This window comes from Solea solea, chromosome 15 (assembly GCF_958295425.1).
Source record: "Solea solea chromosome 15, fSolSol10.1, whole genome shotgun sequence".
Lineage (NCBI taxonomy): Eukaryota > Metazoa > Chordata > Actinopteri > Pleuronectiformes > Soleidae > Solea > Solea solea.
Window position 1 is genome coordinate 14,941,930 of NC_081148.1, and position 144,179 is coordinate 15,086,108.

At 39.7% G+C, this 144,179-nt stretch overlaps 5 protein-coding genes across 8 annotated transcripts in view; 3 read left to right on the forward strand and 2 right to left on the reverse strand.

The window, feature by feature from the left end:
- The first annotated feature begins 12,468 nt into the window (after nucleotides 1-12,468).
- On the forward strand, nucleotides 12,469-30,531 carry sptlc3 (serine palmitoyltransferase, long chain base subunit 3). The gene is made up of 12 exons (XM_058652423.1): nucleotides 12,469-12,726; nucleotides 15,089-15,280; nucleotides 16,094-16,248; nucleotides 16,797-16,945; nucleotides 19,790-19,914; nucleotides 21,142-21,235; nucleotides 23,003-23,108; nucleotides 24,374-24,593; nucleotides 26,662-26,788; nucleotides 28,437-28,572; nucleotides 29,882-30,011; nucleotides 30,102-30,531. The coding sequence occupies exons 1-12, from the start codon at nucleotides 12,631-12,633 to the stop codon at nucleotides 30,162-30,164; spliced, it is 1,593 nt and encodes a 530-aa protein (XP_058508406.1). The 5' UTR covers nucleotides 12,469-12,630; the 3' UTR covers nucleotides 30,165-30,531.
- A 5,041-nt stretch (nucleotides 30,532-35,572) lies between these two features.
- Nucleotides 35,573-47,384, forward strand: ism1 (isthmin 1). 2 transcript variants are annotated; one of them, XM_058652426.1, is made up of 6 exons: nucleotides 35,573-36,034; nucleotides 42,680-42,883; nucleotides 43,738-43,966; nucleotides 45,306-45,452; nucleotides 45,555-45,644; nucleotides 45,977-47,384. In XM_058652426.1, exons 1-6 carry the CDS (start codon nucleotides 35,897-35,899, stop codon nucleotides 46,492-46,494), a joined length of 1,326 nt encoding a protein of 441 aa, XP_058508409.1. In that variant the 5' UTR covers nucleotides 35,573-35,896; the 3' UTR covers nucleotides 46,495-47,384. The 2 variants fall into 2 exon arrangements, with proteins under 2 accessions (XP_058508409.1, XP_058508408.1); XM_058652425.1 differs by having other exon boundaries at nucleotides 35,759-36,034; nucleotides 42,683-42,883.
- A 4,126-nt stretch (nucleotides 47,385-51,510) lies between these two features.
- Nucleotides 51,511-72,846, reverse strand: tasp1 (taspase, threonine aspartase, 1). Its single transcript, XM_058652246.1, has 14 exons — nucleotides 72,667-72,846; nucleotides 71,801-72,005; nucleotides 71,510-71,577; nucleotides 70,890-70,958; nucleotides 70,619-70,739; nucleotides 70,140-70,224; nucleotides 69,981-70,060; nucleotides 69,753-69,853; nucleotides 67,665-67,784; nucleotides 67,052-67,130; nucleotides 63,753-63,863; nucleotides 61,723-61,830; nucleotides 60,590-60,663; nucleotides 51,511-53,164 (listed from the first exon to the last, which is right to left on the reverse strand). Exons 2-14 carry the CDS (start codon nucleotides 71,961-71,963, stop codon nucleotides 53,072-53,074), a joined length of 1,272 nt encoding a protein of 423 aa, XP_058508229.1. The 5' UTR covers nucleotides 71,964-72,005; nucleotides 72,667-72,846; the 3' UTR covers nucleotides 51,511-53,071.
- Nucleotides 72,847-78,990: 6,144 nt separating this feature from the next.
- Nucleotides 78,991-144,179, forward strand: part of macrod2 (mono-ADP ribosylhydrolase 2) — a 357,104-nt gene continuing 291,915 nt past the window's right edge. For both annotated transcript variants that reach the window (XM_058651020.1, XM_058651021.1), the window contains exons 1-3: nucleotides 78,991-79,189; nucleotides 83,192-83,293; nucleotides 84,410-84,523. In XM_058651020.1, the coding sequence (XP_058507003.1) occupies nucleotides 79,153-79,189; nucleotides 83,192-83,293; nucleotides 84,410-84,523 (253 nt within the window). In that variant the 5' untranslated portion in view covers nucleotides 78,991-79,152. The remainder of the gene's footprint in view (nucleotides 79,190-83,191; nucleotides 83,294-84,409; nucleotides 84,524-144,179) is intronic.
- flrt3 (fibronectin leucine rich transmembrane 3) overlaps nucleotides 138,540-144,179 on the reverse strand; it is a 15,075-nt gene continuing 9,435 nt past the window's right edge. For both annotated transcript variants that reach the window (XM_058651019.1, XM_058651018.1), the window contains exons 2-3: nucleotides 142,605-143,304; nucleotides 138,540-141,728 (exon numbers count right to left, since the gene is read on the reverse strand). In XM_058651019.1, the coding sequence (XP_058507002.1) occupies nucleotides 139,737-141,686 (1,950 nt within the window). In that variant the 5' untranslated portion in view covers nucleotides 141,687-141,728; nucleotides 142,605-143,304 and the 3' untranslated portion in view covers nucleotides 138,540-139,736. The remainder of the gene's footprint in view (nucleotides 141,729-142,604; nucleotides 143,305-144,179) is intronic.

Sequence of the window (144,179 nt, forward strand, 5' to 3'; positions counted from 1 at the left end):
ATGTTACAATGTCATACAGTGTCAATTGTGTCTTTGTCCTCACCCACTCTTTTTCACTCTGCCTCTACTTGTTATTTGTCATCCTGTCTTTCTAGCTACCCGTCTAGTGTTCTTGAGTGATATTTGATGACATTAACTATGGGTCACTAGGCCTGTATAAAAGGCCAGTGATACAATGTAAAGAGATCAAAATATTAGCGTGCAAGGGAGGCGAAATGAGCGTAGAACGTTGCGAGTGTCTGTGTGCATCTGTCTGCATAATTGCATGTCGCCCTCATCAGATTCTTGCCTGCTTTCTGTGGGTCCAAGGGGTGTTAACTTGTCAGAGGTTGTGTCTAATGTCCTCTGTGTGTAGCACCCACTGTTTTTAACCTCCACTCTGCCTTTGAGTTAGTATGTTCCTGTCAGGCAGCAAGCCCAGCTTGGCAGGCTCATAGCAGCCTGATTTTCCATTAAACTTTCATGAACTGCGGTGGCACCAATGCAGAAAGGTCACTGAAGAATAATCAGTTTAGTCCGTTATACCTCAGCACATGAACACGCCCACCAATGATGGATAAAAACATTCTCTGGTAGACGGTTCTTTTCATTGCTGCATGTTGTTGCTACGGATTATAGTGTTAAGGCAAATGACCCCCCCCCAGCACGTGAATGTTTGTTAATATAGACGTATATACATACATATATACACAAAACACAGCTGCAATAAAATCAGCCCGTCTTAAAAAACATGCACATGCAGAAATCTGGCAGTGATCACCACGTTAGCTAAATCCACGAGACCCTGACTCCAAATAGTTCCAAATTCTTCTCTTTCTGCTACCAAACTTCATTGAATCAGCAGCCAAAAAAAAGCAAAAATATGTTCATTTCAAAACAGAGATGAGTCTTAATTTTGAGGTTTTGTCACTGATAACCCTTCTTCTTGGAGCTTTCTAGGCAATTAGCGAACAATAATTTGCTTGCGGTAAAATGGGCCATTTAATTTTTATGTGCTTTTCTTAACTCTTATGACATCTGACATCTATGGAATGCAATGCAGTTGATGGACATTTTAAAAAAGTGATCTATTACTTGACTCGGAAATTATTTTCTGAAGTACCACAAGCTGAGTACATGAAATATATATTGAAAATGTCCTCCTCGTGATCCCAAAAAGCTGACCTGATCTGTATGATTTCTCCACATGTTACAGTTAAAAAGAGATCTGTAAGTTTACATCTAATTCTTCAGAATGTGGAGTAAAATATGCCGTTATATTCAACAACTGACAATTACTGATAGCTACAGGCATACAATTAACTTACTGGAACAATGTGTAGGATTTAGTGGCGGGTGAACTTGTAAAAAAAATAATATGGAGGCCATTCTGGGCTATTATTTTAACAACATGGCAGACTGTGTGAAGGAGGAGTCACTCTTGTGTAACATAAAGAGCTCACTCACCACAGGCGTAAATGTATGAAAACATTATTTTAAATATTGCATTTCATTTCTATTGACAGATGCCCCTGAATTTTACACATTGGACCATATGCATTTCTTCCAGCTACAGCCGTTTGGCACTTGTTCCTTTGCTCGCACATTTTCACCTGATATACTCAAAGCAAAAAAAAAGTATGGACATGCACCAGAAGTTAATAGTATTGCACCAGCATCAGCCCTCTGGCTTTGCATCTGCTTGAAAATAGCACCTTGTATTTACGGACAGCTCTCTTAAGTACACTGCAGCAGTGCTGTAGACAGATGGTTTAAATTGTTATTCACTTTGCATAATGACATGGCAGCATTAACCTTATCATTTTATCTTCAGCAGTTGTGAGTTATTTAAGGCACACACACACACACGTAACTGGGGCCATTAGAGAGTAATCACAGGGGAACCTGGTTCAATGGACTGGGAAGGGCTGGTGGTAGGACCAGCAAAACAAATCACATTACACCTCAGTTAACACCGGGGGGGCCTCTAGAATCTGCTTTCTTTCTCAGCAATAAAATGTTCTCTTTCTCACTAACACAAAGCAAATAATTAACATGTTGATTTCAGGGCCCGAGCAAACAGACTAGAGACACACATCTGCTACATGTATGACTCTGGTTTGTGTAGAGCTCGTTACAGTACAGGACTGCAGTGTCTCTCTCTCTCTCTGAAGCTGCTCATCTCACTTGGTTAATTATGAAATGCTGCACGGCACTGAGGGCAGCGAGCCCTGTGGAGCGGCCAGTGTCCCCATGATGAGACAAGGACAGTCCCACAGAGTTCCCGCTGTACAGCTCAGGGCCAATTACCCACCTGCTTCATGACAGTAGCTGTGGGATGTCACTTCATGCTAATACCCATCCTATAATTGATGTTGTTTTCCCAGTTAGAGGGTTATGGAAATTAGATCTAAGCAGGTTTTAAAAGCCATTAACATTAGACTACATAACTGACTGGTTTTGTTAAGTTCAATTACTGCCGGTTAACATAATATTAAACAGTTATTAAAAAGAGACTTTTGTAGTTGACGATTAATCTAATTATAGGGTTAAATTATGCTCAATTACACCAGTTGAAACTTTGCCAGCTTTGTAATGGCAATGCTATAAATTGCATACAATAATTATTAATAAGTATGTCAAATTAGATAATGTTGTCATCAACTGCGGCTAGTGTTTTCTGTCCCAGTCTAGGAAGTGGTAAATACATACAACAGTGGCGGAAGCACGATCTATTTCATTACCTACCTTGTTATCAGTGTCACTATCTGTTTTTCACACTGGTTAAGCAGAGGACTGGAATAATGTGTCTCCCATTAATATCACAATCAATCCCAGAAGCTGCATGGCACTGTGCTCTGCTCTTCACCGTCTTTTCCCTCAGGACATCACATGAAGAGTTCTGCAGAAAAGGGGACAACTCAAGGTCAGTGGGAAACACTATGGATGCTAGAAGGCCAAGGCCTGCATTTTATTATGACTATCACGACAGGATGATACACAGAAAAACGCCTTGCAAATTATGTGTACAGATTGTCAGCGATTAAAACAGACAGCTTTGTGAAGCAGCACAGTGTGATATCCATCTCCTCACGATAAGAGCTACAGTACAGTCAAGAAATACTTTTGGGGGTGGAGATGCATCCTTCCCTCAACTCTGATCATTTAATTCTGTGCTCCGGCTGCCATTTGCCTCCAAACATATTATTGAAGATGATGATGAGTGACATGAACTTATACATCTCGCCCTAATTAGCGAGCCCCCCCACCCCCACTGCTATAGGATGAGATATGACACATGCCCATCAGTCAGTCAGTCATCTCTACTTTTTTTTTGCCTTCTTCCCTTGGCACAGAACCCTCCCCCTCCCTCTGCCTCCAGACTCAGACACACAAGCCTGTTGCCACTAGTGTCACAGCCAGCCTTCATCATTCTCTTGTCTCTTACTCTGCAGACACTGAGGAAAAATGAAAGAAAAACCAAATTAAAGTGTGAAAAGCACCACATGCAAGAGTGCATAGAACACTCTACAATGCTGGAAAAGCCATACGATGCAGGTCATTAATGCACGTATTTGCTCGTTTAATTAAGTCAAGCAAAAGTCAGCCTGGCCAATTATCAGAGCTGCATTACATTTTCTAATCTGTCCGTGTGATTACCAGGAAAGTTGCTGAGAAGGTTTTGAGAACACTGACACTTGTGCACATATGGCTGCTTCAACAGAACTAGTGCATAATTAGCCACTATAATAAAGAAAATTGTTAAATTATCTCTACAGCCCCCCCCCCCGCAAAACATCACCACCTGGAAATAAAACAAGAGCTTCACTGCAGTGCCTCAGCATGTAAAAGACCACTCACTACTATGAACAAACACAAATTCTACTGTACGCGAGCAGCCACTTCTCAGGTCTGAAGCTTTTGGTTTTCGCACTTAAGCTTTTAGCACCAAAATACATCAACTAATGGTGCGACATCGTCTGTGACATGAAGTACGTTTTCCGGTGCAGTTGACATTTAAAACTGCAGAGAAAACATTAACTAATTAAAATGGGTAAACTTACTTTATACAGTGCATTTATGCCATCAAGCCCAGCCCCTTCTACTTTTGTGCTTCTTTTTTTTTTAAGAACATGCCAGACATTTGAGAAATACTGTGTTTAATGCATCCATTTGTTTTATTGATCGCTCTTTCAGAGTCTGAAAGAGAACCATTAACTTATTTCCTTGCACTGGGAGTTTCCTGTATCGATTTATTCTTCTCTGGGACTCTTCCAAAAAAGAGATTACTGGGAGCGAAGCAAACAGTACACAGTACAAAGAAGCAAAGAGCAAAAACCTCAAAGAACAAAGAGAGTTTCATGTCAACCAGAACAAAAAATCTAAATACAGGTCAAACAGGCTATCTGTTACTTTGAGGGACATTAGAGGAGCTGGCCTTAACTGAAGGCCAGAACTATTCCTGCTGACTCCTCTGACAGGCAGCAAAACCACTCTGCTCCTGCGTCCGTGCCACATTTCACATTTCAATAATTCCAACAATTACTTGGTTTCAAGCCTGTGCCCCCCCCCACACACATTGCATTTACACTCAGCTTAGGGATAATAAGAGGCATGAGAGTCAAGCTTGCACCATGCACTGGCTCACATGAGCCAGGATAAAACCTGCAGTGCAGTGACAAGGAGTCACAGCTCTGCATTGCTTACAGGGTTTTATTAACATTCCTCTCCAGTGGAACCTAAAAGAATAACAAATACTGAACAGGACTTTTAAATATAGTAACTTTTAACTGGAACCATATTTATAAATGAGTGGAACAGCAGCGTGTCATATGTGGATTGATAATCTCATAACAACTGTGCTCAACCAAGCATGCTTTCAAAGAAAATAAAGTGCCTTCAGCTATCTGTCCTTCTTGTTCTTTTTTATTTCTCTTTCACTGTAAGCAGTAATGCCAATTCGATAGCATAACAGGCTAGCTCAAAGCACAGCTGGTCCCATTTTTCTTGGAAACTGACACAGATATGAATGGTGGTGACTAACTGCAGATAATGAATGTTACTGTTTCCTATTGTTGCATATTAGGTTTGGTGTCACTTTATTCTAATAAAACCACAATAGTGGTGTTTAACCGCCTGCAGACCTGTTCCACTGATAAAGTCATTATTTTCTATTAGCTCAGAGGATGTTTTTAATTTGTCTCTCTAAAACAAAAGGGGAGGGGGGGACAATATTTCACACTAAAAGCCTCTCAGAGAATCTTTCATCATCAGTGCTTCTCACGCCAATGTGTTTTAACCTCAGTCTAATTCATGTCTTGTAAAAAGACCTAATCACAAAGTTCCAAACTGTGCCCATTGTACTGAACTGAAATGTTTGGGACTAAAATTCAACAAGTGCTAGGTTAAAAACTTGTCAAATGTCTAGATACAAATAAATATCTACATACCCACGCAGCAAGTTTTTTTTAACTTGTACATGAAATGAAATCACACTGTGGATCAGACATTCAGCATTCAGAGAACAAGACTTTGCTCCATCTGTAGCACACGTCCAGATAAATGAACAACATGGGAGTCAGAGATGTGATTTTATGACCCAGTATCGTGTTGTCACTGCCGGAGTGATGACACAGGCATGCAGGCCTTATGGATATGCCTTTTGAGATGGTATTATAAGGACATTCAATTCTGCAGACCCTGCTCTGGATGACAGCCTTGCAGTCAGCAAGCAGAGAGTACACACTCTCCTGTGGCTGAATACATCTGTATCATTGTGAGCAACCCAAGTCACACCTACTGTATGTGTAATCAGCTTTAAGATAGATCAGTCCCGTCGATTGCCTGGATTATCAGAGGCTCTTACTTGGATTTAAACATGTGTGTGAACAAAAACTGTGGGAAATAAACCCTTTGTGTGCTTAGAAAAGTTATAGGGTCTTTGAAAGTCTTATATCCAGAACAAAATGGGAATATAAACATGTCGCATACATATTTTGTCTCATTGCTAGATCGATCAATTCTTCCAAGCAGAGAAATCGTGTGTCAAACTAATTATAATATACAGCTACACAGTACAACATAAAACACTCTGTTGAATGTCTGAGAAACAAGTAACACCTCCCTCCACATATTTTCATTTACTTCTTCTCCTGACAGCCCAGCGCCTATAAACGCCTCCCTTTACAGCAGGAAAATGGCTGTCTGCGCCACTGTGTGCCTCATCAGTTGTGTGTCAAAAAGGCAACATTTTCTCTAGCCTATCTTGAGCACAGCAAACTCCCATCCATTCTCCCAGACAGATTTGCCCTGTGTGACAATGACGTTAGAAGGGCCTTATGTGGATGGAGAGACCATCCATTAAAATCAGCCCACTTCAGTCCATACATCAAACACAGCGGAGAGGCGCTCGCTTCCACGAGGCCCTGCCTTTTTCCTGGCTGTCCAGCTACCTTTCTGGATGGCTAACCGACAACATCAAGGAGATTTAGTGCCGTGTCGCTGTGGGCCTGATAGGGACAATCCTGGTAGGTAGAAGATAATAATTACAGCTGTGGGGGCTCTCTTGGACTCTGTAGCCTTGCAGAGATTTGATGTCATAAGGCCAAATATTCCGAGTTGCCAGAAACAAATTATTGGTCCGGCTGTCAAAACAGAAACAAGAGCAGCAGATTTGGGTATATTTGATTCAGGGGAGGTGATTTACTTGATTAGCTGTCAGATTACTGACAATAATTCTACCCAGATGAGAAGATATTTAACATTAATAATGATTCAGGGAAATTATGCTAATAAACTCAGCCCCCTATATTATTTCTAAAGCACATAAATATTTCAGATTCTCTCATGGTATTATAATCTGCTGTTAGACTCGGGAATGTAAAGTAATGAGTATAAAGCAGGAAGGAGATGATGCAGCTGGGAAGCAAGGGACGTATAAATGCAGGACAAACCCGAAGAAGATATTTTCTCTGGCCCTTCAGTGACTCATCCACAATATCTGCAGGACAATTAGGGTCAGCACAGACAATAAAGAGCCAACGTGGCCTACAGAGACACGGAAATGTATAGTAGGGTCCACACAGCCTCTGGTGGTGTCTGCAGCATCATGCATTTCTAAATCTTCTTCTGAAGCTTCATCTTTATTCCCCACCAGCTCCCTGTCTCACATGACAACTCTGTCATTCTCCTTCTCTGTCATTCTGCCACTCCCTCTTACTTTAACCTTTGAAGCCACAATCTCACTTTCTCCCACTCTCTCTATAAATATCTGTCTGAGTCTGGATTCATTCCTTCTCCTGCTCACTTGTGAAGAGAACAGGGGAATCTTCCATCCCCTGTGGATGTGAACACCCACTCAAGGTTAGGAGAACTCAGACCCACTTATCTGTTAAAAGAACCTAAAGCTAAATTGAATTTTTGTGGTCTGTACGGCTCTAATACAAAGCTATGTCACAGTGTGTTCCGTCTTTTTGCAAAATAATACAGTGAACATAATTTTAAGCAATTTATCTGAGTGGAAGACAGGTTAAAAAAAATTGCACTATTATCAAAATCTATCATCAAGATTTTAGAAGTTTCTCATTTCTTTTAGTGATCCAAATGGAATAAGTGCTTTGCAGAACTATACACAATTAAAGATCTGTATCTAAACATTCTACTATTAAGTCTCACAAGATAATAATGTCTGGAAAGGGACATAAATATAAAATATAAAATGCAAATTTAAGATAGTGGCAGCACACATTTCAATATTCCTGTTTAATGTTTCTAACTGCTGCCTGACATACTAATTAAAATTAGGTCAGCCAGGCCTGGCAAATAAATAACATGATTTAATGGCACCCCAGGAAAAATTAAATATAGCCCTGCATTACAACTGGACTGCAACAGCACAGCATGACACCGAGTTCATCCACGAACACTCAAATCCTGAATGGTCCTGCTCTAAGCACAAGTACTCCAGTGATCGAATAATACAGGTCAGTAAGGACCTGTCCTTGTCCTGAAAGAGACTTACTGTATTTGCTCATAATCAAATTCTTTAGCATAGGGAAAACATAGACAGTGTATAGGTGGTGTGGATGGGGCTGTACTGTGTGTTTGTGACTGCAGACTGAGATGCTGTCTGTCCCTAGCACTGCCACTAGGTGGAGGTGGAGGGACAACCCATACTTCGTATAGGCTAGTCACCCTTTATGAGTTTGGGGCAGAAATTAATTCATGACACGTGCATTAGGAAAAATACATCCTCATCCATGCAAGCAACATTGTGAATATAAGAATATATATATATATATATATATATATATATATATATATATATATATATATCATAGATATATATCACATATAGATTAGTATTCACCATCTATTTGAGGACGTGCTAGATTGCATTCACATGAAAGCAATGTAGATGGAGATCTCCCACTGGGAGCTGTAGGCAACTTATTCCCCATATTCACAGTTCACTACTCATCTGTATTGAAGGTAGGAAAACTCTTTCATGGATACATCAAAAATAATTTCCGCAATCACATCTTAAAAGGGGAAACTACATCTAATAACATTAAATGCAGAGCAGAGAGGCTAAGGTGAGAAACGCAGGGATCGATTCCGTTTGGAAATTAAAACATCAATCAATATCAAACGGGATAGATTCCACGCTAATAAATGAAATCCAATCTTCAGTCACACTGAAAAACATTAAAGTTGTTTGCTGAAGTGGAAAAGGGAGAATTTCTCTGTAGACATGAGGCTAATTCTGCAATCCTCCTTTACCACTGATCAGGTTTAGTTCAACTCACACAGACAATCAATCCTAACACAAAGGAAACATCAACACATTATAAAATAATAATGGCCAAAACATGGCACTTGAATATAAGATTTAACAAAAGCTATTCATGAAGCTAGATTGAACAGTGCTACCCATACTGACGCAGCTAATGAAGGCTGGCACATGTAGGTTACATCTTGTCCCATTGGCAGAAAGCAATCCTTTAGTGAAGGCAGGGAGACACCAGCCGCTGTGACAGCTCCGTTCAAGACCTTCACTTGAGCTAAGAGGAGGTGAGAGCTGTGAATATCTTTAATTAACTAAGACTGCACCGTGCTGCCTTCCATTCAATCATTCCCTCTGTAAGAGTTGGATGCAGGTTGACTAATCTGGATCCAAGATATATGTGGTTTTGTCTCTGCCTCACTCAAAGCGCAATACACATGATGCGTGAGTGGCTCCTCTTCTGTCAGCCGTCCTAGTTTACCCGCATGCAAATGTCAGCCTGAATCCCCCTCCCTCCTTGACGGGAGTTTTGAGTTATTAGACAACACCAACCCTCATCAGTTTAGTGTGAAGTGAAGGCAGCTCTGAAGTGATGGCAGATGACATGTATCATCCCACAGGGCCAGAGTGTTTTCAGCCAAAACATCACACAATGCATTAAAAGAAGGCCTGTTTCTACTAGCTATGCAATTACAATGATGGCTTAAGACCTTTAGACACGTGTCAAGGAGACAGCACAATTTATGATTCTGGTGGGTTGGTAAGGAGGATGAATAGATGTGAAGGTACCTATAGAAATAAATGATTTCTATTAAAATGACACAGAGAAACTGTCTATATAATGTCCCATACTGACAAATATGCACCCTGCCCAAACACAAACCAACTATAAAGCACAGGAAACATATTTTTAGAAAGGCAATTTAATGTTTTTTTTCTCTTTCTAAATTAGCAGTGTGTCATCAGTAATAAACATCAGCAATAAACAGCAGATGTAGGGTGTAATTCTTTCTAAAAAAAAATAAATCTTAAGTTCAAGCAAGTGTGCTTTGAGTGAGCTGTGCTTGCATAGACTAAAAAGGCCATTCTGAGCATTGTTTCAGCTGGAAAAATGCAGCCAAACTAGTTATCCTGAGGTGCAAGGATAGCTAAACTAACAACATGTGCATGAGTTTGGGTGTCTGAGAAACAGCTTGAGGAAGACTGCTGTAAAACAGAGTCAAAGTTGTGTCAGCAAGTTTTGAGACACGCAAGCTCACGGCTAAGAAACCAAAACATTCCGATTTTGTAAAGGAACCTTGTTATCACTGTGGAGATGCCAGAACCACAAAAAGGTGAATGGTTCATTGTCAGCTCGTTTTGTAGAAGAGTCACGGGACTGAGAACACAGAAATACTGCCTTTTCCAGTTCTTCCTCTATGACCTAGTGTGTGAGACACCATAACAAATAAGTACATGGACTCACTTTCACGTTTGATACGAGGGAAAAATCGCTGCCTTTGAAAACCATGTTCTCTTTGGCAAGTTAATCTAAAAAGGAGTAACACTGAGTATACTAAAATTGTGCAAGACCAAAAAGCCTCTGAAAATGCTGGTGACTCATTATTTTGTGAAAAGGTTTTCTGTACATAAAAAGTAAACAAAAAATTAACATTTTTGTTATCATCTATTTCATGTGACACCACATGCCACAAGAAACCACAAGACAATGTGATATATACATTCAATAATTCATTGTGGCCTTGATAAGAATGTTGTGATGTTACACACTCGTGATATCAAATGACATCATCGGAAACATCTTCTAATGTCTCAAGTTAATGATTAGACTTGCACTTGCATTCCACGCTACAACTTCCCTTTAATGATATCAACCACAGACGCACAGAAGCTCTCCAAAAAGCTAAAGGTTGAAGTGAATATTCAAAGGAATATCCGCCTTACACTGTAACACCTCACAAAGTGAGCCAGAAGAACCACTGGGTAGGCTTTGACCTTTTACTAACAAACATTTATCGTCTCTGTCCAGAAAGGAACATTTTAACAATGCAGTAGACACCAAACTGTCAAAGGACTGCATACAGAATGGAGTTTACAAGTCTATCTTGATTTGACCTATGCCATTACCGGTGTGTGTGATTTATGGCATTTTGGCAAATCATTAACTATGAAGACTTACTACAACAACAGTTTCACCAATGTGCACTCTTACAACAAAAGCAGAGTGTCTCTGTGCTGTGTACAAACAATGTCAGAGTAGCTGTGCTGTGTGTCGAGCCCTGGATTGTTATACAATACTCACACTTAAAGGTGTAACATGAAACATTAACTCCTGAAGTGTATACAATGTCTTACACTTACTGTGCATTTGGGACAGCAGTTTAGCACAATGAACACGACTTAAAACGCTGAGAAAGTGCCACCACATTTATTATTTGTCACAATATCATCTGATTTCATGATATGTAATCTGAATGCCACTGGATTACACAATCTGTAGAATACTGTCACCCTTACTTTGGTGTGTACTACTACTACTACTACTACTACTACTGTATCACAGCTGGACTAACCATTCACAAACATAAAGGCATAAAGTACACCAGCAAACAATTTTGTGAATCTGTAACTGTATCCTCAGAAGTGTAGATATACACAAGAAGACTTGTTTGAGTTGTCAAGCAAGTGCAGTAACCCATAGTTAGCTACACTCCTGGAGAAATTACTGCACCAACTTATTGATGTATTGCGACATCACTTTCAAATAATCACATAGTATTAACGACATGCATCTATCACAGGTAGATCATTGTGCAGAAATTAATTGGCCTGTGTGATTTCTTGCAACAGTCTGTACTGTTGCAAAAATATGCTGCTCTCCCCACACCCAACCGCTTAGCCTTTACTTGCACTGCTACCACTCACAAAGCCCAAACAGTACAACATCACACAAACCCAGTCAGCTCCTGAACTCATGCTTTCACCCTGCTTCCATGTGGCCACACAGATAAAGAACTATTACGTGCAAAAACAAAAGCAAAATACAGAATCCCTCAGTCATCACTGCCCTCAACAAACTCTGACAACTATGTACTCCTTAAAACTGTGTTGCCCGTTTTGTACGTCACCTTTGTGAATATAAGAAAATCTTAGAACATGTTTGTGATTAAGTTGATCATGATGATAGGCCACGGTGTGACCACAGGGGAGCACTTCACAAGTCTCTCAAGAAAGCGTGTTGTAACATACACCAAGATGTCAATGGTTATCATACAGAGAAGCAATATTATGTCAACAAATCGAAAACAGACACAACCAGTTCACTTCATTAGTGCTGCACTGCCTATAACTCTGTGTTAATGTTCAAATAGTCAGATACCTATCTATCTATCTATCTATCTTTTGATAGTGATGCAATAATAGGAAAGAAACACAGCTGGCTGGGGTGTTGCTGCATGTGATTTGTATGTCAAAAATCAAAATCTACATGCAACAGGTGACTACTACCATCAAAACAAAATGCAATATTATAACATGTTAATCATGTGTGCATATCATTATACAATGCAATCTCTTCACAGTCTAACTCGCTACACTGTGAAGTGAGCGTTTCAAGACCGTGCTTTGAAGTTTCGCACTGGGATAAAAGGAGAAGAGGAAGGCTGATACAATTTTTGAAACCAATATCGAAACCCAACTGATTCTCTATTCTCCTTTTCAGCGCGCGACAGTTCACATGAGGCAGAGGGGAAGCAAGAGAAGGAGGAAGTCAGGTCACCTCAGTGACTTCAGCAGACACCGGGCTACACCTGACAGCACAAACACAGGAGGCAGTCGCTCACTCACTGCTGGGGCTTTCAGGAAACATGGCAACAGCCACGGCCAACGGCGGCTCCATAACAATTATAAACTGCAAGGGACTGAAAGATATCAAGAAGAACGGCTACTACAACCACAGAGAAGTAAGTGTGTGAGTGTGTCATGTGTTGACAAAGACAGGCGTGTGTGTGTGAGTGAGCACCATAGTACGCCTACGTAGCTTCCTAGCACGCTTTCTTCCACTTTTTTAAGAGACAATTATTCAGTAAGGTTAATTTATGTCAACATTCGTCAGTATTTACATGTCAGGGGAGACTGTGGGTTCGGGCTCCCAGTTGTGTTGTGCTGTGTTGGTGATATAACGATAACACATTTAAAAATAACTTGAAAGTTTCCTACACGAATGAAACTACTATACCGTGATTTCACGCTTAAAAAATGTGGCTTTTGGTTCATTTTTCGAAAAGAACAAAACGTGAAACAGGTATAGGTGAACCAATGACCCCGCCCCGAGATTCCTCCTTTTTAAAGTAGGGTTTAGTGCCCTCAGGGTAGTTATAAAGGTGCGGTCTGTTTGCCTTTGTTTCAGACAAAATTGCAAATTGTAGGTTTATACTTACTATTCATAATATTGACCGGTGAATTACCTGATGTATTAGTTGTTACATGTGGCTGGTAACCTGGTTGGTTTGTTTTAGTCTGTCTTCTTTTTTTCTTCTTCTTCTGTTAAATACGTTTTGGAAGGCTGAAGAGGTGCAATGCTGCCCCCCACAGGTCAAAGTTCCCAATCATTGTTTCGAAGTCATAATTTGTTTGAGTTTTTGTTGAACACAGATTGAAGTTGCAATTCATTGTCATCCTTACTGTCTGACAATTTTTTTTTTAAGGATGAGACAATACAGACAAAACAATTGGAAAATCATTGGATAGGATAAAAAAAACCCGTAAAATTATACAACCCAAAAAATAAATGTTTTACTAAGCCGAGAATAAAAAATGTGCATCACAAGCAGTAACAGCATGTTAAATGAGTCACTTGTTGGCTGTTTATTTCTTCTTTATGGGAGCAGAATATGTGTGACACATTATGTTTGTAAAATGTCTGGATATGACTATAGTCATTTATCTGCACAAATGTTTTGTCAATAGTTCTGTAGTTTGAACGATTTAACACAAATGTGTCGCACTGATATTGGTATCGGTTGATAGTATACCCATGGTTGTGACATCAGAATTGGCCATGAAAAAGTAGTATCAAGCCAAACATAGATATGCAACCCTACTGCTACCGGAGGGTTATTAAAATGCAACCCAGTAACTTCCTTCACACATAATGGATTTACTAAAAGCAAAGCTTCCTAAGACACTCTTGTCACTGATCAGACATTCTAGACCAGTGGTAGCTGTTGAAACATAGAGCTAATTAACATGTGACACTGCAGTTTCAAGTGTTGGCCATTTTGTCCCTAGTGGTTTTAAAGCTATTGCAGGCTAAACTGTCGCTTTTGGTGCCATCTCTAAATAACAGATATGTTTCCATTTTTTAGAGGTTGGAGATATTCTTGTTCAAGGTAGACAAAGACCTTATGCATTCTGGAAGTACCTCCATAAAACCACTAACTGTATCATCGATTTACAAGGTTGTGATATCAGAATCAACCCATCACTTTTCATTTTCTAGTAATAATAATGTGCCACAGTTAATTGCTGCTATAGTGCAGCAACTTCCTTTACCTATGGGTTTACTGAGCAAACCCTCCTGAGACTGAGACCCAAACATCCTAGTCCAGATCAGTGATTACTGTTGCAATATGAAGCCAATTAATACTCGACACTGCAGGTTGTTTTAAGTGTTACAACTGCAGTGCACTCTCCTGCCCTCAGGTAACAGGTATTACAGGCTGAACTGTCTTTTCTGATTTGTACATTCCGGAAATACCTCCATAAAACCACAAAGCAACTCTCTGTCTGGAAAACAGATGTTAAGTGACTCTTCTACAAATGCCTTACATAAAAACGAGGTTCAAAATAGGGAGTATATATTATAGTAGTCCTTTTCTTCTTATTCAGACTTTGGTAAACGTGTGTCAGCCAGAGCGAGCTTGACCAAATACATCTACAATCTTAGCTGTAACCATTTTTTGATTGAAACATATTACATATTCTGATTAATATGGGATGTCTGCTTCTTAAAGATGAATGAGACTATAAACTCCTTGTAAACTCTGTATTACTCATGGAAAGAAACTGTTTTTCAAGTGCAATTGGAGTCTTGGTATATCAGCATGTCAGCAAAAATGGTTTATCTGGTGTCATGTTGCTTTGGATCATCCTCCTTTTCTTGTTGTAGTGTTGAATATGTGTCACTGACTTATGGAAGTGCACCAGTATTTATTAGGTTAATTGATGTATTAACTACAACCCATTGCTTGTATTCAAACAGTATTGTTTTCTTTTGTATCATCTGCACTGTAAGACAGCTCATATAGGCCTCTTGTCATCTAGAAAAATGGCCCTCGGACTGGCGTTCCCTCCACGGAGCACAGGAGGGAGGCCTTTGAGCAGCCTCCCATGTATGTGGCTGTCATGACATACGTGGGCTTTGCCCTTGTCACCCTCTTTGGCTACTTCAGAGATTTCCTCAGAGCTGTGCGCTTAGAGAAGCGTCACCTCGCCCAGGAAAGAGAGGAACAGAAGGTAGGTAAAAAGCATATGAAGAGGCATATTGACATATTGTTGTGCATTTACACACACTGTAAACACACGTACAGTATGCAGCCAGACAGCTGGTAGAAAGGAGTCGGCATGCACATTTTATTTTCCACGTAATTATTTCCATTTTTGCCGAAGCCCTCCCTCTGCCATCTTTCCTTTCATGTTCTTCTGCACCGCAATGTTGCCATGCAAGGGACAGGACACCACAGAGAATATCTGTTGCAGGACCTAATTAAATCTCAGAGGATTCAAGTTCTTTCTTTGTTACTGTGCTTTAGATTCTCGATTACGTCTGACATTACTGCATAAACGTGCCGCCATTAAAGTACAGTAAATATGTAGTTGTTAACAATTTGTTTTGTGCAGCTCTTACGAAAAAAAACTATAACCCAGAAAAGAAATGGAGTCCACGTACAGTATGTAGATGGATACAACAAAGCAACCTCTATCTATTTTGCTCCCTGTGTTAAATATTACTCACATTATTACATCATAGTGTTTCAGTACCGAGGTATCAGCTGAATTTGATGAGAAATCACCTGTTCTGATGAAATGAAGAGACAGACACAATATAATGAACACATGAATGGACTAAGGGGGTTGGACGTTTGCAGCAAATAATTACTTTTCAAGTTAATCTTGATCAAGACATGGATTTTTATTGTTAATTGTATAAGCCACTTATATTAAAATAAGACCATCATTTCAACACTATGGTTGTTTTACTCATTTTTCCCACCACCCTGTGGCATTCTATTTACTAAAATTGCTTCTTCTTTTTTTCTATTTCTTCAGAATTTTGTACCACTTTATCAAGATTTTGAGAACTTCTACACTCGTAACCTGTACATGAGGGTACGAGACAACTGGAACCGTCCCTTGTGCAGCCTACCAGGACCTGTCTTTGACCTGATGGAGAGAGTGTCTGACGACTACAACTGGACTTTCAGGTATTTTGTCCTGCGTCAAACAGCACAAAGATCTTCTGGAGATAAAGACCAGTCAACTGAGATTTAACTGGATACATTTAGCTCCTCCCAGATGAACTTACAGGGGAAGATGGAAGAATGTGAAACAGATTTGTTATCTGTTAATTTGAAGGACTTGCCATTCCTGAGTGTTTGAGTTTCTGAACCACAAAGGAGATTTCTCTGTGCTGCACAGCAGGGTCAGGAAATAATATATTATACATACAAATATGAACAAAATCATCAAGGAAAGGAAATTACATTATGAATTGGGAAAGTGGGGTAAGCATGGATTACAGGTTCAAAGAGGTTTAATGTGACTGGAAAAATTAGAAATGGGCCACTCATTGATGCTGCTTCTGCACACAGTCACTGCTGTTCAGAAAACATTGTTGTGATTGCACTTTAAACGAACAGAACTCCAATGATGAAGTGACCAGTTTATGATTATTAGGTATATTTTACTGAATGTTGATCAATAAAGTACTATAAAGCATCTTATCAAGCCTATAATGTCAAATGCTTTGCAGGTTAACTGGACGAACAATACACAACGTCATCAACACGGGCTCTTACAACTACCTCGGCTTTGCTGAGAACAATGCTGATTCTCTGAAAACGGTGGCAGACAATGTGCAGCAGTATGGCGTTGGAATTTGCAGCACCAGGCAAGAAGTAGGTGAGGTCAATGTAACTTGTGCACACGTCACATTAAGCCCGTCTGATTAAGTAAAATGTCCACTTCAAGAGTGAAATTAGTCATGTTGCTGGTGTCTCTTCTGCCTCGTTCACCATGTGCATCTATTCTGAAGGTCTCTACAGACCCATGTGATAGTAAAAAGGTTGAGTATCCAACTGGAAATCAAACTCCATTTCCCTCATATCCTGTGCCATCATTTATTTTCTTTCTTGTGAATTATACTGCCCATTTAATTATCTCTCGGTGGCTGCAAATGTAAGATGAATTATTAAACCTTTTTTAAATTATGTACCATTTGAGCATAGGCTGAGACCATTACATGCTGCTCCTCGCTGAGTAGTATGGGAAGTCGTACCGTAGTGGGATGTAACATCATGAAACACCGTGGACACTAAGGAGAATGCTAAAAGAACATATGTGATGGAATTGGACGGCAAATCAACGATCAGAAAGTGGCATCTCTGGCTTTAGATGAATTTTGAATGGAGTTTTAGCCTCTGAACTTTAACCCTCCCTCTGATGGTGTTTAAGTGGTCATATGTGCCAGGATTATAGCAGTATTGCAGTGGTGCATCCATGAAATTTGTGTGCTTTGTGTTTTTTGATCCTTTGTTAAACATTCCACATGTTACAAGGACTGTTTTAGAAAAGTGGTTGCTTCTCTTGTTGTCAAGTGTTGTGCAGCTTAATTTTCTGTTTATTCCTGAAACCAATATCTGCAGAGCAGCAGCAGAAGGGGAGCTGACATACAGGCTCAGTGTGAGTTGAGTCAGTGCGTAGTGTTGCATGATAACAGAAGTTTCACAAGAAGAGTGAAAAACGGATCATTTAAAGGGCATGTGATCGTTGGTTGTACGTTTGTTTGTCAGAGCCTCTCCCGCTCACACACACACACACACAAAGACACTCACACTCACACACAATCCATTATTCATTTGATTCATTTATTTATATGTTTATTTCTCTTTCAAAATTGGACTGTTTTTCCCTTCGTTTGCAATCTGGATCTCACTGACGGGGTTAAGGCATAACAAGCACTTCTCCCAAAAGACCTTATTAAACATTAATTATTAAAGATACCAATGTCTCTGTGGTAAAAGTGACATGATCGTCACCGATGCGTTAGTACACATGCAGCAATTTGTATCAGTGGAAAGACCTCAGAATCTAAATTTGACTGAAATATGTGAAAATATATATTTTATATATATATATAATATATATTTTCACACCTCACTCTTTTCTGTTCAGTTTGTCAAGTTAAAGTTACCAGAAGCTTGTGACTCACAAAGTGCAATTTAAAGTAGGAAGATACAAAGTGCACTGAAAACACACCTTGTGAATAAACACATATGTCAAACATTGACAGATTTGCTTACTGTTACCACATTTCCGCCATTAACATATATACGCATAAACGCATTCCAGCAAAAGACAAATCAGTTAGTGTTTGTGCTGTATTTGTCTAATGGTTAACTCTTAACTCCATTCTCTCCTTTTTGCTATATTTTAAAGGCTTGAAACGAAGGCCTCGATTTACAATGAAAATGAGAAAATTTAGCTCTGAGGTTTTTAGAGGGTTTTTAGAGCACAATCTTTATTGTCTCTTTTCAACCATGACAGGAGTTATTAGTTAGCTGTCCCAGCAGCAAAGTTTGATGATTTTGGAGGAAGGGAGGTGACCTTGGTAATACAGAGGGTAGGCAGTTGTATGTAATGATGTATATGACACTTCAGTAAGCAAAGAAAGCTCTCAGGGCATGATTATGAAAATTAACCAACCATCAGTTTTTTTCGTCTTGAAACATTCAGTTTGTTTGAATGTTGTAATGTCTGCTGTCATTCGTTAGCGACTGATGGAGTCATTATGACCACAATGTTAAGTAAGCATGCAGTCAATACATTGTGATCATGGGAGTGCCTGAATGACGCGTCAACAATTTAATACCAGGCCTCGTTTTCATTACTGCTGGTGTCTTAATTAATGTTTTTAACTTTTAAAAGGTTAGACGAATAAGCATAAAAATATATCCTTCCTGACATTTTACAATATTATTTGCATGATAGTAGTTGTCACCTTAAAGTAGCGCTCTCTAAAATACTGAGAATGAATGTTGTAATACACTGTAATAATACTAATACACGCATTAGTAATACACTAAGTCCACGTTATAGTGACTAGCAATTAGTAATTAGTATAGTATAGTATAATACATACAACTTATATCCATCCATCCATCAGAACATCTCACAGCCTCATTTTCTATTGCACACAATTATAACAGTATTGTTTTTATCAGCTCACCACAAGGTCAGTCACTGAAAGAGAGAGGGAGTCTCTAGAGTAACTTGAAAATCTTATTTTCATTGCACACAATAGGAGAAAAAACCCACAGTGTCAAGCGGCGGATTACATTCTGATCAATTTTCCTAATGAATTCAGGTCCCGAGCAGTCCCAGCCTGTCACACTAGGTTACAACCAAATGCCTCGGCCCCAAAACGTGGAGCAAAATTGTTTTAGTCCTGGCAGGACTTGGCCTTGATATTACCTGAGATTCGAAAATGTAGCTGAACCAAATTACAAAACTATCACACCTCGAGTCTATATACTGTACATCTCGTGAAATATCAGAGTGATGAGAAACACTAGCACTGTGTGTGCAGGTAGTGGGTCTTCTTGCCTTTTATCAGGAGGCATTCATCTCTGTCAGAAGATAACAAAGACGAGCAAATCCCTGGCATTGGAGGGCTACCTGATAAATGAACAGGTACAGTGATCTTGTCACACGGACAGTTATCCTTTTATGATCTCTGTCTTGTAGGTAACCTGAGCCTCCATGAAGATCTGGAGAAACTTGTGGCCAGTTTCCTTCAAGTGGAAGCCTCTATGGTCTTTGGGATGGGTTTTGCCACCAATTCAATGAATATTCCAGCGCTTGTTGGCAAGGTATGTATTATTTTTTTTTAATCACACTTAATATCACTGCAGGAAATCTACTACATATTAGTATTACGCTCACACAGAGCAACAGACATTTATCTAATTACTAGCTTTTGTTCCTTTCTTACACGTGGCCTAAATTAATGAATACATTTAATTGCAAACTCCTACTCTCATAATTAAGATCATAATGAAATATAACAGTAGCCTGGAGTACAAGGCTCTAGGCATACAAATCTGCTTTCAGATACGGCGATAAGGAAGGGCAAGGTTTTTTAAAAGCAGCACTCGAGGGGATGATTACCCAAACTCTGGCCTGATGGCCACAAGTTACCAGGGGCAACACACAGCATGAATTTCTTTGATTGGACTAGACAGGAGGAAGGGGAGGTTGATGGTTTAAGTGATAAGAATGGGGTCATTTATGTAGCTCAAGAGGTGTAGCAGCCCCCCCTTAGGCCCACACCTCCGCAATAATCACATGGTTGACCCACACTGCCCACACTGCCCACCCTGTCCTGCAGGGACAAGCCTTTCCAGCACAGGCCTCGCTAAGCAAGCAGAGTGGCAGCTGCTGGTAGACCAGAGAGCAGGACTGCTGCACCCCAGGCCAAACTGAGGGTTTCGCTCTCTGAGACGGTGTCAACATAACCTGCTACAAGAGCTCATTCAAACTAATGCACCCAAATGCTTGGAGCAGTCACTGTTAAATATGTTAATGGAGTGGAGAATAGCTGAATTCATTTGAATGCTGATTTTTATGGCATGTAAATCACTATGTTCTTCATAATGAAAATTGCGATGCATCTCATTGTCCAAACTTCATTAGACATGAAAGTGATGAAAATGACAAACAGTGCATCTCATACAACGAGTTTCCTGCTCAGAATTATCATTTAAGGAAGTAAGAGAAATTGTCCCACACAGATTCTTTTTTCAGAACAAGGATGCTAAATAAAAGCACAAAGAAAACAAACAGTCCTATGTTTGAGTGGCACAGACTGCTCTGATTTCCATTCATATATTTCACAGCAAACACTTTGTCATGTTATAGTAGGAACAATAACAATTGTTCTCTTCCGTCCATAATCAAACATGATTACCAAATACGTTAGTGCAATCTATATTCAGCTGTGTTGTGGACTTTCTGTAATTCATTTTGAATTCAAGGATGCAGAAATAAGCTGAATGTGGTACATTTTAATAAGGTCTGTTGTCTTTGCTGGTTTTTAGGGTTGTTTGATACTGAGCGATGAGCTCAATCACACATCTCTAATCTTAGGGGCCAGACTGTCAGTAGCCACCATCCGGGTATTCAAACACAACGGTAAGTCCGCTATCTGTTTCATGTGAACATAAGTCGCGATGACTCTGGATAACAGAAACACGACACACAGTCTTTGTTTAAATCCCAAACACTAATGCAGTCATATTGTTTCAGTTTGCCAGCATTTGCTCCTGGCCCGGTATTTGTCGGATCATCAGACAATATGTCTCTTATGTGCTGAGATTATCTGTAAATGCAGTGCGATTTTCTGTCTCAATCCACTGCTGCTCACAGTATTCAATTTTACTTGTATTCACTCCAAACTGTTGCTACTGTGAGAAGTCACATTCTGTGTTTAGAGCAGCTTACATTGACAATCATGGCTGTGTTTTATCCACGAGCATCAGGACAGCAAAGGTAGCATCTTTCTTAAAGATACCCTCTTTTTTTTTTTCTACCGTAACGTCAAATGTCCTTAATTGAATGGATTATAAGGGACAGTTATTGGCCTTGAATGAAACAACAGTCATTGTGCTTGCACTGGCAACATTCCCTGCTCTTTCAGGAGACAGGACAAATGAGCCAGTCCTCTGGCAGCAAATGTATCCTGACAGGTACAAGCAGAGTCAGTTATGGGTCTTCCAAGCAGATCCCACAGGCCTGTCTAAAGGCAAAGAGCCCTCAGGCTCCTGAGCAGTGGACCCCTCCCTGCCTCTGGACCCCAAGGAACCAGAGACTCTTTTATTAGTACAAAACCCAATATTTACTGTCATAGTTACTCAAGTCAGCTAAGCCACAACAAATTCTAAATTAATTTACATGAGGGTAGAGGCTAGAGCGATCCCAGCTGACATAGCAGCGCCAAAACACACACAGATGAACGGTTATTCCCATTCACACTCGCACCTACTATCATTTTACAGTGTCCAATTAAGCCTATGCATGTTTTTGGACTATTGGAGGAAACTCATGAACCCAGAGAAAACCCACACTCACACGGGGAGAACATGCAAACTCCACACAGTTAAAAAAAAAAAAACAATTGTTATTGTCTGTGCACCAAAGCGAGCCACTGTGGATTCCTTTCATTATCAAGTTTCCTCAGTGCTGATACAACGTAAGATTTCTAAAGCGCTGTTGAGTGGCAGGAAGTGGTTTTATCAGAGGAGCGTCTTCTGCCTCGAAAGCAAACCTGTTTTTGCGTGGAGGCAGAGCTATCAATCATCTCTGACAGATTATTAGCTAAAACAGATTTATTCCCTGCTCGCCTGGAAATGGTTTGATTGCAGTCTTACTTTGAATAAAGCTCCTTTATTGGCTACAGCTATCCAATACTGCCATCTGCTGGTGAACAGCTGAGGATCATTTATACTGTAGTTTCACCTGAACCTGGTACAAACTCAAACAACTTCAACTTCAATAAATGCCACAGGGAAATTATTATCATAATCTTAAGAAAACATGAACAGACTTCTTGGCCAAAACCAAAAGTGTACTTAGCTCAGTTAGTAATTCACTCTGACACAGTTTGTTCAGGTTCACACTAACATCAGAGGTTTTTCCTGTGTGTGGTTTTGCGGAGGGTGTTTCTGTCAGGTTAAAATGAGCCGTGTGCATTGTGTACACTGTGAACTCCCTGTGGAATTTCTTTGCCTTTAGTTGTGCGTTGCTTAGCTTAGTTTGATTTTATTATATCACTGCTCTGTATAATGTATATGTGCTACGTGATTTCCTACGCATGAACTAAAATGTTAATGTGTCAGTGTGCATTAAGGTCTTTTTTTTCTTAATGTCTCGTTCTTAATGTCTTGTGTCTGTGTTTGTCAGATATGCACAGTCTGGAGAAGATGCTAAGAGAGGCAATTTGCTCAGGGCAGCCTCGGACTCACAGGCCGTGGAAGAAGATCCTGATCATGGTGGAAGGCATCTATAGGTTAGCTCTCAAGCCACACACATAATTTACTCTTTCTCGCTCTCTTTCCTTCCCCCATTTATTTCTGTGTCTCACTGAGTCAAACCTGTATTTGGGGTCAGCTGAGTTTTCACTCAACTGAGTATGGCTATTCAGGAGTTTTTGAGCACAGTCCTGCAGAGCCGAACTCTGGTAGAAATCTTAATTTGTAACCTGAGGAGAGCTTTCAGTCTGTGTTTAGCAGTCCCTGTAATGGTTTCCTTTGCAACCTCTTCCCTCTCCAACCTTGGAAATCAGCAGGCGTGCGTGGTTGGTTACTGTCTAATTACTGGAAAGAGGAGAAAGGTGCCTTGTGTCTCTCCTGGCAGTAAGCTGTCCTGAGTCTGAGTGACCCTCTCCATCTGCTCATTAGCTCCAACTCAAGGCCAAATGAAGCCACAGAGATCGACCACAGCACCAGCTCCAACTGTTTATTACGGCCGTTTTCTTTGCTCCCTTTTACCATTTTATTGCCCTAAATTCCCAATATTGTTTTTGCTTTTTGTCAGTGTGATTTCTTTACAACACGTTCAGTCTGCACTGAAGTTACATTATGACAATCCGCATTAAAGGTAAAGGAAAAACTTCAACGTGACCGTCACTTACTATGAGCACTGTGATTAGTTCCACAGCAGTCCTGGTTATTTGAGAGACAGCTTGATTGCACATCACCAGACTGCTTTTTTTCAGGTAGTAGTGTGTAACCTCAACTCAGACATTGGAGAGAAATACCGCCTTTTGGTACGGCACTGATCGAATGCCCCATCTATCATCTTCCAGTAACATCAAAAAAAAGCTTGGATGGAGGAGTAAGCATACCTTAGCTACTGTATATCCTGAAACTGCCTTTGATGTCCACATCAGTCCTGGTGAAACCCTGTCTTATGTCATTTGAGCTGCTCATGCTTTAAACTGTAGCAAGGAGAGCAGGTCTGGGATTGCTTCATTCCCTAGCCATATACTCACTGAGGATGTCTATTTGTATCCTTAAAAGGCTTGCATCAGGGTGAGGAAGAGATTGCAAAGAAGTGGGAGTAAGGTAAATGAGGCCAACAGAAGATTTCTTGGAAGATTGGAGCATGTCACTTTATGTAATATGAATTAACAGAAGCCCAAATGCACTGCAGTAAATAAAGTGAGATGGGGGTGGGTGGAACAAATTCTTTTCGTTTTACATGTAAGAGTTTGGTTTGTAATTAATGAAACGCCTTTGCTGTTCTCTTTGTATGTGTGTTGTCTTTCATTAGCATGGAGGGCTCAGTGGTGCGATTACCAGAGATCATCGCTCTAAAGAAGAAGTATAAAGCATATCTGTACCTGGATGAAGCCCACAGTATCGGAGCAGTGGGGCCATCAGGTCGGGGCGTGACTGAGCTGTTCAGTGTGAACCCAGCTGATGTGGACATCATGATGGGGACCTTCACCAAGAGCTTTGGAGGTGCTGGAGGCTATATCGCAGGAAAAAAGGTACATTTTTTGTAGTCAGTAGTGCAGTAAAAACAAAATGTGCATGTTTCGTGTTCCAGTATATCTTACATTTTTATACTGTCCAATGCATTTATAACCAAGATCTTTAAAATTTTCGTCCACAAATTTATTATAATCAGGATACTCAGACCACTGTGTCACCTCAGGTCTTTTGGTTTTGACACACTGATAAGAAACAGCTGTCTGTACTATACCAACTATATCACAGTTTTCATTTCACCCTGTTAACACTGGCGTAAGATGGGGTTTAAAGGAACATTTAAAATGAAAGATTAGGCAACTTAATTGCACTGAAACCATTCTTAAAACCAAATAACTGAGCTGACTCCCTTGTACACTCCTGGCAGTTTTACAACAAAGTGGCAAACACACTCTCTGGGTAACAGCATTGACCTATTTGGCTGCTAAGCAGGTTAAAATACATTGCACGACATTTCACCCAGGACTCAATCATACCTCCCACACCTCCCGTCGCTCTCTCATGTCCAACAAATGTTCCCCAAGCTGTGACTCCGGGCCTTTTTAACTCTTTTTTTACTCCATTAAATAGTAGTACACTGTAGTACATAACCACATCAGTTTTGTGGCAGTTGATTAGACAGCATCAGAGGAAACAGCCACGTTGTTTGAATTAGGTATTTACTGAGGGACCCTTCCTGCTGCTGCCTTATGTTGGCTCAGCTCTGCTTTGCCTAAATAAGAAGGTAAAGCTGGCAGAGGGCCAGCCCCTTCTTGTGGCAGGCGTCGGAACTGCGCTCCAGATTTAACAGGATGACTCTTAACAAGCATGATAATGTTTGAAGTATGAACACTCTGCCTGGTTTGACAGCTGGCTGTAGTAAACTCCTGAAAGAAAAAGGGAGAGCGAGAGAGAGAAAGCCTTTAGATTTGACGTAGTTGTTGTTGTGGTGAATCCCCCAAATCTTACATTAAGTAGATTGGAGCTGACCAATAAAACAACACTTTGCAGATGTGTTCTGGAAAACAGTCATGATATAGCTATTTTATGAGAGAACCAAAAATAAATAGCCCGGTAAATACACTCAAAGCTCTAATTCACTTCAATCTTGCAAAAAGGAGACGTAATTAATTCACCCTTTACTTAAAGCCCAGATTCCACCTAAAAGGTTATTAAATACATCCATTGCGGAACTGGGTATGGGAACGTGTGTGTGTGTGTGTGCTGCTCTGGCACTGCTCCAGCTCTGTGGCATTATGGACTTCTATCACCACATCAGTTTTGTGGCCACAGTGTGGCTGAGGAAACACCGAACTGTCAATCCACACTCTGCATTTCGGACATGTTCTCTTAACTGGTTTATCTTGGTCGCACCCGAATCCTGCAGGGCCCTAAAGCGGTGAAAATCCCCAGCAGTTAAACGAAAACAGATGTCAAGTTGTTTCAGGGTTCTTGTCCTACGTTTGAGCATTTCCCCTAAAATCCCTTCCCCTTATGTGTGTGAGGAAGCCACAGCCGCCGCCCAGTGAGGACAGATGGCAGTGAGTGGAAATGGTGGCCAGACGGCATCTCCGGCTATGTGTCATCACCCCGCACCCACTGGCCACCACACAAGCCACTGAGCAGCAGCCCGTCACAGCTCCAGGCCAGCTCCCAACCTCAGACCACTGACACACACACACATATGCTTGGGACCCATGACCGAATCAGTTTCTTGAAATCCTGCTCTTCTCTTGACAACCACGAGCAAAATTAATCTCCTGCTGACATTTAGGTATAATGAGCATGACAGTCCTAATTCTGCTCATTTCAGCACTGGTTCCTTCTCAAATTAGTGTGCTGGCTCCTTCAGATTGGAGAGCAGGAAAGGATTCAGTTATTATTTTAGTCCATGCCAAGGAAGTCATAGAGTGACAGAAGTGACGTCAAGTATCTTAATTGATTTCCGGGTGTTTTTCCTCACTTGTGCTCCAAAAATACAGGTTTTTACAGATATAATACACATGAACAGTATTTCTATTTATTTAAAAACTCTGTAAATGCACAGAACTTGCAGAATACAGTATAATGTGTGTGTTGTTATTGCAGGAACTGGTCGACTACCTCCAAAGTCATTCCCACAGTGCAATATATGCCACGGCCATGTCCCCACCTGTCACTGAGCAGGTCATACGTGCCATGAAGTGCATTATGGGAAAAGACGGGAGCACACAGGGTGAGTATCTGAGCATGCTGGCTTTCCATCCAGTCAATGTCACAAGCAATGTGAGTCTTAATGTCCACATACTTGGCGTTCTTCACACCGACAACTATCATGTCTGGCTTGTAAAACATTTTTACACCTTTGTTTATCTTTTATGGAAACAATAGCAAACTAAATAGTGTGGACCATATCACACAAACAGCTGCTTGGTCAGAAAATTTGGTAACAATTATAGTGGTCTGCAGCAGTGGAGGGGGAGGGGGGGGGGGCGGGCAGTCCCTGAGCACACGTGACCCCTACGGAGAGGAAATCATTTTCATATGTTTGTTTTGAGGAACGTTTTACCTCTGAAAAGTTTCTGCTTCAGACACTAAGGCAGGGAAGTAGTCATTAGTCCTGATACCGCTGCAGCAATTCTTCTTCACTTATTGTAGCTGTAGTAGAAGGAGTATTATTGGGAGCAATGTTGCCCAAATCTATGGACCTCAAGTGTGCGCACAGTAAGCCAAGAGAAACCGTCTCTGGGTAAATTGTGTGGCATACAAACATACAGAACATGTTTGAAGTATGGGGTCATTCAGGTTAATCTCTTTGAAGGCGTTAAGCCCGCTCAGCTTGTGTCTCAGGGTCGAGGTTTATTGTAGATTCATGCCGAGATTAGTAACTTTCTCATCTGGTCCTGAAGCAGACATGCTTTGGATGTGACGTAGTTCTGTGAAATAGGTGTTGTGGAAAAATCAGCCTCGACCTGTCTGATGGAGTGGAGGGAGCGAAGCAAACACTGCAGTCTTCCTCTGAGTCTTCCTCTGTTCTCTCCACCTTCCTCTTTCATGTTGAATTTTGCACTCTGAAGAAAAGTGATGTCAACAGCTCGGAAATGAGGGAAAAACTCCACATATTCTCACCTGCCCATATGATTTGTGTCTGACAGCAGGGTATTGACCCCCATGGCCTCCATCTTAGCCGAGGAATCATTTACAAAATGGGGCCTGTGCTTTTTGGCAGATGCCAGAATGTTATATCTTCCACCACTCTCTCAGTTGAGATAAGGAGATTTAAAGTGCTCTCTCACAACCCTTTGAAGGAACTGCCAATCTGTTCCCAGGTAATCAAAGGGAAACCGAGCTGTGTTCCAAAGTCGGAGCATGCCAAACTCTGCTGCAGCCGTGGTGTAACTAGGTTCCCCGGAGATTTTTGTTGTTAGGGAACACAGGGGTTAGCGGAACAGTCAGCATCTGCTGACTTTGATTTTTATCCCAGATATTTACTTTTTGTTTAATATCTGGCATATGTGAGCTGCTTAAGTGTTATTTGTTTCCCATTTCGGTCATGGCTATGCTCCAGAGGCAGTCCACGGTCACTCATTTAGTGTTAAATCCATCGTAACCAATTTGCAAACCCTTATTTTGGCGACGTGCGTGTGCATATACCATGCTGTCAGGCAGACAAAACTGAACCATCTGCTGGTGCAGCTGAGGCGCAGTCTTGAGTGAGTTTACAGTGGAGGCTGGTATGGCCCAGATGGTGTGAGTCTCAGGTATGAAATGCGAGGCACATAGAGCATGACACACTACATACATTAGCTACTGATAGGAGGTGATTTTGGGATTTCATGCTTTACTCATTTATAACCGCTGGTGTCCTTTTTTTTTAATTGGAGGTATTACTCGCATCCACCAACTGGCAGAAAACACCAGGTACTTCAGGGCCAGACTGAAGGAGATGGGCTTCATCATCTATGGCCATGATGACTCACCTGTGATTCCAATCCTGCTCTATATGCCGGGCAAAGTGGTGTAAGTACTGTATATCTAAGCTCTCACACTGAATTCACTCACCTCTTTTCAAATAAGGTAATATTATAATATATAGTATAGAAAATATAATGAATATTGTTGCACAATATTGTATTAAGTTTAGTTCTAAGAGGCTAATTCAGGCCAGCTCATTGTGTGTCATTCCTAGGACATTTGGAAGGCTGCCGTCTTAAACACACCAACGTTTCCATGAGTCAGCAGTGAGTGTAGACCATGTCAGTGCAGAGTCACTGTCTGTGAGCACTTAAGAGGCAACATCAGGTATTAATTATTTGAGACCTGTGATCTTTGAGCCACTCGGGTGTAATCAATTGGTTATAAAAATGTCTTTCAAAGCCAGTCCCTATTAATAACCATGACAAGGAATGAATGTGTCTACACTGAGATCTGACCATAGACTGTATTTAAAAATGGAACTAAGTCGTCCGGTTGCAAAACTCCTGCTGTATGAAGCGCCAACCGACGCCATGCCAGTTTTTAAAATTGGAAGTTCCAGGCGTCAGGTGGATGATACCACTGGTGTCCACTCATATGTGCCACGTTTTATTGTCTATTTTCTTCCAAATGGGAACAAAATGTACCTTGCGTTCTATTGCAGAAGAGCTGAAATTTTTAGATTTGGAACTTTACCCCGCAGGAAAATGTTTACACGATGTGAGAAATAGGCTAATTCTGATGTAGATCTTTTAATCTAGGACAGCGAGTATAAAAGGGGTAATTGTGTGTCAGCATCTGTACAGAGAACTGCACACATGTCGATGGTCATCTGAAATATGCACAACTGTCACTTTGAACTCTGTAAATTGTCCACTTGGCCACAAAGTGACAGGTCGTTCATTGCCTGGCCTCAAGTGACGTCAAAAGGTACCAGAGAAGATGCCGCTTGAACCTCTGAGAATTGAGAGTTATGTGCGTTTCATGTAATTTATTGTGCTTTGCAGGAATTATCACAAGTCATTTAGGCCGCACATCACAACCACACAATTAACAATTTGGAAGGGCCAGAAAGGGCCGCATTCTTCATGACTTTTCACATCATGAGGCAAACGGCTGGCTGTCTCATTCTGAGGCGGATTGTGTGGCCACTTAAAAAGTTCAGAGGTTTAAAACCGTGAAAAATGTGAATCGCTGAGTGCGATGACGTCAATTTCAGTTGCACTTTGTACAGATCCTTGTTTAGTGTTCAGATGTATGAGAACCAGCAACGTTTTGGACTGTTGGAAATTGTATTTCTTTAACTTGATTATTGCAAAAACAAAGTGACTGTCGCGTCTTCTTGTTGCTGCAGAGCTTTTGCTCGAGAAATGCTGGAGAGGAAAGTCGGTGTGGTGGTCGTCGGCTTTCCGGCCACGCCGATTACGGAGGCTCGGGCTCGCTTCTGTATGTCCGCGTCACACACCAGAGCCATGCTGGACGAGGTACACACTCACACACGCCTATAATACCGACACGATACCTCCAGTTAAATGAAATTCATTAATTCAAGTGCTTCGCTTTACCGTCCTCAGGTGCTGCATCATCTGAACGAGGTGGGAGACAATTTGTGTCTCAAGTTCTCGCGACAAAAATAATCCTCTTGGCCTGACCTCTGTGATGACACGGACTGTGAGCTGGGCCGCTGAAATGACCCCTTGACACCTTCACTTCACAGTGTCAGAGTGTCCGTTTAAAGGCACACAACTTTGAGAAACACTGGTGTCTCGCTGCAGGAAAAGGGGGCCAAATGTTTGGCAGCTGTTTATTTTTTTTGTTTGTTTGTAAAACATTGTGATCTAACGGAACTCTCAGCTGTGCTACTTCATATCTGAACACGTTTATTTTGTCAGTACATACATTTTTGGTTTCAAATTTTGAGATATTTATCTTTTTATATTGAGACAAATTAATGTTATTTCACTTCAGGGAGTCCTTTCAATAAATTTAGACGATTATATTGTTCTTTTAGTTGCTGATATTTATTAGTTTATATGGAGACATCACACAACAGCGCGGACCATTAAACTCACGAAATATCCAGCAACACCCGAGTCTCACTGCAGAAATGGGGCCAAAATTTTGCCTGCTGCTTTTTTGTTTGTTTGTTTGTTTGTTTGTTTGTTCGTAAAACACTGTGATTAAACAGAGTTGCGTTTCCTCCAAACTTTATTAATAAATGAAAAAAAAAAAAGATTATTTGTAAATACATATATGAAATTGTTGCACAGGAGCTGCTATAATAGTTTTATACTGAAACCGTTTCAGACTTCAGTTTGTCAGCACATTTGAAGACTGTTTTAATAAATTGATATTGATATTGAAATTCCACTCGTTGTAATCATACGGTCTGTGTTTAGACACTGAAAAGACACTTTTTTAATGGAGGCATATGCTTCTCATAAAGTAGTGTGTACCACATAGACGATGATGTACACTCAGAAGAATTGAGATGTAATGTGTTGAGGTTTTTCCTCTCCGGTGTATGACGGCACTTCTAGAAGTTCAAATCTGCTGATTTAAATTTGACATTTTTTAGTAAAACATTTTCACAAACAATAATTTCCTAGCACACGGTTATTAATATTATCCACAGCTGAACTGACTGTTCCACAGTGAAAATTCCTCTCACTTTGACGCCACTTTTTTTTACCTCCTGAGTAAATGATAACCTTCCGCTTAGTAGTAGATCACGCAGCAGTCGTTCCTTTTGACGTGTTAATAAATACTGGGAACTCAAGAAAAGGTCTCAGGGCCTGTGTTGTTGGCGAGACGGCTCATATTCACCCAGGTCTTAATTGTAGATGTTTCCGAGACCTGCTGTTCTCTTTCAGACACAAACTGCATAACAGTTGTGAAGGTGAGAATGCAGTGAATACAGCACTTGAGCCAACACACTAACCTAGTAATTAGCACTGAACTCTACATTTTTGCGGTATGAGGTAATCATTTGATTAACACTGGGAGATTATAGATGGATAATGTTCTGGCAGCGCGTCAGATCGGATCAAGTCGACACTCGTTTCCCCCGAAGACATTAACGTGTTTGTGTTTTTGCCCCCGCAGACGATATTGTGATAACATTTTTTCGCATGAGGGAATAAAAATGTGAGACGCCATCCTCAGGAAACAGCAGACACAAATGCAGCATAAAGGAAGTTTAAAAAAAAAATACGTAACTCACTGTATATTTGACTAAAAGTAAGAAATTAATTGAATCAATGGTGGATCCTTTTGTAAGTGAAAGTTCACATCTGTCTCCCATCACCAGAAACAATACAAAACCATTTCTTAAATCCTCAAATCTGTGATGTCATGCAAGTGTACTGTTTCATACAGGTTTGGACGAGACGGGGAAAGGTTGGCCTCAAGTGTCGCAGTGGGTTACACACTCTGTTATTAGTACTTTCACCTCTAATTCTAACTGTGGACACTGTTAAACTCGATGGTCGTGGTTTTGGTTTGTCACACAAGCACAGTTTGAGTCTGACCTGTTGAGATGTACCAGTGACATTTACATTTAGAAAAGAATGACTTTTTTTAAGTGACATTAGGTTTAAAGAGGACATCACAGGTATAGTTTATTTCTTTTAAAGGTCCAGTGTGTAGGAAATAGTGACATCTAGTGGTGAGACTGCAGAGTGCAACAGACTGAGGATTTCTCCTCGCTTTTACTTACCAGAAACGATGTAAACACTCTTCTTACTCCTCCACTCTGCCACCCTTTTCTTTCCTCCATCATTTTTGTTTGTTTATGCATCAGGTTTATGTGGGTGGAGCCGGTTTTTTTTTCTTCATTCGAATGCAAAATGCACGTCCGTAACATGGCGGGGTGACGTGGTGGCTTCCGTAAAGCTTCTATAAAGGACTTCGTCTAAGAGAAGAATACACATTTGTACAAACAGTTGTATTCACTCTTGGCCAATAAACCCTCTTAAATACAACACAATGGACCTTTAAATCATTTTATACCAAACTTCCCTCCAAGCATTTCAGCAGAAGTGGCAAATGGCCTGCGCTGGCATTCAAAACATCTGTGCAGCCAGACTACTGGTGGCAAGGCCCCAGAGACCTGCCTTCCTGCACCAGCCTCTTTTGAACTGCAGATCCAAATACACTGTGCTTATTGGAATGGCATGTAGCTGCTATTCGGTCGGGGGATCCTCTGCTTCGCCCCTTTGATGTCCACCACTGTGTCCAGAGCAGGCGAGCCATTTTCAATGATCTCTGGTTCCCATTTAGACGGAGATTTTTCTGTTTTGGAAAGTGATTTTTGAAGTGAAGCAGACAAAAGACAGATTTACTTGCCTGGAGTAAGTAGGTAAGACAGAAGACTGTGATGGAGCCTCTGATTAATACAGAATCTGAAATGGAGCGTTAGATGTTTGTTTTTGACCCGATAGGTCAGATATTAGTGACACAAACTGAGGCATTTTCATGTAGAGAAGGTGATGTCTGGCAACATTTTTCAACAAATGCTTACGTTTACTCCCAGTGTGTTCTGGCACACATGGGCATCACATGGGAACGTAGCGGTTCTTAGTTTTTCAGTTCCTGACTTGACCAGACTTCTAAGGATTACATTGTGTATGACACAGGGAGCTGACCCTTGGGTGATTTGTCTGTTATTCATACACCGCTCAGCCAAAAAAGTGTCACACACACACTATCTGGACTGCCTTTATCTTTGATTGCGACGTGCGTTCACTGTGGCATCGGTTTGATAAGCTTAAATGCATTGTCACGTCAAGATTGATTTCACTCCACAGTTGAACTAATTTTCCACCGACTGATTTTTTTGGGGGGGAATTTATGGTTGAGTTAAGATCCCGGTGCCAAGTCTCATTCAGCACATACCAAATATTCTCAGAAGGGTCAAGGCCTGGACTGTGGTGGCAAATCTATGTGCAAATAATGTCTCACGCTCCCTGAACCATTCTATTCAATTGTTTTCAGTTGTTTCGTTGGTCTAATTTCCAATGCTGCTGCCCCACTGTTGTGATTTTTACAGAGCTATGTGCAATATGGCCTTTAATATAAGAACATATAAATATGAATGTGGTATTAATGTATACATGTAAACTTAGGTAGATAATAGATCATATTTTATTATATATTTGCTGTGAATAGGCTACTACACTTCTGATTTGTATATAATATAATATAATATAATATAATATATATAGAAAGAATAATGAGTGAGTGGGGAACATGAAATATGGTCTTTTTTCTTTCTTTTTGTCTTTTATCTTTTGTATGAGTTCAAAATAAGTTTAAAAAAAATACATAACAATTAAAATAAAATAGCATGTGTTATGTTTGCGCACAGTGCACAGCCAAATAAGCAGCAGTATTATACATTATTGCACAACTAATAGTTGAAAATCTATGTATGTAATGTATATATATATATATATATATATATATATATATATATATATATATACACACACAGTATATATTGACTTCAGAGGTGTCAGAAGGTTTCAGAGACTGCCTTTCTCCCCCCTGTGCCTCATGGTTCAGTGCAGCAGCAGCAGCAGCAGCAGCATCCCCTGCTTGGTGCATAATTTGACACAGCGACCTGTCCTTTGAAGGGGACAATAAAAGGACTCGCGAGGTTTTAATCACATTAGGTAGCATTTGTCTTGCTTTAGTGAAGTGTCACAGCACCTTCCGCAGTCTGGTGTTTTGGTTCCCGAGTGAAAGAAAAAGGCTGCTGTACATGTCAACAGGAGAGGCAGACCTCCTGTTAAGCGCCTCCGGTCATCGTCTTCCTCTGCGCTCAGTGCGCTCAGACTCACCAGTGAGACCAGTGCAGTCTCCGGGGACCACCAACGTTATTGCTCCTGTTTCAGAAAGTCCTCCCTTTGGTTCTTTTTTTCAGTGCCATTTCAAACCTAAACATATATGGTTCAAAGTTTCAACAAAGTACTGTTTGAATGCAACTTTAAAGGACTTCTATTAATGATTGTAGAGCAAAATCAAGTGACTGCAGGTATAAAAGGTCTCACTTGTCATTGTTATTTTATTTATATCACAACAATAGTGTTTTGTGTATTTTTATTGGAATAGCCAAAGAATGAGTCTTATTTGCTTATTTGGTTTCCATATGTCGAAATTATTTGACTGTAATCTGTTTCAAAATTCAGATTTAAGACTTGAAGAGCATTAACATTAAGTGGATTAAAAGTTGCACATTGCCCTGATAATGGTGTTAATCTATGGTCCCATCTATCATTTCCTCAGGGCAGAAAAATCCTAGTTTTGCTCAAATCTGGTAAAACGCGTGAATACATGAACATTTGAATGTGCACTGTCCCTTTTTTAAATAAATAAAATGACTAAGTATAGTGATGTAAACCTTACAAGCTGGATTATTATGATCTTAAATTGGGAAACATACGTTCTGTTTGTGTGTTTTGGTTAAAGAGACACATATCTTCATGTTTGATATGATACATGATATAGATTATAGGTATATTAAAATAGATAAACTTAATTTGGTGTTGAAGTTTTTGGGGAGGACTTTGGATGAGAGGGACTAAAGAGTTAAGCAGGGGGAGGGCGCTGGCGCAGGGGGCGTAGAGTATAAAAGCACCTCAAAAACGCACATCAGGAACAGCGTGTGCGTCTTTTTGACCAGTGGGTTGATGCTGTGTGACTTGTTCCCTGCAGCAAGACTTGGTCTCGCTGCGCTCACTATCAGCAGCAGAATGGATGATTATTGTTCCTGAAAAACAACTCCACCGTCGCACAGACTGGGACACCATATTTCTTTTTTCTCTGTGCCTCCAGAGGTGATTTCGTCGAGTCGCGCGCCGTTGGATGGTGCATAATGTGGACAAAACCAAACATGCGTAAAGCGCCTGAAGTGGAAGTGAGCAAAAGCGAAGTGTGAGGGAGAGAGAGTGTGGACACCGCGGGACAACTGCGCTGCAACTTTCCGGAGGTTTGGTGAAAGCGCAGCAAGAGTGGAAAGCGTTAATGCTGGAGCGTTCACTGCGCTTTATCACTTGGCACACGAGCGCACGAACTCGCGCTGTCGCTTAAACAATCTTTTAAAAGAGGCCAAACCAAATCCTGGACAGTCACAGAGTTCACAACGAACATCAACAGGATTCAGATCAACCATCCAAGTTATTCGGCTGTCCCTCCTCCGACCCCTTTTCCCTTCATCTTTGCAATTCTGATTCCCGAAGTGGCTCCGAAGTGGTGTTACGGCTCCTCGTCCCCGGCGGATCCGGAGATTGGAGTCTCTGCACCGGGAGGAGGCGGAGTCGGAGCTCCGGCCCCAGCGCAAGCTCGTAAGAGCGGCCGCGTCAAAAGGATGGTGCGGCTGGCGGCGGAACTGCTGCTGCTCCTGGGACTTCTCCTCCTTACCTTGCACATCACGGTGCTGCGCAGCAGTCCGCTGCCGCAGGGGAACGTAAGTGTGAGCCTGGATCAGGACACAGCACTTACTGAGGTGAGTGATGGTTTAGGTTTCTTTAGAGTTGGAATCTGAAACATCTCATTTTGGTCACAGATGGCCTTGATATGAGGCCAAATGGAGCCAGGTAATATAAATCACCCATTCATGTGAGACTTTAGGGGTTGTTGACATACACACGGGATGAGGTCTCCTTCCCTGGGGTGTTCCCTGGGGTGTCCCCCGGGAATGGCAGGGATCCAGCGGGACGATGGAAGATGAGGTGGGGTCAGAGATCAGCCCCCAGCACCAGACACACCTCCCTATTGTTGGGGGTTAAACGCTATAGCTGCAGGCGCTGCTCTGTCATCATTGGCTCATCACTGTCATCCAAGTGTTCACTTGATGGAGCTGAGGGTTAGAGCTGAAGCCCTGTGTGTGTGTTCTTGTATTTGTTACCTATTTAGGACATTGTCTGGCATAAAAACTGACCTTGTCAGGACCAGTAGTCCTAATGGAGACCTGGAAAACCTGGTCCTAATGTGGCAGAACTTAATTCCTGAGGAACCGGTTGATGTTAGGGATGTTAAGATTTGAATTGTGGTTAGGTTAAGGTTAGGATTAGGCATTGGGTAGGCTGTCCAAATGTCTTCAAAGGGACCTAAATCTGTTTTCACAGTCACATTATGGGGACCTGTCTTCCTTATGGGGACAAAAGCAAGTCCCCATAACATAAATGATTACATTTTAAGGTAAAAACATGTTATATGGTTAGGATGAGTTTACGGCAAGGTTATTATTTGTTATGGTTAAGGTTAGTCTCCAGGAAATGAATGTAAGTCAATGTAATGTTCTCTGAATCATGGAAACAAGACTGTTTGTGTATGCGCATGCATGCCAATAATACACGTTCTCCAGACATTATAGGATGATAAAAGTAAAATAATATGACTTTTGCAAATCATTAATATGAACAAATGATTGAAAAAGTTGTCGGTCAGTCAGGGGGTCAAACCAAAACTGTGTAAGGAAGATTTAAACTTGCAGTATACTAGTTACATACCTTGTTGCTGGTGTTGCCATGACAATTTGATTTTACAAGGTAAACGTTAAACCCCACGCCCTTTTTTGATTTAGCAATGATAAATTAGATGCTATTTTTCTTTAAGTTTTATCCGTTTTGAAAGTGAACCAATAAAAAATAAAATAGATGAATATCAATCAGCGTATCGTCTGTGTGGAGTGGACACAACACTGTCGCTGCCATCTCCGAGCTGTGGTCCTGTTGAGAAAAATTAACAAGGGAGACATTTGTCATCATGACACCACTTAAAGACAGCTTTAATGGTTTAACTGCCCATTTTAACATGGACATAAAGCACCCAGACTCCAGCAGAGCCCGGAATCATGACCCGCGGGGTTAAGACGGGTTTGTAGGATCAACAGGCTTTTTTTTTTTTTTTTAAGCATATCCTTCAGCTGTTTTTTTGATGTATATTTAGCATGCTGCTCAAATACTGTCTTCACGTCCCTGTGATAAATGGGTATTTATATCAGCTGGAATGGTGTGTCCCTTCATAAATACTTTATTGGGGCTGGGGGGGGGGGGGCGGTGAATGGAAAGAATTTTACCTCAACAGAGGATGGCGAGTGTAATCTCTCTCTTCACTGTGTGCGTGTATGCAGCAGCATGTCTGTGTCCAGCTGGATATTAGAACATGAAAAGCTGAGGAAATATTCCAGGAATTCACTGAATTTTTTTTCTTTTCTCACAGCCAAATACTGTACCGGACCAGGGGTATGAGCACATGTAGACTACCACAGCCACAAACACAAACACGGCACTCATTCCAACTTCAGCATTGCTTTTGTCATACATCCACATTCACATAGAGATTCTAGCTCATATTGAAAAAACTCACCCGTGCCCCACGTGAAGGCAGGCGCTGAATGGGTTTTTTTTTTTTTTTTTTTTTCTGCCCATGAATGCTCAGTCTGATTATGTGCAGACATGCTTCAGTAGTCCTCCACTGAAGACAGTGATGTAATCCCTCAGCCAGGCTTGTCACGGCCCAGGGGGTGTATTGTCATCCCAAGGTGTCATAGTTTTAACACCATTCATGGAGAGACAAACGACAGGATGCGGCTCCATGCACCTGTAGTTGATAGTGAAAAGTCTCCCTGGTCTGAGGCTCACTGTCATCACTGACCCAGGAGGGAGGCTTCATTCTCTGCAGCAGTGTTTGTTTAGTGTGATGTCACACCAGAACACACAACGGTTCAAAGCACAGTTTCCTTGTTTTTCTATGTCCTCTCACTATGGCTTCTCAATATCATAAAATCAATAAACATACACATAACACCCAGTATGAGGTATGCGACAGGGGAGGATAGTTTTTTCTTCATCTACATGTAGGGCAGTGGCAGGTCTCTGAAACAGGGTAAGTTATTTATATAATAATTCTGAATGAATGAACGAACAACTGGAACAAGGAAATGCTGTAAGAGTGTTTTTATCTACACTGTATAATATGTGCAAATGGAAATGGGCTATATTACCAAGCAAATAACAGTGACTACCATGCTGTCAATCAAAACGTGGTTCCGCCTTTTAGACAGTTCTTCCAATCATCACACATCAGCCCAGCGTCCTCGACGGCCCACTGCTACGTTGACTCCCAGAGACACTGAGCTTCCCTGGAAGTGACAGTTTCGCCGTATTTATTCATTCATTCACCGTCCTCTAAATTAAACCTATTCTGTGCCTGCGCCTCTTATGTAGAGCCAGGCAACAATTCAAAAACAACACAAATAGAAAATACTTAAAACTACAGTGTATAACCTTTAAATTCAAACAATTTTCACATGAGTTCACACACCCTCTCGGTGTTTCTCAGTAGAGCGGTGCTTCCATCTCGTTTCTCACGGCGTCATTCCTGAGCATGCGGGAAGTGATTTGTTTTGTGCCGTGACAAACAATAACAGTATAATACTGCGCTACTAAAGCAAGGTGACCCAAAAAGCCTGAGGAGTGAAGCCTACTGCTGCTGCTGTACACACAAACACTCCCTCAGTCACGTTTGATAGTGTTGCTTGACAAGAGTCCGTTTTCAGCAACAAAACAAATCCACAAAAGTTACACACTGCAGCTTTAATTGCTCTGAATGTTTTGTCCCAGACAGATAAGAAGTTTTAATTCCACTAATTATTTGGACAACCTTTATCGCAATAATTATGGACATTGATCTGAAAGTGTGTTTTTCTTTTAATCATTATTTAACCATACTGCCCAGCCTCTACCTACATGGGTGTGAGAAGCATCTGGCACAATGTGCACTCCCTTCATTTCCTGCCAGTGTTCCCGGGGGGAAAGGACCCCTGAGTTGCTTCCAATTGAAAATGGAGTCATGCTCCTTTAAGCAGCCCTCACAAAGTGAAAAATGGGGGAAGCGGGAAAAGAAGAGGAGACACTTGGCGCAGGGAGAGGGGGTGGCAAGTGTTTCATTCATGGCTTTTCGGAGTGGGGGTGACATCTTGGGCGGCCCCAGATGAACAGAGGACCGATGTGTCACTTTTGATCTCCAAATTAAAGCGTGTTCCTCATTGAGGAAGAGCTCAGATGAGTGATAGGGACTGTAGAGCAGCCGACCATCAAAGAGGAGCACCACTGATTTCTCTTTCACATTTAAATGAGTTACTCCTGTGCACTGTTACAATCGGAGTAGTGCTGAAGAAGAAAACGCAGACTCCACAGAGGGCCGTTTGGAAAAGACACGTTTATGTCGACATTATTGGGAACTGGAAGGATTTCTTTCTTTTTTTTTTTTTTTTTTTACGCCACTTAAACATCTGCCATTCCTTTCTGATGAGTAGTACATGTTCCCTGTAAATTCTTTCCATTATTCTCAACTCAATGCCCTCAGATGCTCTACTTAAATACCATCCAGCCATTTCTACCGCTTTATCCCCCACATGAGGGTGGTGGGGGGGGGCTGAAGCTAATACCAACCGAGTCCATCGCAGGGCCAACATACAGAGACAAACAATCATTAATTCGGAGAGAACCCCACACGCCCATGGGGACGACATGCAAACACACAGAAAGGCCCTCAGTCACGCTGTCCTTCACACTGGAGGATACAGATTTTGTGAAATCTCAGTAGTCGCAGTTTAAATGTCTCCGTTCCTGAGTTTTTCTGCTACTTTAAACAACAGTATTTTATTCAAGGCTGATATTTTAGTACGATCTGGCAATTTCTTCATACCGATCCTGTATTTACTGCACTGGGATATTCAGCATCTGTCCTTTTGACACAGAAGAAAGTGAGACAATTACTTCACATTCCTGTGGCATCTTGCCTCTAATCTTTGGCTTTGGGGCAGCGGAAATACATTTAACGTAAAAACTTAACAACGTTTAAAAGGGATCCTTCTAATTTCTTTGTGGATGACGCTGGTGTATATATTTGAGATATACTTAATTGCAGTGTTGGTTCGGAAAATAAAGGGCAACGGACTTCTTTTTCTTTTTTTTGTGAAAACATAAATGTTTCCACAGCCCATAACTAACAGTTAATGTAGACTTGAACTTGATGTCATCAGTATCTGAGATGATTTGAATGTGATTTAAGCAGTTTATTAAATAATTCTGACATGGAACACACTGCCATTATCAGCGCATCACTGCTGAATGTCTGGCATGAATCTCTGTTTACAAGAAGACTGGTTGAAATCTCATCACAAGTGCAGCTGTGGGATTAAACTGAACATTTGATGTTTGGCTTTAGACAAATCAAATTTGTGTGTAACAGCATACTATAACACAACAGCAGATAATTCAGAATTCCCCGATTCTTTCACAACTGTTTTTGCAATGGTCTATTTTTCTTTAAAAAGACAAACTCGTGGAGAAAGTAGGAATATCCTTGCTCGATAACAGCAAACTTTTGTTTGTTTGGTGAAATCAGTAGCATGTGAAGCTCTGGATTAAATTACAGCTCCTGTAAATGAAAGCCCATTCTTTTGATATCCAAACAAGAGAAGGTGTGTGTGTTCAGTGGCTGTGAGTTGTGAGGCAGATGCCCATTTTCTGGTGGTAGAGCAAATAAAAAATAATCCTGAAAATGCACTCCAAAAATCAACCGAATTGGTTCACTTTATTTACAAAGGAATATAATGTCGATACGCGTGTTTACACGCTCCCTGACCCTGTTATGTTGGAGCTCAGTCACAGCCACTGAGTGACTTCTGAAGGCAGCAAACATGAAAGGCGGGGTTATCGTATGGTCATCTCAAAGCCCGAGTACTTGTGATAGAACCAAAGAGGTTCCTGGCTGTGTTTTTCCACATAAGAGGTTTATAGCTGATGCACAGTCTGCGCCGCCAAAGACATCTCTATTTCTGAATCTGAGATCATATTTGTTTGATTGCGGAAAAAAGGCATTTGTGGTTTTAATTGGAATCTGTTGATGCAGAATATTGTTTTCCTCAAATTTTATGATTTTAAACATAAATTCTCCCAAAAAACGTATCCACAGTAACCTCCTCCTGGTTTTTATTTTGGTGGCAACAGACAAAATAGAGAACTATCGACTCTTCTTCCTCAAAAATTATGGCCGCATAATCGTATAATCATTGTAATTATGGCGGTTGCTCACATTAAGAAACGTGACGTCTTTAAGTTCTGTAAACTGCATCATGTTATCACATTAACTGCGTCTGGTCTCTGGGGTAGTAAAGAGTATAATCCTAAATGCATAGGGAAGTATTTCTGTGCCGCCAGCCACTGTCCCCTCTGTGGCTGAATTCAAGTTACATTGTACATTTATAATCCTTCCTCCCGTGCTGTGCTTCTCCATTTACAAGCGCCTATATTGTCCCAGAGTGCACCTTGGCTGGACACAAACAGCTCCACTGGGGGCTTTTATGTCCCACCACAATGTGGCTGAGCTGACACTTTGCCTGTGACTGGCCACCGCAACTGTACAGCACTGCTGCCATATTCTCAGGCCTCAGCCCGGCCACAAAAACACTAGGGAGGAAGAAAGGGGACACGGAGAAAGAAAACAAGAAACATGATTGATGGCTTTCTTTGATCTTATTTTCTGCCACCCCAGAATGGACGATTGCCAACTACTTGTGTCTATATGTCCAACTGAGGAGTAATTGTTCCTTCTGTGCATACCTGACAGTGGACATATGGCCTAACGGTCCTTTTGGGACAAATTTACAACCCCAGCCGGAGCACCGAATGTTTTTTTCTGTTTACAAGAGCGCAGATGTAATTATTTTGCAATGTTTGCTTTGAATAACCCCAGTGCAAGAAAACCATCATTCTTACAAAAGCTGCGGGACCTGAACGTGCTATATACGTCCTCATCCTATTGCTATGGTGAAGCAGCAGCAGGACTTTCAATTCAGTTAAAAATGGAAAAAGACTCCGTCTAGATGCGTTATATTTTTGTTAAAGCAAACAGAACCACTGTTTTAGTGGCTCCGTCTTTCTGGGCTCCATGTAGTTGAGGCCATTTCCTGGAGAACTTGCAATAAAGCAATGTTTAATTGATATCTTACACTGTGTAAACAGAAGCTCAGTGACTGAGTGTGCATGCTCTGTAGACGTGACGCGACACAAACAAACTTGTCTTTTGTTTGACGCAAAAGTCAACTATTCACTAAAAGATTGTTTCTTTCTGTCCCCAGCAGAACAACATAAATGTAAAAAGCAGCTCCTCTGCCCAGCTGGCTCCTGAAGACCGGAGGTCTGGTCCAGAACACCGCTTGGCCTTACCCTGGGCAAAAGGCGGCAATGTACACAGAGACAACGCTGGCACGTTCATCCTGGATCTGCACAATTTCCCTGACCTCTCCAAAGCCGATATCAATGGACAGAATCCTAACATACAGGTGATCATGTGTGTCTCTGCACCTGCCAGTCTTCTTTTATGCTTTCACCCACTTGTAAGACATGATTACTCAAGCACATACAACAGGAAGAGCAAACAGGAAGAGAGAGAATAGTTTGGTGCACATCACTACCCCCATTTTTCTCACCCCCTTCCTCCTTCCCTTGTCCCTTTTCACACCTCCTGGCTCACAGCAAGGCTTAAGATACATACTGTGGTCTCCCGTCCATCATCGTGACAGCACGCTAACCACCAGTGCCTCACCACTAACCTATGTGCAGGAACAGTCAGACAAATGGCAGCTTATGTTAATGTGTGGCAAGCCTTTGCCCATAAGACCCTCAGCGGTGCAGATGGCCCGAGTAACCGCTGCCATGTCTGAATCATTCTCCTATCTAATCCAGCGAGCGGGCCTTTCCATCTCTGAGAGCATCGCTGCTTAATCCCAGCACGAACAAAGTGTATTAACATCTCAAGATGTGTGAAGAGAGCGGAGCAACCAATTGAGCAAGGGCGTGAGGCTGTGGAAGGAGGGGGGTGTTGTCTTTGATCCCGGGCTTCATCTGGCTTTCATGGTCTGGAGGAGGCCAAGTAGCTCTTTGAACTTTGTGTTTAGGTGGAGAGGGCCCAAGAGGTGGGAGGGTGGCTGTGGGGCAGGGTGGTGGTCCCCCCTCATCTGGGATGCACATGTGTTAGGACGGAAGGGGGAGGAGGTTAATGTTGTGTGTAGCGTAGTATCAAAAAAAGTGTCACTTCACAGCAACTGAAGTCCCAAGGTGTTATTTAAGCGTCTTCACTGGTTAATCTCTATCAAATTTGCATTCACATCCTATTGACACACGTTCTCTAATACAGGTGACAATTGAAGTGGTTGATGGACTGGAGGGCCATGAACCAGAGAAAGGTCTCCGCAAAGAAAGCAAACCCAGCTGGGCTTCTCCCAATTGGAGGAACTGGTGGCGTCGTACTTCATCGCCATCTTCCACAAGTCAGGACAGCGAGGACAGCAACTTCCTCCGGCCGTCGGCAGACTGGGACAGGAGAGGAGGCACTGACACAGGAAGCAAAGCGCAAGCCGAATATGGTGAGAGGGAAATTAGTGCATGAAGCACATGGTAGAATATTTAGCACAGTCCATATGCTCTTATTTGAGGCACTGGTCGTTTCCACAGATGGCCATAGTCTGATGTGGAATCTGTAATTTGCAGATTTGCTGATTTAAGCTGTCACCATAATAAGTGCACTCATCCCAGGCAAGCCTCTGGGAGCCCCTGATTGAAGCCTTTAACACTCTTTTATGAGATGGCTTCTTCTGTGGTATGGAGCTCGCTCCGTGACACAGTTTAAACTCATTGCGACATCAAAGATCAGCAGCAGGAGTGGGGGCAGAGGAACTGTTAGGCTGCCGCACTATTCTCACAACACTCTCCAAACGTGAGCCCACAGATAAATCTGCCGCAGAAGAATTTACGCTCACTGTCAGACTGTATGTGTCCAGCCCGTGTTGTAGCATGCCCAAACCAACAAGGGCAAACAGGAATGCCTGCGCTGTGGAAAAAGTCATTTTATCCACTTGTACTAACACTTCAGTGGTTAGGAAGGCCACTTTATAATCTTTTAAGTCAAACCATAGCCCATGTTTAATGTTCCTGGCTATCGCTTCGGTCAACTCTCATTCATCCTTTATTTCCTACAACATGAACGGACTACAACGTATTTTATCATCATAACTGTCCTGTTTAGAAACCTTATAATAATATGGACGTAGTCGATATGAGGGCAGGTTATTAACAAGATTCTGCAAGATTCCTCTGATGTAGGTGATATTGAAGTGAGGCTGTTCTCAGTGTGTCTCGTTTACAGTGATCTGCTCAGAAATAACTGCAGTTAGAGTCACAATGACACATTTGGTCAATTCGTGTCACTTCTGAACAAAGGATTTCAAATACCAAAGTCACCTGTGACCTGCTCATCATAGATGCAGACGCAGATTTTCCCCCTTGGACTTCGGTGCAGGGTGAGCGGTTTACAAAGTGACACAAGCGTCATGTTTAACGGCAAGATAAAAAGGCAGATATATTCTAAAGATAGCATCGTTAGACTATTCTGTCAAACACCTCAAATCTGTTTTTCCTCATGTCCCCGCTGGCAGCCATCTTTTCAGTGATACCAAGCCTTCATGTCTCAGGCTGGTTCCCAGTGCTGGGGGCAAGTAAAAACTTGAACTGTCCCTTTAAGGCCTGTGCGTTAGCATGTAGCAGAACTTTAGGCTCCTCCACTTCCCCTTTCATGTGCCCCCCCCCCCGCACACACACACACACACACACTTATTATTAGTGAGGCATGCTAATAGGCCTTAGTAAGTTCAGCATGTGGGCTGCATCAGAGCTGAGGATCTCGCTCACTCTTTCCCACTGATACAGACTTGGACATGGATGGAGAGGGGGACTGGAGTAGCTGGTCACTGTGCAGTGTGACCTGTGGAAATGGCAACCAGAAAAGGACCAGATCATGTGGTTACGCCTGTACAGCCACAGAGTCCAGGACTTGTGATATGCCAAATTGTCCAGGTAAGGTCCACACTTCCAAGCACGGAGCCGTGAAATACTGTGTCAGTGAATATTGTATTTTTCATCATTTGATCCACCTTTAATTGTCAATTCACTCCAAAGGTTTTGAAGATGCCTTCAAGACAGCAGCTACTGAGGTCAGCCTGTTAGCTGGAACAGATGAGTTCAATGCCACAGAACTCTTTGGTGTTGGTAAGAATCTGCCTCCACTCATCCTGTTGCAGACTATCCCTCATTCAGATGTTGCTGCATTATCAAAAGTAGTCCATCCATCTGGCAGCAGATTTTGCACACACTTAGGATTCCTCGAGCTCAGCCTGTGGTCTATTACTGTGCAGAGACGAAAATGTGCAGCAGGGCAGGAAGTGCACCGTGTGCCGCTATCTTTATCTATCTGTTCTTCATCAAGCCAGTGAAAATAAAGCATCACGTTAGGCAAAACCCTTTTCTCACAGCCGTGGTTTCATATTTTATCGTTGATGAGGGTCAAGAAAGAAATGTAATAGTGTTTCTGTGTCTTCCAGACACGGACAGTTGTGAGCGATGGATGAACTGCAAGAGCGACTTCCTGAAGAAGTATATGACCAAGGTGGCAAATGACCTCCCCAGCTGCCCTTGCTCTTACCCAACTGAGGTGGCATATAGCACAGCGGACGTACATGACGCTCTGACACGCAGAGATTTCCGTTGGAAAGATGCCAGTGGGCCAAAGGAGAAACTTGAGATCTACAAGCCCACGGCCCGTTACTGCATCCGCTCCATGCTGACGCTGGAATCCACGACGCTGGCCGCGCAGCACTGCTGCTACGACGACAACATGAAGCTCATAACTCGTGGCAAAGGGGCTGGTACGCCCAACCTAATCAGCACAGAGTTCTCAGCTGACTTGCACTATAAAGTGGACATCCTGCCCTGGATCGTCTGCAAAGGAGACTGGAGCCGCTACAACCAGGCCCGGCCGCCAAACAATGGACAGAAGTGTCCCGACAACCCTCCGGATGAGGACTACTACAAACAGTTTGAAGAAGCGAGGGAATTCTAGCTCAGTGTAGCGTGGAAGGAAAGCGGCACACTGCTTCCATTTTCAGCTCAGCCTCAAAAATGGTGCTGAAACCTTTCTTTTACATTGTGTCTTAGGTCAAATAAAACTTTTAGGCTCTGAGGTGCATGACTTTAATGCTCTTTTGAAGCAAGAGGAACAAAAACCCAGCAGAGTCGAAACTCTCACTTCACCACAAGGAACTTTTCTTGACTTATCCTTCCAAACGGGCACAAATGTTTGCTTTGTTTAAACTTTTGTTTTCCTTAGGTATGCGTCTGAAATGTTCCCCAGTAACTGTGTTGCCACTTATATCTCATATTTGGTCTCTAAAGGGAGAATTCACTTTGTATTTTTTTTAAAAGGGAAACATATCAGTCTAGGACTGTCTCGTTTAGATTGCCTTTGTTCATCCCCCTAGATCGCAGATGTTTGATGAATCCGAGAGGTGTGCGATAATGCAAGACTGAGATTCCTCAGGAGTGTGTTGGGGTGGGGAGGGTGAGGGGTGAGCCGGGACAGAGGACACAGTACATTACTTATCCCCCCTCTTGTGAGTATGTTTATTTAGCATGCACATTCTCAACAACCATGTCCCTTGTGCCTCGTTGTAAAAAAAAAAAAAAGCGCCTGCATTATTTTTGTAAAGTATTTATTAAGCTGTAGCTGTGTCTGAGTTGGGTGTCTATGTCTGTGATTTTTTTTTTTTTATTCACATACTGTATGGCTCAATGCTAACTTGAGATCCCTCACCCGTTCAAAGGTTTACCATCAATGTGCATTCTCCCGTCTCAAGTTAGGATTCAACCATGGGAGACCGTAAAGAATGTGTGAATTCAACTGTATGGAAAGATTTTCAAAATATAAATCTATAAATAAATTTTTTAAAAATGCCAGATGAACATCTTTGTATGAATGACCTTCACTGTAAAAAAAATATGTCAGCAAAGTTTCATCAGCTGTGATGAGATTTCCCTCCCCTGCTGTCACCTGGGAGGGGAAAAAATCTCATCAATTAAACTCCTCCAACAGGCTAAAGCCAACGCACAAGACTTCCATTAGTTCCATCCAGTGGGGCTCTCAGGCCAAGCCTTTTGATGGGATTGTGATATTTTTTTCAGAGGGCGAGAAGCGTAAGATACCCTTGAATGTGACTCAAATGATTTGTCTTTGGCATGTATCCTCACATTCCTGAGTAATTCCTCAGCATACACACACACACACACAGCTTCAATGCTGCCTGTCCATAGCAGGGACCACTGACCATTCCCTGCCCACTGACCGCTGCAGACATTGTCACACAGAGAAAGCCATTCATGGTGCCCTCATTCCTGCTGTCATGTGTGCGGCACAGCTGCCCCAAGTGCAGGGCTTGTCTCGTCAATGAAGCAGGCCTCAGCACGTTCCACACCCCCGAGGCGCTCCATGCAATTGCTTAGTCGCTGTACTAGTCATACGAAATTCCTCCATGCACGTCCTTCGCCCCATTTATCCCAAAAACAGCCTTTTATCAACAAGCCACCCTCAAACTCGCTGTAAGTCACTCAAGGCACTTCAAATGTTCAAGTGCGTCTCCCGCCTCGGCACGATCAGACCCCGTGTTAACCTCGTGTGTTTTTAGGTTTGTCCGTCCAGCTCTTCATTAAAAACATGGTTCGAGGATAAGATTACAGTAAATGGCATGGATCGTTATCTAAGCAGACCGTCTGCTGAACAGGCTACAAAGATCAAAGCAAGGTGTTTCGTCTTTATTTTGAAACATTAAGGCCGAGCTCAAATTGATGACATACGTCCAACCCCCACCTCCCTCCAAGCCCATGCAGTATCTCTTCTCCAGACAGGCTCCACGTGTCTGGAGGGCAGGCAATTACTCATATACCCACCTCACTTTTCATCTCTCATTTCTTCTCCCCTCCCCTACGAGCGCAGCTTGCAATGCGATTCTCAAGTAAAGGTGCAGGTAGGAACACAGACGTGACATTATCAGGCTGAGGCATTATTGGGGTGAAAACGTATGCTGGCAGACGCGCTGTGGACCAGTGAGTCCAGAGAGTACAGAGCATACTCTTTGCGTTGACTGTGGGATGCCTATGCGGCCTCGCTTTTGTGTTACTATTTCCAGGACTCCACTCTGGTATGTTTCAAAGGATGCAAAGCACCATATTAGTGGTATATTGTCAAGGATCCGAAAGGGCTCATTAAGCATCACCAAGATATGATTGTTAGTATTTTGCCTCTATTTTTGTTATGAGAAGGAAATTATGTCCAACATACTTACACAGTTTTAGACTAAGTTTGACAGGGTTGGCTCTGGGATTTCTCAGTACATCAACACTCAAGCGCTAACTGTGGGAATATGAAAACAAGGGGAGTTAAAAAGAGGAAGAAAGCAATGGAAACTTGGATTGGCTGTCATAGGACATAGAGAGAAAGCTCAGCACTTCTGTCTTCTTCCACTCAAAGTGTTTTACATCAAATCAAAGACCAGGTGGTTTGTTGTCCATGCAGGATTTATGTAAGTAAACATCTGGGGTGTGCATGGTGGCAATGAGGCAACTCTTTGTTTTTTGGTGTGCACAGTGCAGATGTGGCAGAGCCACTTTTAGCCTCATGCCCTTGCTTTCTTTCACTCACTCCCTCCTCTGCTACTTTATGGGTGGTGGAGCACAATGCAGGAAGTGTCTGGGCCGCAATACCACAGGGCCCTAACTGCACGGCAAAGCTAATTAAAAGGTTTTTCTTTGGTCTTCTAATCTGGAATAGCTGACCTGGACCAGGAGGCTGCTTATCAAGTTGCCGTGCTGTCCCTCCTTCTCAACTGTCACAGTCACCACCCACCACCACCCCCCCGAACGTCCTACGAGCAAAACAGGGGCAGGGCCGCTGGTACTCTACCACAGGCTTGCAGCTTTGGCACAGAAAGTCAAGGGAGGAGAAGGTGGTGGGGGTAAACATGTGCCTGGGTGTGCAGCTGAACAAACAGGTCAAGTAGCTGTGAAGCATCTAAGAGGGCAGACTGCCGGCCGCAAGGACATTGCTGAGATGCTGCAGGGACAAAGCACATTACTAAACGCTCAAATTCACTTGCACATGTACAGTAGTATCACCATGCGATTGACATGATCTTGTTAGACGGCCATTCTTGGTTAAGCGGGAACTTCCTCTGGCTAATGTCGTCTATGCCACTCTAGGCGAAACACTTGAACTTCTCATGCTCGAGCTGTCAGATGTACGAGGACAACAGAGGAAAAGAAAAATCAGCTTTGCCACCTCATACAAGCGTCGTTACATTCACTCATGCTTTTCACCGCGCTCAACTTATGACTGATGAACCACCAAGTTTTATGTGCTCTGCCTGCATCATGTGCTAGTCAGTTTCAGTCGAACCCAAATTAACTTTAAGAAGAGGATGCTATTTATAATCTAACAGATCATTACGCAGAAAGGTTCATGTTTTTAATGAGAAATAAAGTAAAAGCAGGCAGGGTGAAATTCTGCACCATGACAAATTCTTAAATGCTTGTTACTTACTTCCATACTTTTGTGGTATTGACCAAATCTAAGGCTGGGTATTGCTTGTTGAAGGAATGAAAGTATGTTGGTCAGATCTTGTGTTTAAACGGATCAAATAAAATTTGTATTGAAAAAGCATCGTTCTTGACTCCAGGAGTCCAGCTATCGATATCAACACCGGATCAAAACATGTTACATACCCTGTATGGTTTGTTTATAGACACTAACACAGAGAGGCTGTAACCGTGCAGAGGGGTTTGGTGGCTCGGGAAGGGATTGGGGGGGGTGGGGGGGGTTGGTTGTCAGCATGAGCACGGAAGCTGCATGGCAGTGATTCACTGTGACAGCAGCGCTTGGCATGTGAGGACAGCAGGCCAGACAGGCAAGGCTGCTTCCTTTGATCTTTATTTGCTCCACCGTCTGTTTTGCATTTAAGAGCCTTGCTGAGCGCGAGGCACTGGATACACCTTGAATGGCTCAGGACCCCGTCCACTTTTTTTTAAGACCCAGGATTCTTTTTCAAAGCTAAGAGGATCCAGGACAGAGAGGGGTGATGTTTGAAGGGGAAGGTTTTGTGCCGAATACGGCCGAGGGTCTCCCAGCAACACAGATTAGCTTTGGGGGGGGGAGGGAGAGAGTGCTCTGTAATAACACATAATCAAGCTAATGGAGGATGGTTGAGTGTGGGTGAGGGGCAAGGTAACAGACGTCTCCTTTTAAGATGGGCCATCAAGATCAAACCAGGGTCCGAGGCTGTGGATCTAAAACAAACATGCACAGCAACACCAGCAACACCAACCTTCTCGTGCCTCGTCTGACCTGTCAAATACATGTTACACATTAGTGATGTCAAAAGACTGTGACATCTTACACCTGACAGTCAAAACAGCTGAATATCATCAATACCATCCCACAACCAGACGTGATGCACTGACAGGGGGGGGCACTCCTCTATTCAAACATGAACATCTCTATTGCACATTCCTCTCCGACTCTGCAGTGGTCAAGATCCAAGGCCAGCAGCTGGACAAACTCCTGCTGTAGAGATACATGAGATAGAAATAACTGCCTCGTTTATTCTGAAGCGATGAGGCGACATTTATGAGGAATTAAACCAACGCACTAAAAAAGGAAGTTTGAACACTGGAGACTTGTAAATGTTGTGTGTGGGTGATAGAGATGCACAGCACACAATACTAATAGTCAGCAACATTTAAAAAAAACAACCCAAAAAACAAAACAACAAACCTCACTATTTTCGAACTGAGCGCTCACGAGTCCTTAGGCAAAATTCTTTCTACACTCCAGTTGCTCCCCAGCATGTAATTTATTCCCAGACTATACATTTTGGTGGTCCAGCGCTCAGATTATGATATTCATGCTGTCTGTTAGGGTTTACAATCACTGCTCTCCAAATAGCAATTTGCAACAGCAATGTGTCTTTTTACGGAAAAGGTACAGCCGAGGAATATTTCTCTTGTTATGGAGTTTAAAATACAAAAGACAGACGGGGCAACATAGATTTTATTTACTTCTTGAGCACAGCTGTGCACATGTCACCTTCAATAGCTTATACCATTTTTTTTATTGGCTGCATTTTCAAGTAAAGAATATTTGTTGAGGACTGGAATCTTTTAGAAGTGAGTGAGTGAAAAAGCACAATCATAGAATCTGATCATCCAAACAGAAATATCCATAGCCATTTCTCATTTCAAGTGAAATTCTATGGGCTTGATGCATACATTATCTCTTAGCTTTTTATTGGCAAGAAAATACATGTCTCTGTCAGTGTGAGGATACAAATATAAATTGTTATAATAAACTGATGGCTAACAGTCATGTCTGGCGGTTGGTAGGGTCAAATGCTGCTACCTGAGCTCTATATGTCTATAGTAGAGTGAGTACACACACGCACACACATGCTGTATATACTGAATACACACATCTATACATAGATATATGTATAATAGTTTCCTGCTTCGTCATCACTTCTGTTGGAGAATAGGAGCTGTATATTGTACATGCAATCCTAACCCATTTTACACAGATCGAAGCAAAGCATTCAGTGGCTGAGATGGTTATAAAATGTATCATTCACTACAGGTAAGATGTATATTATGCTACATTATGGAGTACGCTGGAGGATAAATAAATGGAAGCTGGCCTGTACACGTTAACGATATAAAAAGGCTATAATCGTCGTTGCTCAATCTCTCGCTATAAAAAGCTTCATTCATGAGAACTACTTCTGCGTAGCAGGCATTCCCACAAGGTGCAATCTGACATCTATTTAATCCATGAAAAGTTACTTCAAGAACAAAATAAGGCCTAGCAGTTAAAACTCTTAAAAGTTTGAAAATAGTCACATCTTTAGTTTAGCAATACAAAACAAATTCAACATCCACCCTGTTTTCCTAAACCATAGCTTATATACAAAAGGAATAATCCCAGTGGCACTGGCGAGACAGGGGCGAGTTGGCATAGAGTACATCCTGGAGGCAGATGTTGGCTAGGGAAGTCCTGTAAGTGCACTATGTAGAAGCTAACATCCCTCCCTCCTTTTCGGGACACCAGTAAAAACTAAAGCCCAGTCAATAAATCAGTTTGCTGTTTTTTTATCAGCTGATATTATCTTAAAATATCTGCATATGTGTTCTCTGAGTGAATGGAAATCTTTTTTACGGAATATAATGCTTAGTGAAATTTTCATGATGCATCATCACTGTCCAGCAAGGCGCACAAGATCCACCTTTACAGTATATTTATATACAGAAAAAAACATTTATATTCTCTAGGCAGGTGAAGAGAAAAGATTTAAACACAGAGCAAAATGCATAATTTTCACTACATGACCTTTACAGAATATGAATATCATCTGATGTGTTGATTCATTTCTTTCCCTAAAAATATTTATTGGCACCAAAAATCTAGCATTGTTCTTTAAACTTGAATCAGCTAAAGCTCATTATTTCTGGCATAAAGAAAAAATAGTGAGGAGGGGTGGGTGGTGTATGTGTGTTGGTGTACGGTATTGCTGAAGACGCCTACAAGGAAGGGCGAATATAGATCACTCCACTACGGTCATCAGTCGACACACACCTCCCTCGATGGCCAAAGATTGTCCAGGAACAGTCCCCGGTGGTAGTCTGGATATGTGTGTCTAAAAAAAAACACAAATACAAGGCAATCAGAGATGACAGAAGTGCAAGTGACAGACACGTAGAGCCACAAAAAAAAAAAAAAACTTCACTCCTACTCCAGAGGGTGAAGTAACAAGAGACACACACACATAATGAGAATAGGCATCCATAAGAAGCAACACAGGCATAGTGACATAAAGGTAAAAGGGAACATAAACATGGTGTAAAACATCTGTTCCTGGCAGGTTGTTCTTAATATAATCCCATCTTTGCTGTTCAACTCATGAGCAGGTTTTGAGGTTTTGATGCTGTCCGCCTACATACAGTAGGTTGTCCAACACACTGGGAAGGAATGGTTGAGGTGAGGAATATTCAGCTGTATGATGCAACTTCACCAATAAGTGTGGCACATTTGCCACGTCCTGCATCCCCAGAGAGCTGCTTCACATTTTTTTTGCATGCGAGTACAATTAGTTTATACTTAAATGAGGGTTTACGGCAGTCTAGTGTTACACGCATGTATACTCAGTCTCATATTCCATTCCAGCAGCAGCCACTTCTCACCAATAAATTGCCATCATTTGTATTTCCTTGTATTCTTTGAGCACTGACTTGTACATGTGCGGATACTGGTGGACTTCATCATATAACCTGAAACAAGTTTCCATGGTTACATCTTCTTCGTTGTCTAGTTGGACTAAAAATAAGAGCGTGCCACTAACTGGACTGGTAATTACTGAGCTACAGGAAGCATACAGTTGGGGCAAAGGGTTAACACGAAATCAAACTGAATGTTTGTCCATGTAGGATCTGCACGGAGAAATGCAGAAATGGGCGGGTGACAAAGTTTAAGTCAGGCGGACCCTAGCAAACCTCTGCACACTCACAGTAGGAAAGTAGGACCTGGCTCTAAGTGTAAAAAGGGAACAAACTGCAAGTGTTTTGTGTTTGACCAGAGATGGTGTGACGTGAGAGGAGGAGGAAAGGAGCAAAGACAGCTGTGAAGACTGGAGTGATACTTCCACTGGGGGATCAAAGGTGACCAACGCTCCCTGTCCCAATAATGGTCGTCATCCTCCTTCTTCTCGCTTGAGGGAAGAATCCATCCACTCATTCAGCAGACCACTCAAATGGCCAGACATCACTTCTTCAATTGCAGGAGCCTTCATCTCGACTTTTTTTTTTTTTTTTACGTAGAGGCCTTAGCTATGGCCCCTCGCAGCCCAAGGGCAACTGCTGTCACTACAATGGGACAACAGCCAGACAAGGCCATGCACACATGGCAACACTCTGGGGGTTATTATGCCTCCAGAACCCCTCTCTGTGTTCATCTTCTTCCCCTTCATCTTCTAAAGATGAGGTTAAAGAAAGGCCTTGTTTAAACGGTTCCGAGTGAAGCTCCATAGCTGGGTCATAATCGACTAATGGTGACATACTAAAATGTTGTCCTTTTGATGTCTGCAGCAAAGAGCTTTGCAATGCTCCTCGAAAAATTCCTACTACGTTGAATACACAGCGGAAAATACACTACTTGGCACAAAAAAAAGCTGTGACTTCATTTATTTGGCAGGAAATGTGTAAACATGTGTGACAGTGACACCTATGTGTCCGCTACCTCACCCCTACATTCACCCTCGTGCCACATGTTCAGACCTTAATTTTGGTTTCAGTCTGACAGAATGGACAACATATGTGAGTAAGCAGCACGAGTTAACGGCTCACTAACCAAACAAGTAAGATATTACACCATGACTGTACGCCTTTCACCAGCTGTGGCACAATAGTTCATAACTCCAGGTTACAGAGACACAGTAGTGAGAATGCTTAGGGAAGTGCTTTAGGCTCAGGAGTCATGCATGAGACATGTGAGACTTTGGTCCAACTTTGCAGCAACTTTTCAATATAAACAAATGTCTGTTACTTCCAAACCTTCGTCAAATGAGTACAATGCTGATTAAGCCTAGCAGGTCTGATTTTCTTAGCATAGCAGTGTTGTGTTATTGTGTCTGTGATGACACAGTGATGCATTTTACATCTCAACTGGCAGAGGCATGACTGCTACAATTAACTTTTAAAATTACTGTGATTTTTATGTATTTATTTTATATTTTATGTGAAGAAAAGACTTAAATCTGATAAAAACCTGGTGGTTTTACGAGTCGGAATGCAATTTAAGTCATTATCGAAGGTGAAATAGATTTAAAACGTTATAGAGCTTTCCCAACAGCTGTGACTGTGTTGAATAAATAATTTGCTATTTGCAAATTGTATTGTTTTAAATTGCGATGTTAGTTAGGAAACAATCTACAGTTTAACTCTAGTTTTCCCCTTTAGGCTTTTTTGTTGTTGGTGGCTGCAACTCCTCCTTCACAGTGTACCATAGCAATTTACTTGTTTAAATTAATCCTGAATCCTTGTTGTGGAACTGATGTTAAAAGAAGCAAAGGTGAAGTCAGTGGGTTACTGTAGGGGCAAAGAAATGTAGAATTATATGACAGCTGGACTATATAGCCATGCAAACCTACAGTAAGTCTGTTGTCAGCTTGTAACCCAGGGATTGAAGTGACCACATTAGAGGAATATGGCTGAGTCAAAAAATAACGTGAAAAACAAAGTTCTATTGTATCTTTCGGAGAAAAACAACATTCTTTGGTGATATGAATGTGTTTAGGAGCTAGAGAAGCCACATATTAACACCACAATGTAGTCCGAAGAATAATTTTAGCTCGATGACTATGCTGCTGTTTTCTGTTGTGGTTTTGACATTCTTTTCTTTTAAAAAAAGAAAAAAAAATCATATGCTATTTATTCTCCATATGTGATTGTTAATAAAAACAAAATGTACTATAATGGAAAACATTTTTCATGTAATATACAAAGCAGGCAGCATTGCATGCTATCTGATTTTGTTTGGCCTTAGACAATTTGAGTTGGAAAAGCTTTATAGTGGTAATGATGCCCAGGACGAGAGAAATGAGCCATGGTGGCAGCGTTGAAGTGTCCCACACGTCCCTTTTATCTGTCCAATAATGACAAACAATAAAACAATAGCCTGATCATTTGATAAAAGCCAGAAAACATGGCTTGATGCTCTGATGTCCTATCCAGTGCACACAGGTGAGCATTTTAATAAAAACAGATGTTCCCCCTTTGTAGCGCTGCTGCTACACATATTTTACAGTCTATGTCAAAAGGACACGTAACCATTCAGAGAAACAATATCTGAATAAAAAGAGAAGGACTTTCTGTCTAGAATATAAAAAAGTGGCTTGACGTCCAACACACTTAGGACTGAGCCACTGCATGGTTCCATGTTCTCCTGGATTTTCCTGGATATTAAGATGTCATCATTAATAGCATACAAACATTTGAAGGTTTAAGCACTGCAAAAGAGACCGAGATGTGCTTCAATACAAATCTAGTCTGACCTCTTCCCTACATACCCGTGCTACTGTCTACCAGCCTTTCTATGTTCTTATCACAGAAAAGCAGCAGAAGATGAATTTCCACTGGCTGGTCAGAAATGTCCAGAGGGATGCCAATAGGAATGGGAGGAATGTCTGTGAAATAGCAGCTCCATATTCTTATGTGTCTGTGAAGGTTCTCAGGTCATTGTATCTTAAAGAGTTAAAGAGTGTAGATACAGGCAATTGAACTTGCTTGAGTTTTTTTTTTTGAATGAGGCTGTATTTTTAGCAATATCTACAGTGCAATAAAAATGTGTAAATGCTTAATTGTGGATGAGTTACTCAAGCAACAGGAATAATTGTAATTCTTAAAGTACTTATGACAACACAGTCAATGGATTTGTCACAAGAACTTGCTTAAAGCCGTGTTGTTATCATGGTACAATTCGCTTTGGTACAATACGGTGCGGTGCGGAGCAGTAAGGCCCTCGGTGAAGCTTTCGTTTTGACTGAGAACAGTACCTTTACTTGATAGGCGGGGTGTACACTGTGCCGTGTCAGCGAGATACGTAGAGTGATGCTCTACCGGTGCACTGACAATGAAGAACAACTTCAAACGCAACACAAGGCACAACAATGGAGGACATCCAGCAGCTCGTCTTTTTCTACTCATTTTGTGGCCGTTTGTCTCAACAAGACGAGATGAGAATAAACTTTCACACAATCTGCTGACTGTTGTGGGTCAAGCTCCACCCATACTGTACCGTTACTCTGGTAGCCCAAGGGAAGGGCACTGGAAAATGGAACGGTTGGGGCCAGTTATGTTGGTACTATTCATACTGGAAACACAAAAAAATAACAGTGTACCAGTGATGCAAAACTTGAATGCAGTAGCTTAAGTTTGACCAGAGAGGCAGTAGATGTGCCGGTTTTTATGTAAAATGTCATTTCGACTAAACTGTGAAGAGTTAAACCTAGATCAACAAATGACATTACTATATCCATTAAATCACTTTTCAAAAAAGTGATTTAGGGGTTTAGTTACTACTACTTGTTGTTACTTGTTCCGTTGTGGTATGGTCGCCAGAATTTGAAGACAAAAGACATTAGTGAGTTAAAATTCACTTTGGTTTTCATTTCTGAGTAGTTGGACTTTTATCAGATTGGGTTAAAAATAGATGCTCTCCCTTTGCCTTTAGCAGTGAGTGGTGGCATACTCTGGGCCCATCTGGGGACCAATGGAAACCTTGTTGTTCACCGAATCTGAAGACATGAAGGACTGAACAGAACAGATTCTCTGGTGTGCAGATGGTGAGATCCACAGAGACATATGCAGGCATCATAGCCTCAGCCACACAACTAGCTGCTCACTCTCTGATATCGCAGTGTGAGGTTTGGTGGTGGAGCAGCTGTGTGCTTGGTTGCACTCTACACATCACTGCGTCATCAGTGACACCCCCCCCGACCCCCAAAGGAAGTGGATACCCTCTCCCAAGAGATCCAGAAACCACTACTGACACACGATATTCCCAGAGCTTCACCCACTGGGCACATTAATTTTATATACAACGCAGTGCATGCATATCTTAATGAAGTGATGCTAGGCAACTAGTTCACCAGAATATACTTTAAAGGGGCTTTAACTTTGAAGCATCTCTGTTGCTCAGACCCCAGATGTTTCCACATTGTGAATATTAGGGACAGCTTCCTAGTGCTATAAATTGCTGTTCTTTTCAAGAAGAGTGCAGAAAATGTAACAACTTATTCTGGTCAATATGTCTAGTTCTGATTTTCCACTATTATGTGCTTAACATCACATATAACCTTCACCTACACCAGTCACATGTTGAGGAGTAATAAAATATCAATACATTAAATTATCGCAATTTTTCATGGCATGCTACTGTATTGACTCTTTGAAGCACTGTATCTATATGGTAATGTTCCTGCCAATGGTTTTGTGCTGTCTTTGAGCCTATGATGTATTTTATCAATTACAATTTATTTATTTATTTTTTTAAATAGACGTGTGTGTGTGTGTGAACTTGTATTTGTTATCTCTTTAGGACCTCTTCTAATCTCGTCATGGGGATCAAAATCTGCTCCTAATTAGTCAGAACCTCATTTCTGATAACTTTGGTCATGTTAAGGTTAGTGTTGCGCATTAACTAGTTATGGTTAAGGTTACACATCATAAAGAACAAATAGCTTAAGCCTTCAATATACTGCCAGTAAAATAACCCTCGCCTTCTGCCCACTAAACCTTCAAGAATATACAGAACTATGCAACAGTCTAATTATGTTTGTTGTTTTAGCAATGCTATAATGACGTTACAGTATAATTATTCCTCAATCAATTTATTGGAACACATCCAGAAAATATGGGAAACATATATACAGTTTTTTTTTTAGAAAATAAATGTTTTTACCTACACTTACACTGTGGCTCCCTTAAGCCTGGAGTGGAATCTTAATTAATGTTATGTTATTAAAGACCTACTATTTCAAGTCGAAAAATATCTGCTGTGAATAAGGTTTACTCAAGACATACACATGTCGTATGAGTTGGCTAATATATAAGACCAACTTTCAGTCGTATCATTCCAATCCAAATTCCAAGAATCAAAGAACTTGACAGACATAAAAACAACAAAGCTGGTTGCGCCCTGTGACTTTTGCACAGCACTGTGCATTATATAAGAATGTAAATTCAAAAAGAAAAGCAACATTTGTTGATTGAAAAAACACCACATTACATTGGCACAGGCGAGAAAGGCGAGCTTGCTCACTCACATTCCACCCCAAGCTGGACACACAGAGCACATCGAACAAATATGCAGATTGATACTGATATCCCCAGTGGTACATGACTCAGTAAACTTTAGGGTACTTTAGGACCAGGTAGAGGCAGAGAGGGGGAGTGACGAGAGAGATAGACCAAAAGACAAAGAAAAGAATGGGTAGGCAGCAGACAGCAGGCAGGATGGAGGGTAGAGACTTTGAAATCTGAACCAGGTTTGAACAGTGCCCTCTCTTCATACAGAGTGACAGCGATACATTAGTGAAACAAATCAGAGGAACAGAGGCTCCACTTAGAGCCAGGAGCCCAGAGCATTAAACCCTGTTGCTTAAGAAGCTACAGAGACCACTTCTGATCACACAATACCCATAGTTCCAATTTTTGCTGATCACCTTTAATTCATGAAGATGGATAACAAAGCCAACCCCAAATATTGACGATATAGTCATTTATTTTCTATTATTATTATTATTATTGTAAGTCTACCTGCAGTTTTTCAGTACAATAATTCAAAAGCCTGAGGTAACCAAAAGACTATACAGTAAATCAAGACAGCAGGCACTGGTAGTGCAGCGGGAAAAAAATGCCTAGGATCACAGGGACCTGAGGTTTGGCTTGCCTGTGCCTTCCAGTGACACTGAAATTGTCAGTATTTGCAGCACAGAAAGCAGTGATGGATTCAGTACTCACTGCTACACTAACAATTCCTGCTGGCTGGAAACAAGGAGTTGGATTTGATGAATACAGTGTGAGCTTGTACATCACACACTTGCGGGAAAACAGGTAAAAAGCAGCAGCTACACCCTGTGTATTACTAGAGGCCCCTTATTTCTACAGTACTGTCACAAGGTCAATAATTGAGTGAGCAAGACCAAAAAACAAACCCTGCAGCAACTGCCTGTTGAATTGTGAAAATGTTATATTAAAACTTAATAATTAACAAGTCCAATGATAAATCTATTAGTCACAACTTTTTAATCATATTTTGGTCACAAATCTGCCCTTTTCCAATTAACATTTATTAGTCTGGAGTCATTTTCATCAAATATATTGCATCAACTGTCAATAACAGAAGCAAAATCAGTATGTTTTGTGAACTCTACCACATGAGCCTGGACCATGTTGTTAAGTTTTGTTCATGAAGTGAGGATCTTTATATTTCCGACATCACCTAAATTAAATGGATTTGAAGCACAATGCAAGCCATTTTGCTGGTTAAGCTTATTGGGGAAACTCACCTTTGCTTTGCTATCTTGGGCAGACATGTAACCAACACACATGCTCTCTGTGGTGTGACTCCATAGGAACTCCACTGTAAAAAATAAAAATGCAGATAAAAATGTTTATTACAAGGAAGAAAATTAAGTATAAGCATACATGTGTATAAACTTAATAACATCAATAGAAATACATTGTAGTCAGGGTTGGAGAGCGCTGATTATGTTACAAAAGTTAAGATCAGTCAAAACATACATAAAAATTAACAGTTTTTCCATCTGCCTCAGGAGAAAGTTTGGCCGATGCTTGCTAAACTGCAGTAAACTCAAAGCATGCCATTACTATGAAATAACATGACTTGCAATTGTGACTTAACTGCAGGGAAAAGTACAACTTGTGGGTAGGATTAGAAACTCGGCTACAACAAGGATGTGATTGACATAATGTTTATCCTTGCAAATCAACACAGATCCCTTCACAGTCTGCAGTAATCTGGGTTAGTCCATGTTCTGCTGTAGGACAATGGCCCTTAAACAGAATAAAACAAGACCCATAATTCGGAGTAAGTTTGGGACATTTTATTGCTAGGACTACTTTAGTGTATAAACAAAAGCCTTTCACATTTGCCAACATTTTTAATTTGAAACGAAGATGTCCTCCTTAGGAGAAACATCTACTCTAGTTTGACAGTCAACTTGATCCAAACCACTGGTCTCATTGAAGTTGGGGTTTGAACTACATCACGTTAAAAAAAAGACCAAAGATAAAACTCACATACATACTATATCAGAGCTATAATTTAGACAGAACTAATATTCCATGATGGTGGAACAGAAGGAAGAGCACTCAGGTAAAGAAACAAGATCCACAAATATAATCAGCCAAACTGGGCAGTATTCAGAAGGCCTCCACTTGTCCGAAGATTAGTGGTTGATTCCATAGTGGGAGGTCTGCGTTTGAATCTGAGATGAAGGGTGTGAAACCAGAGCCTGATTGTGCAAGTTAAACACAGACCACCCGCCAGGAAAGCTGCAGTGCCTCCGCCCTCCTGACTATTTGGATTTTTGAATATTAGCAGGCAAATAACGTGCCTGCTATCAACTGTAGCATGGGCGTTTGAGTGTGATCAAGCTTGAAATGATGAATATCTTACCCAGGATACCCTGAATATTTGGAGATGGCTGAGTTTCCATGCATCGGCAGCACCGCAACACAATCACGCCACCCAAAACACGATCTTCACTAACCAGAAAGGGGGAACCTAGACACACGCACAAAAAAATACATGCATGAGATCACTGAAAATAGGAAAATCATGATAAACATGACCTAATTAATATTATCGATTGTACAATTCAAATTCTAATCGCCATAACACTAAACTATGGACAACACATGAAAAGAAAAAACATTGACTCAATTTAAGATGATCTACAAGTCAAATTCAAGTTAAACTAAGTTAAACAAGTTAAAGTAATAATTGCATGCTCATTTATCTATTTTATTTAGCAGACTGTTATAATATTAATTTCCATTCGAATAGGCTGGCTTTATTTAGATTAGTGACAGATGGTGTATTTTTAACCCACCACACTGTAATCTTCCTTTTCAGAACAAAAAACGTGTTCCCAGATTAAACTTTAAAGGCAAACATGAATGACTTCTTGTGTTTACAAAAAAAATGTGGATTGTGTAATTCAGGGTTCCCAAACTTTGGTTGACATCAAATTCAAGTGCTCTCAATGACTTTCCAGGAACATTTCCCTCAAATTCAAGGACCAAATGTGCTAACACAGCTAAAGATGGGAGGGCAACTTTTAAGAGCCACTTCACCCACAGTATCTACTTTTATTGGTTTACAGCATGGTGAGCCAGAGATCTCGGAATTTGCATTTCCTAGGCATCACATAATTTGCTCTCTCTTGCCTAACGTTACTCGCTCATTGTTCTGCATGCCTACAGTGCCCACAACACCGCTACTAATTACGACTCGACGTTTGTTCTGCATAGGCCTAGTCTATGCACAACAAGCAATGCAGGGAAACAGTAGGTGGCATCACAACAAACAAGGGCACATTGGCGGTGGGAGACATTACCTAAATATCAACTTCTTTCTTGCACATAATTCAAGCACTTTCAATGACCCATGTCGATCCCCCCCCCAGAAACTAACAGGTACTGCATGTAACAAGTACTGCATGTTTTCAGATGTCTCCTCAGCAACAATTAAAAGAAAAACATGTTATTTTTACAGATTACGGAAGTTCAGTGTGGTATTAATACTCACTCTATAAATTGATCTGGCACCAACAATAATGGAAGCTCATGCATAAATAAGGTGGTGGTTCCTAATACTTGTTTCATAGTGTTCCTTATTGAACGCATCACTGGCAGTTTAAATCTTGCCTAAATGATCACCATCATCTTACCCATAACCTTCAAACTATTTTTGTTGTATAATGAACAAAAAAAAGATCTAAAAGCACCTCACTGATATATATTTGTTTTCATTAAATATATTCTATTTAGAGAACCATCATGGACATGGAGAGAGAAAGAGGCCTCCACATCAGAGATGTTGTCATCATTGCAGGATTTATGGAGCTTTGCTTAACTTAATGTGCACCTTGAAAGGAAACAACAGAAGAATTAACTTCAAATTGACTTATTCCAGTCTGTCCAAATGTCTCGGTGTAACAGATGTCCACGACAAGGCTGGGGCGGACTTCTAAAGGAGGCCAGAAGAAGGCAAAAACCACCACATGTTTCCACACTTTTTCCTCTGCTGTCTTCTCTGAGCTATCCTTGTGACCATTCATAGGCACAGCAAGTTAACAAGACTTCTTAAAACTGACCACTTCTGAGAATATGGCAAAAAAAAATGACATCCTCACATCAACTTTCATCAAAACAATCATGTCTTCCAAAATGATCTGTGGCTGTCAGCTATGATCTGTGGACCAAGCAAAGGCTCAGTTTAAACAGTGAAAATCAACCATAAATGAAAAGCAATCTCCTTTCATTTTATTATTTCCAATGTTTCCAGTTGTTTTTATACTGTGCCACATCTGTTTGTCTAGTTTTATTCTCTCCAAGCATAACTTTTCATGCAAACACATTATTGGATGACAAAACTGTGTGTATGAAAATGGGGATGGGATCAGCCACATGTAGGTGACTCACTGATGAACTTGTTTTGCATAGTCTCCAGCAGTGCGTGGTGGGCATCTTCAGACTGCATGGCAGAAGAGCATTCCCGTGCCAACATGGTGCGAATCAGATGCTCTCCACAACCTGGCAAAAAGACACAGATACAGCTGACCCTGTGACATGAACTTGATGTAACCAACAAATACACAAGGTCTCCAGAGAATAATTTTGGAGGAAGTTCCAGCACATGAACTACAAACCATTCATACCCACGAATCTGTGCATGAAAAAAAATCTAACTTTTAAAACAACATTGTAATGTTATACAGCTTCATGTTTGAGTTAATTTTGAGTATGTATGCAAAAGTCCTGATCATCATTCATTAAAACTACAACAACATTCAACATTCAAAACCCATTAAGAGGGTTTTGAAAAAGTCTTATTATGTTACATAATGGAAATTGTGAAAAAAAAACTAAATGATTTGCTTTTACAGCTCATAAAACACTAACATTCAATTTGGCTAATATTTCTCTGTGTAAGTAACCTTTATTATTTTAGGTAAAGTTGACAGCCCACAGGGCCTGCCGAGCACAGCTGCCTTGCTCAAGGGCACAATGACAGTAATTGCTGAAGAAAGGGTTGAGTTTCCCTTTCAGATTCCCTGCCCAGATTCCCAGCTGGTCTGGGAATTTGAAACAGCAACCACCCAGTATTAATTCCCATTCTCTAAACTCCATACTCTCACTGGCCTACTGCAGCGGGTGCACACATACCTGAAACATGTATCACCATTACATTCATTGTATGTTATAAGGGTTTAAATGCACATGTTATCAAAATATGTATTTTTTTTAAAACCACAATTTTAAACAGGTACACCACAATGACCAAATGCTAAAAATATGATTTTCTTAAATTTAGAGGGCTAACAAGAGGAAACTATTTTCATACTGACATAAGAGGGGTAAGACATGAAACAGTAGTAGGGTATAAGTGACTACATGTTGAATGAAGTGCAGTACAGTACTATCTTGATTTCTCCAACAGTAGATGTGTGTTAAAGGTTATGTACAAACATTTTAATAATACTAAAATAATTTTGTAAAGCATTTGAACAGAACAGGCAGCTTGTTCCAATGGTTCACCTTTCCCTTAATGTAAGAATCTTCTTATATAATTATACTGCTTGAAAGACCAACATTAAACCAATACTTAATTTTTGCTAAGACTTTTACAGATATTGAAAGCATGCAGCCTGCTTGAAATTATATTTTTTATTTTATGTAAACTCTGCCCTTACTGAGGGAAAAGGAAATCCAAAAGTGAAAACAAAACACATCTGGCAAAAGTTCCTGTGAAAACCCATAAAGACTTGGGTATATTGTCTTGTTGTTTCTGTAAACACAACTGAAGACCCCATAAAATATCAGGTAACTACAACAAAACTGCACGCAGGTTGGTAACTGTGGAAACCAGATGCCTGGAACAATTTGAAGTTCTTGTTTAATGAGAGCAGAATGTTGGCTTGTTCAGGTACTATGCTATTTGCACTGTTTACCATAACTCACTCGGTCTCAGGGGAACTGGGCATTATGGCAGCACAAGCACAATTGAGGTGGAACTGCAGTAAGAAGCCAAGACTATAACAGCAATGCAACAGAGGAGAAATGCATGATAAATCAAGAGACCAACAAACAGAAATATGGTATGTGACACAGCCAAAAGCACCGAGATTAAATAGTGACGTTCATGAGCTGTTCAATCACAGGCCACAGCAAAGAAAAAGCCATATGAAGTAGTCAACACATAAAACAATGATCCACATGAGCCACATATTATAGATCAGACCGGAATGACGGGAGGGGAGGGAAGGGAAGGGAGTGCTGGTGAGACCAAATGTAGAAAGGAGGACGTATAGGGTGAGGACCATACTCCTCGTGTCAGATCGAAAATTATTGTTTTTCTGTTTCTTTTGATGGCGATGCCTTTCATGTTAGGAAATTAAAAACAGGTGTCATACTGGAACACACATTATGCTCCCCATACCCATAAGGAATGTTTTTTCAGTAACATCAAAAGCAAAGCCACAGTATAGGAAAACAGGATGAAGTGGAAGTACAAAAAGAACAAATATGTAAACTTCATTTACTGAAATAACGGATGGACCAAAATCTAAATTTCTCACCGACTGCTTATCATATAAACAGGTGAGCTTTGCCGTGCAAAATGCTGGATTTATAATTAGACCAAACGACTTAAATCTCAGCCAGTCTCATCAAATTAGCTCATATGAACTGTGATGCATTATGCTTCACATCCTCATCAAAAGGTTTTAATTTTCCCCAGAAGCTATGTCACAGATGTCTACACATCCTAAGGAAGTGGGCTAATAAACCGCACTAAAGCCTGTCGGCCGCACATACAAAACTGGCTCACAACCAACACATTTGTTTTCAGATGAAGAATATGTGCATTTTTTGTTCCAGAAAGCAAAGACTGTCTCACTCTCTGATATAGTTTATAGCCACAAGAGACAGTGCCTCAGGAGATTCCCTCCATGCTCCTGAAATCGTTTAATTAATCATCATGCCACTGATAAACAAAGTTTTTATTTCCAGGGCAAATAATCCAGCTACTCTAAATTACAAGATTTAAATCTGGGCATTTGATGCCATCCCTGAACAGCAACAATTACAGACCATAAAAACTTAAATCCTGGTGACCACAAATATTATGGAAACCCAGCTAAATTTCCAGTTCAAAAAGTTAAAGTTTTCACTTCTGCATGAAGGCAAACAATAGCAATCACTAATTAATTCCTTGGTGGTGGACAGCCAGAAAGAAAAAGAATTGTTGCCAGGTATACTACGACTCCCTCTCTACCACCAAAACTGTGTTCTGACTTGTAAATTTTATCCATCACCATCCTTCTGTACTCGGAGCAATTCTCCCTCTATCGTATCTGTAGCAGGTGTCTTATATCAAATGTCATTGCAAATCCAAAGAGCTGTGCAATGCACCTGGCATGCAGCTGACTAACAAAGTGTGGTGAACAATGACTCAATCAGCCGAGGAAATGACTGTTGAGAATAACGTAGCAGGGATAGTTGGAGGTTATTGGCAAGTATTATCATGGTTTCTGTAGTTTGACTCACTGAGGCACAATAAGGGGCTCACATGAAATATCTGTTTTTTCATATATTCATATAATCTCCGATTCATATAATCTCCAAATGAAAAGGCAGGCTGTTGGTAAACATCACCAGAAAGAGGGAAAGTCAGATACACACAACTGAGTAGTCGTTGTGAAGAGTGCACAGTAGTATACCTGAGGTACTCACTGCTGTAGAGTAAGTGTTCATATTACAGGCATTTTCAGCCCAGCACCCACATCCATAATGAGCAGCCTGAGGAAAAAAAGAGAGCATCAAAATGTTTTAGATGCAAAGCAGTTCAGAAAATACTGTAAATATTACATAATCTTAAATAATAAGTGTGGATACTGGAACAAAATGTTTCAGTACTCCACTGCTCTGAGCCTCAACGTTTTTATTTTGATTCAAAGTGACACAGAAGTTAAATTTAACTGGATGTTTAAGTTGCTGATTTTTACAGTTGCGCTACTGTCCATGTAACCTCGTAGAGTTAGTTGCTGCAGCTGCCTCAAAGTAAGAGACTTCCAGAAGAGAATTGTTTAACAGAGACAGTGCATAAGGCTGTTCATAGTGAATTATATTGTGTGAGCTGGCCGCCATGAGCAAAAAGTATAGCTGTGTTAATTACATCAAACAGCAACAAACATTTTTTAGCTACTATTATCAACAACATTACATGTAAATCAAACAAAAATAACATTGTTGTACACTACTGTCTTTGTTGCAGATTTTAAATTTCATTTAAAAAAAGGACTCATTGCAAAATGAAATAATTGTATTAACTACCTGGCCAACCCTGCCAGAGTGTTTCATGGCCAGGCCTCCACTGGACACCGCTGCAGCTACATTCCCTTCCAGGTCAACCACAACAGCTCCCACTGTGTCGAGACACCCAGAACCATTTCCCTAAATCAAAGTAAGTAGAGGAATCACATGAAGAGATAACATATACATATACATGTATGTGTGTGTGTGTTCTGTATATTCTCTATATTAGCCTTTTTCAACAGAGAAACATTCTCAAGTGTGTATTTAGGCAAAACGAAGGCTAACAAATCCAAACATACATAGTCTGAAGCAGAGATACAATCTATAACTAGGGACATTCCCACAAAAATGAAGAATCTTCCTTCATATTTCATTAAAGAATTTAGCTTTTTAAAATTTTAATCAGCTGTTGTCCTAACCTGATTGCAGATTTAAACTTAATTTAAATGAACCCTGAAGTAAAAAGGCAATGGAAAAATAACATCTCTCATCTGTGTCTCCAAGATTTTCAGGCCAGAGCCAACCAGAGCCAACTTTTTTTGAAATGCTGCATATCTTGTCACTCCTTATCAGTGACATTAAATCGCAGAACATCTATAATAAATATGGACTGAAAATCTCGAGGGGATTTTTTTGAATCATGAAGATGTGCTTTAGATTTCACGAAACAATACAGCAACATATACATTTATGAGGCAGAAGACTTCACTGAACTGGAAAAATGTATTGGAAAGATTTGCTTGGCAAAAAGACAGCAGCATAATGAGAAGACTGTTTAAATTCATTGTTTGCTGCAATGTGTTTTCTGATAAACCCAAATGTCTCTAATCGCCATTCTTGATGGAAAAATAGGTTACGTCCTATTAATTATGTCAATGGCAGAGTAAACATTAAAGATCAGTTGGAAAAGAAATTCCAGTGAAATAACCCCCACACCCCCAAGTCTGAACATGGAATGTGTGTGAACAGTCAGTCTGAATATTAGTTCTGTATTAGTCGGTGGTAATTTAACTGCACAAATGACCATGTATAAATATTTAGTGGGTCAGAGACACATGAGAACAAGAGGGTAAGTCAAAACTTTAAATTGGCCAAACTCTCCATTTGACACAAAAATCAATCATTTATTACTCAGAGCATGCTTAAGTCAATAAACAGTCCATCTTAGTTGTTAGTCTTTCTTTTTATGGACGCATCATTAATACTCAGGATTGATGGAAGCGAACTATATAAACAATATGCTGTCCATAAACAGGTCCAGTGAAGCATTACAGGCTGTGGCCAATCACATGTTTTAACACAATGTACATCTGAACCAAAATAAACTGTCCCACCCTTCTCTGGGCTGCTGCCACTGCTGGTGACTGTAGAGCACGGTGAGTGTGCTCTGAGCAGCTTTCAGCTCAGCTCAGCTCATCATCAGGCATCTCCCCAGTTGTGAGGCTCAGGGCGCTAAAACTTTGCCCTTACTCTTGTCAACACTTTTTGGATTTCTTGGAACCATCTGTGCAACCTGGCAAAGCCATTTCCTTTGATGTCAGAACATGAGACCATAACTGTCAAAATGGGCCTTGAATCATTTAATTCCTTTCTTGTATAATAATCCATATTCTATTTGATGTTGCTTGGTTTTTCTAACATTCAGTTTAATGCCACATGTCCTGGGAAATTTGGATTCTGTTTTAAAAGCAGCAAAATGAGTTGTAGGTGTTGTTAAACTGACCGCATCCATTTTCTATTGCTGTTCCCCCTTTTTTGTTTGTCAGAAGTCTGAGGTCTGATTCAACATGACACAGTTTTGAATACTACATATTTCTGCACAACTCGCAAGCACATGTAACTCCTCTACCTACGTGGATGTTTATTGTTTTATCAACAACAATTTGTGAAAACCCTATTATATGATTTGATGTACCCCAAATAGAGATTATCACATTTCTGCCTGGTACAGCACATGTGGGAAAGAGACTAAACCTGATGTTTATACAGGAGCACAGTAATAAAATCAGCCAGAAGAGGTGGCTCCATTGTGACTATAATGTGGGTGAGAAAGAATGCATTTAATGCCATTAAAATAGGTGTTTTTACTCTACTTAAAGTACTCACATTTTCACTTGATTGTCGCCTTTTCTTGGTCTGTCCTGTTTCCATTGTCTCTGCAAGCTCCATCTTTCTCTTGTTCCTCTTGTACGCAGATAAACTGAACTCTGTGTGTGACAAAACATACTCTTTCTACTGGCTATACATACTGTAAGTTGATATGCTTTTGTTTCTCAGCTACAAAGAACTGCATTATTTGACAGAGTTTTTCTGAATCAGCACAACAAAACTCACTGGTGGCCATTTTCTCTGAAGGGCATGATGGTATTCCATGGCTGACAGCCCAATCATGTGCTCCTCGCCCCACTAAAAAGCTGATGGAAGGCCAAAGAAATACTAGCAAGATGATATAGTCACATTAATACAACATGAATTAATAACTGTGATATTCACCAGGGGGGAATTCTGCCAGCCGATAGTTTTCCTTTCTGTGCTTCATTCAGTAGACGGTTTGCAACCAAGACTGGATTTTTAATACCTGAAGGAAGTCAATGTTCAGTTTATTTCAAACAAATATGGGCAAAACTATGAATTCTAAACAGAAACAACAGGAGTCATAAAGAATGTGTATGGGATTATTCCAATAACTTGCATTTGATTGAATATTTGTAACTAGCAGTTTTGTGTTTTTCCCCCAGCCTTTCACTTTCATTGCATGTCAAGTGTCATACTACAGGACAAGTGGACAGGCCATAAAAGCATAAGCCTATATTTAAAAATACAGATTTGTGACATTTTTGGTCTGAAAGCCCTGACATATCAGAATCGGTAAAATGTGACATGCCTATTTTAAATTACATCCATGTGCCGAAACTTCATTGTGACAAAACAAGCAAAACCACATTTATATTGTCACATATGTAGTAACTCACCACTAATAGCACCTACAGCTCCATAATGCAGTGACTTCCCATCCATGATACTTGCATCACATTCAATTTCCCCTGACAAATTAAGGTTGGAGCCCATGCCTGCATTTGTAAACGGAGAATCCTGAGAAAAAAATCACAACATGAAGAATCTAGAGCAAAACAAGGTATTCTTCTGTAGATAATGTAACAACAACTGCTGGTCACTCTTTTGGTCCTGATGTAATTCAGAAACAATACAAAGTCAAAAGAATCTAGATCATAATCAACTCACCTCAAGTTCAACCAGTGCTGCAGCCACTGCTTCCACTGCAAGTGCCCCAGCTTTGAGCTGAGCCACAGCCTGTGAGTGACAAACTTCTTGTTGAAAAGCACAATAGCTTTAACGGCAAATATGTTTATCAGTTACATGATAACAAAACACTATTTACTGGAATACGTTATTTATACGAATATGAATATCTTGCCACAAAATAACACAAAGAAAATTAATATAAAACAAATCATGAATGAAACCTAATACAAATCATTCTTGAAAAGAACCTGTCTTAAGACTGCCAACGAATGAGCTTTTCAAAAGCAAAATTGATTTTAATACAGCCAAAAAAACTGGAATGACTTCAAAACAAAAATCATTCATGTTTGAGTGCAACAGCAAATACACATGTGGAATCCCGCTGTCAATACAGAAAGACAGCTGTTCATATACACTCTATAACACTAGTAAAACACAGCCATATATGCATTAACAGACAGACAAACAGATTTAATTATAAACGGTTACACCGACCAAATATGTGGAAGTGAGGTTTTTTGTTATCACCAGCATATTTAAAACTAAATTAACATTACTCAGTTTTAAAGGGAAAATTATTTCATATGTTGGGAACTTACTCTCTGGCATGCTCTTTTGCAAACATGCTTGTACTCCTTGGCTTTAGATTCAGAATGGTATCCTGCTCCTGAAAGCAAGTGGGGACACAGTGTGAGACCATTCTTAAAGTGTCATGAATGCATCAATACCCATAGGAAACACAACTGTAAGGTATGTTTAAGTGATGTTATCATTTTTATTTCTTAATACTACTTGTTAAATGTGTGCAAGCCAATCTGGGAAGCCATCAGGTATCTGGTGACTAATCAGCATATTCACATGCAGAATTATGAGAACATGTGCACATTTACCTGCATGCACTAAAACAAATCCACCAACTCCATTTGACTTTGGATTCTGGCTTGACTCCTGTTTGTTGGACAATGAGTCGGTCAGGGGAGATGAGGCTTGCTGCTCTTCAGCAGAATTCATTACACCTTCCATAACCCCTGCATAATTTGACAAGCCTATCATGGCCTATCATACAGTGGTAAGAAGATCATTTTCATGGTAGAACTGTGACAAAAAAAAGAGAATACAAACAATAAGTCTCACAGATAATACAGGACAAATGCATGTTTTACAATAGGAACTTGCCGATATCACTTTTAAATATTGAGTAGAATAAAACACGGTATACGTCACGTTTTAAAGGAAAATAATGGTTATCATTCGTCAAAATAAAGCCAATTTACCCTTCACATTTCTAATAAAACAGTTAAGATTGGCCACTTTAAACATGGAATCAACATATCGAAAATATCATTCGTTAAAAATGTAAACATCAATATGTTTGTTCTCGTCATTTTTTTCTGACGCAGGCACCGGTACAGTAACATTTTCAAACCTGGGCTATGTCAGATTAATTGACCGCAGTGATAAAAAATCCTAATCCAAAAATAGACTCGAAAATGAGTGACTCAACCACCTCGTTAACGTAGTTTGACGTTATCAACTTTCCAAACGGTTTCTGTTGTTAACGTATCGTTACGCTTGAAATTTAAAGCTCGCGTTATATCACACTGTCACGAGTGTCACTTGTTTTGACATTATGATTCATTTCAACGAATACAATATTGTGGTAATATTTAATACGAATAGGTTATTTCAAGTGACGCTAACTCGTTAGCTTAGCAGCTAACAGCCAGCTATTCAACCAAAACAAGTTCTCACTTACAGTTTTCACTCTGTTTTTCTCAGCGACACAACTGCTAACCTGCCAAACTCGACGGTACCAGACATAAGTTTAATTAAAACAAAAGAACAACGGAGTCGTGAATCTTCTTTTTCCGCGACACACTTTAACTGCTTTGCTATCCCAGAGCTGTTTGGCTGCAACACACACGCACACACTGAAGCACTTCCTGGTTCAGATAGACGTTGCTAAGGAAGTGCGCCCAGTGCAAACAGTGGTACACGTGCATGGAGCTGCACAAAATAAAATCATATGAAATGCAAATAATGCAGGCCATCTCTTGGCTGCAATGCACACAAAAATAAAAGCCAGTCAATCCTAAATTACAAAAATATCTATTGGTGCCAGATGTTTCTGTCTCTTCCCAAAAATAAATAAGAGGTGAGTGAGTGAGAGAGGTGAGTGTATTCTTACCTTTTCTGTTGAAATCATGGATCTTGTTGACCTATTGGAATATGCACTCAATAATCTGAAATGATTATTTTCCTGTAAACTGTAGTGTGGTGTTTTAAAAATCCAGTGCCTGCCATGTTTTTGTCCCCAGTTATATTTTCCTTCATGTCCCCATTTGGCCAAGACAGATAATTAACAATATCTAATCAGTGTTTGCTTAAGAGATATTCATAGGGCAGTTCAGATCCCACAGCTGCAAATCAAGCCTATGATTGTACAGCCAAATGCAAAACACATTTCCCCTTCTTAACAATAACGCTCTGAACTGAACTGAACTATGATTATCATCATATCTTTTTTTGCTGAGCCTGTCAGGCTGAAGAAACATCTTTCCTTTATTGTAAAGAATGATTCTGTAAGATACTGAATGTTGAGCTGCCTAGGTGATTACACTTATTTCTTAAAGTCCAAATCTTTTTTACATCCCATAAAATTCTTCTTTGTTCCTCAAAACTCTAAACCTTAGAAAAGCCATTGCTATGCCACAGGCAAATCAGTTTTTCCTAAGAAATCAACTGCAAACAATAGGGTTATATAGCATTCCCCAATGCTGCTGCTTCCCCCTATGACTCTGCAAAACTTGTATTATATAAGGAACATATTTGTACACAATGCAATAAAGTAATATACAGCACATAATCTCAAAACTATACCGTTATATATATATCATTATATATAGATCTAAAACGGACACTCCCAGAAGTTGTATGGGTGGACCAAAACAAGCACATTCTTAAATCATAATGTGCAGCATAATGTTATTTGGTTTGGATCAAGTCAAAAGAGATGAAAGAGTGCTGAGCAATTAAAGGAGAGAGAGCTGGGGCCAGGGTGCAGAGTGCACCCCAAGGGCCCAGCAAGCCTTTAGGGGGTGGCTTTAGTATTGCATACCATCAAATCTCTGTGGAAACAACTTCTTGCTCTTGTTAATGGTGTGCAACGCAAAACTACCAGCGTGGTTTGAACAGATGTGACCACACAGACAGCAGACTCAGATTCAGGACCTCTCTACTTCCTCATATTAAGGACACTTACACTGACACTTATTGGGGTTATCTGTGTGCTGAAATAAGTCCTAAAGCACATTCAGACCAAGTTATTATGACAAAACTAATGAAAATTCCACAAAATGTTAAAATTGAAATTCCTTGAACGAGTATTGTAGGTATAGTCTTTGTCATAGCCAGCCTTTTCCCCTTCTTCATTTCATCTGTATTCAAAAGTTGTGCAGTGTTGCCCATTTTCTGTCAGTAACTGACATTTACATCGAGTGAGGGCACATTTGTGCTGTATTATATTATTTGTTTCAGAACACTGTCGCATACCAAGGAGATCAAAAAGCTTTTCACCTTTTTATTATTATTATTATGTTATCCTTTTTTTAAAGAAAGGTCATAGTATAGTATATAGGAATTACTTTCCTGTATATGGGCAGAATTATCTTGCAAAGCACTTGTTGACACATAAAAAAGCCACAGTCGTTCACATTTGTGCAAAGATTTTGAACATCTGAACATTTATCTGCAATGAATCTATTTAACTTGAGTTCAGCCAGCGATCAGGAAGGAATTCCTGCTGCTTTGAGCAAGCAGAAAACAGGCATGCGCTGGTGTTAGTGGACGGGCCAAAGGACGGCATTATTACATCAAGCAAAGTAAACAAAGGGAGCCGCTGCAACACATTTCCCCAAAGTTACAACCCACAGGAATCCTGCTGGAAAATAATACTTACGGCGCGATGCTTTTTAAATCCAAATCAAAGCCCTGTCTGAGGATCCACACTAAACAAAGCACTGCTCAGAAAAACCACCATAGTCACATCACAATGTGTCTCACTAAATATTTATCTTGCAGTTGAATGGGAGGCTATGTTGACTGACATTTATGACAAAGATTGCATATGTAATCATGAAAATATTGGTTGCAAAGCCAGAGATAGCTATGGTGTGTCTATCTATCTATCTATCTATCTATCTATCTATCTATCTATCTATCTATATATATATATATATATATACATATATATATGTATTTATGTCAAATGCAAAATGACATATTTGCAGACAGGTGTGTATTACATTAAATCTATGCACAAATGAGATGGAGTCAGTTGATGAAAGTTTTTGGCTCTGTTTGATCACAATAGCAAGTCACTGCTCACATCTGTTGAACAGACGAGCATAATGCATGGCAGGACACAGTGGACGATCTGGGCAGACAAAACGTTTGAGTGAGAAGATTGAAGAGCCCACAAAAACCACCACACTATACAATGTTTTCATGTTTAGGGTATACATTGTTTCAAAAGACAGTGGTCACAGTGCAGTCTCACTTGACAGGAGTGCCACAAAACTATTTCTTCCACTCCTGACTGTAAATTAAATCAAGTTTGCATGTTTACAGATTTCAGTGAAAAACCATGCTATGTACCCGCATGTGAGTTGGGTGAAGAATTGTTTTGTCTCCCAGAAATCACCTTTGCAAATGGTTAACAGGCTTTAACATGCATTTTATTCATGCACAATTGTCAATGCTTAAGAGCTTTCAATAAGAGATATTTCCTGTAATCATTAAATCGTCTCTGGCAAGATATATAAAAAAAATCATGTAAACAGTGAATATTTCAAGGCCTTAACAAAAGCCTTCAAGCACCTGTTGCACCAAGCACATATTGAAGACAGAAGTTTACCCAATAGTGACTAAAACCCATCACCCTTACCCCTTAAAGGTATTAACATAAGATCACATATAAACAACAATTGCTGTAATTATAATCCGTGTAGCCTCTGGGAACACTTGATGTTTGGGATAAGTTTGTGCATTTCTCTGTAGATAATTGCCTTGCTTGCTATAATTATGTTGCTAAGATCATAGGATGAGTATGACAAACACACATATCAAGCCAACAACAGATTAGACAAGGCAAAATACTCTTGCTAGTGACTTTTAGGTTACAGCTCTTTGCTTAATCTTCTTGTGCTGTAACCATGACAATAACTATTGGCTCTGCAGGCAAACACAAAATACGGTATATCTTCCTTTGTTTAGAGTATACAGATAGCCCTGTAGACTCAACTATTCCCTGGGAAATTATAGCCAGCCAAGTTTTTTTTCTCCTGTCTTTGCTGCTCATCGACTTTAGAACAAAGACTAAGCCACAATGATCAAATAATTACAATATTTAGCAACTGCAATCTGAGAAAAACAACACTCCATGACATAATATCATTATCATAGTTAACTGTGCCAAATAAAATAAGCCTGTTGGAGCTATAGTTCAGATTTTCTTGTAACCTTCTCTGTACTATTGCGGTCTGGGTTTATATAATGTCATGTCACACAGAGTGAAGTTCTGGCAATAATTATTTACTTTCATGAATATCAATCTATTACATGTCTATTTTGGGTGTTAACTAACTGTGACAATAGCTTCAATTATGGTGCCAAAAGTGCCTGTAAACGTCAATAATTCATGTACTATGGGATTGGAGTTCCTGCTAGGTCATGGATATTTTTCATAATTTGAATGTGTGTAAGGAATAATAAGTGATATCCAAATACCCTTCTTAACTGGATGTCTGACTTTGTGTCTCCACTAAAATTTTGATGTGTACATGTGAATTTACAGTACAGAAACAACGCAGATGTAAATAATAAAATAGGTCATGGTTTGATCAATTCAGCTGTTTCTGCATTGGGGAGAAACAGCGGTTTCTGCAATGTTGGCTTACATGGTCATGTCTTCCTTAGTCACTTGAATTAAACAGAGCTACTTTAAAGATATCAGTAACACACATTCTTGAAAGATGAAAATATATGTGGAAGTTTTTATTGCGTGTTGAAACATAAAATCATCAGTGTATGCCTGTACATGTCCGATTCAGGCCTCTGGGTCCTTTGATTTGACTGGAGTACAGTAAACTTTGTAATAATATCAGAAAAAAAGATAGAAAAAAAGGTAGATTTGAATTTTTTTTTTACAACAGAATATATGGCTATAAACTATTTCTGTAATGAGAAGGGAATTTTATTTACATGATTAGTGCTGATTTCCAAGCCTCCTTCAACAAACTGCATGTGACAACCTACATCAGTTTCTTAAACTGCTGTTTATCATGTTGCAAGATTGACATCTAGTGGTTTGGTTTTAATAGTACAATGGAAAAAGTGCAATGACCACTTTACCTAAATGAAACCTTTGTTCAGATTATGAGAAGATAATTTATAGTGTGGTACCCACAAAGCGTGTATTTGCTCTGTTAATTAATAACGATAAATTATTTTAGATATTCCATTGTTATTTTATTTAATGTAATTGCAGTTTTGTAAACCCCATTTAGGTGGAAACTAATTAAAATAATACAAAGACTAATTATGATTTTTTTGTGCCAGATAAGGGCTGATTAATTTGTTTTAATTTCCTAAAAAAAAGGGTATCAGCTCATCGTGATAGCAATCTTTAATTTGACTACAGTATGGGATGTCTGGTAATGAACACTATATAAGAGAGTTTTGCCCATGGGGTCCAACATGTAATTTCTGCCCTTTTAAGAGAGGGTTTTAGATAAAATAAACCCAAATAATTAAAATCACATTTTCCATGTATAGTATACTTACAGTTTGTTGCCATACTTCTTGAAATCCAGTATTATGGAAACATTTTCAGTCAATTGTAGTGGCAGGACTGTCTCTGTGAATAAATCCCCATTTTGAAACTCTGGATCTGGATCAGAGCAAGTCTTGGATGAAAGACATTTTCCATTCGCAGATAATGTCAGCGGTTTAAGGAGCAGATGGGTCTGAATCGGAGCAAAGCTAACACAACAGATAACAGACGGTGGGCTCTGGAACCAGGCTCTCACATACTGTATGACAGCCTGACTTACTGGTCTGATCTTGTCTGTCCTGTGAGACACTGCCTTCTTCCACCATAACCAAAGACAGGTTACCATGCATCTATGTGTGCATTTGTGTTTATGGTCAAGTCTCAATGAGTAAAGTAATGAACAAATCACATCTGCAAGAATACTATAAATAATGATTCCATCATGAAGATTTGGCCAAATGCATCTAAATGTAACATACAGAGCGTAACAAACAACTCTTTAATAGCCTAAGCTCTCCTGAGCGATAGATATGACCACAGTATATCTGAGATTACTTTTATAGTTAATTTTTTTTTTTACGGTTTATGAAAAGTTAGTCCAGGTGGGATTTAATAAATGAATTTAACGTTGCCCTTGAACAGAGTGACCCAAAGTTGAAAGGTTTGAATGGCATTGTTAAAACATTAAAGTAAACAGAAGACAACATTTTGTCCTCATTAGTTACCATAAATAAATCACAACGATCTCAACATTGGTTAAAAATGACTTCCATTTTGGCCATAACTGAGAAGGCCTGTGTTTTTTTTTAGCACTGTGAGGACCACCTGCAATACCTCCAATGACCACCACACTATGGGAAGCGCTGCTTCATAATCACAAGTATAAATACTGTAAATATCATTAATATTATCACTATTATGCCTGTGTCCTACAATTTTCTATGAAACTGCATTAAAATTTCAATCATGCAAAGAAAAACAAATATAAATGCGTTGAAAGAGGTGCACATTTACAGAACTGCAAATGTTAAACTGGACTCTGCACTCGCAGTCAGCATCCGGCGCTACCAGCGTACTACAGCACACGCCAGGAGGACGACCCGCCGGATTCATCCAATCACGGCTCCCCAATCTGTGGCATTCATTTGATTGACAGAGCGCTGAGCCAACCATGTGCCCGTTTGCTGGTTTTCGCCACCCACTCACGTTGAGAGGATGTGTACACATAATCAATCACGGTAGGTTGAGCCGACTGAGGTTCACAGAAATTTGACAGCTTCACAGGTGATACAAGCGTCCGGAGGCTGTTTCACTTTCCCATTTCAGTTGTTTCCCGGGACACTGTTCTCTGTGAGCCTGGGGTTGCCACAGTCAAAAAACAACCACTCGAAGTCTTACCATTCCGGCAGCATGAGCAAAAAGAAAAAGGACTGGAAGACTGAAAAAGGTAAGGCTTGTTTTTTGGGGGGGATGAGGCTATCACAATCTCCATGGCAGACAGCATAAATCCTGACCATGCCAGGAGACTGACAGCCATTCTTTATGTTCCCATATATCTGCATTACAGTACGTGGTGCTACTTTCTCTCTCCGTGACTGTTCGATAATCCCACGCTGTGACTGTACAGATGTTGAAACATGTTAAGCTGCCATGATGAACGTTTCACATGTGCAACAATACTATCCACAGTGCCCTTTGCCTGCTTATTAGCTTGTATTTAAGGTGCTCAGAGAGCCATTATTTACCTGTCACACTAACCTGCTCCCAAGTAACATACCACATCATCCACCTGTGTGATACAGCAGCAGCATGAGCTCACTAAGTTGCCAACAGCCTTCTCTGTAACTAAGCGTTCCTACTGCCACACAGCACTCACATCTCTGTTTTACAGAGGAGCACGTTGGGAAACACGTTAAAATGTGTTTTGTTTTTTTGTAGATGGAAACTGAAAGTTGCATACAATGTCATAGAAATGAAACTTGTGTGTTTGACTTTAGCTTCCAAGGGAATACTAACAAATACCTCCACCTATAGTTTATAATGAGCAGGCAGGGAGACATAATGAGCATCATTCCTCAGCAGGTGCAGCTAATCACCTTGATTATCAATGGCTCCATGACATTAGTGCCGCCTTATCCAGGTTTGCCACTGGATAACCATGCACAACATAAGAGCCTTTTAGCTATTGGAATGCAGCCACACTTGTAGTGATTATTAAATATGTGCTTAGAAGGAAATATAGCCATGAGAGCAAAAGGTTAACCCATTGTTACATCAATTAATAACTGTGAGAAAGATTGAAACTTGAGGAAAAAGTTAGCAAAGTGTTGGAGGGATTACCTTTTTTATTTTGTGACTGTAGACACCTGGGTGAAAGCAGGTGGTGACATCACTCACTCACTCACTCACAATTTAAAATTTTAATTGTCTGAGTTATGTCATTAATTGTTGCTTCCAGATCATGTCAATGGACACAACGTTTGAGGAAAACAACACTTATTATTTTCTTTATTTAAACTGTAGCATTTAGTAAAAATTAAGTTCTTATAATTGATCATTACAGGCAAAAGCAACAAATTAAACTATTTCAAACATGTTTTCTCCCTATTAGCATAACCATGTGCAACTAACCTGTGTGGCAGGTAGGATACTAGTGAGAGGTCATGTGATCACGTAGGCCCACTGGGCTGCAGCAAGGAGGGCAAATGCTGCATGCATTCAGCTATAGCTGCAACTACCGATTATTTTCATAATTGATTAATCTGTCGATTATTTTCACGATTAATCGAGTAATCGTTTGGTCCCTAAAATATCAGAAAACGTTAAAAAGATGTTGATCGGTGTTTGTCAAACCTGGAAATGATGATGTTCTCGAATGTCTTGTTTTTGCCACAAACCAAAATAATTGAGTTTTATTTATTTTGTTGTCATATGGAGCAAAGAAACAAAGAAAATGTTCACATTTAAGAAGCTAAAACCATCGGGGCTTCAAACCGATTAATTGCTTATCAAAATAGGTGAGGATTAAATTAGTAATGGATTAATAAAAGAGTAATTGTTTCAGCTCTACATTCAGCAGATATGTTCATTTTAGTGCGTTTCATCAGTCAAAGTCCAATTAAATACTCGATAATGTCAATTTGCACATCTTAAACAACAATCATATTATCTAAGACGATGTATGTTGCTCACATATCAGTGGATCTTAAGATGAGTCATCTGGGAGGTGTTTGTAATCAAATGATAATAATAAAAAAATCTTAATATAACTTCAACTTTAATATAATTCTATAATTAAGTTGATGTCCTGGCACCATGTTTGCTGTCTAACTACTTTTTTCTTGGTGTTTGGGAAATGTATTATGATGGTCATTAAAATGATTTGAGTAAAGATAAATAAATAATCTTAGCTAGTTTTAGCTTGTGCCACTATGGAATTATATCAGCCATCCTTCTCGTATAAGTCCAAATGTAACAAAAGACATTCTAAAATAAAATAAATATTCAGTTTGTTTTATGTAGGGCTAGTGTTAATGGTTAAAGTATAATGCAGTGGATTATAATGTTATAATGTTGTACCACCAAAGTCATGTGACAGTAAAATCAGCCTTACTTTAAAATTGGTAAAATCATTCTCTTTCAAATAATCAAATGCATTCTTAAGTTGGATAGTTTTTCTAAACATTAAAAATGTGTTTTTATGTGACCGGTGTGGCCATCTCCTGTTTAGAATTTTAACTTATTTAGCTCAGTTTTGTTAAATTTTGGAGTTGGAGAACTATGTAATATATGTATATAATACATCGCAAAACGCTAAGCATCAAAGCCTAGACTTCACTATGTTGTAAAAGATCCTAGTTAAGTAAACTATCAGTCTGCTCTGGTGTGTTGTCCTATCCAGTTCACTTTAACTCGTCTACAGAGGGGACAGTGTAAAGACTACAGCTAAACTGTGCACTGGGGTATTGTGTGGCAAAGAGAGCACATCATTTTGATGAAGCTTGTTTTGTAGAACAGCCAAGTGCCTTCTGGAGAAACAGCAGCAAGATAAGGAGCTATTGCAGTAAGTGGAAATGAACTTGAGCCGTGTGACCACCTAATGCCAATAACTTATGTTGGAGATTGTTGTGTAACCCAATACCTAATAGTGTTGCAGACAAGACCAGTGCACTATACTGTATAATTTTGGTCTGGCTCTATTTTACAGATCAACAGTAAACCTTTGATTACTTAAAATGAGAACAGTGCATGGGCCACATGGTTGGCGTAGTGGTTAGCACTCTTGCCTTTGCAGCAAGAAGACCCGGGTTCAAGCGGGGCATGGGTTTGTGTGCGTGGGTTTTCTCTGGCTTTCTCCCATAGTCCAAAAACATGCAATATGAGGATTAGGCAAATTGGTCCACTCTGGTGGAGGATAAAGCGGTAGATAATGGATGGACCGAGAACAGTGCATTTAAGTAGTAAAATTTGGTGGGAATTGAAGAAATATAAATCACCACTTTTTTGCATTCTATAAAGATAAAGCCAATGGATAATGTGTGTGAGTTTGTTATATGTCAGTGTGTTATATTTTAGTTTCTCTGTATTCATACAAGGTACTGTTGGTCACCGAATAAGTTCAAGAGCAATCAATTTAAGTTATTTAGCAAACGTGCAATATTGTGCTTGGGTGAAGCAACACAAAGTTGTAACACTCACTGCAACCGAAGAGGACATTTTTATTCCAGCCAATTTAAACAACAGTCTGTTCCTCAAACTACAGCCAAATATGAGCAGCTAATGAGTGAAATCAGCAGGTGATGTCTGATTGGAATGAGACCCTGCAATTTTTTTGGGTCACTGTAACACATGACTGAGGATATTAATGTAGAAAGCAAGCAGGATAGATAGTAACTGTGTTCAAATGTCATGAATAGCAAGCAGCCACCTTTTTATTGAGTTGTACTGGATTAATGCATAAAATCTCTCCCAGCTCAATCTTTAATTGCTGATCCCAACTTAAACCACTGAAGCAAAAGAGGATTTAATATAGGCTCAAAGTAGAAAGGTGGACATAATCAAGGATTATTTCTTTAGAAATTAGACTAAGCGAGCCATGAAAGAGTGAAGAGCAGGGCATGACTGCTGTACCACTTGGGTGTTGGATTCTAGTTTGGAGCAAGATTTCAAGTTGTCAACTACTGCTGATATGGGTGGTGGTCAGTAAAAGAAGGATACAGAGACAGTCTGGTGTGACGACGAGACATTTCTTTTTAAACTATCGTTCCTTTAGGTTACTATTTAAGATAAATATTTGTGAATTTTCTTTGGAAATTCATTTTACACTTTTTATCATAGGTCTATGCGAGCACAAAGTGTAGTACCCCTCATTTCATATCTTGCATTTTCCCACTTTACTGTTGTGTACCTGAGCCATTTCACTGAAAATTTGTTGTCATTTTTTCCACAGAGAGACTGCTTCGTCTAGATTGTGAGGAGAGACGCAAGGAGTATCGTCGTCAAGACTTTATTTCTCTGGACAAGATTCCATCCTGGAGAGAGGAAAACAGAGGTGAGAGAGAAAGGGAGAGAGAGAGATGTGTCATTTTTAATATTTGGCCTATTTTTGTGTCTTAATCCACATTTCATATGATATTAGAATTCAAATTAACCACACTTAGAGTAAGGATCTCCATGCCTGGTCTGTAGAAGAAAAGTTAAGTGGCCAAATAAGGCTAATATTAATGTCAGATCTGGCTTCAATGAATGTAAAGCAATTCCCATATTTACACTGAAAATGAGGCAATCAACCCAGAGGACATAAGCACTGTCAAAATAAAGCACAAGATCAATTTATGGACAAATAGGATATATAGTCATCCTGAAAAACTTTTCAAAAACCAGTGCAATGCTATTCTTCAGACAATCTTGTATTAAAATTGTTAGTATGTGTAATGATTCAACTAAGTTGTGAGTTTTAATTTTAGAGTAAAAAACATCCTGTAACACAAGGACTGATGCAATTTGAAGAAGTTGAAAAGAAGTTTCTGGTCTCAAAAGACTCAATGTACTGTCCTGCATTTTTACAGAAGCTCACATATTACAATCACATGTTCCAATGCTGGTAGTTGATGTATGACATTTGTTGTATTTTCTTCTGCATTCAATTAAATCGGATGTAATGACTCCATATGACGGTGTAGGAGGCTCTTATTGCACATTTTCCTCAAGGCACTCAACAAAGTAGTTTTTAATAATGCTTGGTTGACGTGTCTGTAGAATACACATATAAATTACCATGTAGGAGTTTGTAAATTTAAATGTGCCCCATTAGTGAGAAACAGTATCTGGACTTGATAGGATAGTAAGTTTATGTATTGTAATGGATTTATTCTTTAATTGTCTGCCACTATATCCTCCATGAGGGTTGCCAGGTTGGAGCCAATCCCAGCTGACATAGGAGAAAGGCGGGGTACACTCAGGTCGCCAGTCCATCATAGAGCCAACATACAGAAATGAACAACCATTTACTCTCACACTCACACCTACAGTCAATTTAGAGTATCCACCATATGATTTCACAGGAAGCTACTAAAAGAGAACAAAAAGTGACACCCTGACATGTTCATCGCGTTCATTGCATTAATTCAACAACTGAAGAGATTTTTTTTTTTTTTTTTTTTTTTAGCCAATGACAAAGATGAAGGACAAGAGCTGAAAGGTGGAGGAGGACTGAGTGATAAAGTGTCTCTCTACAAAGGAGATATCACCGTGTTGGAGGTGGATGCCATCGTCAATGCTGGTAAGAATTTTGGCTGATAACATGTTCTCTATTTGCAGCTTCAAGGCAGTCAAGCTGTTAAGTTGTCCTTGGCTGCCCTCTACTGTTCAGATTTGGAAAGTGCCGGTTCATGAGGAATTGGACAAATAATGACTATGATTGAGATAAATGTTAAACTGAATTAGATTAATGTTAAGTTAAACACAAGGTCTTATTATTAGGATTGATCATTGAATTATTTCAATTTGTGCTTCTTTGCCATTCCACCTCTTTGGCCTACCCTGTGTGTAGAGCATAAGGTTAATGAATGGAATCATTTTAATTTGGTTCTGTTCATCAATTGTATGTTTGCTTTAATGACTGCTGGTGACATGCAGTGTTGCTGTCAGGGCAAAGTTGGCAAAAATCTCAGGATATAGAAGGAGAGAGAGATAACATAGAGATTTGTGCTACTGTTATGTAATTTTCTGCAGTTGGATCACAACCTACACACACCGTCAGAGGTGGTAAAATATTGCTTTACCTTTTGCCTCTGTGGCAGATTCTTAAGGCCATTTTGCAGCTACTGTATGGATTTGATAATCACAGATCGAAGCTGTATAAATCTATAAGGTAACATTATATTTAAACTCATGCATATCTCTGCTCTCTGCAGCTGTGTTTTGTTACTTTTCCTTCCTCATGCAGTATTTTAAAACACACAAAAACTCATTTCAGTCTACTGTCGGTAGGCATCTTGAGTGAAATCAAGGCTCTAATTTATGCAAGATTAATAGATGTGCCAAACAGACAGTTCCGTTGATTTTGGCTTTTGAATTTAATCTATTATATAAATACGCAGCCTGCTGTGGATTGGATAACTTGTTATTCTGAATCATTTTCAGCATCACATAAAAGACAAAGATGTCTAGTAGGACACCTAACAAGCACCTGGCACACCTAAATGTCATGGCAGTTGTCTTGCTTTATTAACATTTTGACCTTTTTGTGAATAAAGCACTTAGTAGTAGTAGTTATTGTGCAATTTGTTTGTTGTTTGTCTTGAGTCCTGTGATCAATCAGTCCGTTATCACTGAAGTCACTATACCATTCATGGCAAGAGTCAGCAAGAGCACATGCTCTTGTTATACTATGTGGCAGGCCCGAAACCTCCTCGATTGCACTTTCCACCCATTTTATTGCAGGCATATGCAGTATAAATCCACACTCTTTCATGTCGATACTTTAAATCAAGGTTGAGGCAGTTGGTAGTGTTTCTGTTGTGTTATAAGAGGAATTGGCATATAAGAATGGAAAGTAGGTTCAGGAGGGAACATTTGGTTTTAAATAGTTGAATACTATTGTAGCAAAGCCAAGCACTTCAGCTGTTAATGCTGCCAGACTTCCCATCTCTGATTCAGCTACAGTACATATTAACCAGGGGGCAATTTGTTCTGTTTAGCAGTCTGTCAGTGGGTCCAAAGGATGGAAAGAAATACTAAAGCCCCTGATATAATTTTCAGAAGGTCCCAGCAGTTGGCTCACATTAATTCTTGCATTCATCGCATTCATTGAAACATATTTTTTGTTCATTAAATGAAATGAAAACAGATTCAAATGTGTCTAAAATGTGATGGTTCACTTTGTTAGTTAGTTTTAATGAAATACAATATGATGATTTGGAAAAAATGTTTGCCCCTAAAACCTCTAGGATTTGGGTAACTCTGCTCATTGCCATGCTTTCTGGTCATTGTTATCAAAAGACTGGTTTTACAGAACGACACTGAGTTGTATCAATTGTGTTCCAAACTAATGGTTAAATAGGCAGTACATATTTTTGTGAGTAATGCAGTCCAAGCTGCATGTGAACAAACATTGCACATCTTGAGCAGTGTACATTATTGAGATCTTTGGATTGTTTGTTCAGCTTCTTTCCTTTCATCTATTCACTGCTTAACATCTTTAGCCTGCAGTACTTCCATTGTCTCATGCTGTTTTTCATTTAGTGTATGAAGTGTGGGGAAAAAAGCGTTAGACTTTACGTTAAGCTGTTAAACACAGAGGTCATGGATTATAATTGTACATATTCTAGGTTAATGTTTGGGTTGATGAGCCAAACACACATTCCAATTTGTGCAACACAATTTTTGTCATGACAGTGGCTGTATGCTACTGCAGGAGAAATGTCTTTACTTTTAGGGGAACGTGGACAGATTGGTACTGCTGTTATGGTGGCTGCCTATAGCTTTTAGAGGGTGTCAAGTTACTTTATGTCCTCCATTAAAGTTTAATTATTAGGCTCATTGAGTTTTTAATTCTTCCTTAATTCTGTTTGACTGGAGGTTGGACAGGAGGTGCTCAAACTGTCACCTGGGTGAGATGTTGGAGAGGGGCAGGACAGGAGCTGTGATGACAGTCGGTGAACTGCTGGGTTGGAGAGCAGGATGGCCATATCATGAGGAGGCACTTTGGCTGCAGCATTCATACCAGCAGATGGTTTAACTCGACTCACTGTTCAGAATGAGCTTGTTCTGTTCTGTCACTACTCTGCATTCACTGTTCGACCCTCTGTGCTCATGTACCCTCTCTCAACAAGTTTGAAAAGGAGAAGGCAACAGGGAAACTGTAACTGTTTGATTCCCTATGGAATACTTTGTGCCAAGATTCTTGTTCAGGGTGCATTATTCTCTTTTGTATAATAACTGCATGTGTTGTATGTTAATTATGTATATGCAACCGTTTTGACAAACACTCTTGATTACTAATTCATCAGCTCTAGTAACCACTGTTTTTTTTATTTATTAGACAATGATGAATGGAAAGAGATGCAATTCATAGAAGATTGCAGGGTTGCAATGGCAAAAGCAACATAACGTCTTCCATTCACTTTCATTTTGTGTGGACTGGAGTTCATGCAAGTGTCACCATGAGGTTGTTAAGATGGCAGTGAGAAGTGGAGAGGACTTTTCTAATCGTGATGACTGTGATATTTATGCAGATGAGTTGCCAATCCATTACCGACTGTAAACCTTTCCCACCTTTCTGTATTAGATCATTTTTACTGGCGTCAATTCATTGTGCACACGGAATCTGGTTATGTACACTATAAAAATCCTGAAGTGGTTTAGATGAGTGTGAGGAATGCAATTGGTATTCAGTTGAATGATATCACGTCTGCTGTAGTCATCATGGGTTTGGTGAGAGCAATGACCCTTGGTGAGCAGAATACCACAGTCCAATGGAGATTGATGGTTATAAGTGTTTTTTTTTTTTTTTGTTTTGTTTTCTTCAATATTCAGTTGATTCAGAGAGTATTTGCCCAAGGGCATACAGTCAGCACTGTTTACATTTATGTCAATTCATACATTTTGTCCAGGTCAGATATCTACATGTCCTAGTCCAGTCAATACTGATTAGAATACAGCATACATTAGAGTAAGTTAAAAATGTAGACGCACAAATGTTTTGCGGGTAATGATCATCTTTCTAACTTTAAGGTGCTTTTAATTGTCTTGTGATATCTGACAACATAGTCTCCTTTTTTTACTTTGTAAAAGCCAGTACTCACTGAAATTGATTTGCTGTTGATCCTCTGTAATCCTCAGTTAACCGCATCAGTCTAAAACATTGTTTGGCATTTTTTAACTCAAAAGTTGTCATGACTAAGACCAGATATGTAAAATTAATTTCCCATTGTGATTGATAAAGATGTTTGCTTTTGCCACCTACTGTTTGGGAATCTTGTCAGCAGCACAGACTCCTCACTTAGTTTTCTGTAAAGCCATTGATGTACTGCACAAGGCACTCGGCCCCTGGAGAGTCTGGCTCGATGGGTGCATTTGTTTCTCTGCAGATTCACACCCTGTTCTATAACCTACCTGATTGATGCAGCCATGTTCCCAGTGATATGACTGCAATTCAGACCCTCTCACACTCTCTCTCTGTTCTCTTTCACACCGCTACCAGTTGTATAAAAACAGGTAACACATACACACACATTTTGCCCCTAACCATCACAACTAAAAGACAACAATATTTACTTAAACCTAAATATGGCCATAAACCCAAGTCTTAAACCTAAAACTCCAATACACATGCACACTAGTATATTAAAAACCATGGCAGAGAAGTATAACTTGTGATTGTTGCACTATATATCTCAAAGAATGAAAATCAGTGCTTGAGAGAACTTGCTGCTCTGATGAACAGTGAAATGACTTCAGTGAGTGGCTTGCTTTGGGTCCTGCACTAAAAAGTCCAGTTAATCGTATCAGTTCTGTGAGTGATACAGGACGAGGACAGAGGTTTTCCCTGCTATAAGGGTGTATATGTGAACTGAGGTGACAAACCTGTTGAAGTGCCTCCTGTCGGTCCGATTTAAGCTTGATTTCTCTCCTCCCATCGTCCAGATTGTGAGCAGCCTGGCGGCACATATCGGTGTGTAGTCTATGCCTGAGTTGATTACCTAAATCCCTTTAGCCTTTGTCATGCCAGCATGACCAAATGGAAACACTTTTTCACAAGATGTGACTAATGGAAAGTAATCATGGGTGTTCTTGTTGTCCGTGGGTATTTATATGGGACTTATAACAATGTCTCCAATTGCTTGGACGACGAATGGTATGACTTTATTGACTGTTTGGAAGAGTGAGCCTCCCTTTCTTTTAAAATCACAAAAAAATTGACCCGGCTAAACCCTGACTCTCTATACAATGCTCTTACGTATTTAAAAACATACCACACACCGCCTAACAAAGGTATGTTTAGGCAGGGAAACTGAGAAATTGTTATTTCTCATAAAAGGGCTCTTCATTCAGGTCAGGTCCTCACTGGTCTACCTGATTGGCAGAGATGTTCATTGTTGTCAAGGTCAGAAAGTTGCTTTTGCCTTTTGTGTTTGTCTTCCTGCCCCCTTATGTTTCAGCTTTCCCTCCCTGACCTTGACACAATAATTTCCAAACACCCCGCCTTACGCTGCACACGCCAGATCCCATTCATCAGGCCTGTGAGTAATTGTGAGATCGTTCAGAGACGAAGCCTCTCACCAGCTTCTCTTGTCTGATGATCTTTGATACTAGTACTATACTAATACTAATCAAATATTACCACCACAAAATATCGCATTAATAGAAGGAATATGTAGTGATAACATTTTATCTATGTCCAAAAGGTCAAAGTCCACCTTTGCAGAGATAAAACTGCAAAAACATCTTTCTGGACATTATGAAACGCCTTTGGAAGCAGAGGAGGTGGTGGCAGTATTTCACATTTGATTGGATACTGAATTGATCACACAAATCCAGGGTGTCCACCTTGAAACTTTGATGATTGAAGATATTTAGTGCCTCTGGATTAAATGTGTCACATCCACATTTTAGATTGTGTAGCTCCTCTCCATAGACAATAGACTGGAGCACATAGACAAACACCAAAGCACTGATTAACAAATTCAAGTCAAATCAGTCTTTTACATTCCAAATAAAATAGTAAGATTTAGTCTTACTATTATAACTGTAATGTATAAAGTTTTTACTGACATGAATGTGAAATGCATCTTGACTGTCTAGAAAACATAAGTGAGGTAGTATGATTTTTATTTTACTTTTTGGTGAAAGCAATATTTGTAAATTAAAACAAATTTGCAAATGTACGGAGTAGTTGGCAGAATGAATACAATCCTGCTACATGCATACAGGATGAGGTGTGTGTAAAGTTTAAGGTTACAATCTCCACAACCAGGAGTATACAGCAAATAAAGCTTTAATTTAAAATAAAATATATATAACATGCAGAGCTCCAGATTAATGAATTCAATGCTCAAAAAGCTATTGTGTGTATTGACCTGTTGGGGGCACTGTGGCTCCATCTAATTATCACTCACAACTCAAAGTTTGAGAAGTAGGCTGACTGAGCTGGATCTACATTTCAGACAGATAAATCCCTCTTTTCTGCTCCTCCTTTCATAGATGCTCCTTTCAAGCTTTTTGTTTTTAAATGATACGTGAAAAAATATTTTCAAATAAAGAGAATGCTGATTTTGGAGCTTACTACAAGGTTTGAGATGCTGCAGTGTTATTAGCTTAGAATGCATGGCGTGTGGCTTTGTGTTGCAGTTTTAGTTGGAAATGAGGAGATGTAGCTTGTGTTGTTTTATGCACAAAAGAGGAAGTGAGTTCCTTTGTGAGGAAATGCTTGGTGAGACTTGCTGTCAGCTGAGAGACTGAAGCCTAGACAGTGTGCTCTGGGCAGTGTGTTGTCAGCAGGCAATTCATTGGTCTCCACAATGCCTCTCTTTGAACGTCAGTTAATTTGCCATGTTTTTGTACACCAAATGTTTTCTTCACCTCTCTAATTTCACTTGTACTTTGTGTCTGTTTATCTGTAGTCTTTCAAGTAATGTAAACCTGTGCAGCAACAATAAGCAAATGCAAGGCATGTACACAGAGAGCCCAGAAAAGTGTGCACCTTAGCAGAAATACTGATGAGCTCTTGTATTATATGCCTGCAGTGGCAAGGTTTTCTATAATGGGTTTCAACGTATAATGGCTATAGGTAATGAACAACATAATGGTACAAGTAAGTAAAGAAATATAAAGCACATATTTTTTTTCCTTGAGGGATGTCATTTTCTTTCATTTGACTTGATGTAAAATAAATCCATACATGTGGAATATGCAGTTGTGTTGTGGAATTGAAATAATTTGTTGTAGTGTTACTGTGGTTAAGTCTCTATCACTTAAAATATTACTTCATGTCCTCCCCACTATTTTCCTGTGAGCAAAATAGAAAAGTCACTCCATAAGAAGGCCTCCAAGCAAATGAAATGAAAGACTATGATGTTTACTGGGTAGCTTTGAATGAAAATACAAATCCTATAACTTGGGGCAGTTCACAGAATGTTTGTGAGCATTCAAGAGGAATCAGGGGCTGAATTTTTAAAACGAGCATTCAGCTGGCCATTTTGAATGCATTTGTGCTTCTCTTCCAGCTTTAAAAGTTTCACTTAAGAGTAATTCTCAAAGGAATATGGCACTGTTAAATTTCCAGAAGCTTATTCACAAGTCCTTCTGAGGCATATGTTTACTACTAACTAAGCAATTAGGGAATAAACACTAAGTGGACATGCCATTTTGCTACAAAATGTGATCTATCTCAATTTTTAAGAGTTAACTGGAAGTACCCAAACATGCTGTTACTGGATAGTCCAGGTAAGGTCCTACACTTCCGGAGAATCTGGTTTGTTTCCAGTTTGTGTAGCACAAAGCAGCTGGTGATATTTCCAATCCCCCTGGATGGGAAACTAGTCCATTGCAGAGTACCTTCCCAAAGCCTCCATGGTAAGTAGAAAGAATGTAGGCACCATTTTTTCCCCCCCGTCTTTGGTACGATGCAGCCAGGGATTGAAATACTTATCCTCCACTCCAGAGGTGACCACTCACCAGTGAGCTAGCTGGGTGGTAAATTTAAAACTAATGGTGCTTTTCCGTTACACTGTTCTACCACTGCTTGGCTTGACTTGACTCAACTCTACTATTTTTTTTTATTTTTCCATTAGGGATAGTACCTGATACCTGGTGCTTTTTTGGTACCTGCTCTGGCGGCGTTCCAAGCACAATACATTTGATTTTTTTTTTTTTTGCTATGTGTTCTGGGAAACAATCCACTAACTGTCATGGATTACATTGGCGGTTAAGAAAAATACAGCTGAACTGTCATAATAAAACAACAACAACAAAACCTGACTGTCCTGAGGAAAATACATGAACTGTGGTTTTGTGTACATGCTTTTCTACCAAGGGAGACTTGAGTGTGTCTACGTTTCTGACAGTAATATGGTTCTTGTCAAGACACAAACTACTGAAACAGGACCGTCATTTTCCTCACTGTGTCACTGCAGTTTCCTATAGTCTGAAAGTTGGTGTTGGAGAATTAGTATGATGCTCTATGTCGTTGTGATGAACTGATGCTGATATAATTGAGCATGCTCTACCTGTTGTGTAGTCATGATGAAAATACTCTAGACAAATGTTCTGAGTGATGAATGCTCTCTCTGAGACTACGTGGCTGCACAGTTGTTACCCTTGTGTATGGAAATGAAGCACTGGCTCGAAATCCTGATGGAGTGGATTTCCCTTCTGTTAACACAAGTGATTGTGTGGTTAGTGTGGAGCTTGTTGAATACAGCTTCATTATAAAGACGTTTGTTCAGCAGAATGGTAAAAGGAACAAGGCTGGGTTCTGGTGAACGCTGTATGTAAAATGTCTCAGAGATATGACTGTATTAGGTATGATGGAGTTATTATTTTGACAGGCCTTCCAGCTTGCAACTCGGTGCGTGATTGAACTACTCTACAAACAATAAGTACTAAACTCCATCAGATTTCAAGAACCAAAACCAATTTGGGCTCATTTATGATGAAATGATCTTGCTGCAATGCAGTGAACACAACATTATCAAGTTCCATATTGGATTTTATTTCTTCATTTGGTCATTTCAGATTGCTATCAGGGTATCAAAGCCTTGCATACTGAGGATCTTCTGTCAGATGTTTGACATTTTATGCTGTTACAAACTCACCAAAAAGAACAGTGAGTTTTAAGGTCAACCAAGAGGTTGCATTCACCTAAATGTGGGAAAGAATTTTCGATAAGAGCAGAAAAGACGGAGACTTGTCCTGAGTGCCAGTGAGGGAAGAGGTGGTTAATGCTGCAGGGTTCAGAGGGTTGCTCATAGACAAGTTGATGATTTGTTGTGATGTACGGGGGAGAGCAGAGAGACCTGACTTGGAGACAGTGTGACCTCAGACAAACTGCATTTGTTTAACCTCACTCAGCTGTGGAGCTATAATGGGATGATGGCTTCTGCCATTAGCATGATGAAATGGACAAATAAGTGACTTTAGCAAAACCCATTTAAGTAAGGGCCTGCAATTTGGTGGGCCTTTGATGGTTCGGTTGGCTATGGAAACAATTTAATCTCTTTAATAGAATCTTAGCACACCCCCATGCTCAAACAAAGCAGATTAAGGTTCCCAATAAGGAGAAGCCAGTCTTTGTGATTGAACAGAATTCCCAATACTGTGGGTGGTATCAGAGTTTTTGTCTGCCATGGTTAGACATTGTTGAGATCACAAAGCCAATCATGCATTTTTTTCCTACGCAGCGATATTGTATCTGTTTTACAAGGGAGACCCCACCAGTACAACAGCAGCACATTGTTAAATAAATGTATGAAGAGAACAATAACAGAAGACATGGAGTGAAAGATGAAAAGAAAAATAGGAATAGGCTAAAGGGTTTGCAGACATACACCATGTCTACAGAGCACAGTTTATCAAATTTTAATCTCGTTCATGATTTTGGTTTCCCACAATGAAATTAGCATGATTGACCTATAATGAAAAAGCATGCTCTTACTATAGAAGGTCTCCGGCTGTGGAGTGGCTGCTTGTTTGTGCTGCACTCCACCCTCTCCTGCCTGCAGTAGGTTGGAGTCGGAGACAATGGAGCAGTGAATAAGAGGAGAGAACTCTGTCCAGTCAGTGAGCAGGAGCATGACAAGCAAGCCGATGCTGAGCAGGTGGTGAAAAAGAAAAACAAAAAAACTTCTGTATGGGGATATTTTGGATTCAGGTACAGCGACAATCAAGAAGTGCTGTGCATAACTTGCAAAGTTCAAGTCGCGTGGCAACACATCCCCTGGGTAACGCATCTCAAAGCCGGGGTTACGATCTCGTATCGGTTTTACCCCACCTGTAACCAAAGATAATAATATCTGTACGGAACAATAACAAAACATGGATGGGGTGAGAGCATGAAATCTAAAAATATGAGATAGATTTACACACAATTACATTGTCTGCAGGGCAATGGAATTTCCCTGTACTATAGGCTATATCTGGGTTACCGCATTATTGTTTAGTGATGGTGAAGCTAATTATATCTCAAGTGGCTGAAACTCTCTTGTCAGTAGTCAGTTCCTTATCCTGTTTGAGCATTAGGAAGTGATCCGCCATCTTCTTTTTTCTTGCCTCTCCTGTCCTGAGCAAGTGTTGACTGATTTGTAAGACCAGCATTTGCAGTAGAAGATGGGAAAAGTAAATATGTAACTCTTGTTCTTTCATTTTTTTATTAATAGATTATAGTTATCTTTTGAAAAACTGCCAAGTGAGGAGAGAAAATAGGAAGGACAAGAGATTGAAGTTATAGAGGAGGAGAATACTGCATATTTTCAGCAGATTTAATTTCCCATGTTCCATGGATAATCGAGCACCACATGGCTCCAGCCTCCACAGTTCCACAGGGGCTGTGCTGTGTTGTTGTTGAAAAACATCACATTGCACTTGATGTGTGTGTGTTTAGTATGGGTGGGTGTCTTGGTGAGTGGTGGAAAAGTCTTTCTAAGTCTTATCTAACTTTACATGTACAGTATGTCCCAAATCATGAAAATGTTTTTTTTTTACCTTTAAACACTAATACCCCTCAATCAAATGATATTTGTTCAGCTTATTAGCCTGGATGGACACAAGATAAAATAAATATGTTTTTGTATGATGTTGGCTAATATAAAATGGGAACTCATTTGGCATGTATAGTCTCATTACCTGAAAACCTTGATTTTATACACACACACACACACACACACACACACACACACACACACACACACACACACACACACACCCACACACTGCTATCATTTCATCAGTTGCCAATAGCTGTAGCTTTAACAACCCTCTGTCTACCCTGTAACAAAAACTCAATTGTAACGAAAACAATTCTTGTTAAGACTTTTTCTTGTCTTTCCCAGCCCACTTTCACAGTCCAGTACAGTTTTATTTCATACCACAATGCCTGAAAGCCATTTAGACATGGCAAAAATCCCTAGTGGTCGAGCCCAAACATAAAAATGACAAAGCAGTATTATTATTTTGATGTGTGTGTGTAAATGTATATGTATATATATATTTATTTATATATATATATATATATATATACATGTACATTGCATCTTATGAAAATATGTTTGTAAATATCGTTGCTCAAATGCGCTTCTGTGCTCGTTTCTGCTGTTTTACAGTGAATGTGACGTAACTGTGTGTATCTATTATAGATAACTGTAGCTCATGGGAGTTAGACTTGAGAGGGTGACATATGGGCTCCTGCATAAAAGGATGGAATGAATTATAAAACATTGTATTCAGTGTTAACTGTTTGCATAACCACAGTATGAATGTGGTTAACAACAACAGCCTCATTTTGTGAACGCAAATATTCAGTGTGCATGCACTGTTCTAATTTTGGGTAGCCATAGTAAAGTACGGCATTGCTTGCACACAAGTTTTGCAGTAGATTTGTTCATGGCCATTTACTTAAGCACAAATACATCCAACAGTTCCATGAAGACTTAAACGGCTTGTATGAGGAAGAGTACACATTTTCAGTACATCATGATGTTTTACTAAATAAAGCGATAACCTTACTTTTAAAATATGTTTTACATGTAATTGCAGGATGTCATTCCTGCTCATTGTCATCTCACTGTACTCTCTGTTTTACCTAATATTTCTGAATTGAAATGATGTGAGCGTTCAAAAAGAAATACAAAACACTGTGCAAAATATTATGTCTATCTTATGCTTGGCAAATGCAATTTTTTTACGTTTACATCTGATGCAAGGCATTGCACGGAGTTACAGAGCAGGTAAACCTACTGGATAAAGGAGGGCATATCAAACTTGACTTCCCTTTGAGCAGGAAATGGAAATTCTTACTGACATCCTCCCTTTCTTTATCCTTCTTGAGGTGGTCCTGTCATTCTCGAATAGATTTACACGTCACATACTGTAAGTCTCTTCAACACAGACTATATAATATCTGTGTTTGTGCACTACTGAGAAACCCTGATTGTCAAAAAATATTATAAAGGATATTAAACCATGTGGTAATTTTAAAATCTGTTTTCACTTCCCACTATAGGCATATATTATTGTACAGTTGTGCAGCAGATCTAAGACTCTAGTTACCAGTCTTAATGCATCCAGTAAAATATCTGCAGTTGTGCTAATTAGGCATTGCTGAGATGCATTTCTGTAAATGGGTGGGTATAAGTAAACAATCAAACAATTCTGACTAGGTTGCACTGCAATGCAACAGCACTTAAAACTATATGGTTGGAAAAACAAGTTGAGTATGTCATACTGAATATTGTTTAGAAGTGCCTCATAAAGCACTTGGGTTTGGATTCGGGATGGCACAATATTACTTTTCTTGTGTCCAATAACGATTTCACAAATTTGAGTATGTGCTTTTATTTGAGACTTTTCAAACTATGAGACTGTTAACTACACATTTGAGCTAGCCATTTCAAGCTGTTACAAAGACATAATTCTCCAACTGTGTAACATATATTACTTTGTTGATGCCCTATATGTGCCATCCAGTGTAATGGGATAAGTAAGTAAGTAACATATATTCTTTTTCCATAAAGAAGAAATAAACAGCCCACAACATGACTCAGCTCAAATGCTGTTGCTGATTTTTATTTACAGTTTTACAGTCTGATTAGTGAAGCATGCGATAGATAGGATTTCCAATTGTATCAGAGTTACATTTTTATTCCTAGTTTAGATCAGTACAACTAAGCTTTATGGACTATAAGGTACATTGTTGAAAATAGGTTAACCAATTACTCAATATTTGATGTCACTGCTGAATTGGAAGTGTTTTATGGACACTATAACTTGTGTGATAATAGGTTTTTTTTGTGTTCTATTACACAGGAACACGGAGATAAGTTCCGAAAAGAGTGATACTGAGTGATTTCCATTGTAGAAGACAACTCAATGAACTGTAGGCCAATTAATGCTGCCTGTGCTGGTGAAATTAATGAAGAAGCATGCCAGCACAGACCAGCAGGATAGAAAGAGATGCAAAAGGTCTCGTAGTGTTTTCATTTAATTATTTTACCCTACTCTATTCTTTCGTCTCGCCAAAGTATGAAATTTTAATTATTGCGGAGCATCAAAAGATTCTAAAACAAAACATGTGTGGTCAAAATTCCTCTTTTTTTAGTTATTATCACTGGGCATCGACATGCAGCATCTAAAAATGGACTGAAGAAGTCAGAGGTGTTTTTAATCAAGGGAGCTTGTGGGGTTGCGCCTCTGTCACATCCATTATTACGAAGCAAACAAAGCCTGCTACTGAGATGACCGAGGTAGCTGCAACTTCATTCAATTAATTAACACATAACAACAATTGTTTATTGGTGCCGCTTTTCCCTCACCCAGCTTTGCTGTTCGATATGAGTGTGGATTTCTGTGGACTGTCTAGATTTTGTTGCCGTACCTTCCACAGTGGTTCGACATTTAATGGGTGAAGCTTGACAGTGCAGTATGTTGATTGTCAACAGAGAACATCACTTTTGGGGAGTGGTAAGGGAAAAATACCATGCATTAAGACAGACAGACAGAGAGAGAGAGGATTCAGCGGTGTTTACTCTGTTGTGTTTATTTATTAGTGGGCTCTGGTATGATAACATGCCATTTACGTGGCTTACTCAGCTATTGCTACCCCTATCGCATATGTAAAAGGGGTGCAAGTGTGATCACCCAAGTACGTAACTGAATGTAACTGAGCAAGTTCAAGAGTTAAACTGCACTAAGATTTATTTCAGCAATCTTCGCAACAGGGAAACATCACCAGTGAGTAACAGCATTCTGCTATGTTTCAGTTCGGGGAGTGGGGACTACACAGTCCGAGCTCTCATCAAGTAAATGATAGTCTTTATTTTTTTGAACATGTTGCTCTGATTGTGGGCCTAACATAATTAATTACCACTATGACTGCAGAGTCTGCTGTTGCTCGACAGAAGTTGCTCTCATCTCTTTCTGCTTATATTTCAGTGAAATGTACAGAATCAGTTCACCCTAGCTCTGATACACACAGGGATGCACCCAGCTTTCAAATAGAGGAGGAGATCGCCAGCAAAGGGAAACGACTAGAACAACAGCCACATCTTTACCAGTAAAATATTTTTACTTTTTGTTCTGCTCTCATGCTTAGCTAGGGAAGGACATAATTCGATATTTTGCCTGAGGCAACTGGTAGCATAAAGGAAGACTCTTCTGTGAGGTACTTGTGGGATTTGCAAGTATAAAAAAACAAAAAAACTGAGATCTAGATTAATTGTCTTGGGATGCTACAACTAAGATATTTTTCTGATCTTGTAAATTCTTAAAGGAACTATCACCCAAATGATTTGGCTTGACATTGGGTTATGTGACATGGTGTCTGATGAAATAAACCTTAAATGGTGAAACAAAACAGTCAATCTTGTCATTCAAATGAAAGTTGCCAGCTGGCAAAACACTGATGTGATTTAAAACACTGAATTAAGTCAGTTGTCCCTTTGAGGCAGGTTCCAAAAGCCCTAAAAGTCCTGTAGATAGAGTAACCTAGAGTTGTGTGGCATGATCATTAAGATCATAGAGGAGCAGGGCAAAAGACACCATTATTTTAGAAAAGATATTGCTTGCCATTAGCCATAATAAGCAGCTTCCTTGCAACCAACTTTCTCTCTCGAAGAAACAAGCTATAAACAAACATATAAATGGCGTCCAACAGAGAGGGGGCAAAATAATGTTTACCCATCCTCAGACAGTTGGCACCCTGAACGCAGATTGTTTTTGTTCTTTTGTTAGACTCGTGCAAGTTGGCATCAAATTGTCTATCATTTTTGTGGAGTTTTCTCAAGCTGTGCAAACACATCGAGTGCCACTTTTTGTTGCGACCAGGGAGAGCTTGTGTTTGTCCCAAAAATCCATGTGCGTATGTTTTAGGTTTGAATGTGTTTACAAGCCAAGTAAAGCAGCATGATATGAGAAGTGCATTGCCTCCCTCTGAGAGCTTCATTATGGTAAACTAGGTTTAGGCTTTCACTCTAAACACCAGCTGGTGTCTCAGTCACAACCATCTGATGTTGTATGTCAGCTTGAATATTAACAGTTTCTTTTTTAATGATTTTATTTTCAAGACAGGTGCATAAAAGCATGAAGTTTAATCTGCTGTGCTGTTAATTTAGCTGTAACTCTATTATTTAAATTTCCAACTAACTTAATTTCTTCAAAACATTGACAATATACAGTACTTGGTGTTGTTAATGCTGCAATACTCCTGCATCATGATGGCAATTTTCTGATGTGTCACCAAAGGTTAACTGTGGCACAATCCAATTTCAGTTGATATCCCTCATTTATTAATGGATTTTCTGTCAGTTAAGGTCAGACAGATATCCCTTTGTGCTGCACAACCTATAATGCTGTCAGCTTAAACCCTTTGCTCCCATGTGACTAAGAGCCATACAGCTGCAGGCAGTCATGACATGTAGCAATGGTAGCAACAGTCCTCTGATGTTAGTCCAGTCCTGCTGAGTACAGTAATTAATTAGTTGGAATATATTTCCTGGACATTTCACTTTTACTCCATCTTTCAAATCCTCATCTCCTCTTTAGAGAGCCTATGCATGAGTCATAAACTTCTTGATGAGCTGAACGAGAGGCCTTGAAAACCTGTGTTTGTGATATTTATCATCATGAAATACCACACGTATGTTCTTTATACTGCCAAATGGTGCATGGGACAATTCACAACTCCTGCTAGCACGCTTTCACTATGTGTTCAAAGGGAAGCTTTGGTGAAAAACAAAAGTTACATTAATAATATATAAAAAAAAAAAAGATTAAGTTGGCATCTCTCACCAACACATAGGTGAACATTAGGGTCAGGTCATTGGGGAAATGCACTCTGTTGCAATTAGTGATAAACATATTCTTCCATGCACTTACCCTTTGATTGCATAGCTATCGCACAAAGGCAAGATAGATGGCTATATATTTGAAGCTGGGTACTTTTTCAATTAGCAAAGTTTTCCGGGTCTATGGCTATGTGTCTCATGGGCACAGTACAGAAAGCAGACAACCTGAACAGACCAAAGTTAGGTCTGAATTCATTAACAATTAACTCAACTAAAACACATTGGTGTTACAAATGGAGATTGGATACTACAAATGGAGGATTTTGTGGTTTCTCCCAGTGTGTTCACATCCGCTATCTCCCTATTTAACCAGCCTGCAGGTCTGAATAATTTAATATACAGGCACGTCTTTCAACAGATAGCAGTGAAGTGGCAAAATCCAACAGTATTTGACAAATGTGACATCATTAATTCATTTTCCACTGCATGGGGAAGCAAAAGGAGTAGAATATTAAGACATTGCGGTGGTGGCAGTGCTAATAAAACAATTTGTAGATATGGTGGTGGAGCGACAGGAGGTTTTACACATTCATTTGTATATTTATGACTGAGGCAGTGTCCTCCCAGTCAGGGCCACAGCAAGAGGCCAGAAGGTGGAAGATGAATACCTGATAGTTACACTCCCCAGACATTACTAAATGAGCAAACGGGCAGTTTACAGCTACCCCTCAACATACCCTGCATGTTTTATAGATGAGAAGAATCTCACTAACTGTCAGAGAATGAAAGCACCTCTCAGGATGGTACCATAATGGCCTCTCACTAAAATGAGACAGGGCTTTATGGGTGTTTATCATTGCACATTTCACCAACTTTCTTTTATGGCCAAAAAAGGAGATGGCAACAAAGGTAGAAAGAACGATGAAGCTTTTATTTCATTAGCCAATATGTCAAATTGATCAGAGAGCACCAGGAATGCTCCAATGCTTTATAATGCAGAATGCATTTAAATTGAGAGCTCTACTGTAAAACGATAAATACCTACTTACTGATCCATTCCCCACAGGACCTTTAATGTTATGCTTATTTCATGTGCTATTTACATGTTCATGATGCGGAGCCTTGGTGTGCTTTTTTTAAACAATTTGTTTCAAACTAAGGAACAAACAAACTGAAACTGCATTAAGCACTGAGACGAAAGTCTGAGCTCTGTCATTTCAAACTAATAAAAGTATCTGTTGAGCGAAATCATAATGTACTTGTACTTATACAGATCAATAATGTAACAAGTACAAAAACCTTTTGATTATGAAATGTATATAAAAATATAGATGAGAGTCTTAAACTCCCATATGATCCTTTTGTTTTTGAAACAATTTAGAAAGCATCTTCATGTTACAGGATACAGGTTGTCAGCCAGATCTTAAGGATTCCTTACATTTTATTTCATGCCACTGGGAGGTCATTGGTAGCTTATATTAAACATTGAATTAGAGTGGAGCTGCTTAACATGGAGACTCTCAAGGAATTAGCAAGCAGGTATAACAGCAGGGCTTTTTGAAAGCTAACAGGTATCATCAGTTTTCTCAATTAGCTGGCTGCAAGGAGACAATGACTGAAGCAGTAAGTTGGGAGTGGAATTGAATGGCCAGGAAGGTGGAGTCTGAATATTTCCTATATTTTTGGATTATAGTGTAATGAAAGCCTAATCACTGTAATGGCATTGCTTTAGCCAAGCATTACTTACTATTTTCTAAGATTTAGTAATTTTCACAGATCACTTGCATTCTTTCTGGTACTATGATCAACATTAGTCAGGTGTGTCAGGTGTGAGAGGGCAGATGTTGCACACCTGTGACATAGACCAGGCACCAGTGGGGGAAAGACTCGAGCTGTTGGCCCTCTTATTGCCTTACTAATGCCTCAGGCCACAAAGCAAACATGTGCCCCATCACAGTAACTCAATAGTGCTCTTTACACTACCCTTCAATGTCTCAACACCTTTCCAAGGTTGAAAAATGGCTCACACCAGTTAGCTCCCTGGGATGTTGACCTCGCAGTGCAGGTCATCACTATGACACAAAGAGATTCTTATCAGTCAGGGTTGTCCTCTCCTGACCCACCTCCATCTCTGCCACTCACATGGTGAATGATGACTTCTCTGAAACTTAATATCAGTGATATCATCAAGGTGCTTCTTTGCCTCTCTGTTAGGTTTGAGAGGGCTGTTGTGAAAAAATACCACCAGACACTTGGCTGACATTGGGCGCCTCCAGGGAGTGTTGGCCAGTTTGGTGCCATTAAGTGGTGTGTAATACAAGACTGAGAAAGAGACAGGGGTGAGGAATTTGGGAATGAAGAGGTTAATGCTCTGTAACTCATTTTCCTTTTGTTTCTTTGGCTAGTATTTAACAGCTCAGGCAAGCTCCTCAAACGTTTGTTTCTCTTTGAAACAGTTCTGCATTTTCAGTATAAAGCCTAGTTAACTCATTCAAAAATGGATATGGTGAGTAAAGTTCTCCAAGAAACATACTGAAGAACATATATCTTTGCCTATTTTTTCTTGATGACAGTTTGGTAATGCTGAAAATAGAGTGTTACTGTACATGTTGTACTGATTGAAAAAGACATAAGACATTGGACAAGTATGCTCACATTCCTCAGAATGCAAGTGTGCCCATTTCTTTTATTCAGGTTTCTCACAACTGGGATATAATCTTAAGTGGGTTACTATAAACGGGACATGATGGTTGGCACATATGTGAGCAACTTGGATATTACAGAAACTCTGCCGGGCACATTAATTAATTAAATAGCACAAGGAATTTAAATATACAGGGACTTTTGTCTGTAGTAATGTTGAGTTGAAAACAACAGAATGTTGTACATGATTTGAAATAATATGTGGTTATTGAAAACCATTTGATTGTGATACAGTCGTTATTAAAAATGCAAAACAGTACTTTGTCCTTTTCACTAAAATCGCTTTGTTATTCTTGGGATGAAAGCAAAATGCAATTATGCGTTTAAAAAGATAACCTGCATGGGTTCTCTGCCAATGACGGGCACATTTCTGTTTTGGTTTTCTTTTTGCACTAATTAAAAGTGAAGTTTGCTCTTTTTTAGTTCAGACTATGTAATCATGTTAATAGCAGGATAATATGCAAATAATATACAACATTATTTGTACTCCGTTGCATCCGCCTGACTCCACTGTGCACCACCTCTACAGAATATGCACATTGATATTCAGTCCCTCAGAGTGTATTCATAAAGTTTTCATGAGGGGTGAATTAATTTGATCCCTGAATGCTTAGCTATTACCTCTCATATTGTGGTTGTCAACATGCATCCAAAGCCTGGACAGAGGAGATGTCTGAGACGCAGGCAACCTCATTACAAACCCCTTTCAAAGATATTGTTTTTATTTCAGGCATTCTCAGTTGCAGTGTGAGGCTTGCATTTTCTTTAAGCTATGTACCATTTTTTTGGATGATTTATCTCTCAGTTTTTCAACTAGAGTGGCTCAAAAAAAGCTTTTTTCTTTCCTTGTTCACAACCACTCATCTAATCTGATGAATCCACTGTCTTCAAGTCAATCAGCAAAGCTCACACAGATTGCACAGCCAATATCCACTCTGCTTATCAACTAATCACAACAAAGTGCTATAATCAAATAATCAATGAGCCATTTGACCAGAGTCAGTATCCCACCTTCCACTGCTGCCAATTTAGGTTCCAATTTATCAGCCTGATCTGACACTTGGGTCAATAGAACACCCTATCATACTATCCAGCCTCATTACGTGATCAGTTTGCTTTAATCCAGCCATGTTCCCTTTGTTCTCTGGAGAGTTTTGAAAATGGACAGTGAGTAGAAATTGACATGCTTTCCAATTTGGCTCGCTTTTTCCTCTGAGGATCAGTGTAATGTTGTGTGAAAGAGAGGCAGTGTAGAATTTCTTTTGTACATAATGAGAATTGAGCTGCCATGCTTATAAAGTGACATGCAACGAGGAAAACAAAGTGCAATGGCACAAATGCTTTGTTCACTGAAATGATGTTGTATTAACAGAAAATAATTGTCAGAGTCACAGTCCACACATTATAGATCTATGTTTAATTATACAATAAATAAGGGCGAGGCAGAAAGTGCTGATATTTTTAATTTTATCTTTAATGGAACAGAGATGTATAGCTCAGGACATCACACATGTCCCTGAGGCTAAAGACAGTTCTACAATTTAAGAAATATAGCTTCCTGTCTCGGAGAGGCAGCCTTAGCTTAGCTCTTTTCTCATGGCAGGTCCTGACATTAGCTTCCACTCCCCTATAAAAACAGTTATCTGCTTTGTAGTTGGCCAGAGGTGGTATGGAATAGACAAGGAACTGGTTTGATTGAATGAAACATGGAAGGTTGAGTTTGTTGGGCAATGAGGGGTCTACACTATGCTGCAGTCAGTGTAGATGGGCTCTGACTACAGCAGATTATTACTCCTTTACTAGAATGCTATGAAGAATTATTCAGAAAGAAATTCAGTGTAATCCCTCACTTCACTGTGACGTTTGCCATTTATTACAGACAATCTCTGTGACACCTGTCAACATTCCCCAAACATATACATCATTGTACAGAAGGTAGATTTTTAAGATTGATGTGTTTTTTTTTTTGCTTTGGTGATGCAGAAAGCTAATGGCTTTTTGATATACTTTATAACATCACCATTAATGGAAAAGTATGAAGAAACTATGTCATTCGTTTCTTGTAGTCACCTTACTATTGTCAGTAAAAGTTCCAAGACAAGAAAACCAGCCCAGAGAACATGACCCAAATGGGTTTACTCTGTTTAAATGGAGCTCAGATGTTATGGGCACCCATGACCAAGAGGAAAGAAATTGGGCTTGTAACCAATGGTCGCCAGTTCAAATCCTGGGATGGTTGAGAGGCTGGTCGCCCCTGAGCAAGACATCCACTTGCTGCCCACTTCTCCTGTGCCCGACCTGTGTGTTCACTGCTGGTGTGTAAAAAGGATGGGTTAAATGCAAGTTCACTATCACTAATTGATCTAAATTCTTGAGTACACAATGTACATAAGCTGCATAATGAGAATCTCATTATCTGTGGTATCACATTTCCTTCACCCTACCTTTCATGCAGTTGGCAATTTTCAGCCAATGCAGAGTTTGACAGGCTAAAAACTACCAAGGCTGATAAATCTATATTAGAATTTGCATGCTACCAGTCTGTCTAACATTGTGTTTCAAAGGAGAATTTAAAAAATGTTTTCTGTACTTTTGTTAGATTCTGTAAGGTTATCCAACAGGTTGGTTGTAAGTGAGGAACTCCCACTACACATATGGCCTGTGCACTTCTATTGAGTACAAAGTGAAAGTTTTAAACATATGGCTCCTTTATAGTAAATGCACTAGGGAAAGATTGAAACAAGAGCTGGACATGCCTTATTGTTGAGGACTCTTGTTTGGTTTTTCTTGTCGCTGAACACATACAGACAGTGGATGATTGTCTGAGGTTAAGCTCCTCTAAACAGATGGCTGAAATCTGCTCAGCTGGGTTAAACACTCTCTTTATTTCATCAGGTACTCTAAGTGGAATTTGTGTTTTACAGAAAGCTAGTGACACTGGGTTCAGACTATTGATGAATTGTGTTTACAAATACTTTGCTGCCTCAAGCTAATCTTGGCATTTATCTTTGTGTGCGACCCAGTGTTCCTGATGCCATATGGCAAGGGAGAAGTGTGTATAAGAATAAGTGTGAGGATGACTTGTACCCTGAATATACCACCCATACTCTCATAGTAGTAGACATCTTCAGGGAATTGTGGGAAAGCATCTTTTCTTTAGCGAAGAGGGGAGCATGCAAGGGTGAGCAGTTCAAAGAGCCAGAATGGGAACTAGTTAAGGGGGTTAGTGCAGAGTATGGAGCAAGTAATGGAGGGCGTGCATGGACTTTTACACAGCCTGGGCTTAAAGAAAAGAACCTGAAGGATTTCAAAGAAGCTCCTCCACATTGAGCGGTTCAGTGCCTCTCACTGCATCTCCTTGTCATTCACACAGCAGAGCAACTCCATGGACAGCTGGACTTCGGCTCAGTCAGTAGCTGGGAATAAGATGGGCTGTGAAGTGATGGGCTGAGTCAGAGTCATGCTACAGTGTTGGGAAGAAAGGGGAGATGAGGAGAAGAATCAGAGGATTTGTAAAGAGTGGCTGTCAATCTAAATTGAACCTTTTTTGTTGTTTGTCAATAGCCATGATTACTGACTAAACCTAAAGAGAAATGTTGAGTGACAGGGCCAGTATACTAGCACTGTACGCATGATAGGTCTCACAGGGAAAGAAACAACAGTACACATTCAAAAAAAAAAAACTTATTTCGGTGATGTACAATACTCTGTATCGGTAACAAAGTCTGTGTTTTGATATGTCTTTGAAGAATCAAAATAAATAAAAACAATTTTTAATCATATGGCTATTAGGATGTCCAAAATGTTTCCTCTCCTGGGGTAGCTACATGTTGTCTTTCACTATCAGTATCTTAGCCTAACAAACAATCCTAAAGCTAACAAAATCCCTCAAATAGTTGTAATGTTCTACTGAACTCCTGGTATTGACAGAACAGAAGCCCTTCGAAGCATTTAAATTATGTTTCTAAAAAGATAAACTCCTTTCTCATTGAATGGAGCTTGTCTTTCTTTTTTCCCCCCTTCGGATTTTTGAAGGCACAAAAGCACCATCAATAACAGGCATGCGAAACACATCATGGGAGACCAATGACAACAATGGTCACACTTGTATATCCTACATTACTGGCTCTCTTTCAAACTCAGCAGCAACTGAATGGTTTCAAATTGCAGTTTCTACAGTGCGCAACATAACATCATGCTGAAAAAGGTGTTGTCTGGCTCAATGACTAAACAGTCAAAACAAAGTAGTAGATGGTGGAATTGTTGCATTTATCCAGTTTTTGCCAACTTTATTTACATTTCTACCTATCAGAGTCAATTGACCTAGGAGTGAATGCCAGGTGCATCAATTCCCATTGCTTACATAAGCCGTATGCAGTTGGTGGGTTTTTGACCAGTGGACAACAGACTATTCTTAAGATTAGTAGGCATGTTTTTGTAGCAGCCATGTTAGCCAAAGCAATGGCACCACTGTGCTAGATCATCTTGAATGTTTTGGATCATGAGCAGCTCCCTTCTGTCTCCATACATCATTTTAAGCAAGGTTGTTCTTTATTGCTGATTAATATACTACTTTGCAAATTCCAATCTGGTGTATTGTGACATCTGTGATTTTTGGTTTGATGGCTGGTTTGGGCCAACCTGCTCATCTGTTGCCATGGCCAGTGGCTGTGCAAAGTCTCTAAATGGCAAACCCTCTTTCTCAGCTTTAGAATAATCCACTTTTATTGCATAGACGGCTCACTGGTCTTGATGTTAGTTTATCTTTCTGAGCAACAAATACAATCTTCACAGGTAATACCCAGGGCTAGAACAAAGAACCGATTGTCTTGGCTGTTTTAAGTTTAAATAATCAATCTCAAAGGCATAACCTGAGAAATGTGAAACTCCTGTCCATCACACGATCCAAAATTATTATCTTTTTTGTGGGGTTGTGTAATGTCTTAGGTCCCAACATAGGTAGCTGAAGGAATGCTGAAGCTGTTTTTCAAAAGGACTGTATAAGTCTAATTATTCTGTTTTGCTATTACTGTTTGTTCTGGATTTGAATGTTGTGTTCAGAGTGAGTCAGTGAAAGCTGATTTTAAAATGGCATCCCTGCACTTCCTAAGCAATGCAATCACTGCCTGATGAATCCAGGTTTTCCAACTCATTACTCACCCATTTGAGAGGAAAGTAAGATTCCACTTACTGGCAATGTTTCAAACAAAGTTGAGTCACAGAGTTCGAATTCCTCAAAGATGAGATGGTAAGCTGTTTAGATGCATCCTGCCATAAAAAAGGCCCAGACAAGCAATATCGGGGATGGCTATGGATGGACATAAGAACAAAGTGTAAAGTTCAAAAGCATTTGTCTCAATATAACTTGCAACCCATAGTACATTAAGTATTTTGATAATTGCATCATTGTTCCAGGACTCGAGCTAAAAGGTATTTGTAATCATCCATTGAAATCAATATGTCAATTTCCTATGGGAGCTGTATCATACATAATAAAACATAGGCTAATGAGACAGAAGATGACTTTATTTGTGTGGCTATAAACATTGGTTTAGATTCTCACAGGTCTACCATGACCAAACTGAAATTAATTCTTATGAAGGTCGGAGTGGAAAGTGAGACTGTATGTCTTTCAATACACAACCAAAGCTCAAGGTCCATACAGTAAACTATAATTGCACTTCTAAGAGAAAGAGGCAAATTAACACATTGCAAAACAAATGCAAAAATGAATGCAAAAATATGCAGAATCCTTTTTATCATCCTGTTCTGCCCCCCCGAAACCTTTGGTCTTTTAAAAACTGCAGGTGCACAAACAGCTGTTTAAAATTCATGAAACATTAATTCACTGGGCAGGGACCTTTCCTGACATCTTTTACTTTTCCTTCTTGAGCTCCAGTCTGACATTTATCAGGAACATATTGGACATGATGTATGTTCCTTGACAGACTACTTTACTGTATCATTCACATTGCTCTCTTGTGTCTGATTTGATCTGGGCGGTAATCAAAAAGTATCACCTGTATTATGCAAATGTCCTGCTAAAAAAACTATTGACATGAGATGGACTAATCATGAGGGATGAATAGCAAATAGAGTAGACCAGAGTAAACATAGGTATGCACGCACAAACAAATCATGGGGGCATTTATGATCTGATTCAAATGTGGTGCTTTAAAACTGTATGCAGTCTTAAACATTCTCGTAGGTGATATTTATTGGTAGTCTGTTTCAAGAAGCAGGCTTGTAGCCAAATCTAAATGGGCAGAATTACCTGTATTGTTTACTTAACCTCTAAAATGGACTGTGGTCGGCTTACATTGTGTTTTTACTTTCCTTTTTACATTCCTGCTTTTTTCTTTTTTTTTTAATAAAAGTCAAACATTTATATCATTGATGACTGTTTACTTAAGTCATACATTCCCACAGAAACTAATTTTACAATGCTTCGCAGGACTATATGCAAATGCAAGAGGTGCTGAAGCATTACTTTACGCTTTGGTGTCAGAGGAACAGTATCCTTAAAATTGACCTTCTGCCCATATACGTGTGTGTGTGTGTGTGTATATGTATATGTGTGTGTATATATATATATATATATATATATATATATATATATATATATGTGTGTGTATATATATATATATATATATGTATATATGTGTGTATATATATATATATATATATATATATGTATATATGTGTGTATATATATATATATATATATATATATATATATATGTATATATATGTATATATGTATATATGTGTGTGTATATATATATATATATATATATATATATATGTATATATGTATACACATACACAATCACAATCTAAACCAAAATGTCTTCCTGTGAGCTCATAGCTTGGTTTTTGCACTGGGGCTAAGCTTGCATTCTTATCCATAGGACAAAGGATGAGTCTGAGCCAGCCACATTAAACCCTGACACTTACTCTTATTGGTTAATGGCTTGAGACAGGCCTTATTGACCTGTCTGACTGATGCAACTCCACAAGGTTTTCATTACAAACCTCCCAGCTAACTAAAAGGTATTTTATATGAGGTGGGACTCTGTCTCTATTTGAGAGACATACTCGTAATAACTATTTGAGGGAAAACAACATTGAGCCATGGTTTAATTTGATAGTCAATTGTTGACAGAACCTGTTATTCCTGTGTCCACTGATGACCTCAGACAATAAATGCTCTAATGCCATCCCACAATATTACAGCAGCACAGGAAGTACCTCACCATTGCTGGTCTTTTGACCATATAAATTCTGTCATACATTACACATTATTAGATTGACTCAGTTTGTGTCTTAGCACATATTCTCTAATGGATGCTGGGAAAGGCAAACTTGTAATGACTCGATGAGTTTCAATTCAGCTATCACTCAGAGATATGTGAAGTATGATGTGATGCATTACTGAATGATTTAGTTAAAGGCGTTCTGGTTGTTCTAAACAACATTACTTGCATGCTGTTGTTCAAACGTTTGCACTGTCAAATTGTCTCGCTCAGGAAAACGTCTTCCTCTGTCCTTACAAAGAGGACAGGGTTACTGTCTCGGCCATTGGGCTTCAACTTCTTAATAAAACTGGCTGGTGCTGGCTTTGGCTGGAACTTGTTATTTGGCATATTTCAACTCCACTCATCAGCTTTTATCAAATGTGATTGCACATCCATCCTAGTCTTATTATGTATCCTCTACATTTATATTTATATTTGACATGAACCTTTTGTAGTCAACAGTCAAGGTCACTTTGATATCTCCAAACATTTTTGGCCTTGGGTCATTTCAAATTTCATTGGCTAATTATGACAACATTTAACACTAATGTCTAACAGGATGAAATGATGGAGTGATGACATTTTATATCCAAAAGGTCAACTTTATTACATCTTAATGCTCTGTAAAAGACTTTTCTAGTGCTTATTCGTCACCGTAACTCGGGAGCAGGAGAGAACGTGACTTGTTTTTGCAGCAATGCGGTCATGTGCGGTCAGGTTATGTCTTTAGCATTTGCAGGAGACATAACCATGGGGTGGAAATTATAATTTCAAATTACAAAATACAAAGCCAACTACCTTGATAAACATTCCCCAATGATGTTTCCCTTTTTTGAATAATAGTCCCTCAACAACTAAACTTTAACTAAACTGGCATACACATTGACTTTCAAATGTGGAATATACAAATGTATATATTTGCATCTACATGAGTTCTAGTAGCATTTGCATTTTTTTCTCAGTCTTCAGCATATCATGGAAAGATTTGAAAGTGGAGTGACTGAGTTTCTCTGGGAAAACAACGGTAAAATGGGGATGGTGTGTTAAGGTACATTTGGTAAAATGAAGAAGACAGCAGGTTAATAAGACAGAAAAGTGTCTTGTCTCATCGGCCTTTCTGCACTATAATTGCGGGAGGCAATTTGTTGACAAAGTCTTGAAGAAAATGACAAGCACTCCAACTCCTGAGCAGTCTGTTTTCATTACGCTACTCCTTGCCAACATTCAGCATTTCAGCATTATCATATGATATACTCTCCTCATTCTGCCTCATTTTGAACTGAAAGGCCTGATATTCTGTGCAGAAAACATAGGTAGAAGTTTTACACAGTCGGACAAAATGTGTTTTTTCCTTGTGTATGTTTGATATTTTACACATTTTCAAAAACACTTTTTCCCTAACACTAAACATTGCTGCTATTGTTAGCCTTTTTGAAAAGTTTAACAACACGACTAAGGATTGTTTACATAATCTTTTCAATCTGTCGATTATTTTCAACATTCATCAATTCGTTTTTGGTCCATGAAATGTCAGAAACTATAGAAAATGTTTGATCAGTGTTTTCCCAAATCTTGGAATGATGACATTCTCAGATGTCTTGTTTTGTCCATAAACCAAAATTATATATTTTGAATGATTTCTCTGTTGTATGGAGCAAAGAAATCAGAAAATATTTACATTTAAGAGGCTAATGAAACAGCTTATTTTAATTATAAAAAAACACAACCATTGATTATCGAAATAGTTGGCGATTCATTTAGCAATTGTTTAATCATTGATTAGTAGATGCAGCCCACATGACAAGAACTAGAGCTGAAACAATCTATGAATTAATTATTAATCGATTACTTAATTTATCGACAACTATTTCGATAATCGATTAATCAGTTTGAAGCTTTTTTCATGATTAAAACAAGATTTCCAATTGTTTAAGCTTCTTAAATGTGAGTATTTTCTTCATTTGTTTGCTATGGATAACAAAGAAATCATTAAAAGTTAATCAATTTGGTTTGTGGAAAAAAAAAGACATTTGAGAACATCATCATTTCCAGGTTTGACGAACACTGATCAACATTTTTTAAGGTTTTCTGATATTTTATGGACTAAACGATTAATTACAGATTAACTGGTTATGAAAATAATCGTTAGTTGCAGCTCTAACAAGAACTGTTGTATCAAAGCAATATCACTCTTGATGTCGTGTGCTAAATGTGCACGGCTGTGACCGCGTCATTTGGGCTGATATTCATTTGTGTGTGTGGTATCTTTCAAAGTTTGCTGCCTATTAATGTTCTTAATATTTTTTGGGAAAGGAAAGTTAGAAAAGTTGAATTGTTGCTGGACTGCAGAGCAATTTAAGATGACAGTTTTTCCTCAGTTTCTCCCCAAGCTGCCACATTTTATTTGTCAGAATACTCGATGGGGGGGGGGGGGGACTCTCAACAACGCTTTCACTCACGTTATGTAAAGCTTATATAATATGGGGATGGAAGAGACTTGACTGAGGAAGGAGCTATGTTTTGGGACTCTTCCAAAAGCTTCCCATTAATATTGACCTCTCTCCTGTAAAGTTAAATTGGGTTTTAGGTGTGTATGTGTTGAACTGCCTGACCCTGTCCTCTGTTATCCGGTTCTTACTAGACATAGACATTCAAGATGGTTCAAGACAAATGGACCAAAAGGGAGGCAAAGTAATCGGCCAAGAATTTCAGGTTTAAGAGTGTGTGTGCTCTAATTAAATTCGACTTGATCATAAGTTTTAGTCCAAGGTTAGTTTGAGTGGTGCAAATAGTGTAAAAATAAAATGTCTGTCTCTTCACTGCCAAAGGCAGTTTTAAATAAAACTACATGGATGGCTACTTTCCTCTCAAGATATTCAGTATTAATGTGTATGTATATATATGTGTGTGTGTGTGTGTGTGTGTGTGTGTATATATATATATATTTTTTTTTTATATATATATTTATATATACACAATATGTATGTATTTACACGGGGTAAAGCTTTTGTCAGATGGGATGTCTTCGAGAAATATGGCTTCTTTTCTCTCTGTGCAGCAATGAGTCGGTTAGAACAGTAATGAAGTTATTTTTCCACAGAGTGAGAAATGAGAGAAAGAAAGGGAAATCAATAGTGATATCTTGAAGCTAGAGTCTGCCATTTAATCTCTCAGTGGTATTGGAAGTGCTTCATTTGGCCTTTTTGATGCTTCCCCACCCACACTCTGCTCACAAAACACCCACTCCCCAGAGTTTCTTATAAGTAAACATGCATAAATGGACCTCATACTAGTTTAAAAATATCAGCTTACCCATGCAGTGGAAATGATGGGAAGTGGAGACAAGTTTCAAATGGAAGTCTGGTATGAATTCAGCACACACTGGGTGCTAAAATATGAATTTGTTTTTCTCTTCTGTTAATCATATTTTATTAATATGCAAAAGTTTCTTTTTTTTTGCCATTTTAGTGGCCAGCTTTGGAATTGGGTTTCAAGAATTATTGAAGGAGAAGGGTTAAGTGACCTGGGACAAACGCGTAGGTCCTGTCTGCTGTATGTTGATTAACGCTATCCCACACAGACAACTGGCTGCTTTTGAAGAATCGGCACAGTTCTGGTTACAGCACTATGTTTGCTGAGGAATGTAAATCAGGAGTAATGGATGAGGGCCCATAAAAGCACCTGCACATGTGATGTTAATGCTCTGCTTCACATGATCTAGCATCTGAAAGGGTGAAGCTAAAGGCCATGAATAAATCACATGCTCTCCAGCAAGTAGATCCCTTTTTTCACATTTGCTGGTCTTTCTCACTGAAAGAATGGGCTGAGTTGTTTTTGGTTTTCTGCCTTTGCTCAAACCATAAAGCGGAACCAAAGTCTTGGTGTGAGCGTCTTGGTTGAGCTGCGGCATGCAGCCAGCACCAATGTAGCCTTGAAGTAACATGACTTGAAATACTAGCAGATCTTGTCTCAATCTTTGTGGCAGGGCAAGGGTGGCTGTGGTGTTCAAAGACATCAACCACTGCATCATAGTGTGAAAGGTTTCTGAGAGGCTGATGCTTTCTTTGCAACAGCATGTTTCCACTCAGACACTGTCTGAATTTCACTCTCAGTTTGAAGACAATATTGCACAAGCATGTAGGGCTGGGCAATACAGCCCCAAAAATGTATCATGATAAAAAATGTTTCAAATCGCTTAATATTGATAGTTATCACAAAAAAATACCATGCACTAAAAATATAGCTTTGAAGAAAAGTCAGAGAAAGTAGTTTTGAAAGAATATGACAGATGACACCACTAATGAACACTTTTGGCACAGGTGGTGATTACTGAACAGTAATGAACAAACCACTGACCTATTTTAAAGTGTGGGTTTACATTAGAAAAATGTGGTAGATGATCGAAAAGTCGTCATCATGTATTGCCTGCAGCCCTAAGTAGATAAACCTTATTCCCTTGTTTGCTCTCCCTTTAAACCTACCTATTGCCACTGTTTTTTTATCCTCTCTCTGCTAGATCCATACAGTTTACATATATATATATATATATAGATCATTGTGTACATTTCCCCTCTTATTTACCTTATGTAGTACTTGTATTTAAATCCAAATGCTTCTGTATTTAGGTACATCTAATATTCCAGTTTATTCTGCTCAATATACTTTTCAATATATCAATATACCCAATAGTGAGAAAAAACATTTGACAAAAGAATATCATTTATAGACATAGAGAGCACCACCTTGTATTTATTATTGCCCCTTTTTTCATGTTTAGTTGGAATGAACGGTAGATTTGTCTACTTTTTTATCTCCGTTGGATAAAATATACATTTTCAATAAAAAATAATGTATAAACTAAATATGAAATAGGCAACCAATATATGCATATATAAATGAAGTAATGGGACAAATGATTAAATAGTAAATAGTCCAATTCCAATTTCCTTAAAAATTGCAAACATTTATTTCTGCCATTTTGCCTCTATTAGAATTACTGACACTCAAAGAGTAGTGAAGTTCTTGGCTTCTCTTCTCAAGCTCCCCCCATCTCTCCTCACCCCTCTGTGACTCTTTCTTCTGAATTTTTCACCCACTCCACCCTCTCTTCTGTGGTCGCTGGTTCTCTTAGTTCTTAGATTCAGGTCAGAGAGAACTGACAGTCTGCCTTTAGCAGCTATTAAAATAAGGCTCAGCAGATAAAGGCCTCTAAGGACAGCCATCCATCAGGGAAGGTAAAAGTGGGAGAAGTTCATTCTGGTTTCTCATTTGGAAGGTGTTGTTGGCGATCACAAAAGAAAAACATTTACTTCAGTTTTTGGTTCAGTTTAAATGCTTTGTCCCCTAGAGTTAAAATATTTAAAAGTTGAAATCCCACATTCCTCATGCTTCATCCAACCCAGTGAACTATACATTTGAATTTCATTATCATCTGATCCACTGAGCTCCACATCCCTGTCTCATAGGGGCTGTATGCCTTATAACTGGGGTTCTCGAGGACTTTGCCTCCCCACCCACGAGACCGAGGTGACTCCTTCTTTTCCTTCAGGCTACATGTTAACTCAGTCTCTCTATCTGACTAAACTCAATTTCCTCCTCCACTGCCTCAAACTGCATCATCAGAATAGGGCGCAGTAGAGCCAGAGTGTATTCCCAAAGGCTGGATTTGCATATGTGCCACTGTACAAAAATCCACTCTCCAAGAGTCATTTCAGAGGCCTGTACCGCTGCTTCTTCCATTCCACTAAGTTGTCTTTTTTCCCTTTGCTCCTTCAAATTTCTTACAAACTGGATAGCAGGTTGTGTTTGAAGTAACCTTTGTAAGTTGTTTTTTTTGTCTGGAGCAGTTCATGACTGCACTGCAATGCCTGCCATAACAGGAAGGAGTCAGGCCAAGCAAACAGCAAAACAGGATGTAAGCCAACAGTTTGTACAGGTGCCATATTAGACTGAGAATGTCTGCTGGCCACATGCCTGGGAAAGCCCCAATTAACATCTAGTTTTTGTGTGCCTCAAAGTGACAAAAGTTGATAAGCCTTTATGGCACAATAGAAGGTTAGGTCAGTACCAAAAACAGCATCAGAGACTTGCGCCGTTTGCCTTTGATACAGTCCTTGAATGACCGATCTGATTTGACAGCAACAACCATGAAATTTGCACTTCATGTTTGTTTTGATCAACTACTGGTTGTGGAACTTCTGTTTCGGGCCTTTTCATTGATCTCTGTGGAGTAGGGGTATCATTTAACACCCTTTCAGTGGGTGAAGAGGAGATCTAAAACGGCAAACCTTGACTGACTGAAGTTGTATCACTGACAAAACACTGTTAATTTCATGATTGCAAATATACAGGTTTTGTTTGAATTTAGATGGATTAATCTGAGCACCTGCTTCATGAAATGTTGTGATGTGACAAGTTTTGTCCCGTTAGTGATGCAGAATAAAAATTTCTATGTGTATGTCCATGAAAAGCAGAGTATCCAGAGGGGCACATCAGGGATGGTTGAGATCTCTGGTTTTAGATCTCACAGCATGAATGTATGCCTTTATTGCAGCACAGAGAAGGGGGAGAAAGGGAGAAAGCAGCAATGGGACCAAGCTTTGACAAAAATGCACATGCATACATACGCACGCACATACACACATGCTCGATGCTCACTGCATGGGTGGTAGTCACAGTCACTCTCATATTTTTACAGCTGGACTCGCAACACATGGCTTCCACAGACTCTTCAAAGCACTCTTTGAATTCTCTGTGCAGGACACAATTGTTGTGTCTCTGTGGAGACACATTTTCCCTGAGCTGCAGTTCAAACTCATTCAGAATGTATATCATTTTTATTGTTAGTTGCTGATTATGAAACATGACAATACACAAAAGCATGTTTGAGTTTGAATTTGGATATGTTCATTGATTATTCTGAATAATTGTGCAAATTCAGGCATGATTATTGTTGGTGTCAGACTCCTCAAATCTGAGTGTAGGTGTATACCTGGATGTGGCCCATCATACTTAACAAAGTCCCAGGCTTTCTTTGGGTGCAGGCAGGAGAGATATGAGCTTGTAAGAGATTAAAGTTTGTTATATTTGATTGATTTTCTTGTGTGGCAGGGTTTTTACAATGGATCTGGCCAGACGATTCAGTCTGAATTAGCAGTAGCAGGAGGGACACTGAGAGGGGCCTCAGCTAATCCCAGGATATTGAGCAGGATTCCAAGGATGTGGCTTCCCCCCTTTGCCTTCCCAAGTGTGACTGTGGGTAGTGTGGGGGGTTGAGAGAAGAAGGTGGATTTGGAGTCTCTTTCTCTCCTCAGTCCCTATTGTTCAGCGAGTTTTCACAGTTTAGGGGCACAGTGTCTGGGATCCTCTGTCCACTGAAGTGAGTCTTTTTTGGGGGAACTGGCCTCTGAGGATTAGACCCACTGGGATAATCGGGATCAATTCTCACTGTCACCAAAGGGGGTCTTAGTCTATGTCCAACAGAGGAGGAAAAGGGACGCCACTGTCCTGTGTAGTTTCTGGTTCTGCCCACATCCCCCTTATAAACTAATATCATAGGCTTCCCTGTTTCCGCTTCACTGTGTTGACCTTTATCTGTTTAAATTCTGCATGGTTATAATTTTTCTAGACTTATATATATATATATATATATATATATATATATATATATATATATATATATATATATATATATATATATATATATATATATAAGTGTAATATATATATATATATAATGCCTATATACATATATATATTTTCTAGACTTATATATATATATATATATATATATATATATATATATATATATATATATATATATATATATAAGTGTAATATATATATATATATAATGCCTATATACATATATATATTTTCTAGACTTATATATATATATATATATATATATATATATATATATATATATATATATATATATATATACATATATATATATGTGTGTGTGTGTGTATATACTGTATGTATATATATATGTGTATGTATATATGTATGTGTGTGTGTGTGTATATACTGTATGTATATGTGTATGATTTGTCCTTTTTTGTGGAAAAACAGTGTGATATACTGTATATATAATGACAGAGGTGAATGGAGCGTTGTACATTTGGAAATAGACATCCTGTCCTCTAATTATTATAACATACTATATATTATTTTGAACATTTGTGCCACAAGTAGTCGTCTGGGCTTAAAAACAAAGTTACCAAACTAAAAACTTGCCATTTTGTTTGTAGGCACATCTGTTTTTCACATTTACGATACCTTTTTGTATTTGCTGGGGAAAAACTCAAACAAAAGCCTGGGAAATGGGTGTAACTGAACAAGACAGTCAGCAAGTGTGTACAATAAAGGGATGCTGACGCAAATGGATACCCAGGTGGTGTAACAATTCTCCTCTTTCATGTACAGTAGCACATACATTTAGAAAAAAGCAGGAAACTACACCTTTTTGTATAGTACCATTGTTTTTAACCAGAATTTTAAATACATGCACTGTTCTCTGTGTATAAAAGTTGATAAAATCATAATTTTACATAGATAGTCCACAGCCTTGGTTCTTTGACTATTGTCCTTGGTTATTTCTACAGTTATATTTTCTGCAAGTCCCTTGTGTTGTGCTGTTACCAAGATACGGGCACGAACAACTGCAAGCATGTGGGTGAACTGGTGAGCAACACCAGCACGTGCGCAGACAGAACAGTTCACTGCACAAAGGCCAACAAATAAGTGCTTTCATATCTTCCCTCCCCCTCCTATTTGGGACAGTTGAGGGGTTGAATGGAAAGCAGGGTTTGGGGTATGGGGGGTGGCCGTGGTCACTTAATAGTATAGTGAAACCAGTGTTGGGAACATTGTGTTGTGGGATTTCATGGCTCTGGGTTCATCTTCTGTCTGTGGTTGCATCTACATAATGTTGAAATAAAGTTGTCTGTAAAGTCTTGTTGATCTGTTGTGCATCTTTGTCAGCATTCAGTTGCCGCCATTATTCAGTGTTAATCATCATTTCTCACCATTCAAGTTAGCATCACCATGCTCAAATGTGTTGTTTCTTACCGAGGGTGACGGCACTTGTAATGTGTGGCATTTTGCAGTTGTTCTGATGACTCCTGTTCACGATGCTACAGTCATGCTTTAATTGCCACTGTGGTTTGTTTTGTATTTTTACTCATAACCTTAAATAGGGCTATGTGATATTAGTCTGTTGTAGGCACCATTCTGTGGTACAGTTTACAAAGTACAGCATGTTCCTTGTTGTTGTTTTTCTCCTTTTTGTTTCGTCTTGGCTAAGTCCTGTTCAGAATATGCATCATTGCTTTGTAGGATATGTTGTATAGTACTGCCGACAAAATATTGTGAATAACAGAGCACATGTTTGGTCAAGGCTCAGGTTTTTTTAGCATGCCACTGCACTACTCTGTGACAGTGTTCAAAGTCAGGGCTTGGGTGGTGGTCTGTAACTTACAGTCAGATAAACATGGAAAAAAAAAAAACAGTCAACCATCTGCTAAGAAAAGCATGGAAAATGGCCTTAGCTGATTCATGTATTGGGCATAGGTAGGTTAGTATGCGGGGACGAGCCAGGTTGCAGAAAGTTAGTCATTAATAAAACGGAAAATGCAGGTAGAGAGTTTAAGAATGCACAGTTGAAGTCACTTAGTGTGACTTTAAGCATAATATATGGCGTAATTGTATCTGCATGAATGTAATCATAAATGATACAGCTAAACACAATGAGATGTAAAGTTGATCTATCGCACAGATGCACAACTTGTTGCCATTGTTGGTTTGTGCTGCATACTGTGCTAAAATGTCATAACAGTACATCTTGAGGTGTAATTTCGTAGCAGTATAGCTGTCCTTTGGGGCAAGTGTAACAATATAAGCAGAAATGGCAGCACACTATTAGTCTTATGCTCTTCTGGCAGGCTTTCTGTCTCAATAGACCCCACTGCAGTCAGACAGTGTAACATATGCGGCATTGAAAAAAAAAAAAAAGAAAGGGTTTGTGCTCCCTTAACACACAGCATCTATTCTCTTCCCTCTGCTCACATGACCAAACCCACTTACTGGATGTTGTCAGGCTCACAACTTTTGCGTTGCGTTTTAAAGAAGTGGTGCTTTTTCATACTTTTGTTTAATTCAATGATGAACAGCACTGCCGAGGGCATCATAGTAAAATATTACATGTATAATGTTGTATTTCAATTTAACAATGATAAATGATATTATGTTAGACAATGGTTATTGTGGAAAGTATTTGCTTTGTTTTTACTTTGTGTTACACCCTAGGATACGCAATATGTTCTTGTTTCTACATATGGTGTATTCATCATATTAATGCTTTTACCTGCATGCTTCAATTGTTATCCCTCCCGTCTTTGCTATTATGTATCTTTTTCATCCCTTTGTCTCTCATGTCTTGCATGCATCCTGTGTTGCTTGTGCACATGTAAACAGGAATAAGATGAAAGGAGGAAGGAAAGCACAGTCTGAGTCGAGATATTTTTTTGATAATGACATACTGTATATAGCACAGATAATGGGACATGGTGCAAACTTTTCTGGAATGTATTCTAATTGTTTTTCTGAAATTAACGACAATGCCCGTCATCAAGGATAACAACTACACATTTGTCTTGTGTCACGTTAACCCCACAATCACAGACTCGTTACGTCGAACGACCTCCAACCAAATAGATTTTCCTTTGCTCCTTCACTCCCATGGTGTCAGATTTCACATTTTTATATCACTTATTCCCCACTTAATATATTTTCAATTAATGTTTGTTGTGTAGGCCTCCTCCCTTGCGGAGTACTTACTATACTGTAGGCAGCACATATACTGTTTCATTTTGTAGAAGTCATTTCTGTATGTCATTCCCATCCTTTCTCCCACAGTGGGTATAACAGAGAGGGTCAGCTTTAGCGTTGGCTGTTCTATGATGCACAGCATGCACAGCTGTACCGCTGCTTTATTAATGGAATTCAGGAGCTCATCTGAGTGTTCCGATAATGGAACAATGGAGGACCCTGCTTTGACAATCCGTCATCTCTGAGATACTACAATTGATCACCAATTCAATTGCTAACTGTAGAAAATTGAATTTCTAGCCCTAACATTGTTCGTTAACCACGGTGCCAATGAGATGGCCATCCAGATTAATGATAATGGAGGCTGAGAAGGCTTCTGAGACGGCCTGTGAATTTGATTAGCTCCAGACGGCTGTGGAGACAGAGCAGCCAGTCAGACTCTTATGTGGAAGTACTTAATGAAAACCCTGCATGGAAGATAATTGGGAAATGTTTGTCTGGCTGCACACTTCTCAACTTACTGTACGCAGTTTTTAAACCTATCTCGCTTCAATCTGCTGGCTCTCACTGTTGTTAACACACACACACACACACACACACACACACACACACACACACACACACACACACACACACACACAGTCTTTTTTGATATTCACTTGTAGTTAATATATTTGTATATATTATATTTTATACAAGATGATAAAATTGTCTTTTTAGACATTTAATTGACTGCAGTCAAACTCTTCAACACTGCTGGAGTTAAATCCCTCTTGCTGAATCTATTGTGTGTGCCACTTAAAAGTGTTTTAGAGGAAAATGTTGCTCTTAAATTTGTATGTAATGGACAGAGATGTGGGTGTAATTGGCAAGTGTGACAAGTAGCATGGGAGTTTGTTTGTGTGACCATGTTGTGTACTGATGCAAATGGACATTGCAAAAGGAGTTGAGGGAATTGGAGGAGAAGGTGGGGCAGCTGCACGGCTGAGAGCCCTCACTGATGAAATGATAAATGCCTCTAGTTAAAAGCATTTCCCTTTTGAGTGGGATTCTCTTGAAGTGGGTATCGTTTCAGGTGAGACAGAGAACATGTTGGTGCTTGTGTTATTGTTACACCTGTGTCAATTCCCCCAAACATACATTACAGCTGGGTTTAGTCCAGCTGGCATTGGTCATTTGATTTTTGCACCATGGTGTAAACCTGTTTTTTTTACTGTGGATGGACATACAACTGTGAACCACCCACAGCCTTGTGTTCATATCTTCATTAATATTAATAGTAGTTGATTTTACTGTTATAGTGACCACCTGCCTCTCTTTTATTAGATTCTGTTACAATTTCTGCTATTTTCCTTGATTTATATGCCATTTTTTGTTGTTGTCTGCTGGTCTTTTCTCCATACATGTGACATCTTCTTCATGTCTGGAGGAGAAGGCCGTTCCAATTCCTTTTTCAAATCCCCACTGTGAAAACAGGAGTTAATTAGGAAAACCAGGAGAAGCTTTTGGTTAGCCTGAAAAAGCACAAGTATATCAGCATCCGCATGCAATTACTTGCCAATACATTTCTGAAGTGCCTACTGTACCTTTGGACCGTGTGTTTTCATGCTAATTAATTCGTGCAAGGCTATATTATTAAGAAATAAACTGAAAGGACGCTCTTTGTGAAGTTAAACCTCGTTCTAATTAACAAAGGGCAAATTTGATATGGAAATTAGTCTATGAAAAGGAGCTTGTTGCTGAAGAGTGAACAGAATAAAAGAAGAAAGCATGTGTCCTTCCCTGCTGGAAAAAGATTAATAGGAAGCAGTCATGAGTGTTTTCCTCTCATTGGCCACTTATCAAACCTGTATAGAAAGTGGTGCAGATTCACATAAAAAATCACCATAAAGGGAATGTATGACATTATACCAAGAGGGGAGGGGGGAAGGAAGGGGAGGCTGTCAGGGGCAGGGAGGGAAGGGTATGTTAAAATGTTTGTACTGTTGGTAATGTTTGGCCTTGATGTGTAAAGGTATACCAATAAAACAGTTGTTCACAAAAAAAAATCACCGTAAAAATCACAGAATGCCAAGTCTCACGTGTTTCACGCAATGCGCATATGTTACCCAATGCTGGTGTACACCTGACCATGCTTTTATAAATGCGGTGGATGAAAGTTATTGTAATTTGAATACCACGCCCCCATATATTCATGAAATTGAGACCTTGCCCCTTGAGTTTATGACACTGAGATGGGGAAATATGATGACCAACAATAGAAGCTTCTGAAGCTGAAAATAAGCTTCTGAATAATGTCAGCCTGAAAAGTGGGATTAAAGAAAGTCAGAGCAACAGTGTGGAGAGAAATCATCGTCGTGGACAAGAGAGGTTCAGCTGAGTTTTTAATATTCAGTCATCATATATTAAAGTTTATTGCTTGATCGGACCTCAGACTGCCACCAAAAAGTGTGTTGCTGCACTACAGACAGACCCCAACCTGTCACTGACCCAGCGCTAAGGGGGGTCTGCTTCAGTGTCACACAACACAGACGCACCACCTGTGTCTGAGCACGATAATGGTAAATATTTAAATGTGCCTCATTCACAAGAAACGCACGTCTTCAGAGTTTGAATATTTTGAATATATTAACACTGCTCCTTAAATGTATATAGTGTCCTAGACATTTCTTTATTTTTTAATCAAATAAAGAGTTGTGTGCCTGTGTTGCACATACCATCTCTGAGCCTAATTTCCTAAATGAGTTGAATATTTGCTGTCACTGTGTGGTTGGGTTTACCTGTGAGTAGTCTAATCTGCTGATCTGAGATACAAACCAGGTCCATTAAAAATACTATTAAAGATTAATAATAATACCACTAATATTTAAAGTATTAATATTATATTAATGACTTGAATTGTAAAGTTCCTCAGGGCACCACTCAAAAAAGGGAAATATTTACTGATTTAGTCTTATGTATTTAGCTAGTTAGCAATTTCGATTATTATTAATAATTAACTTCACAATCAATGGTTAGCTTGAATTGAGGGATTGAAGTTCTGCTGGGAAGAGGTTGGCAGTATTCACTCTTGTGCAACATGAATCAGACCAGACTATATATTCAATAAACATTTATTAGACAGACATCAAAGATTAAAACATCTACAAATGTTACTATATAGAGTGTGTGTCTGTTTGTGTGTGTGATAGTGTCTCTTTGCAAGTACATGTCTGTGTGTGCACAGACCAAATGGCCAAGTCAGGTAGAAGGAGACTACAAACCAAGATTGTGGTTAACTAAGAAACTACAACAAGACTGTGGAATCAAAGATGACTTCTTGACCACATAGTTGCAGTGTTTCTTTATGGCTTATTAGGAAGTAAAATCAGATTAACCCAAATCTAGACATAACATTAACACTTGTGCACTATGTGGTCTATGTCCAAACTCCTGCAAAACTAGTTTAATTGGACTCAGCTTCACTTTGTGTTTAGTTGCTGCTGCACAGCCTCAGAGTGGTGGAAATGCTGTGTGTTGTTAGACATATGAAGACAGCTGCTTGTGTGAGTGCATTAGTTCTTTTGCCACTCTACTTACGACATGACAAAATCTCACAACGATAAAAATGATGACATCAAAAGTGATGGCATTTTAGAAAAGTCAACTTTGTAGTGACATCATAATGCCCTAAAAAAAACACCGTTCTGGCCATAATTCAAAGCCATGAGTCAGGAACAGAAGGGAGATTAAGATCATATTTCACATAATGTAGGCTCATTTCAATCTGAATTAGCCTACATTACTCTTGGGTTCCCACCTTGAAACAGTGGCAAATGTAGTGATCCTCTAACTGGTCAGCATGGAGACGTGTGTGAAACTTGTAAAAATCCAATTAAATCTTTTTAATGTAATTTAAATTACTCTTTGCAAGGTTGATGGAAGCATACACCTAAAAAGTGATAGTTTGGCACCATCAGAGAGAGACCAAATCACTGACTGTGGAGGAAAACAAGAGGCAGTTTTTGTGATAAGACTTCTCAATGGCAATATGGTTGCTGTGTACATAAAACATCCGATCATGGTTCAAATGTCAACCTATCATCTTTCCCTGCTGTTAATTCTACGTGGCTTATTAAATTGTTTCAGGTTTTTTTTAATGAATCCTTGCTGTCAGAACTTTGCTTATTTGACCCCTACACACTGAAGTCTGAACTCATGTCAGTTGATTTTAATTATCTCCGACTTGGAGATGAAGCTGAACACAAGACAAGGTATTACATTTTCATCCTTCATTTCGAACGCTATAAAGCCTCTGGCTGTAGTTTACACAAGAGCGGCGATTGATTAAGGCCAGGGGAAGGTGACAATTTTCGTTAAAGATTTACCTTGATATTACTAAATAATACATCAAAGCATCCTTGAGTTTTGCAGTTACCCTTTATGTTCTTGTACATATATATCGATTTAAACAAGAATTTGCAACTTGGCACATAAAGTAGTTCTGTAATGTGCCCCAAAAAGGCTAAAGGCAGACCTTAATATTTAGGTTTAAGGGATGTGAGCATAAGACATTCTTGCCCATTATTATAATCCCATATTGAAATGTCAGTCTTTCACTGGGATTTTCACATTATAGCCAATTCCTCTTTCGGATTTTATCCACATGAAGACATTTTGAGATGTTCATTTAGGCAACTATTCAGTGTGAGTTTGAGTCGCATAGCCACTAACATACAGCATCAATGTGATCGTAATACTGTCTGTGAGAACTGTCTTGATCTGAACGTATGGTTCAAGAGGTTTGAAATGAAGCTCATAGCTCTCTAAGGACAGAACTTTCATGCCAGTGAACTTGTCATTAGATATCCGGGACTTGTTTGTGCTGCAGACTATTTAATATAACTGCAAAAAATGCATACAAGGCATTCCCACACACTTGAAATCTAGTGTTCGAGAGGACACCTGTAAAACTTTGCTCTAGTTTTTCTTTTGTCCATTATCCTGTAAACCTTAATGCTATTGCCAGAGACCAGACTCCGTCGCTCCGGTTTTTCACATCGGCCAGGAATTCTTGCTGTCTAAGGAGAACACACTTTTTTTGTCTATGGCTTCTGGGGCTCAAAGCTTCTGAGGTTTCACTTGCATCTTGGCCCATTTCCTCATCAACCCTATTGCAAGCCAAAATAGACTCAATAATTCACCCCAGCCAATCCAGGAAGAATGTAAATAAAGAACAAAAGTTCCCTGTTCTACACATATCAGAGGGCCTCCCAGGGAGTAGAGCTTTCTTAAAACTGATCCTGCAACAGGTTTGACCCTGGTCATTTCTCTCCAGTACAGGGCAGTGTGCCATAGTCTCTGTTCTGTTGTTATCTCACATTGGCAGACACTAGGTCTCCCCATAGTCTGGATTTCCTTTTGAACCTGAGCTCTCGTGGCCTGGCTATTGCTCTTTCATATGTGCAGTCATCTTCTCCTTTAATCTGCATCAAACTAATTGACTTTAATCTGTCTTTTTTTTGTCCTCCCACATTACCTTACCTTACCACTTCCTTATGAATTCATCGGCCGTAGTGTCAAATTAAGTGTCAATTAAAAAGGCATCACCCAATAAAACCTGTGAACAGCTGATGTTAATTAATATCCAAGGTTTATGGTGTGTGGCACAGGTCCCTGATTGGCTCTTAGTACTTGATAACCATTTGGCCATGCAGTTTGATTGCCATTTTGGAGGCTGAGACTAATGAAGCTTGTCAGGTAACATGAAGCAAGACTCTGAAATGGCCTCGTCAGGTACATTATCTTAACATAATCAGAGCATTAGCACCTTCATCTGGACACAGTCTTGCTTTCATTCTTTTACTGCTATTACAATCATATGGCACAAATTAATAATACAAATATAAAGACTGCCCAGGACATCTGCATTAGCCACTATACAAAAATAAACTCTGGTAGATGTGAACATCATTTCTTAATTAATTTTTTTTAGATCGCTATGTACTGTATTCTACAGTGACCTCTCACTGCTTAGTGTAAAAAACAATGTGTGGATTTCTATAGAGGTACTTGTTACTCTGGCTAGTTAATTTCTTTGTATTGACTAACATTTAACATGTTTTGTTTTGATTTTCTTATGAAGTATCAACCAGGCAAACTTTTTAAAACTGAAAATGCCATATTTGCATGAGGTAGTTTCATACACACTCTTAAAATGGACTCTTAAATCAAGCTCAGTCTGTTTAAGCACCAAATGCAGAATTATTAGTTGTGTTCTGCAGATGGCTCTATGTATGTGTATTCCCAACATTCATGATTATAAATAATCCTAGAAACAGCAGGTTCTAGGATTATTTGTTATACAAGCAGTGTTCATGAAAGGCACCTGAAGCCTTAATTTGTGAAATTCTATCTTCAGTCTTGTCAAGCTTATAAAGTCATTGTTTTTAAAGGATCCATTAACATTGAACTTTGATAATATATTACTTTGAAATGTAATGTATATAGTTCTCAACTTTGTGGCTGTCACTCAACTGCTTGTGCAGCTGGTGCTGTGGATATCACTCATGCTCAAATAACAGTTTAATCATGGATGTGGCAACAGCAATTACTTGTTTTATTATACCTACATTAGTATGATGATGATATATGGATCGGTTACAGAGGGCAAAATAAGAAACTTTACTAATGGAGCACGGTGTCATCCAGAGAAACAAGGGTAACTGTTCCTCTTACCTTGGACTTCACTTCACTCTCTGGTAAACGTTGATCTCAGCAGCTTCTTGAATAGGTCAGTACATAGAGGAATAATTGAGAGATAAAAGATGAAGCTCTACGCTAGAAACTTGCCATTTAGGAGAACACCTAGTGGTAAGATGAACCCCTGGAGTTTAATGTATTACCAGCTTAACATTTTGGAGAGTGCATACCTGGAGGGTAAAGCCAGAATGACCATCTTTAGAGATATATAGTCTTGTTTCCATTATTCTTTGTTCATTCAATATATCACTCATTTCGCCATGGGAACGTGACCATGTGTGGTTGCACAGGTTTATATCAATTATTTTCCACAGCAACCCATTTGTTTTTTTCCGACAGGGGCTTATGTTTGCTGCAATATCCATATTGTTCCTTCCCTTTCGTTGAGTGGTGGCAGACTGTGCGTGTTATCATCCATTTGCTTCTTTTGTCATCCTCTCACCCTAGCAGAGTGAGTGCTCACTTGTGAGTTTTCACACAAACATCCACAAAAAAATGCACACACAAAAACATCCCTTGGTATGTTGGACCCGACAGAAAGGATAGGCTCTTCATCAAACAAAGTCCTAATGATTTAACTGATTATATAACCTCATTATCAGATGGGTAATTAGCAGCTTGCCAGGTACAGTAGCTGTGAATTGCCCGCACGTTGTCATTAAGAAATCTTTTCACGTTCTTTCTTTTAATTTTTAATTCCTGCTTCCTATTTTTATTCTGTCACTTTTGTACAGTCATGATCCTGTTCTCATAGATAGCCACTCTCCACTGACTGTTTTGTAATCTCTATCCTGTGAGCCTGTGAGCAAAATATGCCTTTATCTCTGACATTCATCCTTGACTCCCAGTTCACCTGCATGAATATGTGCAAATGATGGTTTCTTAAATGACAGGCTGCCAATAAATCTAATTTTCTTGGTTAAGTATCCAGTCAATACCATTTGTTCTGCTGATGGGCAATCTTTAACAATGTTGTCATGTGCCCTGTGATATCGATGTATTTTTCTGTTACAACCACTGTATATGTACATTTCAATCTTAAGACTGATCATTGGTTTGTGAAATGCTCTTTTGAATCTTCTTGGATCAATGAAACCAGAAGAGGTGTTTGGGGAGTATTTGGTGGTCACTGTTTGTGACATCTGTCAATCACACAATAGACACACCCTGAAGCATAAGTAAGGTGCAGACAAACATAGATATGACACAGACTCAATTGCAGTCCATATTACTGATGGGCAGATATGCAAAAAAAAAAATGCAAGTCCCCTTCACAGCAAGGAAAATAATGCGGCATACTGTTCCTTATCTAGTCTTGATCAGATGAAGCGGATTCATTCTTGCAGACTTAATGCTGTGTGTTTATGTATTGAAAAATGTCGCAATGTTTAATTTTTCCGCATAGACACATTTTTCATAAAGACAGTTTTGTAATGAAATTAGTCATATTGACACATTTCTCTGCATTTGTTATACTTAGAATTAAATTCATTTTCGTTTTGAGTCTAAAATGCAATTTTTCTCATCAGGACTTTGTGGAAGTGTCTCTATAATCTAGTGTATAATCTAGATATGATTAAGCATGGGCAAGCTGGCCCCTAGTTTGACCGTCATTGTGTGAGTCACCCACCCTGGTCCACTCCAGGTCATGAAACGATGGTTAAAGCTTTCAATTAATCATCCTCAAAGAACATTTACATTTTTCAAGGACACCTTTAAATGGTTTAAATGTGTGATCAACTTTATATTCAAATCACACTCACTGTGAAATATCCGCTTAAATAGTCATTGGAATGACAAATTTACTAAGCAAAGGAACGAATGGTGATAATACATCTTCTACGCTCTGTCAAAGACACATTAAACCTGGGAAAGAGTCAGGAGATCGGGCTGGTAGTCTAAGCAAACCACCATTTTGATGCATCTATAACCTGTGGAAGAGTCAAGGAGACTCAAACTCAAGTAAATATTTGGTTTTATTGTACTCATTAACAATTCATAACGTTTACCGGAGTCAACCTAGGCCATGTGTTTCTCCCTTTCTGGCCTTGTCGCTCTGATTTGTGGTGGCAGACGGTGGCTTTGTGTGGTTAGGGAGTTTGCGAGTGACCCCAGAAGGAGCACCTGTCTAAGACTGGACCTGCTGCTCAGTGTGTTATGCCTTTGGGTGGGTTTGGCATTAACCCCGCTGTCATGTTCCTCTCTCCTCACTACCCTCTCTCGCCCCAGCCGTAAAACATACAAAATCTGTGAGATCCACTCTGTCAACACAGGGTTAATTAAAATGCTACACAGTAAAGGCACTGGCACAACATTTTGGGGCTACAGTGTATACATGAATGTCGTGGAAACACCCGCACACACTGACCTAGTGTCAGGCTTGTTTAGTCACCTCGAGTGACCAAACAATCACTTTCAATGACGGATGGACAGATCTCACCTCAGCATCTCTTTCCACAGATGGTGTCCAATAATGTTTTAAGAATATTTATAATACGAGACTTTGCTACTGCCTGACTCAAACAAATCTATAGCCATCTGGCTCATGCTGATGATTTCCATATGCATAGTTTTTCTTGCAGTGACAACTGTCATCAAATGTTCCAAATTACCTACTGTCATTGTTGTGTTTAATTTAAACGCTCTGACACAAGGCATGCCATTCATTCAGAGGGATTCAGATAAATTGTGGAGAAAAGGGGGGGGGCTACTTATTTGTCCCAGACCCTGGTAATGTCCTGGTGGAGAGACAAAAGAAGTGAGGGATACTAAATGAGTTCTGTTGTCCTGTGTGCCATCCTTGGCTATCAGCATAATTTGATTAGTGACCTGGTATCTATGAATGTGTGAGATCTCCTCTTTCAAGCCCACTGGGGCTGCTGGGGCAAAAGTCGATGTTACAGGGCTCAACCCCCTCCATTGTGACCCTGGCCTTGTGTCATGTATGCGCACAAGCGGGCCACTGTGTGATTAATGACCAAGCTCGTGGTGCCATTGACAACTTCTGGTGACTCTACACAAAGGCCATCACCCTTGTCACATTAGCACTAGTCCGGGAGCATTTGGCCTCGTGTTTCTGGCCTTAAAAACAGGAAATATGCGGTGGATAGATGTATGTACAAATAGTATGCCTGCCTCAAGCTCAGCATTTTCAAATTAAAGAAATAAATATAAATAGTGGTATTATTTTCATTATTTCATTTTTTTTTGTAACTTTGGGTAACACTATTGGCTTCATTGGCCTGAGTGCTACAAACAGTAGAATCCTTCTATAATTAAATTATCTACTCAGCACGAATTTCCCGGCATCTCCTGATTTCATTAGTGCACTCCTTCCATCAATGTATGTCTTCTTCATCAGTTGTGTCTCTAGCTAATAATAATCCAGCATAATTAGAAAATGAAGAATGGGCCTGACAGCATTCCCACCAGTGTTTTTTGAAACGGGAAACTTTCCTGTTCTGCTTAAGTTTTTCTTTAAATGAAATGTCTGCATATTAAAGAGAAAATGAATAATTAGTTGCCTTAAAGCTTCTGGTCGTATTAAAATTTCATCAGACTCCTGAAGAGCTTTTAAGTCGTGTGGTGCTCAGGATCTTTGGTTTATTTTGGAGGTGGGAGTGTAGGGGGGTGGGAGGAGGGTGCTTGAGAGAATAGGGAAGTGTGATTATTTTTTTCCTTGATGAAACAGCTGCTAAACTGAGGTCATGTGCATGTGTACGACGTCCATTCTCCCACACTCTTTCCTATTGAGAGAACAGGGAAGTGTGATTATTTTTTTTCTTGATGCATCGGCTGTTAAATTGAGGTCATGTACATGTACACGTCGTCCATTTTCCGGAACTCCACTTTTTTTTTAAAGATCTGTCTGCCTTTTACAAGAGGAGTAAAGTGTGAATTAATAAGCCTCATTGCTGTCTTCCTCAGCTACAGTTCCTGTGTTCACTGTGGCTATCACCTTCAATAAGAATTGTTGTTAATTACATCTGTGACTGGGGTGTAACCTTTAACACTCCATCCCCAATGCTTTATATCTCACCCTGACACTCTAAGAGCAGGTGGGATATCTATAATTTCCACAAGACATTTTTATTCAACTTTATAACCATGCCTTAACTACATGTACTAAATCCACAAATGAAATGCTAGGGATTTTGCACTGTTTCTATCAAAACAGCCAAGCTTTAGCAACACAAGGATTATGCGCTGCTGTAAAGCTTTCTATACAAAAGATAATGCATTTTCCAGTACTGAAATATTTAAAATCATAATACTCAATCCTGTAATGCTTTAGCTCTGAACATTTCTTGGAAGCAGGTTTACAGCTAACAGATGAAATGAGTATTCAATCCTTACATATTTGTTGCTATTTTTCTTTTAAACACTTGATAGAAATATATAATATATAATTTAGAATGTTTGATTTGTGTTTAGTAACTAAAGCAGCATCTTCACTTTGCTTCTTTTATTTGATTTGATTTTACCCAAAGTTATACATTTTATGAGGTGCTGGGACTATGGAGGAAATTGTACCTTTTTGCTTAAAAATTACAGATAATTAATTCATTTTCAAAATTGTTGACCAATCATTTCAGGGCTAGATTAATTGTTAAGTTAAGTTATTTCATTGTATTAGTAAAGGGATAATTGACATCCCACGTAATAAGTGGAACGTTAGATGTGCATATATTACCAGATGTTAATTTAAGCTTCATGAGTATGATGGTGTCCACACGCGCACACACACGCACACACACTCACATTTCCTGTGTTAACTTGAGCAGGTTTAAGCAGCTGCAATCTTAGGATTACAGTGGCTTAGATCCTTTGACCTCCCCCTCCCACCATCCCAATGTACCACTCGATTGAAATACATTCGGCAGACTTTTGTTTAAAACCAAAGAGTCTCTCTCATCCTTGTCCTCTCACCCCAAGCCCTTTCCTTCCATTTGATTCTCAAATTCCTCTAAATGAAAAATGATTCTTTCTATCTCAGTATTTTGTACAACAGAAGGTCCCATTTTACATTTTACCCGCCCTCAGTGGGGAGGAAATGAGTTGTGGGAGCAGATTCTTCTCACACAGAGATCTCAGTAATCGTGTGGCTGCGTGTCACCAGCACACCACAGTGACAGCAGCTTTTAATTAATCCCACATCCCTCCACCCTGCCTGGCCCATGGTGACTTTTTCCTCTACTTTTATTCTGTGTTTGATTGTGTGTGTGTTTGCTGTGTGTGGTAGAGTATGTGTGTGGTGGTGGTGGTGGTGGTGGTGGGGGTCTTACTGCAGTCTCTCAACCGGCTGCAAAGTTGTTTGCATAATTTGTGTAGTTACAGGATGACATTTCTGTGAGTTTTCCACATGTCTGGAAGTGGGAGTTTGCCTGCTAACTGCATTCACGTGTTTAAACCCTCTGATGTCAGCACCACTGACTTTGTCTCCAAGAGTTTGGTAGCTGTGACAGAACTATGTGAGCACACCAAGCTTACATGGAATGCTAATGACCTTTATTTGTCCTTAACTACATAAGGGATGCTCGCCCTTTGCTGCACTGCAGTGATCTTATGTTTGGGTTCTGGAAGGCAGTGAAATAATGAGGCCTTGAAGTGTCTGCGTTCTCCTTCTGGTGCCCTGATGAATGGTGACAGGTTGTATTTACAGTCCTATAAGGTGCTGATACTGCTGAATTCTGCACCTTTTGGAATCGTACCAAAACATTGCTACCCTTAAGCAAATGTCTCCGCGAGGTGTGGATGAACTGTGAATGAGTGAGGGCCCATCATACATAGACTTCTCTGGAGAGACAGACTGAGCTTTTGCCTGAACGTCAAACTGTCAAAAGTGTAATATTAGACCTGCTGCCTCAGAGTTATGCTCTGCTCAGTCTAAATTCTCCAAACATCTCTGGCGAACAAAGTCAGACAACATGCAGTTCATGTCATTCATGTTGGCTGTCTTGTTACATCGATGTTGCATGTGCAGTACATGGTCATTGATGGTCAGCATGTAATGTTTCGTGTCATTACTGATGAGCAGATTATTCTAGGTTGCGTTGTCTGTGTTTTGCTTCCTGATAGTGAATAAGACAGCTACAGGGCAATGCTGCAGAAGCAAACCTTAACTTGCTGTTTAGTATGACTCTGCTGTAGCAACCATTACGTTAGCAAAGTGGGCTAAACTTGCGTGTGATTAGACTGTTAACATCTGAAAATAATGAGCTGCAGAAAGAGCCACACTGGCATGCAAATACTGTACTGACATTTAAAGCTGGCTTTACATAAATAAGAGAAGCGAATGGATCGAAGAGGAGCTTTGGCCTCCAACTGCAGTGCTGGAGATCTGCTGCGGTTAATGGACAAGTTGGACCCCACAGAACCCTTAGGAATGAAATAATTATTCCTCTGCATCAGACTTCATGGACAAATGGGGCTGAGGGTCGATTAAGTTCTAAGGGGTACGTGGTGTTGATCTCATAAAGGGCATCATGAGATGTATGGCCTCTTACAAGATCATTTAAACCACTTAATGGAGGACAAGAATTAATGGCTGCCATAGAGCAGAGTCAATTATATGGATATTTTCATAACATATTGTGTATAATTCATAGTATAATGGCACCAACACCAATCAGCTCCTCTGCTTTTGTTTTGGTCATAGCCCGTTTTAAATGAGATTGTCAGCTCTGTATTTTGGTGAGTCGCGGTCGTCTTACAGAGAGATACATTGTCATTGTCTGCCTTTGTGGGGTGGCACAGTCTTGATGGCTGTAGCGCTTGTTAATTTGTATTAATGTCAGATAATTTAGAGTTGCCATGGATGTATGTGCACGCCTTGTGCTCTCAGGCAAAAAATTGGATTCATTAAGAAGATGGAAGAGCTGGTGAGGCTTTTTTGGCCCCATGGTTTCAGGTCACTGAGTAATGTGAAGAGATGGAGAGGGTCCTGGCAGGGTGGATGGGGTAGCAAGTCGGAGACGGAGGGTCGAAGACAACACCCCCGCACAGGAGCACATCACTCACGGTGACGTGTCTCATGCTGCACTCGGCTCCTTTACAGTCAGATGTATCAGACTGTGTTGATGACTGAGAGCAACAATGCCACATGACAGTCTTAAGACAACTGGGGGATGGAACAGAGGCCATTCTGAGTCACTCTGAATGCATGCATAGCAATCATTACACTTATCCTTTTTGTTAATTAGAGAGCACACTCACACATTCAGATACGTGCATTGCACTGAGCCACTTGTCAAACTGAATAATTATTGTGTGACTTCAAAATGTACGACAAGAAATGGCAAGTTGAAAATTAGTGTCTTGTGTGTTGACATCTATGAGAATGTCTCTCCTGTCAACAATAATTCCCAGCATAGACACTCATTTACATTTACTCTATCCAAGTTGACTGCTCCGAGAGATTCTTTGGCATGTTTGTATTCATAACGGCACACTTGAATCACAAATGTTAAATGCCCCAGAGATACCTCGTCAATAGTTTGTTTTGTTTTATAGTGCATTGGCCTGTGCATCACACACACGCACGCACACACACACCACACACTCAGTGTATATGCAAAATTTACACACTGACAAAAGTGCCGACTTTGTGGGAGGCCCTGAGCCTTGGTTTGGCGTCTGACCTCGGCACTCCTCTGCTCAGCATTTAGAGCCCATTAAATCACGAGCCTGTTTGATGTGCAAGCTGTGTGCAACAGGATGTGAAGGAGAAGGAACAGCAACAGCAAGTGCCCCTTTTTATTTTTGTTTTACATGTGCGGTTGGCATGCTAGTTTATGTGTCAATAAAAGCACCCATTTTGCATGTATTCAAAGATATTGGGCTTTTTATTCAAACCTTTAGAACAGAACGTTGACTGTATTTAGATTTTGCAATGACTAAAAAGGGTGTAATGATTCTGAAACTGAGACCAAAGCTGTGGCACAAATATCTATCTAATTTGAGGATATTGGGTGACCGAACCATGATCGTCTGACTTGCTGTCCCCCGCTGCATATGCATCTGGTGGGGTCTCATTACATTACTCATGTAACAAAACTCATTTATCATTTCACTGTCAACCCCGTAAGTCATAACATTATTCTTTTTAAGTTTAAGTTTGGGCAATATTTTATTGTGTTTATTTTAGTTGGAGTGATCATGCCTGCAGTTTAATGTTAAGACTATTTTCTTTTGAATACCCAATGAATGATCTCTTTTAAAAATAAAATGTTGTCCTCTCTGTATCAACTCATTCAGTTTAACCTGCTGTGAGTCTTTTGAATGGCTCTGAAGGCTGTTAAACCATTAGCAAAACATCTGATCTTTTATTCAAAGTGTTTTTTCCCCATCATTTTCTGGCTCTCCTGAAATGAATGCTGTTTTTTTTCTTAAGAAGAGGATCCTTATGGTGAACAGGTTGCCTATTTTGTGGGCACTGATTCACATCTATTTTTCATCTCTTGAGATACTTGAACTGAGTCTGACCTGACTTCACTGACCTTTAATCAGTCATTGGGTCACATGGGTTGTGCTTTTTTCTTGATCTTGCTAATGATTCTGATGGAAAGAACCATGCTCAGTTACTGACCATGATGAGGTCATCCAGGGGCGCTTGATACGAGCATCTATAGGAATGCAAATGTGACCGCCTGCCTGACCAGTACATTACAATAGGAATAACAGCAGCTTGGGGCAGACGGTGCAACTGCCCCCATTAGTTTTAATCTCTGTGTCACATAAAAGACAAACATAATTAAGGTTTGTGTGTGTCACACAAGAGACAAATGCATATGTCATCTTGGGTTGTTTAATGACTTGTCTGACCCTAGTGAGAACATGAGAGTGATTAAGGAATTGTTTAAAAGGACTGATGGGTCAAGGGTCATTAGTGATAAGTGAGGTCACACAGGGTCGTCGGCAGTCTGGTTCATCAATTTTGTCTCCTACATTGGTTAGCCAAAATGCACAAAGCTTCTCTGTTTAATGTTTTATTTTTTTGTAAATGTCACAACAATAGCATGCTCCTTTCACCATTTGCCTAGACTCTAATTAATCACACAGGTGAGAGAATATGTAAGAGCAGCTGGCACATTCTGGGATTTTAAAGTCCTACTTCAGTGACTGCAGACCTAGACAAGGTTTAAATATAAATTGCTTTATCCCCAAACCTCACCAATAATGCATAACAAAAATACTGTCCTAGCTACAACAAAAAAGGCGTAACTCTCATTGATATAAAAATGTGTGGAATGACTTGATAGTTTTTTACTAACGCACACACAAATTATACACTTGTATAACCTATAAATATATATAATTTTTTAAGCCCCTCTGTTACTGTAGTAGACCGTTTTAATCATGCCAGTAAAATCGAGGCCAGTAAAGTTGGTATTGAAGCTGTACAACTCCTTTTATTTATAATTTATCTGAAAACAGATCATTTTGTAATCTTTATGTATCTGAAGACAGCTTTCCGTTAAAAGGGTTGTTAATGATTGCTTTGCTAACTTCAGTGCAATAAAAGAAAAAAAATATCTTGTAGTTTGCGATTTTTAATATTTTACATTCATTTTTAATAAAATAAGAGGCTGCCAAGACTCTTCAGTTAGGAACAAAATCTGTTTATAGTGTCCAAATGGAAATATTACTATTCTGAATTCTAAAATTAGACCCACTGTTTACTTTAATCCAAGTTAATGTGATATATATTTTTAGTGTACAGAGCATGGTTAGTGTATACTTAAGGTTTGGGTCACTTGTGCAGCTTTTAGCGGCTTCCCTTACTGTAATTAATGCTTTCACTGTGTTAAGAGTGTGTGGGTGTGTGAAAGTGGTTATGCAGTATTTTTCATGATACCTCCTGAGTACTTATGTGCTTTCGTGTTAGCTTGTACAGCTAGTCTACACATTACCATCTGAAATGCATTAACATTATGATGACCTCCACAAAATATTCTTTTGGATGCACATGGAAAATGGGGTAACAGGCAATTTCTCTGCTTTTGCATGCGTACCTTCTTGTGGGCCCTTTGCCTGGGTAAGCTGCAACCATGTCATTGTGTGTCAAGTGTGCTGCCTGGAGCCCCGAGCAGTGTATATATACTCTGCCCTCTGCAGGGACGGGCATCACCAACAGGGTCCACCTGTCCCATCGTCCATATGGTGGCTTGTCATTAGTTTTCTGCTGCCCTGGTGCCCGGGAGGTTCATCAAACCCAAGAGTCTCATTTCTCCATAGCCCTATTTCCGCTCCTCTGTTTTATTTCTCTCTGGCCAGTCAGATAAGTCACACGTGGCTCCACCACACAAACACACAACAGCCGCCTGAAGCAGATGTGTTGGTGTGCTGACTGCCATTAGTGGAAAACTAGGTTTCAAGAACAGTATCTGTGTTTTTATTAAAAGGTTTACTGTGTCTTGGAATGGGAGATGTGGTTTTTACGGCTATGAGTTTAGGCCTCAGAGTTCAGATCTGTATGATGGATAAAAATGCAGTATAGGGTTATGTTTGCACCTTCAAGCATTTTTTCAATTGTGTGTCTAGATAGCAATTTGAGATATGAATGAATAAAACTGGTTGCCTGTAGCCCTCTCTTTTACTCCAGGACAGCTTACATTTGGAAGCAAAAATAAGTGGGGCAATCACAGTAAAAGCACAATAAGATCATACTTGGAACAATATCATAGTTTTGTATAGGCTTTGTTGTACTCAAGGTAAAAAAACAAAGTTATTTTTGTCCACTTTATTTTGTAATATGACCAATATTTTTCATATTCAAGTGTGTATGAAAAAAAGTCACTGGTTTCTTAAAAAGCTAAATACAATAAGCATTGGATCAAGGCACATACAAGACTGGCCAAAGGGCATACAATGCACTTTGGTTTTCATTTGTAAAGAACAGTTAACTTCAAACTGTGGCAACATAAAAGTGTGTTCATTTGAAAAATAATAATAAAAAAACAACACTCATAACAAGGAGTCTCTGACATTGTGGTAATTCTAATCAAAGCCAACATGTTCTTTCTTTTTGGCCGGGTGACCAGAGTGACGTATGGTACATGGTACTAAAGAATGCTGCCATTGTCATTCGGTCATTGTCGGCTTGTACAAATAGAGCTAGTGGGGGGTCCTCTATGTCAGCCTGTCCATTCTACTTGTTTTGAGGAGCAAAATACTCCAGAACATTGGTGTGCTTTATCTGCCCTGTGCTGTGGCCTACAATCCTATTGGAAACACTGGAACTGTAACCCACCCTGGTTTGCTTTGTTGTGTTTCGTCTTGCAAACACACATAAAAAAAAAAAAAACACACTAAACAAAACTGAGAAATAAAGCATGGCACCTCATCTTTACTTTGTTGCAATTATTACCAGGTGAATATCTGAGCAAGCCTCTTGGTCCATAGTTTGTAGACAGCTACTGAGTGCTCATTTTTTTTGAGGGCAACATGTCGTCTTTGCAAATTAGTTGATCAGCTGTGCCTTAGTTTACTTCATATCATTTTTTTGCCTTTTTGTTTTTCAGACAGCCACAAAGTTAAAAGAATGACCTGTGCTTATACTATAAGGTTTTCTAAAGTCTGATTGTTCAACACAGCAATGAAAACCCACTTTCACAGTTGACAAGTCATCATATCTCAGTAGAACACATAGTTTCTTTTAGTAGGTTGATAACCTTAAGCAAAGGAAATACAGTACAAATTACTACAAATCCCTAAAATATAGAATTGCAGTTAGTTACCATATCCACTGATGTTTCAGTAATGGCCTGCAACTGGAACGTTCTCCATCTTCATAAAATGTCCTTAAATATAAATTATGTGGCAAATGTACAGAACATTGCTTCTTTAGTCTTATACATCCAGTGTTTTGTTAAAGTCTTGCCACTCTAAGTCACGCACGCTCCATGAATGTCCATGCGCAATATCATGAATGGGAATGATCTGAATCTGGTATTCCACTGTCTCTGTAGCTCCTATTAATACTGTTCTCGCTGTGTGGACTTTTGTATAAACTCAGGCCATTGGGTGGAAAAATCGTGTGTATCACAAACTCTTCCTTGGACACAGGCAGGTGATTTATTGGTATCATTTGAAAAGAAGTCTCCCGGATTTCTAGGATGGAGTTGTCCTTCTTTGTGCCAGCCTCAGCATAGTCATCCTTTCGCCGACGGCCCTTGTTGTAGGTGCAGTTTCTGGAAAAAAGTGATCCGTTCCTGTGCACATACCAGCACACCAGTGCCAACATGATTATTGCCAAAAGAGCCACAGCCCCTCCAATAATAGCAGCCAAAGGTAGACTGGAATTTTTGTAAGGCTCTTTCTCCTGCTCCCGGTTTAAAGTTGTGGTTGGGTTGTATGATTTGTGAGAACCAGTCTCTGTCTCTATGCAAACAGGGGTCTCATCTGACAGGTAAATGTTGCTAGTCTCCATGGGAACCATGCATATCCTATAGGAAGACTCTGGTTCCAAAGCATTGAGGAGGTACTCCTTCCTGTCCCCCTGCACAATGGTCTCAGTGATGGAGCCAAAGGCAGGGCTATGTCCCAGCTTTAGCCAGCTAAGCCGTAGGGCAGTCATGGGCTGAGACACTCTCCATGATATGTGTATTGTATCTGCAGTACTTGCTTTTACACTGATGGTGATGATCTTTCTTCCTGAAGAGGTGGTAGTGCTATGGTAATTCTTATTGATACCAGGCCCTTTTACTACAGGTCTTTTAGTCACAAATGATGGCCACTGGGGCTGCGAGGGGCGTACAGTGTTGGAAACTGTGCTCGTCTCATACATTGGGATGTAATCTGGATCTGTGCAGTCAAACATGTCTGTAGTAAGGTCTTTAATCGCCATGCCTTTTACTTTATCAGGGCCCTGGCACATGAAACCACGCACATTAACCCTAGATGGTAACAGTCGCAACCAATCACGGACCCATTTCATCCTGCAAGTGCATTGCCATGGGTTGTTGCGTAGCAGGAGCTGTGTAAGGTTGTCCAGATCTTCAAACACACCCTGTGGGAGGCTACTCAGGTTGTTACCGGACAGATCCAGACGATACAACTGCCTCAGGAAGGCAAAAGCCCCTGGGGGGACCCGATTAATATGATTATCTTGTAGATGCAGCTTCTCCAAACTGGTACCCGGCAGGTTGGCTGGCGGTGATGTCAGTGAGTTCCTCACTAGTGAGAGCTCAGTCAGGTTGATCAGGTTGATGAAAGCCATCTCCCCAATCCCACGGTTGTTGAGCAGGTTTCCATCCAGGATTAGTCGCTTCAAGTTGATAAGATCTTGCAGTGACTGCTCTGAGATGGAAGAGATTCGGTTGTCATCAAAACGCAACTCCTCAATGCTCATGGGTAGGCCTGAAGGGATTGCACTTAGATGGTTTCTGGAGAGGAAAAGAAGTCTGAGGTGATAACTGTCCTTGAAGGCCCCCTCTTCTATGCTGACAGCTGATACTGAGTTGTCATCCAGGTGCAGCTCCTCAATGTAGGGAATTTGGGCTAAAGAGGAATGGGTAATCATCCGAACGTTGTTCTCTTGAAGGTGGAGCTCTTTTAACCCAAGTGGAAGGTTATTGGGGAACTCATCAAGATTATTGCAGTAAAGGTAGATCTTCTCCACATTTGTAAGCCGCTGTAGCTCTGTTGGTATGCCCGAACTCTTGATTCGATTGTTTTGCAGAAAGAGCACGGTAGCATCCTGTGGTATACCTTTAGGGATGGAAGTCAGGCCACGGTCATTGCAGTAGATGAAGGTCCCATCACAGCGACAGGCCGAGGGACATGATTCAGAGGTCACCAGGGGGTTAGAAAGACCCAGCAGCAGCCCGACCCTGATGAGGAATAGTAGAAAGGTCTTGCATTGACGCACCATCTTGAAGCTGTGTCGCCTGGCAGTCTAATAACTCAAGAGCCCCTGGGGAGAAGACACAAGGGTACATTTAAGGCAGGGCCTATAAAGCAGAGTCAAATTCCTGTTCTTATAATTGCCAGGTGTTTGAAATGCGGCCTGTAGCCGATTGGATTAAATAACTGCTGAAAGAATACCTATTATGTTGAAATTAAGTGATCCAGACTGAAAATGCACTTTTTCTAAGATATGGTAGTTACTTCAGAGATGGCTTTACATCATCTACTGGAATATAGATTACTGTGGATGAGAGGTTAAAAACTAACCTACACTACAAAAAGAACGGCTTTGTTGTTCTCTTTTTGATAAGACATTTTCTAACTTTGGAGCTTTGTGAATTGATTCTCTGTGCTTTTTGGCTCTCTGACTTGTGAAATGTAATCGCAATACTCAGTTGTTTTACATGTTTCTGTATCTCAAGGCTGCCTTTCATCCCTATAGACCACAAGGGTGGACAAAGTCGGGCTTTGTGGATGTACTTTTGTGAAGGCAGCATTCTCTCAAGTTTTACCCATACTTTTTTTTGCCTTAAAAATGCTTTGTTTTTAATGGTCTTTCACATGTTAGAGAAGAAATCTAAATCTATTTTGATATGATTTTTAATTAAAATCTTTAGCATACAAGATAGAATAACAAAACGTTGATTTTCATCATTCATTCAGTTATAGCAGTCAGCCTTCAAAATAACTAGTGCAGAGCTGAAGGTGCCACCTGTTTGATGTTCTTTCTTTTGCTATCAGTGTGTAATTCCCTTTTTAATTAGGCAAATACTAATGTGTTGATTCAATTTGGCATTTCTGCCATTACCTCTCCTTCTAAATGTCTCATTAAAAATTGTTGTCAGGTCAGTAAAAAGAAAAGTCGTATCCTTATATGTCATACCTGTTCTGTGCGATGTGTTAAATCCTTTCCAGCTTCCAAAAATCCAATCAGGATTTCCTCTTGAATTTGCTCTTATCCTTTCTGAAAGGAAAAGTTTGTCCAAGGGGTTTCTTGTGATATCCTGACCTGGTCAGTGTTTGCTGAGCTGATCCTTATTTGGACAATGACCTCCTCTGTGTTGTCAGAGGCTCATGCTTTCAATGCCTTTACCATGGCAGATAAGCCTGTAGAAAAAGCATCCCCACTCCCTGACAATGCAGGCCCTCTCAGGTAATATTAAAAAAATCCTAATGGGTGTGGAAATGGTCAACCTCAACAGCCATAACTGCAGATTGGGTTTTTTGGATGTTGTATAGTGATCCGTGTGCAGAACGGAGTGAGCTGTAGCAAAGGCTCCTTTCTGGAATCAGGCCTGACAGGCATGATGAGTTGACACAAAGCTGGTCTGAGCCATGCCAATCCCCTGTGCCACAGGCTCAATCCAGGCTTCTTCACTTGTGTACTCCAGGTCTACAGGTAACCCAGAATTCTCTGCTCCCTTGTTGAGCCTGTATACACATTAATCCAGGCCTTTGGTCTCTTTTCCTGAGGCAGATAACTCTTGTCTTCAGGGAAAGGTGCTGATCCTTCTGTGCCCAACCTCCTTTACACATCTGCAGCTGGACTCAAACTGTGCCCTTCACACCACTGGAACTGCGTTCTGAAAGAAATTAGCAAAGACAAAAATATTTAGTGTCCAATTCTCTCATCATGATATGACACAATGATATTTACATGTAAGTGATTACCAAAAGCAGTAAAATGTTGGTGTAAGTTATGATTTAATTTTATTATTTTGGTTTTAATCTTTTGGGGAATATATTGTAAGCACACCTGAACATTGTATGTGAACACATTTCAGTCATGGATTTTTGTAGAAAACATCAAGAAAATTTACGTATGTTCCTGATCCCTGCTTTAGCTTGTTGACCTATTGCAGCCCGTTACTCTTACAGACCATGTTTCTTTTCTATCGTGACACAAGAAAGAATGTCTATGCATACGAAAGACAACAGTGATCTACATCCCAACACAATGGCTGAGGGTGGAGCCCCTGTGCTTTTCTAAGTCCTGTTCACGTGAAGGTTGACCTTTTTGGGTGTTTTACAAGTCCTGTGATTAAAAAAATGTGTTCTCGGCTAGTTTAAAAAACACCCAGTCCAGAATTCAGTCAGTGATTACTGAATTAGTCAAATTTTTTAAAAGCACCAGTGACATGTGAGGCTCATTGTAATTGTTGTACACATTGCTGTCACTTCAAACTCCTTTCGAGGACCCCTTAAATGTATCCTGTTTACAATCTGAGAATGTTGTTTCTCTTTGGAAAAATAGAATTTCCTATATGCCAAAGTAAATGTAATTTTCCTCTCACAACACAATAGCTCTGTGTGTGTGTATATATACACGTAGCCATCCGTGAGACCTGCAGGCGGCTGCTGAGTGCTGTAAAACATGAAAAGGTAATTTAGGAACAAAGGGCACTGCCATTTAACACTTGTACCCCATGACAAGGAGAAGATGGAAGAATTGAGAGGT

Bases quoted from the DNA above. Each gene is read 5' to 3' on its own strand.
- ism1 (XM_058652426.1), top strand. From the start codon at position 35,897: ATGGTGCGGCTGGCGGCGGAACTGCTGCTGCTCCTGGGACTTCTCCTC. The intron at 42,884-43,737 runs GTGATCATGTGT...TCTCTAATACAG, and splicing joins GACAGAATCCTAACATACAG to GTGACAATTGAAGTGGTTGA. The intron at 45,453-45,554 runs GTAAGGTCCACA...TTCACTCCAAAG, and splicing joins TGATATGCCAAATTGTCCAG to GTTTTGAAGATGCCTTCAAG.
- tasp1 (XM_058652246.1), bottom strand. From the start codon at position 71,963: ATGATAGGCTTGTCAAATTATGCAGGGGTTATGGAAGGTGTAATGAAT. The intron at 70,959-71,509 runs GTAAGTTCCCAA...TGTCACTCACAG, and splicing joins GCAAAAGAGCATGCCAGAGA to GCTGTGGCTCAGCTCAAAGC. The intron at 67,131-67,664 runs GTAGTTAATACA...TTTTTTCCTCAG, and splicing joins ACTCTGGCAGGGTTGGCCAG to GCTGCTCATTATGGATGTGG.
- sptlc3 (XM_058652423.1), top strand. From the start codon at position 12,631: ATGGCAACAGCCACGGCCAACGGCGGCTCCATAACAATTATAAACTGC. The intron at 16,946-19,789 runs GTGAGGTCAATG...TCTGTCTTGTAG, and splicing joins CAGCACCAGGCAAGAAGTAG to GTAACCTGAGCCTCCATGAA. The intron at 24,594-26,661 runs GTACATTTTTTG...TTGTTATTGCAG, and splicing joins GCTATATCGCAGGAAAAAAG to GAACTGGTCGACTACCTCCA.